This window comes from Cryptomeria japonica, chromosome 5 (assembly GCF_030272615.1).
Source record: "Cryptomeria japonica chromosome 5, Sugi_1.0, whole genome shotgun sequence".
Classification (NCBI taxonomy): Eukaryota; Viridiplantae; Streptophyta; class Pinopsida; order Cupressales; family Cupressaceae; genus Cryptomeria; species Cryptomeria japonica.
In genome coordinates, this window is record NC_081409.1 from 65,540,246 (window position 1) to 65,684,424 (window position 144,179).

At 36.7% G+C, this 144,179-nt stretch overlaps 1 protein-coding gene and 1 non-coding gene across 3 annotated transcripts; both read right to left on the bottom strand.

The window, feature by feature from the left end:
* Positions 1-9,582: 9,582 nt before the first annotated feature.
* Positions 9,583-9,654, bottom strand: TRNAV-AAC (transfer RNA valine (anticodon AAC)). The gene has a single exon. It is a non-coding gene; the product is annotated as a tRNA-Val (tRNA).
* Positions 9,655-12,832: 3,178 nt separating this feature from the next.
* LOC131032721 (MICOS complex subunit MIC60, mitochondrial) lies at positions 12,833-118,846 on the bottom strand. Of its 2 annotated transcripts, XM_057963753.2 has the most exons (11): positions 118,610-118,843; positions 85,906-86,808; positions 79,983-80,120; positions 79,216-79,356; positions 78,961-79,038; positions 49,767-49,859; positions 49,520-49,639; positions 49,216-49,293; positions 48,767-48,946; positions 13,471-13,572; positions 12,833-13,379 (listed from the first exon to the last, which is right to left on the bottom strand). In XM_057963753.2, the coding sequence occupies exons 1-11, from the start codon at positions 118,682-118,684 to the stop codon at positions 13,140-13,142; spliced, it is 2,148 nt and encodes a 715-aa protein (XP_057819736.2). In that variant the 5' UTR covers positions 118,685-118,843; the 3' UTR covers positions 12,833-13,139. The 2 variants fall into 2 exon arrangements, with proteins under 2 accessions (XP_057819736.2, XP_057819737.2); XM_057963754.2 differs by lacking the exons at positions 78,961-79,038; positions 79,216-79,356 and having other exon boundaries at positions 118,610-118,846.
* Between the last annotated feature and the right edge of the window lie 25,333 nt (positions 118,847-144,179).

Sequence of the window (144,179 nt, forward strand, 5' to 3'; positions counted from 1 at the left end):
CAAGAATCCCTTTCACCTAGTAATAGGGGGAAGGTATGCATTCTTATTCTACTTCCCTTCTTTTGGAAGAAGAAGTTATGTTTGTTCAAGAAACTCCTCTTGGAGGTAGATGTCTTTTGAGAAAAGATCTCTTCTCCTCCAAGGATCCTATTTACACTTGTTGCAAGATATCTCTTTTACAACTATCTTATCCTTGCTTATAAGAGTATTCCCTCTTTAGCTTGTATTTATGTCATTGCTGCCTAAATGATATCTCCTTGGTGTTTAAGGCGGGTATCCTTGTTCTTAGCTTCCTTATGACATCAACATAGGGATATGTTGACATCTTAAGGGGGGGAGCACCCATATTTCCATCTTTGTACCATATTTTTGCATAGCATTTTTTGCATGTTTTAAACAAGGTGTTCAAACTCGAAAACAAAGAAAATAAACTCTTATACGAGATGCTTCATTCTCGAAACCAAACGCAACATTTGATATATGCCTTAGACGGGGTATACATCACCGAAACTAGATAAAACAATTTCTTACATAAGATGTCCTCAAAACCAAGCATGTATATGTCTTGTATAGGGTTACACATTCTCGAAACCAAAGAAAACAAACTCTTAAATGAGATGTTCCCAGAATTAGACCTGCCCCTTGGCATTTGCATTTGCATTATATGTCTTAAACAAGTTGATTCACGCCCGAAACCAAAGGAACCAAACTCTTATACAGGGTGCTATATACTTGAAACCAGACATCACTTGTAGACACGCACAAGGATGATTGGAACTAGCAAAACATAGCTAGACTATTCCTACTCTCCTCCCCAACATGGATCCACCTAGAAAAACACATCTAGAGTGTGTATCCATGTCCTTTCTCATCATTCTTCTCATGGTTCACATAGAACAACACATTTAGCGTGTATCCATGCTCTGTCTTTCCTTCTTCTCATGAACTCATAGCTTTGCTATTGGTGGTTCATGGATGATGCGTGTTTTTCTCTTTTATGTGATCTCGTGTTCTTGAGATGACATTTTTCAAAAATGATATTAGTTGTTGAGGCATTTTGAGATCAAGGTATCTTTGGCTAGTTGACTTGAGGTCTTGGTTTTTTATTTTTCGCTTTTGCGTTGTGTGTCTTTTTTGCCTTTGTCTTTGTTTGCCTTTTGTTTGTCTTTTTGCATTTTTGCCTTGTTATGTGTGCCCTTGCATGCATTTGAGTGAGTTAAGATCCTAAGATTGGGGGCTTGGTTCCTCAAGATTAGTGATGTCTTATACTCCTTGTGATTGTGCTCCTTTTCTCATCTCTTTCATCTACTTTACCACAAGTATTTGCATATGCTCATACTCCCGTTAAAGTGGGAGCTAAATGTAGCAGCGTAAATTGTCACCGGGCCAATTTACACCTTATGTTTGTGCCCCTACTTTAGTGTGTCTCCCCCTTATCTCTTATTTGGGTTCATTTGGTGCCTTAACTCCAGCTTTTATGCCTCATACACCTACCAAATGATCCCTTGGGGTTATGTCCTCCTCCCTGGACCTTGATTTTGGTCCCTAGTAGAGGAGGACTAGGGCACTAGCACCCTAGTCCCCCTCAATGGGGCCCATTTTTCAATGGAGAGGTGTGCCCTATCTCTTCGACAGGAAATGAATTTTGTGGCTCTATATGACCATTGTAGGTCGGCCTAATTGGTAAATTGACCTAGATCATCATATATAAAGACATTACTCAATTCATTTCAATCCAAAGACTCCAAGCATTTGACTTAAAGCATTCAAGCATTGAAGTGTTCATCATCAACCATTTCCAGAGATCTTCAAGGCTGCACTTCCTTCATTCAACCATTGTGGAGCAAATACAACATTCATATGCAATCATGTGTGTGTGATTAGGTTTTTGACATGTTCATGCCATTTTATACAACATATGTGATTACATTTAAGAACCAAGGCATCATTATCAGTCATTGCAGATCTAAAGTATATCCTTCCATTATTTATTTTAATATTTAAAATATTTCATTCAAGGTTAATTCCTAAACTGGGGTTGGACTTAAGCAAACCCTTGTTTCCAACCTATTTCCCCTTCTTTTTTTTGTGTAGGAAGCAGGTACGGAGTTGTGATCTTCGGGATAAGCTTTATTAACAATGATGAATCAATCCCCCATTGGAGTGTGAAAAGTGTGGAGGACTAGAGTGACCATCACACCAATCCCAACAAATCAAGAGCTCCTTCTGGGAACATATTTGAATCCTCTTACAATTCTCAAATCTAGTTTTGTGCCTCAATCCAACGAGTGTAGCTCACTGTTCACGTATGATTACATCAATTTCAGCTCGTTTACCCTAATTTTGGCATCTTCAACAAATCAATTCAACTCAAGGGAAAGAAGAGGCTCATCCAAGATCCCTTGGATTTAGATTAGAATCTAGATTGATTAGGTTTAGATCTATCTAATTCCTATCTTTCCCTTATGTAATGGTCTCCAAGTCATAAATTATTTGTTTCTTCCTTCTATGGTGAAAACCTTAAGTTTTCACCATTACATCTCTAGGGTTGACTAAGTCATGTTACTTGTCATGTCATCTCATGTCATAGCATTTTGAGTCATGAAAGTCTTATGTATTCACATTGATTGATATAACCGTAAAATTGGTTAAGAGATATATGTACTATCATGGTGCATTTATTCAAGGTGATGGAAGTGTTTTGGAAATCTGTTCCAGAAATTTGGTTACTATTACCCAGTCAGTACACTTTTTATGGTAACTTGTAGAGGATTTCATTTGATAATTCTTAAGAGTTATGACTTGTAGTTTGTATGGAGAGTACGCCTACACCTGTTCTATCAATATCTTGTGTTTTTGGAATTCTGGTCTGGCAAAACATAGTGATTGTTTTGCCAATCTGTTACTATGTTCCTAACAAACCTATTTTTTATACAAAGTGGTGTGGGAGTTGTTTTATGTGTGCACTGTCAAAAATTAAGAGTGGTCCCTAGGAGTAGATTGATCCTCAGTAAAATATGCCTAACATATTTTCTTGTGTGGAACTATTTATGAGCTTCCTAAGACAAACCTATTGCACGTTTGATGTGGGCGACTTGCAGATGAAGTGAAGCATGTGTGGTTGTTGGAGATTACATGTGGACAACCTTTAGGACCTTCTTATGATATCTTATGAAGTGTGTGTCATGTTCCCCTATATTGAATTATATATGGGCTAATTTAGACCTGGCCTATTCCATTTTTGGTGAAGAAAAGATGAGTGGAAGACTTGTAGATGGTCAATTATGTTTTAAGCCGACCTGTAATTATAATTATAATTATGACACACATCTTTATAAGTGTCCTAGATTCATTTTTAGAGAGTGTTATTTGTGTGTGCTCTTAATGATGTACTTTTGAGGATACAAGTTCATATCTTGCAAGATAAAGAATGAGACATAGTGTGTCTTCCTAATTCATGTGCATCATCATTAGAATATCATCATTGCAAAGGATAGTGTGTAGAAGTTGATTTAATCAGAGGCAAGGTGCTTGTTTAATTTTGTGTCTTTCATATTGTTGAGATATAGGTCCTAGTTCCTGAGTTGGTGCGCATACCTAGGCATATGAGATTGGTGTCTCTATTAGGTTGGTGCTCATAGTACATCAAGCGGGTTGGTGTCTCTAGTAGGTCAGTGCCTACTAAATCTATGTAAGTGATACATTATTTTGTGAGGCTAGATTTTGATAGTAGATTCAAGCAGCTATTTTCACTATGGTTTTTCACATCCTAGGTTTCCACGTTTATTTGGTGTTCTTTGTGTGAATGTGTGTTGAATTACATGTTTTAGTTGCTACATAATTAGATATCTAAGTGAATCTGATTTGGTGAATGTTTTGATAAGTTATTTGTCATAATTAATGTTTTAACATTAAGTGAAAATTGGACTCTACCTATCAAGTCGATTGTATCAGGTATCAAGACAAGGCACATGATCGATATATCGAAGACTATTAAAGAATATGATAGGTAGAGTACATTATGTTGATTTAGCAAGCAAGAATTTGATTAAGAAAAAGATAAACATGACACTTGAGAGAGACATTATGCATAACATAAGGCAAGAACTGTTTGACCTAATGGCCCAAGGAATCATTATATCGAGGAATACATGCAAAATTACATGTACTAATCAAAAAAATGAATGGTTTGATAGATATCTTTAAGAAAAGAGGTTTGATATGCCCAACATAGATTTGTTGGAAAGGCTACACATACATTCATGTCAATGAGATTGGTAGTGACAACCTTAATCTTGAGCCATAAGGGGGCTTTTAGATCAGAAAAATAGACATAATATCACAACTTGAGAAAAGAAACATTCTCACTAACAATTTTAGAGATTCCACCATAAAAACTAATAGTTTTATAATAACATCAATAAAGAGCATGATATCTATCATACCTGGAAACATCTAGTGATCCATTCATTTTCTACACAAATATTTTTGTTTATATAAATTTGGTTTCTCTCCCAGCAATACCATGCCTTATTGGATTGAATCAACACAAAAAAATAGAGCCTCTATTCTCTCTTAGAATATTGTGTCCTTCATGGTAAAGAATTTTTTTAAAAATTTACAATCAAAGCCTTGAGGTCCTTTTCCTAATCTCCTCTCCAAACTCGATGCCATGATTATTGCATGACTATGTGTAACATTCCTTACTCATATGCACGTGCACTCCCCTCCATCAACTCAGTCCTATTGTACCTTATCCAAGGAAGACTTCTAAGAATGATGACAAAGAAGGATTGAAAACACGGAGTGCAAGAGACATGTCTCTTTGTCTCCTATTGATTTGCATGTGTTCACTCTTTTTTTGTGCAATTACAATTGGACATTTTAAAATTGTTGTCTTAATAAGAGACTAAGAATTAGATATACGCTCTAACAATGTTCGTGCATGTGATATGCTTGAGGGAGATAGATGTTAGGTTTTCCTATCATGGTGGTCTTTATATTGTTCCTCATGTATTCATTGTGTTTGACCTTATGGTTTATTGTAAGGAAATATGTTTCCTTATGTTTAACCTTGTTGGCTTCTCTTATCTAACTTTATGTCGAATGTAATTAGATGTCTCAAATCTTGTTATTTAAATGAGCGGAAACAAATTATGCTTGACTATGTGTATTTTGTGAATTATGTTAATTTGATATTATCATGGACCTTACAAAAGGATCTTACTCAGATATATCTTAGATTTTTGCACAGTTGTAGCATGAAATCATATTTTCATAATAACATGAAATTGGTTTAATTTGACTTTCCCTTGAGTTAATTGCACGTTTATTATGTGTAATTACACACACACATATCCTTATATATATAGGGATATGTGTATTTATATGAGATATTTGTGTGCATCATTCTCTATGGAATTGATATTTATGTATCATTGAGCTGCAATAACATAATAAAAATAGTTAGAAAAACATAAACTCAGATTGCATATGCATTTACATTGAATATTGCATGAAATATCATGTAGTTTTATTTTCCTACATGAAAAGTATTAGATATCTACATTGAATCTTGCATGAATTCATAGTAAGAAGGAAATGCATTAAGAATCTTGATGTTTATCATTTTTGCATGAAAAGTATTATGCATTTGCATTAAATATTGCATGAAATCATTAATTGCATGGCATGAAATCAAAGTAGAAACTAAAATGTACATCATATAGGCATTCTTTGTTTTTTTTGTGAAAATAATAAAAGTTAATTGTACATTTGGCTTATGCATGCTATGCTTGAATTGACTTGTTCATGAGGAAATTTACTTTTCTATGTTTTAAGTGCTTTGACCAAAGACTGTTGTTTTCATTAAAATGGATGAATGTTTGCCTAGTATATTATATATCCTGTATCATATCCTAATAGTAAGAAATTGCATGTTCATGTTAAAAAACCATGTAAATATATCAAGTTGCACCAATTTCATCCTATCGTATGTTTCCTGATTGCTAGGTGTTTCATGTAGAGTTGGGTGTTCTTTTGTTTCCCAATTGCTAGGCATTTTGTGCAAAGTCGAGTGTTCTTTGTATCAGAAAGAAATTTGTGGAAGCTTAAATTTTGTGGTTGTGTAGAAAAGCACCTAAATCACATTCTCATATCTTAGATTTAGGTTAGTAGCGGTCAAAGACTTCATTGATTATGTTTATTTATCATTACTTGTATTTGTGCATCATTATTTGTATGGTGGTCACTACATGGGCATGTAAACCTAAGTTGTATTCCTAAATATCACATTTCATATACTTATATCCTAGATTTGGACACTTACATGTGAGATATAATATGTCAATTGAATTTATTGAAAATGATTCATTTATTTCCATATTTATGTGAAATTGAGTTTATTTAATTTCGATAGAATTTTTTGGTAGTGTCCTTTACACTTTTATATAAATAGTACCACTTTATTGCATCATATGCAATTATTTTTGCCAAGAAACATGTTTTGCATCAAAGAACAAGACACATTAAAGTTCATGTGTACTTCATAAAGGTTCTCAACAAAAACAATACGCTATAATTTTGTTAGAGTGATTATCAAGTACTAGCTATATTTACAAAATACGTAGTGTAACATAAATTTAGCACAATGTTGGGCCTCGAGAAATTGTCATTAAAGGTGGGTGTACAAGACAATTACACCTCTTATTCACATGCATATAAGTTATATACATACAAGGAAGGCTTTTGTAATTCCTCAAAAACATCAAACTTAAACCAATGGGTTGGCCACTTGTTAGACCTAAACCAAATGGACTAGGTGATTGCAAGACTTGTGTTATGTACTATTGTTTATTTGTATTCATCTTCAATGAAACTTGGTTTTCCACTTATCCTTGTACTTTTCTTAAACCAATGTATTGGAAATTTTCTTATTGTTGCCATCATTTTATTCTTACTTCCACCTTTATATTAATTAGATAAACTCAAGAAAGGGCCTAGACCCATTACCATAAAAACAACCAAAGAGGCAAAAGGGACTAGTCTCGCCAACAAAGGGACTTGAAAAACAAGCAAAAACTAAAGATGTTTTTTTATTGGAGCAAGGATTTGAAAGAAACAAGGGTCATGACCCTATGCAATAGAAACCTCTTTCACAACATGGGTGTGGAAAGAGGGAGAAGGATCTTTCCTCCTACAAACTATAGTTCAAGTGATACTATCATCGAAGATCCTACTTCAAGGGAAAACCAGAGGGACCCCCCAACTGAAGTACCAACATCACATGAAAGGGAAACAATAGGATAAAAAGGAAAAAGGTTGTCATCAACCACCTAAAAATTTTGAAGCCAAGTACAAATCAACAAAACAAGAAGAGAGCATGTAGTAGGAGGAGCCCTAGCATGAACATCGAGATACGAAAGATGATCATTGGAATCCTCTGACGAAATAAGATCTTTGAATCAAGTGATAGTCGTTAGCATTCTTCCACCAAGTAGCAGGGCCTTTCCAACGCGATAAAGAGCAATCTAAAGCCAAGTGACCAATAGTGAAGCAACAACGACATCTAAAGGGGAAGCCCTCATAATCAAGAGGTTGCATCCGAGGCATATCCCCAACCATTAGAACCACATACTCGTGAAGATGCATGGAGATGTCAATATCCACGAAAGTATGAGTGAATGTAGAGTACCCCATGAAGGAAGTGGAATCAACCTTGTAACAAAGTTGTCAATGGCCTTGTAACAAGAATCCTCCCAAATTTCAATGGGAAGATTTGGAAGTCTAAAGCACACTAGACACACATTGAGTGGTTTAGTGAGGGGGTTAAAGGAAGGTGACCAAGGTTTGATCGAGAGCAAGTACTCTTCCCATGCCAAAAGTCAACACAACACCAAGATTCTATTCTTTGTGAAGGAAAAATAAGCAACGAAAAACCCTTAGCACAAAGGAAGAACTTAATCTTACCAACCATGAGGGGCTTCTAAGAATCCAAGAATTAGCTATTCAAGTCGGGGAGAGAAGGCTACAGGTTGGATAAAAAACACACCAAACATCGAACATGAGCCAACTTATCCAACGGTCGAAATAAAACATGCTTGCAATCTACCTTGATTAGATGAGTTCAGCAAAAAAGGGTGGGCCCCATCCATCTATAAAAGATATGGTTGGTTCGTCAGTTCTAGAATCAATCCATATTCATTTTTCGAACTACAATCAAGGAGAACCTAACCCCTACAGGACAATAACCCCTTAGAATAGTAGGGGCCTCCCACCAACTATATTCAACACCTACTGTTCTATGGGCTATTGTTTCCCACCCTGCATCCCTAAAAAATCATAGTGTTCTCGAGCAGGGCCCACCCACCACAATTATTCCCTATGCACCATCTGAGGGCCAATCTATATCTGGAACTATAATTCCCACCTTGCAAATGAACCCTACTATTTGCCACACCATACCTCTACACATAGAAATCTTCATTTTTAGACACATTAGTGTCATAAACCACCACTAGAGAAGGTGGTTCACTCACTAAGGATGAAAAGGAACAATTCTAGCCACCTAAGAAAAGATACAAGCCCCCATAGCAATATCAAACACCAACAAAGGTCTAGAGCTAGCTAAAAGGCCAACATCAACAACATTAGAAACCCTAGAGGCGCAACAATGCCCAATAGGGAGCCAACGGTCTCACAGACAAGAGACAAGCAAATAGAAGGGCAAACCCCACAATGCACAAAGACCCTAAACGAGACCAACAAACATCTAACAACAAATGGCAATGGCAAAGAGGACTGAAGCAACGACATAAGAAAGGAAGGCTTTACTCCAATAGGGAAGATCAAGGAAGGCAATGTACCAAACAACAGCACATAAGTGAGCAATCTAGATCCCACACTCACAAATGAATAGGCCAGATATGAGGGGGAATAAGAGGGTGTGGGAGCCATTGGAAATTCACTATTGTTGTCCTTTACTTCCACCTTGTTATTGTTCCTTGTCTTATTTATTTCTTAGAAGAGGAGCATTTCTTCTTGTCTAAATCAATATAATACATTTGGGAATACATTTTAGTTTTACCATTAAAACAAGTATGTTAGGTTGTCCAAACAAACACCCTGTGCATTTTATCATGACCACCTTGTTTGTGACATCCTTCCCCAATCACATTTTATCTCTCAGAAATCAATAGTGTACTCCTCAACACTCAATAATTGCCCATTGTGAAAGTATGTCATTCCATGACCTCTCTTTCTCACGACATTCAATAAAATAAAAAATCAACCCTTGAAAGTCTTTATATTTAGAATCAAAAGAACTTTTGGCAAAATTTCAAGGTAAGGTCTAACCCATATACCAAGTTAATATTGTTGAGACATGGACCAGCTAGGACTCGAACCTAGGACCTTCCATATGCTGCTGGAGTGCTCTACGACTGAGCTACTGGCCCCTCTTGGACCAATCCATCGTTGGTCCGGGTGTGGCTTATTTCCAACACCAACACCCCCCCTTAAGCCACACCTCTCGTGTGCTTGGGGCTCCTAGCCTGAACCTGGCTCCGATACCATGTTGAGACATGGACCAGCTAGGACTCGAACCTAGGACATTCCATATGTTGCTGGAGTGCTCTACCACTGAGCTACTGGCCCCTCTTGGACCAGTCCATCGTTGGTCCAGGTGTGGCTTATTTCCAACACCAACAAATATAAGGCCTAACAACTTAAGCCTTGCAAAAGAATTTTTTAATTAGTTTGTGAAGACTAAAGTAGACCTCCATTTGAGAAATCTACTGATCAAATTCCATCCTATGGTTGTATGTATATCTTAGCTTCAATTTTGAAGAAGCCTTCACAAGATGCTTCTCCTTATGCCATCTCTAGCCTTCTTTAATTCTTACACTTCTTCATGAAACATTGTCATTCTTGGCTTCTCAATTAAGGCCATGATGAACCTCTAAATTCTACTAATATTTTCAATGAAGCTTAATATTCTTGCATCATCCTCAAGTTTCTTAAAACACGTTTTCCCATCTTATTCCTCTCTTGTCGTTGACCTAGCTGCATTTAACCAATGTACTGCCAATTTTAGGTTTGTTAAGAATTAAATTCATTTTTTGGCTTAACCTTATGAATGGAATAACCTATTTACAACTATTTAGTGATAACAATTAATTCAAACTACTTGTAAACACTCAAGAGATAGTCTCCTTGAGCTAACTAGAAATTGATGTCACCGTGTCAACTCAATAAGCACCCTTCAAAACACTCTTTCAACACATCCTAGAGATACAAACGTATATGATCTGCATTATGCAATATACAAGAAACATGAAAATGGACAATAAACCTTCAAGGAAACTCAATATTGAACATAAAAATTGCCATGGAGAAACCTTGTAGGGTAAAAATTCCAACAATATTGAGCATCATGCCTCCTAATCCAACTATCTCATTCAAAACATAGTTTGTTGCATCAACATTATGGTTAACTTGTGGCAAACAACACATGGAATACTCTTTCACAACTACTGATAGGCCCTACAACTCAAAAACCATGTCTCACTTCACATAAAGCATGTCTTGCTTCACATGCAATCTCCATGACTCACTTAACATGTAATCTCACATAAAAAGATTATTGTATGAGCCAACACTTCAAACTTCATGTTTACATGGTATGTCTATCCCCCATAGTGCCCAAAGGGAAGGAGAAATATTAAGTGCCAAAACCATTTGCATTGCATTCCCCTCTTTACATGCACAATAAGTTCATTGGTGCAAACAAACCAATGATCATGCATACATTGCAATAGTTGTGCATTTGCATTTGCTGCAATATTTTGTGCAATGGCTTTGTTGTGGTCTTTTGTACATCCATTGTGATATTTGAGCATTAACCAATCATCTATGAGACTTTCATTGTTTGTACAAAGAGAAATTTGCCATTCTTGATTTTCTACTTAAAAGTTCCAAGTTTGATACTAGCTATGAGAATTCCTAATATGCTATGAATGTTCTTTAATACCCCTTACCTTAGCTTTTTTGCATCGTCTCCAAGTTGAGCGAAACCCACTTGTCTAGCTTCTTTTGACCCATTTTTTAATCACCAAAGAGGGCAGTTTGCTAACTACAATCATGCCTTTGCATCTCCCATTGTTCAATTGTTCACTTACTAAATTAAGCTAAAATAAATGGATAAATGATAACTTTTAAATTATTTGAAATGTACATAATCAAAATGTTAAAGTAAACAAATTCAGTTTTGAGGCACCAAGCGGTTACTACATATAACAGCACACACAGCTATTACCATATAACTTCTGCAAACGCCAAAATCCTCATACAGAGATTTATACGAGTTGAATTGTTTTCTTACAGCTTGCTACCATACTAGTAATGTCTACGCTAAGCGCGTAGAATGGCCCTACTATATACATAACAAGAATAGTTAAGTTCTTGGAAAAGTAATGTCTAAGCCAAGTGCGGAGAATGGCCCTACTATCAAGCATCTGACATTCTAGTAAAGGACTAATTGTAGTTTCAACTATAGCTGTCATAAAAGAATAGTTGGATATTGATAATGACGGTGGTTCTTATAAGCACGACAAGAGTTGAGGTGTAAAATAAACATGATGTTTATATAAATCTTCCAGGAACACAAATACGTAGTAATCTCAAAATTGTAATATTCGTTAGAAGAGAGTAACTAATCAAATATGCAGTTAAAAGCCACAAACTTGTGCATTAACAATAACATAGTTAAGATTCCCATTTGGCATTAGCAAGCAAAGTTGCAAATTTTTTTTACAATATACTACTGAAATTGCTTATCCATGGAGTTTGGCTGTGATAATATACACACATACTAAGATAATGTAAACTATTTGATCTCACACAACACAAGACATTCGTAGGCCTACCATCCAATATATGCAAAAATAGAATAAACCCTTGAAGTACGATATCATTGCACAGTACTCCTTATTGAAGATGCCACTCCACACTATATCCCCTCAAGATCCCAAGCCTAATATCATTCTCATCACATATCCTTAAAATGATATTCACAACCTTTATGTGGACTTCCTTCTATAACATAATATTACAAGGTAAATCACTGAACCCAAATAGGCCTCCGCATTACCTAATATAATAAATTACTTAATATAACTAACCTAGGAGATGTGTATCACATGTCAACATCTCTACTCATTTAAATGTGTTAATATCATTTCCCTAGGGTGTACATAAATGTCAATCATTTAAGACTCAAGTAGACTAATGATTTACTCAACAAGTCACGACATTAAATACATCCTTGCAGGGTAAGTTGTGAGGATGATCATGTTAAGTTCTAAAATCAAAAACGACTGTCCTTTTGTTTGATTACAAAGATAGTAGTTTCTGTTCCCAAATAATTTACTCCATGGTTTGAAATAATCTTATAATTGCGCCCTTAAAATATTAATAAGCGTACTAATCAGAAGATCAAATGATTTAGATCATGATATGCAATAGTTATTTCACTATTTTTTGTTATCATATTGTATTTCAGACAGTAAATTCAAGTTTGAAGTTAAGCATCGTTCGTTAACTCTCCAAGTAATTTATATTGTATTTCAAAGAGGAAGTTGTAAAATGCATTTTGTTACGGAAAGAAAGAGACTCAAGTGAGCCTTCAAATAACAAGACCGTATAGAGGCAAATTCCTGAGCAACAAATTGTTCTTTGGTGTACTTAATTCTGAACAAATCAGAAGGCCGCCTTACTGCAAAATAAAATGTTATTGGATAGTTGCTGCTTTCAGAGGCCACTGGTATAAAGAGAATAAAACAGCAAAAATTTGGGGTTCAAATTCCAAAACTAGCGTATAATGAATCTGGGAGCCTAAAAATTAGGATTGAAAGTAGACTCCTCAATCAAATTCAATAAATTGAAGATAATGTCACATTTTGATCAATCATTCAGCAATAAATTGCTAGAAAAAGTAAACTAGAGCTAGCAAGACTGCTCTGTGAGAAGATTTAAAATAATAAAGAAAAGACACTGGTGTCAAATACCAGTGCATAGAGATGTCTTGTTTCTGCAAGAAGAGAGCAAATCAAAACTTCAAAATATGACCTTAACCTTAAAATTCAGGCAAGACTTGATGCAACTGTGGTGGCATACGCCTGTAATAGAGACATCGTTTGTTCAGTCACGACCCTGTTACGAACCTGTCTTGCCCATTCTGCAGCAAGACTTTCTGCTTTGCTTCCCTGTGTACCCTTCTCTAAAGCATTGGCTGCTTCAATAAGCCTTCCTTCTACCAGGCAACGCTCAACATGAGAAATTAAAGATTCAATGCCTTCGGAATGGAATCCATCTTCTTTAACCTGCTTAAAAGTGGAAATTATATATATCCAGTCAATCCAGTACTAAATAGAAGTGTTACATAGCTGTTCTTAAAATACCTAAAGTGCTCACCTTGACAGCAGAGGCAAACCGAGCTAGGGCATAAGTCAATATACCACCTCCACTGGATGGAATAAGTGCAAGTTCCCGCAATGCACCTTTCAGGGAATCCAACTGCATAGATTGCTAATTATCACTGACAACGAAGGAATACTCAAAAAATACCTATATTATTTTGATAATTAAATTAATGCTCTCGTTTACTAAAAAATAGAAAATAATAAAATTGCACAAGTAAAAGACTCAAAAACCTTAAGAAATATTCTGCATAGATTTTCAAACTAATAAAATTACAATGATGTGCTTCCTTGGATACATAAACAATGAATTGTAATCAATTTTGTTAATTCAAAGAATGTCTCACCGACATATATGACATTTTCTAACATATTCTTCAATGCTCTATATTACACAGTTAAAAACAACAATCTAAGGATGCAAATTAAGTTGCTACAGCTCTATGACTGTCATCTACATCATATATACAATAACCTATGTTACCGGGTTCTTCAAACACTGGTCCCGTGCCTGCTCTGAAATACTCCGCGAGCGGGAGTGGCAATGGGAGTACAGTAGGAGCACCTTGGGAGCGTCCCAGCCACTTTGGGTTCTCTACATGTATACAGTACAAGAACCTAGGGTGGCTAAGATGCTCCCAAAAGATCCCAAGTGCTCACTTGATCCTATTTATTGGTATTTTGAGCAAGGACTGTTGCTTGACAAAAAAATATGCTTTGTTGACAATATTCGTGACTGCAATCTTGTGTTGACTGGAATTCCTGCTGACTTGACTTGCCAGTGCTGTTTTCAACAGAAGTTTAAGGTAAGTTGACTAATTTGACTTGCCATTAGCCATCGCATTTGTCCTTTGATATTCTTTAACAATCCAAAGTAACAAATGAGACACATATAACTGGGTTTCAATAGGAAATGTCTCTGAAACAGAGCTTGTGGATGGGAAATGCCCCTCAATTGCCCCAAGAACAGCTAGACAACCCCCTTATTTGCTTTTAAAAAAGAAACAAAAAAAAAGAGACAAAAAACAGAAAAAATAAATCCTGTTTGAACTTTGGACAGATTGGATAATATTACAAGGGAAAGCTACAATCCATGAACAATCATTTTAGTTATGATCATGTAAAATGATCTCACAATGAAATGGACTTATATTGCTTGGACATCTAAGACATTATTTAGGACATAGTTCACAGACTCGGACTCGGAGAGTACTTAGCAAGCCCAAAATTTTCAACTCGGCAAATACTCAACAAAAGCTTGGCAACTTTGAAAGTACTGAAGTCTAAAAATTAAAATCTCTTAAAGAAACATACTTTTTTTGGTAAAATTCAATTACAAAATCTATTCAATTAAAAATTGACATCTCAAAAGAGAAAATGCATGGTTTTATAGAAAAAACGTGTGAAAAATGTGTGTTTTACCTGCATCGACATTTTTACCCATATTTATTTGCGTACTCACCCAACAAAATAAAAATAGAGTGCTCAGCAACTCAGAGAGTACTCACAGAGTTTGCAAACTATGATTTAGAAAACCATCCAGTCTTAGGTCCTTGTCAACTTGCACTGAGAAAAGAGGTATCTCTGTTTTGGCTTGTGTGATGGGATTAGGAAAACCCAATTCTATATTATTTGATAATTCGAAGAGCTCATAGAGAAGCTAATTCCTTTATCTAGATATATCAAAAAGCAATTTTGTTGGATTAGTATTGTTTTGATAGATGTTTCAATATGTAGGATTGAAGTGGCCTCTATCATAAATCCCCTCCCTCCCTCTAGTATAACGTTATGGTTTGTTTTAAAAGTTATAACAATTTCTTATATAATGATTTTTTCTATTTCCCTACTTATATATTGAATGCTCACAATTGCATAGAATGATCACAAGCTTTATCCAGAATCTTATATGAATCCTATTTGTATGGGCCCAATCATAGGATCACCATGGTTCAAGTACACAATTGCAACAAATCTATTGTATACACACACTGTACCCAAGAGAAAAAAAAATATCTGTACCAGCATACCAGAATTGGCAACTTAAACAATAACCATTATGCTATCGTATATGGTCACATACATGGCAATGATGCTCATATATCAGATTCCACGATCCTATTCTAGCTTGGTATATAAATATTTCTGGATTTGACTCTCTAGATTTTTTATCATCAATGCTTTGGATCATACTCCATAATCCATCATGTGATTCTTCTATATTCCACAAGATCAATAGTGAAAAAAATGAGTATGCTGATTCTTTAACTCGTGAGATTGAATTCAACTTCATTTTGCTATTATCAATAAGCACTATGCTTTTAAAAAGACAAATATATCAATTAAATGCATTCATAAGTGATTGAGTTAGTGGTAGTTGCGTGGAATGAAAATATGTGAGCAAATGACTCAAAAGGCAAATAAAAGAGAGAGATGGACACAAGAATTTTCCCTGGAGAAACCCGATGTGGGAAAACACTACAAAATATGTGGACCTATACTTCCTCTGCTCCACTAGCATCTCACAAGATTTTTACACACCAATAACTTAACTTGAACCTTCAAGTGCTTTGTAGCCTTTGCTACCACCTCTGTAATGCTCTGCCCTAGCATGCTTTGCTACGGACAACTTGCTTATTGAACATGCTTGATGCTGCTCTCTGATTTTACTTCAAGAACTCCCTTTGATTGATTCCTAGAAATGCTTGAATATCTTTATTTGACTCCTAGAGGGGTAAGCATATGCTTAGGGATGGGCAAAAGGATTTGAAAAAAAACTCTAGGATTCTAGATGACTCCCACATGAAGAAACAGATTAGTAGATTCCCTTTGGATGCTGAGCTCTGCTATTTTATCTTCTATGGTACGGTTATGTATCAAGTCAAACATGTATTACTGGTGCATGATCAGGACTCCAATTCAGTAACTCAGGGCATGTATCTGGCCTATGCATTCGGCCAAGTGCCTCTCAGGTATACCCAGGGCAAATGCTCAAGCCCAAATACAAACCCAAGACAAATCAAAGCACCATTTCTCTAAAATTACACATTTTTAATATTTAAATCTAAAAAGAGAAAAGACACATTAACCTAGCTAAACCTAAAAAGTGACTCTTATGTCCCTAACAAAATACAAAACACAAACATAATAAATGTTCCTACCTCTCATTCTGAAAAATTAATTGGATAATTTTATTCAACCAGAGAACCGTATAAATAGGCGATTACAAACGGTGATTTTTTTTAAAAAGAAACCACCACTTGAAAAAATAGAAGCCAAAAATAGAAAACTAAATAAAACAAAAATTACAATAATGACCATTAAAATAATAATTAAATATTCTAATACCCTCCCTTAATGGTCATTCTATCAACTACACCTAGTTGTTCCCTAAATTTGACAAACTTTTCGAAACTGAGAGACTTGGTGAGAATATCTGTAGTTTGGTCCTCTGTTGCAATGTACTGCAAGATCATTGATCCATCTTCGACATGCTTGCGGATGAAATGACAGTGAAGCTCCACATGCTTGGTACACTCATGGAAGACTAGATTTTTGGCTAATTTCAAAACCCCTTGATTATCACAAAACAAGGGAGTAGGTTCTGCTTGAGACAATTGCATGTCAACAAGCATCCTTTGAAGCCAAACTGTCTCACAAGCTGCCTTAACAGTTCCCTGATACTCTTCTTTGATTGAGGAAAGAGCTGCTGCTTGCTGCCTCTTGCTTGTCCATGTGACTACACCTGTGCCCAAACTGAAAACATACCCAAAAGTAGACTTTATGTCATCAACACAACCTGCCCAATCTGAGTCTGTAAAACCAACAAGCCTAGGATCTTTGCAACTGTTGTACAGAATGCCAAAGTCAAGAGTGCTCTTCACATATCTCAGCACACGCTTCACTGCAACCCAATGTTCACTTTTGGGGCTGACATGAAGCGAGAAATGTAGCTCACAGCATAACCGATGTCAAGTCTAGTGGCGGATAGATAGATGAGACTGCCCACTAGTTGCTTGAATGAAGTTTCATCAACCATAGGTGAATCCGATTTTGCTATTAGTTTCAGCCCTTTCTCCATAGGTGTAGATGCAAGTTTGCAATTGTGCATCAGAAATTTACCCCGCAGACTCTTTGCATACTTTGACTAAGAAATGAATATGTGCCTATCTATTTGCCAAACCTCTACATCGAGACAATAAAGTCCTAAATCTGTCATATCAAAAGTCTGACACAAATTCTATTTGACCTAGTCGGTCAAATGAGTTGCACTACCAGTAATGATTAGATCATCAACATGGATGATAAGAAGAAGAATATCACCACCAATATGCTTGACATAAAAATTGGGATCGAAAGGACTCCTCTGAAAGCCTTGATTAATCAAGTACTTATCAATTTTTATGTACCATGCACAAGGAGACTGTTTGAGGCCATAGAGTGCTTTCACCAATCTACATACCTGGTGTTCCTTACCAACAACCTTGAAACCTAGAGGTTGTCATATAGACTTCTTCCTGCAAATCACCATTGAGGAATGCACTCTTAACATCATGAACTCTCCATCCAAATTAGGCTGAAATCACGAGGACAAGCCGAATAGTGCTCATCTTGGCTATAGGAGCAAATGTCTCCTAATAGTCAATGCCCTCCTTCTGTGAAAACCCTTTTGCTACTAACCAAACCTTGTACTTATCAAGGGTTCCATCAGCGTGTTGTGACCATTTCACACATCGCCCCATTGCAAATGGGGACCCCTGCTTTTTGCTTTCTAGGGTTTGTTTTCTAGGTCTTTTAGGGTTTTGTCTGTTAGCCTCTAACTTTCGAGTGCCGCCAAGGGGATCACCTGGATAGTAGGTTTTGCTTGAGTTAGGTCAAGTTGGTGAGTGATGAAGTCTGGAATGTCCTGATCCTGAAATTTGGCTAAGTCTAGAATGCCCTGATCCTGAAATTTGACTAAGTTTGGAAAACTGAAGAATCCTCCAAAAACTAGATTTTGCAATATAACTCCTAGAGGTCTGAAACCACTCTCAAACATCCTGAAAGTATATATGGAATATAACTTAAAGTATAAGAAAGGAAATGTTTCTTATACTTAAATGTTATATTCCATAAAATGATCTTGACGGAGAGTTCAAAAAGTCAAATTTCGCTCCTAACCCTTCCAGAGGGTCCAAAGCGAATTTCGCTCCTGACCCTTCCAGAGGGTCCAAAGCGAAAATCAACCTAGGACTCATTTCTTGCCTTATTTGACCAAATTTTGATTTGCAAGGCATTTTGAAGGGAAAATTGGAAATGATTGAAAACCTTGAAGAAAATGATGGATTCTAGCTTGGAAGAGGAATTTCGCTCCTGACCCTTCCAAAGGGTCCAAAGCAAAATTCATCATAAACTTCATTTGCCACCTTGTTTGAGCTTGCAATCCGGTTCCTGGCCTTGAAAATGATCTAACCTTGTCTTGTGGAATGGTTTGAAACTTAAAGACTGAGCAATTTGGCTAAGAATGAAGATTTCGCTCCTGACCCTTCCAGAGGGTCCAGAGCAAAAATCTTATTTGATGCTCATTTTTCACTAATTTTGGCTAAATTGTGATATGCAGGGTCTCTTGGAGTGAAGATTGGACATCATTTAAAGATTTGGAAGCATGCAAAATGATGAATTTTGGACAAGGAAGGCAATTTCGCTCCTGACCCTTCCAGAGGGTCCAGAGCGAAATTCCTCATAACCACATTTTTGGCCTTCCTTGGACATGAGACTCTATTCCTAGCATGATGAAAGATGAAAACCTACCTTGCAAAGAAGTTTCAAGTTGGAAAAATGATGATTTTTGGTCAAGAATGAAAATTTCGCTCCTGACCCTTCCAAAGGGTCCAGAGCGAATTTTCTCAAAATCACTCTTTGCTATCAAGTTTTGCTAAGGCAAGTATGGGACAAGGTGAAAATAGAAGGAATTGAGCCCAAATGAGAAAATTTGCTCCTGACCCTTCCAGAGGGTCCAGGGCGAAAATTCTTCAAACACCTATTTTCCCTGGCGAAATCAAGAGAAACTTGGGTTGAACATGCAAGGAGAAGTGTTTTTTTAGCCTTGAAGGTGAAATGAAGTTGGAAGGATAGAGGAACATGCTCAAAACTTGAAAATCGCTCCTGACCCTTCCGGAGGGTCCAGGGCGAAAATCCTAAAACCTATCTTTTCCTCCAAAGTTTGAGCAAGGCCAAGCTTAGACATGGGTGTAAAATGACATTTGAATTGCCTTGAAGTTGGTTGGATTGCTAAAGATGCAAATTTTGATGCCCAAAGGGAAATTCGCTCCTGACCCTTCCAAAGGGTCCAGGGCGAAATTTCCAAATCCTCCTATTTTCCTTGCATTTCAAGATGAGATTTTAGTTTTTATGACTTGAAGGGGAGTAAGGCAAGATGTTTTATGCCATGGAGGTGATTTGAAGATAAAAGGATTGGAAAATAGGCCTAAAACCTAAAAATCGCTCTTGACCCTTCCAAAGGGTCTAGGGCGAAAATCTCAAAATCCCCTATTTTGCCTTGCAGGAACAAACCAAGCTTGGATGGAGTGAAAGAGGAAGACCTTTGCCTAGCCTTGAGGGGTGGATTCAAGAAAAGTTGATGAAGGAGTAAGCCCAACCAAGGAAAATCACTCCTGACCCTTCCAAAGGGTCCACGACGAAAAATCCTAAATCCACCTTTTTTCTCAAAGTTTTGAATGAGACTAAGCCTGGACTACAGTGAAAATGCTATTTGGAATGCCTTGAAGGGGTTGTGAACTTTAGAAAATGAAAATTTTGAGCCCAATTATGAATTTCGCTCCTAACCCTTCCAGAGGGTCGAGAGTGAAATCCCCCTAAAAGCACTATTTCCTTCAAAATTTTGATGAGCCAGCTCAGTAATGGAGGTAAATGAACCCTAGACATCACCTTGAAGGAGTTCAATGATCAAACTAAGGTGAAATTTTGGCATAAAAATGAAAAATCACTCCTAACCCTTCCAGAGGGTCCAAGGCGAAATCTTGAAGAAGCTTCACTAAGCCTCAGTCAAACCTTGATATTCCCAAATTTCGCCAAATTTGTCAAATTTAAAACATTTGGAAAGACTGAATTAAATGCGCATTAATTAAGGCATTTTTTATTTAATAAATTAATTTTTTCGGCCTTGAAATAAATGAAAAATCCACCTTTGGGCCTTGTAATTAATTTTGAAATTTAAAAAAATAAAAGGTGAGCACTCGAGCATTTATTTGCTTTTACAAGCAAGTCGGCCTCCTTTTAGGTGGGATTTTATCATATTTTATTATTTAAAAAACTAGGTCGGCCTCATGGTTGAGTAGGGTGAGCGCTCTATATAATGGGGGAGTATTGCTTCAAGTTTCAAATCATTCGTTCATCCTTCTAAGTGTGAAATTGAGGAGCAATTTGAGGAGCGAAATCCAGCAGAGTGGAGGCAAAATTTTGCTAAGTGTTGGAGGCGAAATTTTGCTAAGTGTTGGAGGCTAAAGAAGGAGAAGCTCTTTTGGAGGCTAATGGAGGCATAATTCATCCAAAGGAAGACCACAATTCAACCCTTGTCCAGCAAAATCCAGTCTTCTTTCATCATTTTCCAAGGTTGTATAGTTAGGCTTTCAAAGGAGAAGGTATGAAGAATTTTTTGAAATTCTTATTCAAGACTTATTGTGATTTCATATCAATTTTGTAAAGTCTAAGTGTTGAAAATCCAATTTCATTCATAATTAATCTGAAAATGTATAATTCTTGATTTATCATGTCTTTTTCAAATATCTATCTTAAGTTATACCCTTGAAAGGTCTTAAATTTCGTGCTTTAAGGTTTGATGCTCAAAGACTAACTTTAATCTTTTTGTGTAGGCATCGAATGGCAACCCCGGAGTCGGAAGATCAACTAGTTGGCGGACCCTCATCAAAGAAGATCAAGTCAGGACAAGGACGACCTCCTCCAATCCAGTTTCATGAAGGACGACCTTCTCCATCTATCTTCCAATCCAACATTTGAAGGAAAGCATCACCAAATTGAGAATCAACCAAATGTTAGACAAGGTGGCATCCTAGTCATCACTCCTCCAGTCGAGTTGGTCCACCTCAGCATGTCCAGATTCAATGTACCTGACTCATTAAAGGTGGCACAAACTTCGATGTACCTACCTGTTGTGACCATTTCACACATCGCCCCATTGAAAATGGGGACCCCCTCTTTTTTTGCTTGTTTTTCGTTCGTTTTTCGCCTTCGTTTTTAGGATTTTGTTAGTCAGTTAGTTGTCTGGATTTAGGGTCAACCCCTAGGGTTTTTATTTTTGTCTTTTCAGGCCAAAATCCAGTCGTTTTTGAGAGCTTTCGAGCTTCCTTTTCTAGGATGCTAATTTTGAATGCAATAAATTCGCCAGAATGGTCTAATTTTCAATTGGAATGTTGATGCAAAGCTTAAATTTGTTTAAGTGTTGGAGATGAAATGTGAATTTTTGTCCGATTGAATATTTTTGACTAAATTTTGACTTTTTTGATTCTTGATCCTAGGCAATTGAAATGATTTGTTTTCGCCTTGTGAAGTGTTTAAATGTGAAAAATCATGTTATTTTGGCCTGTAGGAGCAAATTCGCTCTTGTCCCTCAGTGAAGGACGGGAGCTCGTTTTCAAATATCTCACTATTCCTGCAGAGTTCAGATGAATTACGAATTGTAAGTGATGGAGAAAGGCGAGATCTTTCCATTGAATATAAATTGAAGATTTTCATGAACACAGAAATGCCTCCAGGAGGAAAATCGCTCCTGTCCCTCAGTGAAGGACCGGAGCTACAAATCAAATTTTGCCTTGTCCTTGCGGGATTTCGACGACTTGACGATTTGAAGAGGTCCAAAGGGAGATGCTTTACCAGATGAATATAATTTGAGATGCAAACACGAAGGAGAATGGTCCAGAATGCAAAGTTCGCTCCTGTCCCTCTCCAAGGGACCAGAGCGAAGTACCTTATAGCTCCCGTCCCTCTCCCTGGGACCAGAGCGATATTCTTCATTGGGCAAAATCCAGGCCAAGATCAAGTCAAGTTCATGTTTGGTGGCAAGGAAGACGGTGAAATGAACCCAGTGAATATAAATTGAATATTTTAAAATATCAACAAGGGTCCCAAAATGCCTAGTTCGCTCCTGTCCCTCAGGAAGGGACCAGAGCGATTTTTGTTATAAATGATTTTCTTGCTAAGTTTCAATCGATCCCAAGGCATGAATGAATGAAAGGACGCGTTACGAACCCGTTGAATATAAATTTGGAAGCTAGCAAAGTGAAATGAAGACCACAAGAGCAAGTTCGCTCCTGTCCCTCTCCAAGGGACCAGGGCGATACAGTGAGTATGTTGCCTTTCCCTCAAGTTTAAGACCGATCCAAGACAAGGAGCAAGGTGGCAGGAACGTCTTAAGACATTTTTAATCAAAACACAAGCATCAAGGTCGTCACGTTGGAAGGATTTGCGCTCTAAGACCCCAGATCGCTCCTATCCCATGGGAAGGGACCAGAGCGATATTTCCATTAAGGCATAGATTTCAAGAGATAAGCGAATATCAAGCTACCCCAAGGATCGAAAGGACGTCATTACACACGTTGAAGATGATTGCAAGTTGGTAAAAACAAGAACAAGCACATAATGATGAACTTCGCTCCTGTCCCTCAGGAAGGGACCAGAGCGTATTGGATATATTGGCCACTTCATGCAAGATTTACGTAAGGTCAAAGTTTTGCGAGATTGTAGAAGGTCCATGGCATGATTAGAGGGTGATACAAAAGGATTTTGAACGTAAAATGATCATCAAATAAAACATAGAGACCATATCGCTCCTGTCCCTCTCCAAGGGACCAGGGCGATTTGCCTTGGACTCTTCGTTTTGTTTCGAGTTCATGCCAAGTCAAATACTCCACAAGATCATACAAGGTTCGAGACATCGTTTGAAGATCACATGCAAGAGTCTTGAACGTCCAAACATCGTCAAACATGCTAAAAAGCTCACATCGCTCCTGTCCTTTGGACAAGGACCAGGGCGATCCCATCAAAAGCACTCATAATCCTTCACAGTCAAGGCAAGGCGAGGATGAACAAGGTAAAGGACGGCGTTTGGAAGACATCACAACAAAGATTGAAGTTTAAAGTTGCTAAGATTATGGAGAAAGACATGGATCGCTCCTGTCCCTCTCCAAGGGACAAGGGCGATGATCCCTCTAAATGTCCAAACACCACATGCAAACAAATGGAACGAGCATAGAAGGAACGAACAAAGATGTTATTCGCTCTATAATGAAAGTTCGAGGATCAAAGATGCATATTGAACGTGAAAACATGGAGATCGCTCCTGTCCTTTGGACAAGGACCAGGGCGATGAACATCCAAAGGCACTTAAGCACACATGCAAGACGATCTAACTCAAAGGACCCATCAAAATGATCGATATTGAACATGGAAAGGAAGGAGATGAACGCTGAAGTTGCAAGAATCAAGACAAAAATCATGAATCGCTCCTGTCCCTCTCCAAGGGACCAGGGCGATGAGGTACGTCCCTTTCGTTTTCATAATTTTGGCGCCAAATAAACATTTCAAATTTTCCTTAAATGCTTCGATAAAATTGAAAATCCTATTTAAATTAGCATTTAATATGGCGTTGATCATTTATTAATTATTTTGCCTTTATTAAAAAATCGAAATTTATAAATTAAAAACGAAAGGCATTTAATTAATTATTAATTAATCTATAAAAAATCGAATTGGAGCGCTTTGGCATGTAGGTCGGCCTTGTTATTTAATTAAAAATCATTTAAAAATCATTTTAAAAAATTGTTTTATCTCCAAGTCGGCCTTAATAAATGGAGAGGTGCAAGCGCTTATATATGGAGGGTGAAAACTATTGTTTTCACATCATTATTTTTATCCCTCTACATGCGAATTAAGGAGAAGGAAGGAAGTGCGAAGTGTGGGGTGCGAATTCCATTCAAATCCAAGGTGGCGCTATTACATCAAAGGTGGTGCGATACTTCATTTGAGCGAATTTGAAGACCACACCAGAGGCGATATTTGAAGATCACGTTCAATCCAAAGGTGGCGAAGTTGATCTTTTGAGGAGATAACTTTGAAGATCATTTATACATCAATTTTGCCTAGGCGATCTTTTGTCTTTTTGCATTCTAGAGCTAGCTCTCTATTGAGGTATGGCGATTTGATTTTATTGCTTTATTTGTTGATCGTCATATTTTAAATTTTGAAGTTTTGAATTTTGAATCTCTTAGCTCAATCATCGTCGTTTTTTTAGGAAATGATAACTCTAGAGACTTATCATGACGTTTCCTAAAAAATTCTCTCTCTAATCAACGTTATTCATTGCAAAATATAGTTCTCATAATGAAATGTTGTGTAAGTATGGCGACCCCGAAGGCGGGAGCATCCACCAGCCGCTCAGCTCTCATGAAAGAAGATCAGAAGACCGAAGAAGTGGAGACCAAGATCGTGTCGAAGTGGAGCAACATTGGAGATACAAACTTGGGGAACTTTAGCACGAAGAAGTTTCGAGAGGTCCCCTACATTGGCAAGCCATCACCTGTCGCCCGGAGAATAATAGAGAGTGGCATCATTAAGGCGGCCGGTTTTCCTCCAGCTATTCAGTGCCACGAGTTGATGATCGAATGTGCCCGACACTATAATCCACAGTCCAGGACGATCGTGTCCAATGAGGGAAACACTTTGGCGTACCTTTCAGAGGAAGCTATAAGTGAAGCTTTCCATCTTCCAGAGCACAGGGACATGATATATAAGAGCATAGAAGGAGCCAGATCAATGTACGATGATGATCCAGATGCTTGCCTAAGCATAATTAACAAGAACTGGCTACTCAAGAGTCGTCCCCGTCTATGGAGCCAGTGTGAGTGAAGGCAATCCTAATCCTAGGAATTCAGGTGAAGGTAACCTTCGATGTGTCAGTGAGGGCAATCTCCATCCAAGAGGTTCGAAGAGAAAAGAAAGGTCAGAAAAGAAAGAGTCTTCCAAGAGAAAGCAAGGGGCCAACAAAGATCAAGCACCAGGTACTTCTTCTAGATCAGAGAATAGAACAACTCAAGTGGAAGAATCCATGGAGTCTATAGTACAGAATGACAGGCAGGAGGAAGGATAGGCACAACATGTTTCGTCAGATGGATCTCTCCAAGACTATGAGTTAGAAGAAGATAATGAAATGACATCTCCTCCCAGACAAGAAGAAATGGTGCATAAAGAGATTCAAGTTCAAGAGACAAGATCGAATATCCCAGATTGGTTGAAGGAAAGATTGACTAAGGTGATCGTAGTAGAGGACGAGGATAATGCAATCGATTTAGAGAGCCTTGTTGGACGTTCACATGAAGTAACAGAGAAGAGGAAGGCTACCAAGATGTCCAAGATGATTCGAGATGAGACTGGATCCAGAAAACTGCAGATAGCTACACCGGCAGCAGACAAATATGAGGGTGAGATCCTAGCAGAGGATTATGATATACAGACTATTGAGTTAGGACCATCCACAGCAGAGCAGACAATGGATGATGCTACCGACACATTTGAGGCATTGAAGGACAAGCTTAGAGAAGAAGTGGAAAAGAATAGGAAGCTTGAGAGAGAGGTCGGTGCATGGAGGACATATTTCAGTCACATCAATGAACCTTTGGGACGTCAGGATCCAGTTAGATCACCAGTGCAGGCATTGCCACTTCAATCAATCAATGAGGCAGAAAGATTCAGGAACCTGGTTCAACGTACATGTAGTTGGATGGATAGATCTAATACAGTGGCCATAGAGTTTGTTACAAGGATGATGAAGATCATTCATCAGGCTATCCAAGTTCTTGAGATGATCCACAAATTGATGACAACAGTAGCTGCATTTGCCCATACCAAGGACGTTGTCATTCCTGTCTTGAGAGTTATAAGACACACATCAAGAAGAATTTTAGCGCAGGAAAGGATCTTGGAGGGTGATTCTCACAGTTTGTTCCAGTGGTCAACCTTACTCCATATGAAGAATGTTTTCTTCGAAGACATCAGTGTTAGATGTGGCCAACTTGAGGAAGTGATCAATCCGATCCAGGACAGAGTATTTGAGGTACTTCGTACCATTCTTGGCAGAGGGATCGAGGTCGAGACAGATGTGGATATGCAAGAATTTGAGGATAGAATCAAGATCATCTTTCGCAAGGACGCAGATGTTACAAATGAGCAGTATGATCAGAGGTTTGCCACCATGCTCCTGATTGAGAGGACGAAGGAACTTGAATCTACTTGGGAAGCAGCTCTTCTAGATGCATTCGATCAGGTCATCCACTTAGAGGAGAGTATGAAGAATCTTCCCGAGATTCCAATCACAGAAATCGAAGGAATCGTGACAAAATTCATTGCATATGCTAAGAAAGAGAATTGGAAAGGGAATAAGATTCTAGATGAAAGGTTGTTACAGATGACATGACATCTTATTTCTCATTGGTTGATACCTCCTAGGTTTTTGTGCCAAATTTAATATTTGGCTATGTATTTAATATTGTTCAGTAAAAAGGAGGTCATTTGTAACAAACCCTAATTAGGGTTTAGGTGTCATGATCTTGTCCGTTGATTTACTTTCAATCTGGACCTTTCATTGTAACTGGGGATGCTATTTATACCCCCATTTTTCATTTCATTGAGTAATAGTTAATAGTGTAATAGAGGAATAGAGTAATAGTCAATAGTTGATGTAAGAGAGATTAGAGTTAGAAGCAATTTTATTTTGTAGCAAGATTGAGTTTTGAAGAGAGAAATTCAAGCAATTGTTGTACATGATGACTTGGAAATCAATAAAATATTGAAGTTATGGTGTTTTGTTGCAAATTTCTTGAGTTATCTTCATGGTTGTTTGATCTACTTGAATCGTGCTCAATCAAAGTAGTTTGTTAAAATTGAAGGACAAAGTGTGAGATTTGATATTTGGTAGGATTCGTAATCCAAACCACTAGCTTCTTGCTGATTGTAGGAACGCCTTGCGTGGTCGACTGGAGAATACTTTGAGTCCCTTAATCTTCAATCATTATTGTATCTTGGATATGTACCTTCGTAGTAGTGTCCTTGATCTTTGATGTATTGAGTATCATTTTATTACCTTAGAAGATCGCACTAACTTCAATTGAGTTGTTATCTTATGGCAAAATTGAAGTTGGTTGAGTCTTGCCAAATCTCGTCCATACTAAGTCATTCATAGGGTTAGGCTAGATTAGACCTCTTTAAACCCTATCTTTTTGCTATTTTTTAAAGTTCCTTTTAGTTTAGTAAAATCTTCGAGCTTTAGAATGCGTAAGACCCCTTGGAGGAAACAGCAAATCACATCATACCACTAAAAAAGCTTGTCCACACGTAGAGACCCTACTAAAAGAACCTTGGAGTCTACCTAACTGATCCTTTACGCGAATCTTCAGCAGTTAGACTATTTTCTCAAGAGAGGATAAGATGCCTATTGGTATTTTATTCTGTGTATGATGGTGTATAAAATACACGTCAACACTACCCCAGCTATCCATTGGTCGAATATTCCAGAGAAGACATGTGTCCAATTAATACAATTATTTCATTGGTCAGAATTGAGTTTGTTGTAACAAACCCTAATTAGGGTTTTCATTGTATAATCTTGGCCATTGATCTCAAATTGATCTTAGCCATTGAATTGTATTAAGGGCACTATATAAGCCCCAGCTCTTCATTTTGTAAAGGCTAATAGAAAGTAGTTAGTGAATAGTGGGAAAATAGTGGGTAAATAGTTAGTGAATAGTCAGTTAATAGTATAGCAATTAGAGTAGAGTAGAGAGAGAAGGCAAAGATTGTTGCCAAGATGTTGTAAAAGACTTGTAAAACTTCATTGAAGAAATGGTGAAATCTATGGGTCGATTCAACAATTTGCATGATCTCTATACTTCTCAGTTTTGATTTCATGTTATTAGATGAGTGGAAGAAATGTGTTTGATTGATGGTGAAATTCGTATATCCATACTACTAGCAGTTTGTTGATTGCAGACTTGCCTTGTGTAGTCAACTGGAATCATTCAGCTTAAGCTTAACTTCAATTGTCACTTCTTCATTGATATGCATCAGCCTAATGGTGTCTATGCCTGTAGTGATGATCTGAACATCATAAAGCTTTCCTCCGAAGATCGCACTAACCTTGTGGAGATGGTCCTGGGATGTCAAAACAAGACTTAGTTAGAATTTCATCAAAGATCATTCATTGCTCCTACATTCTTAGTGTCAGAATTAGATCCTTTCCTCGACCTCATCCTTTTTCCTTTTTTTCAAATCTAGGCCAGTAAAATCTTGTGATTCCTGCAAATCAGACGTTTAGGTCATCAAGTGTAAGTCCCCTTGTGATTCCAGCAAAAATCACATCATACCACAGAGAGCTTATCCACACGTAGAGATCCTACATACAAAGAACCTTGAAGTCATCCCGATTGATCCTTTTCGCGACATCTTCAATATTCGGAGACTTTATTCAAGAGAGGATAAGGTACCTTTAGGTATTTTATTCTGTGTTCGCATGTGCATAAAAAACACATCAACACAGCCTTATACTTGACTTTATACACCCATTTGCAGCCAATGGGCTGCTTCCTTGGTGGAAGATCATCACCACCAATATGCTTGACATAAAAATTGGGATCAAAAGGACTCCTCTGAAAGCCTTGATTAATCAAGTACTTATCAATTTTTATGTACCATGCACAAGGAGCATGTTTGAGGCCATAGAGTGTTTTCACCAATCTGCATACCTGGTGTTCCTGACCAACAACCTTGAAACCTGGAGATTGTGTCATATAGACTTCTTCCTACAAATCACCATTGAGGAATGCACTCTTGACATCATGAACTCTCCATCCAAATTAGGCTGAAATCACGAGGACAAGTCGAATGGTGCTCATCTTGGCTATAGAAGCAAATGTCTCCTCATAGTCAATGCCCTCCTTCTGTGAAAACCTTTTTGCTACTAACCAAACCTTGTACTTATCAAGGGTTCCATCAGCCTTATACTTGACTTTATACACCCATTTGCAGCCAATGGGCTGCTTCCTTGGTGGAAGATCAGACAAGACCCAAGTGTTGTTCTTCAGAAGACTATTATATTCAACTGCCATAGCTTGTTCCCACTCAGGGACACCTTTAGCCTCTAAATATGTCTGAGTCTCATAAATACAATGAATGTTGGCCATAAGAGCAAAATTAACTGTGTTCTACTTGCTCTTGTCTCTAACTGATCTACCCTCAATCAATTCATCATCATGAAGATCTCCAACGGTCTTGGCCTACCACTTAGGCCAGAGAGTAGAAGTACTAACATTAGCTGCAGGAGGAAGAACATCATCTGGGCTATCTAGAGCAAACTCATCTGGATGCGGATCTTGATTCTCCTGAGGAAAGTCGAGTGGTGCAATGTAATGTCTAGGAGATCCCACAACCACAAAGTCATTTGAATCCCTCCCATCAGGTGGAGCAAATGGAAGACGAACACCCATATCTATAGCATTATAAGGCTGATCCTCAAGGTTCAAAACAAGAGAAGGTTGAAAAGGCTCTCGTTCTTCATCAAATAACACATCTCAACTGAATATGAGACGATCAGTGTCAACATCAATCAGTCAATAAGCCTTATGTTTATCACTATAGCCTGTGAACATCAAATTCTGACTCTTGGAATTCAATTTGGTGCACTTAGCATCAAGTCCCCAAACATAAGCAATAGAGCCAAAAACCTTCAGATGACTAATTTTGGGCTTTCTTCCAGACCAAACTTCCTCTAGGGTCATCTTCTTAATGGCCTATGTGTGAGACCAATTCAAAAGATAAACTACAATGTAGACTGCTTCAGCCCAAAATTTCTTTGGAACATTTTTATGCTGCAACATAGATTGGGCCATCTCAGTGACTATATGTTTGTTGTACTCAACAACATCGTCCTGCTAAGGAGTGTAAGGTGTGGTAAGTTGATGCTTAATGCCATGTGATGCACAAAACTTGGAGAAATTAGTAGAACAAAATTCATCGCCTTTGTTGAACCAAAGAGTGACTATTTGACAACCTGACTCATTTTCCACTAAGGCCTTAAACTTCTAAAACATGTTGAACACCTATGATTTGTGCTTAAGAAAATACACCCACATTTTTTTTGCTGAAATCATCAACAAACAGCAGAAAATACCTGAATCCAGTGACTAATGGAGTGTTCATCGAGCCACATATATCTACATGAACCAACTACAAGACCTTGGATGCTCTCAGGGCGTCCCCATCTGAAAACGGAGTCCAATGCTACTTTCCAGCTTGAGAAGCTCCACAAACTCCATGATTTTGAGTCTGAATCTCAAATAACCCAACAACTATACCCTCCCAAACTAACTGAGAGAGATAGTGAATATTCAGGTGCCCATACCACTAATGCCAGAGATTGCTTATGGAAGTACTCTTGGCTGCCATGGCATGCTCTTGAGAATCACCAGAATCAACAAGTCTATAACGACCATGATCCTCAAGGCCAATAGCAACTAAAGTGTGAGTCTCTCTATCAACAATTTTGCACTTGTGCGAACTAAAGATGACATCCAATTGTGGAGAATGATGCATAATCTGACTGACTAACAACAGATTGAGCTCCATACTTGGGACAAAGTATAAATTGAGAAATATCAAATCTCTCCCTCAAGATGAAATCTGAACGTTGCCCTTGCCGAAAACAGTATACTCTTCATCTCCTGCAAAGACCACTAAATCTTTGAAAGGCATGAATTCTATGAGCCAATCTCGGTGATGTATTAAATGCCAAGAGGCGCCAACATCAATGTACCAAGCAAATGATTTCTCTTGATTAGATGGGTGTGTGGCCAAGAACGCATAGAAGGCAGACTCCTCTTGATCAAAATGCATTGCAACTTGGGCCTTTTGTTGAGACCCTCCTTGTCAAGATTGCTAGGACGCCAACCGTTTCTTGCAATCTTTCTTCATGTGGCCAAACATGTGACAGTAGTTGCACTAGACACTTTTCTTCTTGGAAGACCCCTGATTACCTTGTGGTTTCTGCTAGGACTGGGGTTTACTTTTACTTTTATATGAGGCTTTGGCCGCGAAGGCTTGTTCAGTAGAGGACGAACTAGCACCACATCCAAACTATATCTTCCATCTATCTTGTTTTAGAATATTGTTGCAGAGATTAGGAAACTTTAGATCAACACTAGTAGAAGTGATATTGAGTGTCTCAATGAAGTGATAGTGGTAGAATAGTACCCTGCCACAGAATTCAAGGCATGGATCCGATTTGCTGAAAACCTAGAAATTTTTCTGCAAACCCTAGGTTACAAGAAAATTATCATGGGTGTAAACACAGTACCCACAGCCACAAAAAAAACTCGCAAACCCTAGCTGCTGCTAAACAAGCCCCCGATTTTTTTAAGAAATCATTGAAAAATAACTGCCAAAAAAATCGTGAAAAAATCCATAGTTAATCTGCACATGCGGAACTCAGATTAGCAAGGAAAAATACGCATGAAAAACGCAAAAGAACCCTCGAATCACAAGGAAAAACAAACCGCGTGGAAGAAAACAGGCATGATAGGCAGAGAGATGCAGACAAAATCCGCTCAACAACAGGAAAAAAACACGGCCAAAAAACCTACATGATAAAAAACAAGCGGCTTAGAAGAAACAACCCAGAAGAAATCGTGATTCCTGTAGAAAACGTTAGGAAAAAATAGTCGCACTGCCGGAGTTGAAGAAAACACAACCAGCAGCAGTTCGCGTAGCTTGTAGGAGCCACGCCACAACAATGACGCCTAAAGACCCTTGACCAAAAAAATTCGACCTCAAAAAAACTGCTCTGATATCATGAAAAATTAATTCGATAACTTTATTCAACCAAATATCTGTAAATAGGCGATTACAAAGGGTGATGTTTCTAAAAAAGAAATAACCACTTCTAAAAATAGAAAACTAAATAAAGCAAAAAATTACAATAATGTCCATTAAAATAATAATTAAATATTTTAATACATTCTCATTTTTCCCTTTGCTTAAGGTTGCTATTTTTTCTTGTGTTCAAGAATTGCAAAGATGTTCTTCCTATGCCTCAAAGAGTGTTAGTTGCTACAGAGATCTCGATGCTATATTAAGGAGAATCATCATTCAAGGTTTAAAAAAAAAATTGTTAGCTTTTTTTAAATTTATTTCTGAGATCTCTTTAATTTAAAAAATTTCTTATCATTATTCATTTTTTTTAATAGTCTAGGGTTACATTATTGTTTTTTCAAACTTATTTTGTAAATTTTACAAATAATAACCTACTTGCATTATTGTATTATTGGTTTTTTTGGATTTTCCTCATATTTGTTTTATATTTAAACATGTAGGTACAAGTATAGTTTATAATGGTTGATGGCTCTAGCTCAATGGGCAAAGGGTCAGCTAGGCTTTTAAATTTGACCCACTATCACCTCTTTGGTTACATGTCGCAATGATTGAAAAACTCAGCATAGGTGTGAGTTATCTTTTGGTGTTCTAACAAGTGCCAAAATGAGTATGGGAGCTTGTATGGTCAAGTGAAGCTCACTTGTTGGCAAATTCATGTTTATGCCAAGGAGCAATAGGAAGCATATAGTGCTGCCACGAGGAAAAGATCAAAATCTCATCATTTGGCCAAGAAATGATCCTACAAGCCACCCCTAGGAACCTATCAAGGGAAAAAACCTAGCAACTTAACCTTCTTCAAACAATTACAATACAATATTAGAGTTTTAGTGTTTCTATAGAGATCAACACTCTAAATCCTCAAGTAATTCAATCAACATACCCTACATAAAACTGACCATCCCATCTAGGCCAAGCAAGCACAAAAAACTAACAATGGATTTCAACCTTAGTCCAACTAGTCCAAGTTGGACGCATGTATCCTTCCCCAAGAGTAACTCCTTCCAACTTAGAATGTAACTTCTGATTTGATTGCTTAACCCTTATGAACAAGAGGGCCAAGTGTAACCAAGTACTCATTGTGGGTGTCATTATTCCTTTTACCTCTTTAAAAAAAATAGCTAAAAATGGTCGATCAAACATGCTCATCATAGTCCAACTGTTAGTTTTACTTTCAGATTAACAGTAAACTCAGAAAATAGATCTGGTAACTAGAATTAGATTATTTTCTGTTAGAGTTTTCAACTTAGTGAATGACAGAAAGCAAACAAAAATAAGACAAGACAGCATTACCCTGGGAAAACCTCCTAGGAGGAAAAACCCAGCAAGAAGAGATCCTCAGATCTGATTATGAATTATACACAATATTCTGATTACAACACTTATCTCTTTAGGAGGTCTGATATGACCACACTTAGGGCTGATGTAGAAGGCTAATCAGTATGAGGTCTGCACCTCAGATCTGCACTTTTGTCTTCATCAACCAGCAACCTAGTCTGCACTTTTGACACCTTATTCTTGACAGCAGTTCGCCCCTTTCAATGGAGATATCCACACCTAATGTTTACACCTTGGCAGCAGATGTAGTTCGCATTCATGCACAGCAGATAACTGACTAAATTCGCTTCAACTTTAGAGCTAATTCACATTTGTGAGGGAAGATTTGATGTGATTAATGAGGTCAAGTTGTTCTTCATTTATATGTGGCAAGGGACCTATTTGAGGTCGGCTTGGCGCCAATTCTTTTATTTATTTTATCCCTTTTTTGTGCGATATGTCTTTTGGGTTATAGGGTCGGCCCTATTAGAGGGAACACGTTTCCCTTAGAGTGGCGTGTGAGAGGGGAGAGAAGGGCCCAGCCCTTGGCAGATTCCAATATTGCCTTAAGGCAATTGGAATCCACATCCTACCTAGTTACAATCAACACTCCCTCTTAACTAGGGAGGGAATAATTACATAATCAGAATATCATAATCTTCCATCTTGCACACAAGCAAAGAATGGATTACATAATCAGAATGTTGTAGTCTTCCATCTTCCACACAAGCATAGATTGGAATTACATAACATAATCTTCAATCTTGCACACAAGCATAGAATGGATCCACCTTACATTGCCCGTAGAGGGTGGAGAGGATCTTTTCTACCATCTTACATTACTTGCAGAGGATGGTCACATTTGCTCTTCTTCCTAAGAAGAATACCACCTTGCATTGCCCGTAGAGGGTGGTTGATACAACACAATGTATCACTGAGGTTGAGACTCCTTCTCAACCAATGTTTCATTTTCCACAACACCAAGTCTGTCTCTGAAGTACACAAACTTCACTCTCGAGAAGGGCTTGGTAAGAATATCTGCAATCTGATCATCAGTACTAACATACTTCAAATGAATGGCGCCTTTTTGCACCATATCTCGAATGAAGTGAAAATGAGTCTCCAAATGTTTTGACCTGTCATGAAACACCAGATTGACAGACATCTTTATACAACTCTGATTATCACAATGAATAACTGTAGATTCTCAAGGTTGTCCAAGCAACCCAACAAGGAGCTTACGAAGCCACACCGCTTCTCTAAAAGCAACACTTGCTGCAATGTACTCAGCTTCAGTTGTACTTAGTGCTACTGAGGACTGTTTTCTGCAAGCCCAAGAGATCACTGCGGATCCTAAGCTGAAACAAATGCCATAAGTGTTTTTCCTGTCTGTTGTGACCATTTCACACATCGCCCCATTAGAATGGGGACCCCCTCTTTTTTGCTTTTGTTTTGCTTGTTTTTCTCTCTGCTTTTAGGGTTTTGAGTGAGTGAGTGGTCTGTTTGGGCTAGGGCTAAACCTTAGGGGTTTCTTTTGATGTTATTCAAGTTGAGTCCAGTCAAATTTTGAGAATTGTTAAGTATCCTCCCGAAGAGTTGAGATGATTGAAATAAAGTAAGCCTTTCAGGGAAGTCAAATAGGTCTTAGGTTAGGTCTAATCAGGGTTTTTAGGGTGAAATCCAATTTTGACTAAGTGTTAGCATTTTGAAGGAGAAATTGTGTGTTCTTGCCTGGGTAAGTTTTGATCAATTTTTTGAAGCAAGATGATGCCTGAAACAGACAAATCGCTCTTGACCCTCAGAGAGGGCCCAGGGCAAATTTTGCCCTAAGTGCAATTTCTTGTTTTTTGATGGACCTGCTAACTGGTTCCTGACCTTGAAAATGACCTGACTTTGCCTTGTGAAGCAGTTTGAGACTTAAATTTGAAGCAGTTTGGCCAAAACGGGTAAAATCGCTCCTGACCCTCAGTGAAGGCCCAAGACGAAAATGTTGTTTAAGTCATATTTGTCACTGACTTTTCTAAATTGCTTTGTGCAGGGTCTCCTAGAAGGATGAATGGACGTGACTTGATGCTTTGGATGGTTTGGAGACATGAAAGATGGTGAATTTTGGAAACTAAGAGAAAAATCGCTCCTGACCCTCAGAGAGGGCCCACAGTGAGAAATCTTATAAGGGTCATTGCTAGCCTTATTTGGTCGACTTAAGATGTCAAAGGCATGGGGATGGATGAAATGAGCATAATGAAGTATCCAGACTTGATCAAAGATGATAAATTGAAGGAGTTTTGCCCAGGAAAGGTAAAATCGCTCCTGACCCTCAGAGAGGGCCCACAGCGATTTTCTTCATGTGCACATTTTTGGACCTTTCTTGGACATGAATTTTTATTCATAGCAAAGAACAAGATGATATCTTCCGTGGCAAAGTGATTTCGAGACGAAAAGTGAAGCATTTTGGTCCAGGTAGCAAAAATCGCTCCTGACCCTCAGAGAGGGTCCATGGCGAGATTTTCAAAAATGCACTGTTCTTACAAGATCAAAGTATGTTTCATGATTGGAAGGGATGAAGGAAGGCATGTTCTATCCATTGAATATAATTTGGAGGATCAACACAAGATGAAATCAACCCAAAATCAAAAAATCGCTCCTGACCCTCAGAGAGGGCCCACAACAAGAAACTTCAAAATCACACCTTTTCTCCAAAATTGGATTGAGCTAAGTTTGCAATTCAGTGAAAGGACCTAGTTGAAATGTCTTGAAGAAATTTTGGAGGTGGAAAAGTGCTAAATTTGAGCAAAAAATGAAAAATCGCTCTTGACCCTCACTGAAGGTCCAGGGCGAAATTGACAATTCCACCTATTTTCCTCATGAAAAATGTCAAATTTGAAGTGCAACGCATCAACTGGATATCGATTTACCCTCCAGGAGATTTTCACGTCAAAATGTGAAATATTCAAGGCTAAAATTCAAAAATCGCTCCTGACCCTCAGAGAGGGTCCAGGGCGAAATCCTCAGGAAGTTTCATTAAGCCTTGTTTTAAAAATTAATATTCTCCAAATTGCATTTGATCGCCAGAATTGCTAATTTTGAGGCATTTGAAAAAATTAAAATTAAATTAGCATTAAATTTAAAACATTTTGACATTTAATAAATTGATTTTAGGCCTTAGAAAATTGAGCTTTTAATTTTGGGAGGCATTTAAAATTAATTTTTATTAAATTAAAATTAAATATAAAGCGCACAAGGCCTTATTTTGATTTATTTTGCCAAGTCGGCCCCTTTTGTAGAATTTTATTTATTTATTTCTTTAACCTCTTTTTGCCAAGTCGGCCTAGAGGGAGCAAAGGGGTGAGCGCTCTATATATTGGAGGTGTTTTTTTTCACAATTCAAATCATTCAATTATTGCTTCAAGTGCGAATTTGGAAAGCTAATTGAAGGTGCGAAATCTGGTTTGCTTGGAGCGATTTTCTTTCAAGTGTTGGAGGCTAGAAGGAAGTGGAGTTGATTCTTTTGAAGGCTAAAGCAGGCGCATTTTATCCAAGGGAGAACTTTGATCTACATTTTGCCTAGCAAAATTCATCTATTTTTGAATCATTTCTTAGAGTTTAATACTAAAGAGGAGGTATGGCGAAATCATCTTGACACCCTTGTTGAAGATTTGATTTTCGAACATTTGTTTTGGAAAGATCTAAGTATCGCATGGTTAATTAGGAAATGATAACTCAAGATTTATCATGAAGTTTCCTAATTAAAATCTTAAATCTTCCTTTTTACTCTATATTTCTACGCTTCAAGATATATTACTAATTGTGAAATGTTGTGTAGGTGTCAAGATGGCGACTCCAAAGGCTAGAGCATCCACTAGTCGTCCAGCTCTCATGAAGGAAGATCAAAGGAACGACGAATTGGAGACCAGGATTGTGTCCAAATGGAGTAATATCGGAGATACCAACTTGGGAAACTTCAGTGTGAAGAAGTTTTGAGAAGTCCCCTACATTGGCAAGCCATCACCTATTGCAAAGAGGATTATTGAAAGTGGCATCATCAAGGCGGTAGGTTTCCCTCCAGCAGTCCAGTGTCATGAGCTGATGATCGAGTGTGCCCGCCATTATGACTCACAATCAAGATCGATCGTATCCAAGGAAGGAAACACTTTAGCTTACCTTTCAGAGGAGGCTATAAGCGAAGCTCTTCATCTTCCAGAGCATAAAGATATGATTTACAAAAGCCTAGAAGGAGCCAGGTTAATGTATGAAGATGATCCCGACAGTTGCCTGAATCTCATCAACAAGAATTAGTTGCTCAAAAGTCGTCCTCACCTGAACAAGATTCCCAATACACCGCATAGGATTGATTTCCAGGAGGAGTACAGAGATTTGATAACTTTGCTCAATCGAGTTACGGGGGCTCCTCAAGCCTTCTACTTCGAGAAATGGATGTTCTACTTCATTCAAGTGATTGTCCAAGGGAAAGGAACGATTCATTGGGCCAGAATTATTAGCAATAGCCTGGATGTGTAGTTGAGAAGACTAAGGCCTACCAAGTCGTTCCACATGAGCTCATATGTCATATATGCCTTGATCAGGAGTTTCGAGTATGCAGGGCTACCTCACAGAGGAGTGATCGGAAGAGGACTCGGAGAAGTGAGAGTTTGTGACTCTTATGTTCATTTGCATCATCCACCTGGAAGTGACTACAAGTTAGTCAATGATACCTTCACGATGAACATCACTAGGATATTGCAAGGCGGGATTCACAATCGACTATCTCTGGATGCACAAGAGCTTGTGAAGAAGTATGGCGCATGGTTCACCCAGTTTCCAAAGTTTACATATATCAGAGTTCAAGGGTGTCCTTCACCTCCCTACATGTTGCCGAGATATCTGACAGACAGGATAGTGCTACTTGAGGTAACCAGGCAGTTGGTAGCTTGTGCAAAGGTATCCAGACACAAGCATGGAAATGGAATTCCCGTACCTATCATATTGGGGAATTCAATTGAGGTATGTCCTAATACTCAGGCTTCGGAGGATGCAAAGAAGGAATTAGCCTTGTATTCATTCACCTTTTTTGCCCCAAGGGAGAATTTTGATCCTTATGGTTATATGGAGGAAACAGTTGCTAGGAAGTACGGACATGAGTTTCAGGTAGAAGACTTTTGGATGAATCTCTCAACTGATTTAGAAGTTAAAAGAAAGATGCATTCCAGATTGCCTTTAGATTTCATCAGGAAATGCAAAGTTTACAGAGTAGCCGATCAAGCTCAGGACAATGGCGGACATCTCCAGTCATCCTACGACAAAGAAGACAAAGCAATGAAGATAGATTGGAATGAACCTGAGGTTTCCGACCTGAGAGCTTTGATGGCTCCTATTCTATCATGTACTCGCAGATGGGTGGACGTACAGCATCAGAAGTTGAGAGAACAGAATGTGTCAATGACTTTCACTTTGGAGGCTAGACCAGATGAAGGAGAAGCTAGCGTGAGTGAGAACACATCTCATCCTAGAGGTGCAAAGAGGAAAGAAAGACCTGAAAAAAGGGAATCTTCCAAGAAGAAGCAAGAGGCCAATCGAGATCGCCCATCAAGCACATCTTCTCGACATGAAAAGAGGGCAAGTCAAGCTGAAGGTCAAGAGAAGATAGTACCTGATGTTGATGAATCTATGGAATCCATGGTGCAAAATGATAGGCCAGAGAGAGGACAGATACCTCCGCATTCATCTAGTCAGTCTCCCCAAATTGATGAGCTACAGGAAGATCAGAGAAATGATGATGAAGCGACATCTCCTCTCCGAGAAGATGAACCACTGCCTCAGAAAATACAAGTGAGAGAGACAAGATCTGCCATTCCAGATTGGTTAAAGGAGAGACTGACAAGGGTGATTGTGATTGAAGAAGAAGATGATGTAATCGACTTAGAGAGCCTTATAGGAAATTCTCAAGAAATAACGGAGAAGAAGAAGGCCACAAAGATGTCCAAGGTGATAAGAGATGAGACAGGATCCAGGAAATTGCAGATAGCTACACCAGTAGTGGACAAGTATGAAGGTGAAATTCTTGCAGATGAGTATGATGTAGAAACATTTGAGCTTGGTCCACTCACTACTGAACAGGCAATGGATGAAGCAACCGATTCATTTGAAGCACTTAAGGGCAAACTTAAGGAGGAAATGGAAAAGAATAGGAAGCTTGAGAGAGAGAGAGGTGCTTGGAGAGGCTACTTTAGCCATCTCAATCAGCCCTTGAGACGTCAGGATCCAGCAATATCTCCTGTGCAAGCACTCCCCCTCGAATCGATTGGCGAAGCAAAAAGAGTCAACAGCTTGGTTCAGCTTATGAGCTCTTGGATTGACAAATCCCACACTGTAGCTGTTGAATTTACAACAAGAATGATGAAGACAATCCATCGAGCTATCCAGGTCCTTGAGATTGTCCACAATCTAATGATAACTATAGCCGCTTTCGCTCACACTAGAGATGTTATCATTCCTGTCCTGCAAGTAATCAGGCAAACACCAAGGAAGATCCTAGCACAAGAAAAGATAATGGATGGAGGAGCTCATAACCTACTTCAGTGGTCAACTCTACTCCAGATGAAAGAAGTTCTTTTCGAAGACATCAACACCAAATGCAATCAAGTTGAAGGCGTCATCCATCCAATTCAGGATAAGGTGTTTGAAGTGTTATGTACCATTCTTGGCAGGCGGATCGAAGTTGAGACGGATGTGGACCTCCAAGAGTTGGAAGAGAGAGTCAAGGTCATCTTTTGCAAAGATGAGAATGTCATCATAGATGAGCAACGGGATCTAATGTTCACTACTATGCTCCTGATTGAGAAGATCAAAGAACTCGAACCTGGATGGGAAGCGGCTTTTCTCACTACCTTTGACCAGGTCATTCACTTGGAATGAACGAATGAAGAACCTTCCTGAGATTCCTATTGCTGAGATTGAAGGAATTGTGTCCAGATTCGTTGCATATGCTAAGAAAGAGCATTGGAAAGGGAACAAGGTTCTAGAAGAGAGGTTTTTATAGGATGATGTGGCATCTTAATTATCATTGGTCTATGTTTCCTCGACTTTTGTGCCAATTAAATATTTGGCTATGCATTTAATAATGTTCATCTAAAAAGGGAACTTTTTGTAACAAACCCTAATTAAGGTTTAGGTGTCAGAAACTCAGCTGTTGATCTTCTTTTGATCTGGGCCATTCATTGTAATTGAGGATGCTATATATACCCTCACTCATTTTCATTTTGTAAATTAGAAATTAGATTAGAAATGAGATTAGTGATTAGAGATTAGAAGAGCTTTGGAGAGAAGAAAGTTATTTTGTAGCAAGATTGAGTAGTGAAGAAAGAATTTTGAACAATTGTTGTCTATTTTGGCTTTGAGATCAATAAAATATTGAAGTTATGGTGTTTTATTGCAATTCTTGTGGCTATCTTCATGGTTGTTTACTTTCTTGAATCATTCTCAGTCGAAGTAATATTTAAGTTTGAAGGACTAAGTGTTGTGCTTGATCTTTCGTGAGATTCACGTTCCAAACCACTAGCTTCTTACTTACTGTAAGGACGCCTTGTGTGGTCAACTGGAGATATTGAGATTGCTTGAACCTTCAATCGTTATTGAAATATTGATATGTATCTTTATAGTAGTATCTATAATTCTTGATGATTGGAAAACCATTAATCACCTTAGAAGATCGCATCAATTCCAGTAGAGTTGTAATCCCTTGGCAATACTGAAATTGGTAGAATCTTACCAAGTCTAACTTACATTGAGTCATTCTTAGGATTAGATTAGAATTCATCTCTTGAAAACCCTTATCTTTTGCTATTTTTTTGAAAACCTGTTAGCTTTAGGAAAATCCTGTTCCTACAGATCGAGAATACGTAAGGCCCCTTGAAGAAACAGCATTCACAACGACCACTGGTGCTTATCCACACATAGAGATCCTACAACGAAGAACCTTGAAGTCACCCTGATTGATCCTTTTCGCGATATCTTCAGCATTCAGAGACTTTACTCAAGAGAGGATAAGGTACCATTTGGGTATTTTATTCTGTGTTTGGTTGTGTACAAAATACAAGTCAACACTGTCCTTGACGCTTCCTGCCCAATCTACATCTGAGTAACCTTCCAAAGTTATTGGAGTGTTACGAGGATACTTCAACCCATAACCAACTGTGCCTTGCAAGTATCTTAGGATGTGCTTGGCTGCAACAAGATGAACATGTTTAGGCATGCTCATGAACTGGCTCAGAGCATTCACTGCATAGCATATATATGGTCTAGTGTTGACTAGATACATCAGGGATCCAATCAATTGTCTATACTCGGATGGATCTGCAAAATCGGAGTTAGCTGCAGAAACACTCAACTTCTTTAAGTTAGATTTCATAGGAGTAAACATGGGTTTACAATCCATCATTCAAAATCTTTTCAAAATATCAATAGAATACTTTCCTTGACTTAAGAAAATTTCGTTAGCTCTTTGCCATACTTCTAGTCCTAGAAAATAATGCATTAGAACTAAATCTTTCATTTCAAATTCTGAAGCTAATTCTTTACCAGTAAGAAATAAATCATCCACATATAAAACCAGAATTAGCATTTCATCATTGGATATTTTGAAGTAAATGTTAAAATCACCATCATTCTTACAAAATCATAATATTAATATTAACAAGTATTTATCAATTCTTTCATACCAAGCACGAGGGGCCTGTTTGAGGCCATATAGAGCTTTCTTCAACCTGCACACATGAGTATCTCTTTCATGAATCTCATAACCCTCAGGTTGTTCACTACAGACTTCTTCCTCAATGACACCATTAAGGAGGGCAGTCTTAACATCCATTTGATGTAGCTTCCAACCTCTAGCTGCAACAATAGCTATTATAGTTCTAATAGAGGTATATCTAGCAACAGGAGTAAATGTTTCTTCATAATCTATGCCTTCCTTTTGAGAAAAACCACGAGCTACAGATCTAGCTTTATATTTTTCAATACTACCATCAGCATTATGTTTAATTTTAAATAACCATTTAGAGGAAACAACAGATTTACCTTTGGGTCTAGGCATTATGTCCCAAACATCATTCTTGATGATTGACTGATATTCTTCATCCATAGCTAGCTTCTAGGCATGATGGTTCAAGGCTTCTTCAACATTGCATGGCTCAGACTCGATGAGATTGCTCATCAATGCAACATAGTTGGAAAATACTTGAGGTCTCTTGCTTTCTCTGAAGGTGCCACTAGGAACTGCAAATCTTTCAGCGTCTTGAATGGTTTTTCTCACCCAAAGTGGCCTCTTTTTGCTAACAACAATGTCACTAGGTATATCAGTGGGATTCATGGGCTCAGGTGAATAATTATGCTCTTCTTGAGGTGGAGGCTCAACAGACTCCCTCTGAATCTCAAGGTTAGTATCAATATTCATATCTTGATTATTATTAACCTCATCAACAACAACTGAACCTTTTGATTTCTTAAAGGCAATATCTTCTTCAAACATAACATCCCTACTTACCTCAACATACCTTTGACCTGGAATGTAAATCCTGAAGGCTTTGGAGGATTTACTGTATCCAACTAGCATCCCCTTCTTTCCAGAAGGCTCCAACTTAGTTTGCTTTTCTTTAGGCACATGAACATATACAGGACTTCCAAAAATTCTCAAGTGGCTGATGTCAGGTTTGGATCCTGTGAAGGCTTCTTCAGGAGTCATATTCTTTAAAACACGGTGGGGACATCTATTATGAATATATACTGTTGTTCTAGAAGCCTCACCCCAAAGAAAAGTCTGCAAGTCTTGATCATGGATCATAGCCTTTGCAGCCTCAACAATAATCCTATTCTTTCTTTCACCAACTCCATTTTGCTGAGGATTGTAGGGAACACAGAACTCCCTCTTGATACTTGACTCAACACAGAAGTCATAAAAACTGCGAGAGGTATACTCACCTCCATTGTCAGACCTTAAACATTTAATCCTTTTACCAGAAATGTTTTCAGCCAATGCCTTAAATTCTTTAAATCTACTTAAGACTTCATCAGATTCTTTAGTCTTTAAGAAATAAATCCGAGTTTTCCTAGAGAAATCATCTATATGAAAATTACCTAGTAGAGACTGTTAAGGATATAGCTTCATTCGGATTGAAGCAAGTAATATATAACGACATTGAATGAAGGGTCATGCCCCTACGTGGACATGACTCTTCATCCTTTTATTTATAGGCATCGACACTTGTTGTGAACCGAAACCAATAAGTGTGGCAGTTTCACGAACCAGCAAGCTGTCGATATTATCATAGAAGATTAATAGTTAGAGTTATATATATATATACACACACACACACACACATCGGAGGTAAAACATATTCATTGCAGTGATCTTATTAAAGTCTATCCTCACTACATATTACCAGACTATTGTATTCTCTATCTCTGATCTAAATTCCTTAACATGGTATCAGAGCCACGTTGGTAGAGAAATAATAAAATAGTGACACCTCTTTTCTAAAAAAAATTCAGACTTGCACTCAGAATCAAAGGAAAATCAATCATGGTGAACAGTGTTAGAGTGGAGGATAGACTCGAAAGTGCATCCAACTTCGTCTCATGGAGAATTCGAATAACAGCAATTCTTCAAGAACTAGAACTAGATGCATACATAGAAGAAGATACTAAGATGCCCAAAGACGAGCCAAAGAAAACAACCTGGAAAAGACACAACAACAAGGCCAAGAAAATCATAATTGATGATGTTAAAGATCACATTCTCCCAACCATCTCAAAACTAACTACAGCTTATGATATGTTCAATACCATTCAAAACTCATATGAAATAAATAATACAAGCAAATTGCTCACTTTAAAACAGCACTTAATGCATATCTACATGAACAAAGGAGAAACAACCACATCCTATTTCATGAGGATTTCATAATTAAAAGACCAATTGTCAACTATTGGGAATAATATAGATAATATAGAGCTATCTCTAATAGCACTTAAGGGATTACCATCCAGTTGGGAATCCTTTATTCAAGGCATTAGTGCTCATCCGACACTACCAAAATTCGATCAATTCAAGAATGATTGTACTCAAGAAGAATCTCGACTAATCACAAGAGGATTGGGTCCAAACAAAGGGGGATAAATTCAAGCACTACATGCTAACACAAACAACAAAGGGAAGAAAAGGAAGTTCAAACGGAAGAGAGGAAATAATCACAAAAGCAAAGGCTTCTCCAAAATTCAATGCTACAAGTGTGATAAATTTGGACACACTCACAGGTTTTGCCCAGAAAGAAAGAAAGCTCAAGCAACCATAGTTGAAGTCAAGGAAGTAGAGAATCCTCTATTTTTCTTAGCCTTATCAAGCAAACTAAGCTCAAACAAACATATGTGGATAATTGATTGTGGAGCATCTCGACACATACCCAGTTTTAGAGATCAATTTGAAACCTTTGAAGGCCACTCAATTGAAGAAGTTACAATAGGAGACAATTCTACCTATCCAGTGAAAGGAATTGGGACCTGCTCAATTCAATTATGAATAGGAGTTACATTACAATTGAAAGATGTTCTCTTTGTACTAGGTATCAAAAGGAATTTGGTCTCTATTTCAGGACTAGCTGATCAAGGATATCGTGTCACCTTCCATGAAGATAAAGTTCTACTCTGGCCTAAAAACTCTAACATAAAGAATGCTATTCCTATAGGATCTAGAGATGGTAGTTTATACAAATTATGTAATACTCAAAAACAAACACTAAATCATGAAGTATCAAACTCTAATGAAATTTGGCATAGAAGATTAGGACATCTTCGATTTAGTGCCCTACCTTCCATAGGAAAAATTACCACAGGATTACCCAATCTAAAATCTGATCATGTTGGAACTTGTAAAGGATGTGCTCTAGGGAAGAACTCAAAAGGGTCATTTCCCTCAAGTGAACACAAATCAAAAGTTGTATTAGAACTTGTCCACACTGATTTGTGTGGTCCAATGTCATTACCATCACTAGGGGGATTCTTGTATTACATGACATTTGTTGATGATTACTCTAGGAAAACTTGGATCTATTTCATAAAACTCAAATAATCAAATGAAGTGTTATTGAAATTTAAAGAATTTAAGGCCCTAGTGGAAAATCAAACTGGGAAGAATATAAAGACTCTAAGATCAGATAATGGGGGTGAATATATCTCTGAAAATTTTAAAGAATTTTGCATTTCTGTTGGGATTAAGAGGGAGTGTATTGTACCTTATAATCCTCAACAAAATGGAGTTGCAGAAAGAAAAAACAGAGCCATCATCGAAGCTGCGAAAGCCATGATGCATGATCAAAATCTACATATCTCATTTTGGGCTGAAGCCTCAAATACAACTGTGTACATTCAAAACAGATGCCCTCATTCAATCCTAGAGAATATAACACCTGAAGAAGCCTTTACAGGAAATAAACCAGATTTAAGCCATCTAAGAATCTTTGGTTGCCACGTGTATATTCACGTTCCTAAAGAAAAGAGAACCAAACTAGAACCCTCCAGGAAGAAAGGCATATTTGTTGGCTACAGTGAAACCACTAAAGGATACAGAGTCTATATTCTAGGACGAAGATCCATTCAAATCAGTAGAGATGTCAAATTTGAAGAAGATGTTGCTTATAAACTATTTCTAAGTGCAGAAGATGATCTAACCGCAGAATGAAAATCCTACAATTGAAAATCAGAGGGAGAATAGCATAGAAAATCATGAACTTCAATCACCTAATTTCGAGAATGCTGAAAATCCTAACAAGAAGAAAAGACCACTATGGGCAAGAAAGATGATTGAAGAAAATAATGTGGAACCCGATGAAATCTTCAAAGAGAATAAGAAAACAAGAAGTCAATCATGCTATGTTGCCCTCATGACCGAACTTACAAAATCTGAACCATCAAATGTTGAAGAGGCTTTAACATGTCAAGCTTGGAAAGATGCAATGATTGAGGAATACCAATCTATCTTAAAAAATGATGTCTGGGACATTGTACCTAGACCAAAAGACAAATCAGTTGTCTCATCAAAGTGGTTAAAATCAAATATGCACCAAATGGTAGTATTGAAAAACACAAAGCCAGATTCGTTGCCAGGGGGTTCTCTCAAAAGGCTGGAATTGATTACGAAGAGACATTTGCTCCAGTTGCCCGATATACTTCTGTAAGAACCATCATTGCCATTGCAGCTTCCAAAGGGTGGAAGATACACCAAATGGACGTGAAGACCGCATTTTTGAATGGTGTTATTGAGGAAGAAGTATATATAGAACAACCTGAAGGCTTTGCTAAACATGATAGAAATCTCTATATGTGTAGACTTAAAAAAGCTCTCTATGGCCTTAAGCAAGCTCCCAGGGCATGGTACAAAAGGATAGATGGTTATCTCTCCAAACTAGGATATTCCAAAAATGAAGCACACTCTAACATATACTTCAAAATATCGGATGGTGACATGTTAATACTTGTTCTCTATGTTGATGACTTGTTGATAACAGGAGAAGATCACCTCATTGCAAAATGCAAACAAGATCTTGTGGCTGAATTCGATATGAAGGATCTAGGTCTACTCCACTATTTTCTGATCCTAGAAGTATGGCAAAAAGAAAATTATATTTTCCTAAATCAAGGAAAATACACCACTGATATTCTGACCAGATTTGGTATGATAGATTGTAAGCCTCTATCCATTCCAATACACCACTGATATTTTGATATTTGTTTGGAACTTTTGATGCCATTAATTTCATATTCCATGAGTTTTGTAGACATTTGACACTATTTATATATCTAATGTGTTATTTCTTTGAGCTAAAATTTGTGTTTATACTTATGTGATCAATGTATACTTTTGTGCATTCAAAGTAGCTTGTATTTAACATTTCTAAGTATAGAGCTCTTTCTCTGAGAACTGTAAGTAAGCTAAGGGTTTCTGATTTGATCTTTCTTTGAGATCTCTTGAATCAGCTTCTTCTTTTTTATCATTTTTTGTATTTTGGTATTTCCCCACACCCCTTACCCTATATTTTTAAAATACAATACCAGTTACTATCCTTGTCACCATCTTCTATAGCCGCCACAATTACTATTTTTGGGATACCTGTGTTTTCGTGTATATATATTTGGTTCTTACTAGCTGATTCTTAAGTTCCTTGTGTTGAAAAGTTCCAACTAAATGTAATTACTAATAGTAAGCAGAAAAGTTGTAACATAGGTGATATCAAAAAACTCAAAATGTATAATCACTTCAAGAGCCAACCTTAAGATTTAATCAATCTGGACAACGGTTTCGGGAGTGATACACAACCAGACCCCACAATTCCAAGCTTTTGAGATATCTATCCGTCCAAAATAAAACCACCACACATCCAAGGTTGCACTCTACATTTCAATTATGCATTTTTCAATCAACAAAAAATATGCAGTCCACAATGATATCAATAATTTGATTGTATTTTAGGCAGTGTAACAGTATCTGATTGAAAATGGGCAAGGAAGGGTAAGTCGACAACTGGCAGCAACGATTTGTTTCACTACGCCTGAATCAACTGCACAGATTTGTCACTAGAAAAATCTCTTTTAATGAATGTTTCTTTCACCAGACCTTTACTAAGTCTCTTGCATAAATTTCCTATAATTAACATTCATCAAGCATAAATGAAAAATTTGCTGAAATGATGTTGCATATACATTCTTCACTAAAGTTTTCAAAACAAGTCATCGCACTTGCTAGCCCCTTCTAAGTCTGTGCATTGTTCTAAGTCAATGATTGAAGTTTCCATGTATAAATATGAAACTGCAACAGCGACTTCACAGCCTAATTCCACAATGACACTTCAAAGAAATTAAGCCTGTAATGGCAATCAAGCCATACTTTTGTGTGCTCTTTAAAGAACAATAAAACCAAAAAATGCATGAGTGGAAAAACTGAAACATACCTTTTGGTGCAACTGTGCCTGTGTTTTTGTTCCTTCTGTTAAAGTTTCTGGGGGTAGTGACGACAATGCAACATCTAATAGAGTGTCTTTGTCAATACCTTCCACAGATGCACGAAGCACAGATACTTCCTTATGGAGAGGTGCACCCTTCATCAATGCATTTTCTAAAGCAAATGTTCCCTGTTCAATATAATAGCTCAGAAAAGTTGAAAGAAATGCTTCAATATGTATATAACGTGCATGACACATTAATGATTGATAGCGGCATAAATGGGTGTCATATGTCTAACTGAATAAAGATCATAGAGATTATAATGGAAAACAAAACAACAATAGATCACATAATGTCAAAGAGCCAACAAATAGGAGGAATGTCAAACTCCGCCCTGATATCATGAAACAGCCTCTAATACAAAATTCAAATTGCATAATTAGATATCAAATACTACCAGTGCAAGTTTGTGCACAGAGTGACTTTGTCGGGCCTCCTCTGAACGAGCATAGAATGCTGTACGCAAGGCATCTATCTGCAGAAGAAATAAAAAGCAAACAATTAGAATAAGACTATCTAGCCACTAACCCACAAACGAACATAAAGCCCAATCCATTCACAATTTTGAAACACATACAGAAAAATTAGAAGAGAAACATGAATATCACAAAATTTCAAAATGTTTGCATCCCAGATAAATGATTAATTGAAACTTAGAAATGCATATAAATTCATGATTAGCTAATAAACAAAGAAAATACTTGAATGTTGGCATCAGCCATCCCATTCAAATGTGATGACATCTCAAGAGCAAATGCAGCAGTTGTTTCTGCTTTTGCAAGCAGTTGTTCTTTCTTCAGCTTCATGTCTGCCTCTTCCTCCTAATCATGACAGCAAACTAAAATAAAAATAGCTTCTCAAGAAAGCAAATTTCATTTACAAATAGAATTGCAAGAAGCTATCTAGAAAATGTTCAAATGAGCTGGCCTTACACCAAAAACACAGTACCTTACGCCTAAGCTCAGACTTTAGTCGTTCTTCTGCTTTCTCATGAAATGACCTTAAAGCAGCAGCTGCTTTTTCTTTTTCCTTATTCAATTCCTGGATGCATAACAACAGTAAAAATAAAGTAAACAACTTAACACTTCATCTAATTGAACAGTAAAGAATATGTGCAATTAATAAACACATCGAACAAGGATAATAATGATGTGTTACATTTTTTTCTGCTAACCACATAATTTAACCTTGAAAGAGAAAATTCAATCCTTGATATAGAAAGGTCTTTTCTAAATAATGACTTGTCAATTATTGAATACAATTGTGTGTAAGGAAAATACTTCATCTTAGTTTGTGCTTCACATTCACATAATAATGTATTAACTGTGGAAGCATTTAGACTCACTCGCTTATCTAGCCATAGAACTACAATCCATTTTCACTAAATGAATCTAATGGAGGTTTGAATTATTAATCTATTACTCTGACACAAACACGAGCACTCATCTTACTAGACATATTTCAAAGGTACAGCCATTAACCTATAAAGTCACATGTCATCTCTTAAGAGCAAGGAGTATCTCATTAATTCTCCACTTCTACTATTAACAAACTAATCGCAGATTAGTTTTGGAAGTGAAAACTTCAAACAAACTAAATGTTTGTGCAATGCCAAGTGCTTGATAAATTTCTTCAACGGAGCTTTTGTAATAATTGATCCAAATGAATCTTACACTTTGATCAAATTAGGATCCAATGGTTTTACTCTAAGTTGCTGATTCAGGTACAGGTACATGTCCAGGTATAGAGGTACAGATACGGATACAAGTTCACGAGTACAACCAAAAAAGAGTCCTTGGGTACAGGTATGGATATGTTCGTACACACACACACACACACACACATGTTCAAACATCAAATTTATACGAAGAAGAGTGATACGCATAAATCCATAATTGCCAATAAATATACATGATTTGCAAAAATGATAATATTCAACTGTCGAGTCTTGAAATGTCATGACACAATGAAAATTCAAATTACAAGCCATGGCCCATAGGTAATCTTCGTATTCATCTTCATCAAAAGCATCAACTTCAAGGTCATCATTTGGTTCAACATCACTTGAACCACAATACATTGGATTGCCACTCCCACAAGCTACCTCTGTGTCAAGTTCAAGAGCCGCTTCATTTATAGAGACTTGGGCAAGTTGCAACTGTAGCATCTAAATCAGCGCACTCAGGGGCTAGATCCCAATTCCTTGTCACACCCTCATTGTATTCAGGTTTCTGATGTGACGATATATGAAGGTTGAAGTGTGTAGACCAAATCCTCTACATTGTTTGCACCCAAACAACTGCGCTTGACCAAGTGGATGAAGTATGTACTCCAATTCCACTCAGCTGAAGAAGAACTAGCAACCCGTTGAGTTTGCATACAACATTTAGTTAGAAACTTAAAACATAATTTATAAAATAAAAATATTTTAATATAATAGCATTGAATGGAAAACGATTAAAAAAAAAGATACATACTTGGGAGAGAATTTTAATTGCAATTGGCTACAAGAAAATGGAGCCTTGACCGTGTACATGCCACCACTCGTCAACATCCAACCTATATTTGGCATGAAGAGCGGTAGTATCATGATACTTCGAAGATATGAATTGGCCAAACTCGCTCAAGACAATATTTCGACTTTCATCATCAAAATTTATCTTTCTAAATGCAACCCTATAGCCAATAGCAAACTTTGCATCTCTATATAGCGGTACCCTCCTTGGCAATGCAAGTATCTTTGTGCTATAAAACATTGGCGTCAGAGCAAATGCTAACAGATTTAAGGGGGTGGTCATCTTGTTCCAATTGTCAACAATAATTTGTTGCACAATTTTGAAAAATGCTTGTGTTGGGTCATATTCCTTGGCCTCTATTATTGCTCTTATTTTCTCCACCATGGAGTCCATGCCATCATAAATTTCGCCCAAACATGGGCGATCGGTATCAGCATACCTAATCATGCTCATGATGAGCTCGGTCAAACTCAAAACATATTCCACACGATTTCACCAATCATCATCAAGGATCAATGCTCTTACTTTTTGGGCTCTATATGTGTTTGATTGCTTCCATACACTCCACAAGGTGTTGATGTCCATAGAACTCAAGGCCATAGAAGAAAACATCTGGGAAAAATCGTGATTATACCCGATTAATTGTTAGTCGGGGATTTTGCTGATTTTTTCCCCCAAAAAATCGGAATTAATCGGTCAACCTTGGTCAACAATTTTTCTGAAAAAATCATCAAAACAATGCGAAAAAGACGTGATTTAAACACGGAAAAAAAACACAACCTAAACAGCACAGAAAAAAAAGGGAAATTACCGGCTGCATTTTCTTTAAAGGCAGCGCTTGTTTTTTGTTTAGCAGAAGTGAGGGCGGGCAGAAATTTCTCACTCCAAGTCAAGGGCAGACGCTGCGATTCATGAATTTCCCGAGCAGGCCCGCATTTTCCTGGAGCCAAGACAGGTATTTGCCGGGTTACCCTTTGCAGCATTTTATACGAAGTGTATTTCACGATATTACCTGTATTATCTTACTGTATTATGTCAGTAATAGATAGGCTGTATTAGTCTATAATTTACTGTATTTCACGATATTACCTGTATTAGTCTATAATTTCCTGTATTCACGATATTACCTGTATTATAAGAAGTGTATTTCACAATATTACCTGTATTATCTTACTGTATTATGATAGTAATAGATAGACTGTATTAGTCTATAATTTACTGTAATAGATAGACTGTATTATCTTACTGTAAGAATAATTATGACTGTATTGTCAATCTAAATTACTGTAACAGACAATAAAGACATATATTACTGCCATAATTAAGATAGACTAAATTACCTCATATATTACAGTCATATATTACTGTATTTTATTTAGATAGTCATCTATTACAGTAATACAGTAATATATGGCTGTAATAGATAGATATCTTATCTTATTTAGATAGTCATCTATTAATAGATGACTGTAAATAAAATACAGTAATATAGATAGAGAATACAATCATATGACATATTACAGTATCTAAAATAATACTGTATTATCTAAAAAATGTATACAGTCATATGATATATTACAGTATCAAACTTCTGTATTATGCCGTAAATAAAATAAAGTAATATATGATAGACTGTATACAATCTTAGATATCTAAGTTTTAACTGTTGTATACTATACACTTCTTATAATCGAATTGTTCTAAAAATTGGTACTAAATGTTTGATACAGAAGTGTATAAGAAGTGTTATCAAATTTGATCATAAGAAGTGTTATCGCTGAAATTATTGGGTAGTGATAGATGGTTGTCAATTCAGGTTGTTCTTAAAGGTCATTTCATTTAACACTCAAAATTCATTTTTTATTATATAAAAATAAAATATATACTTATTGTTTAGTTTAGGTAAAGTATAATATTGTTATTGATTATTTGATCATTGAATTAGATGATATTTGAATAGAGCAAACAATCTGTCAATTTTAAGTTTTTCAAGTTCATGTGTTTATCTTTGCTTACATTACTTAGGAAGATTATCCATTTCAAATGTTTGAGACATTCACCAACATCCTTCCACAGCTCTTTTAAGTGATGTTTGTCAAATTGCTCTTCATAAAATTTGAAAGCCTGGAAAATTTTCAATGACAAATCTTAATGACGAATTTATCTACACAGTTTCAAACTAGCACATCTGGACTAGCCCTCTTGATGTTTCACTAATTCATTGATTTAATTAGGTTTTCTAAACATAATTATCTTTAGTCCATCTAAAGAAGCTACCAAATCTATATTCCTCAAGCACATCTATTGAAATGGTTAGCATCCCTTATGAAGATACAACTGTAACATTAAAATGCTGAAAGACTGAACTGAAATGTTTTTGCAGAACTGATTCTTGATCACAATGCCACGTCAAAAAGACTTTGCGTGGACACATTGCACACCAACTGCCACTAGCACAAAGGTCAAGTGCAATCGGTGTCTAGAAGATATCAGTGGTGGAATTTATCATTTTAAATGGCATTTGTCAAAAGAACGAGGAAATAACACCGAGATATGCAAAAGATGCCCTGCAGATGTCTCATATCAGGCAAAGCAATCTCTTTAAGGGATTGTTGAAAATATGGCCAAAAAGGCAAGAATTGGGGTTGAACTAGGTTCTAGTTTTGCAGATGCCATGAGAAACCGTTTGAGTGAAGAGGATGGTGAAGATGGGGATTTCAGGGATTTTGGGTCAGCACCATCTTCTACAACACGTGGACCAACATGGATGGAGGAAACATTAATACTTTCTTCCAACCTCATACTACACCAGAATCACAATCCGCTTTGGAGAGCACAGGATGGAAGAAAACCGTCACTGAACAAGCCAAGAAAGCAATTGGTAATTTTTGGTACTCCTCTAGCTTGGCATTCCATGCTTCCAGAAATCCATCTTGGCAACCTATGGTAGATGCCATTGCAGCTGTAGGTCCTAGGTTTCAAGCCCCATCTTATGAGTCATTGAGGGTTGGTATGCTCAAAGATGCAGTACATGATGTTGAAGATGTTGTAAAAGAGCATCAGTTACAGTGGGCTAAAACTGGTTGCAGCACTATGTCAGATGGCTGGACAGATAGAAGGAACCAAACTCTCATTAACTTCCTTGTCTCTTGTGAGATTGGCACTATTTTTTTTGGAATTTGTGGATGCATCTAATATAATGAAATCCACAGCTACATTGTTTCAGATGTATGACATGGTAGTTGTGAATGTAGGACCACAAAATGTGGTTCAATTTATCACAGACAACGTTGTTGCTTGTGTTGTTGTTGGGACTTCTGATAGATAAATACCCCTCTAAGTTGGGAGACTTCTGACAGATAAATACCCCTCTAAGTTGGGAGACTTCTGACAGATAAATACCACTCTATGTTTTTTACACCATGTGCAGCACATTGCCTTGATATAACCCTAGAAGACATTAGAAAAATTGAATGGGTTAAGGAGGTATTGCAGAAGGTTCACAAGGTTACCAAATTTATTTATAATCACAGGAGGATTTTGGCTATAATGCGCTCTTTCACAGGAGGCAAGGAGCTAGTTCAACCAGGGGTGACAAGATTTGCAATACACTTCCTTTCATTTCGGAAACTATGTGAGCAAAAATCTGATTTGAGGCGAATGTTTGTTTCAGCTGAGTGGATGGAGTCTGGCTTCACAAATCAAGCAAATGGCATAGCAGTGGCAAAGTACATGTATTCTACCGGCTTTTGGGAATCTATTGAACAAATTATAGAATTTTCAGAGCCTCTACTAAAAGTCTTGAGACTAGTGGATGGAGAAAAAACCCCCATGGGATATGTGTATGAGGCCATGGATAGGGCCAAGGAGGTGATAAGGAGTAAGTTGGGAAATAACAGGGAGAGGTACATGTCGTTGTGGGACATAATTGAAAGGAGATGGGATGGACAGATGCACACTCCTCTCCATGTTGCGGGATACTTGTTCAATCCTTTGTTATTCTACAAGACTTCATACATGGATATTGATGTCGAGATCAAACAAGGCTTCTACAAGTGCATGGACAAAATGTTTCCAGACATGGAAAAATTTGATGCAGCTATATTAGAGTTGGAAGTGTACAAGCAAGCTAAGGTTTTTCTCTCTTCTATGGTTGTCTTGCAAGGCAGAAAGACCATCCAAACAGGTAGACCATAAACTTTTGACGATCTCTTTATTTTGCCAGCATGCTCCTTAAGTATATTAATATTTTAAGATATTTTGAGTCTTACAAGATCATCTCAATATAATGCGTTTTTCAGCTCAATGGTGAGCTTCTTTTGGAGACGAATTATCAAATATAAGGTGGATGGCGATGCGCATTTTGAGCCAACCATGCAGGTCATTAGCTTGTGAGCATAATTGGAATGTTTTTGAACACATACATTCCAAGAAACGCAACCGCCTAAGACAAAAACGGATGAATGACTTGTTATTTGTTCACCACAACCTCTACTTGAAGATAAAGAAAGCTCAAGGTAAGAATATCAATATATAGTTGCAGTAATTTCAAATTGTATTCACTATTCATTGTGTTTCTCACTTGTAAGGCAAAGACTAATTTCTACATGGGCAAAATCAAGAACTATGAAGGAAGACAAACCAATTGACCTCGATGAGATAGATCCAGAGTCTGAGTTGATTGTTGCTGATGATGATGATACTTCGATTGAGCCTGAAGATTTTGATCTCATGATGGAAGCCAACTTGTACTGTGAACGAGTTGAACGAGCTAGAAGAGGCTCTCACCTAGGAGCTTCATTATCAAGGCCTCCTACACTCTAGCATGCCATTGCCTACAATTGATTTTTTGGAATTTTGTACTCAGTTTACAAGTTGACTTTGTACAAAGTCACAAACTATATTGTAATCAACATTTTCACATCTATTACCATCTAGATATTATTTATGTTGTGGTATGTTTTGTGCAATGCAATCAGTGATATGAATATAAACAACGAAAATCTATTTTCGACAATTCATGTGTTTAAGTGTATTTTATTTGCCTACAATATCTCTATGCTATGGAAATGCCCTTAAATATAAAAAAAGTAGTTTTTGATTGTTTTTCTACAATTTTTTAAGTTTTTTTGTAAATCTGACTTTTTCCAAATACTTTTGTTTTGCCAATTAATTCCCCAAACGATTAAATACTTCTTTGCTCAAGGCCTCTCGCACCTTGACAAATTGTCTTAAGATGAGCGTGTAAGAAACCAAAATATTCAAATCATATATCAACTATAAAAAAATTAAAAACCAAAATATTCATAAATGAAATTTAAATTACCTTCAACAACTCCACCTTGAAGAAGGTCCTGAATATAGCTTGTGATATGTGATGCTTAGTCAAAAACATTTGAATCCCCTCTACCTCTGTGTTAACTTGTTTGACCCAATCAATTTGAGTGCCAATCTTTTGCATGATTAAAGTGAGCAAGTGGACTACACAAGGTGTCCAGCTGCCCTACAACTTTTAGCATTGTCTGTTATGACTTGGACAACATTTTAAGGCCCCACCATGTCAATGGATTCTATGAGGATATTGGCAATGAAACTTGTATCTTTTACCTACCCCTCACAATCCACTACCTCCAAAAACATCGCCACTTTAGGGGATACAGCTATAACATTGATCAATGGCCTATTTTTGCAATCTTTCCATCCATCAGAAATGGACACACCTATTTCCGGTCATGTATCTTTGATCGCTCTCGATTGCATCACTACAAAAGCTTTCTCCTTCGTCAATAAGGTGGTTGGCATTTTTTCATACCCAAGACTAACATGATCTAGAGGTGCATTGCAAAGGTGTATTGATGTCATTGTGAGTTGTGGATGGTGTCGAAGTGAGCGTGTTGATATTTTTGTGTGGTTTGATGATGATGTTGAGGTGTTTTTGGAAGACTAGTGTAGTGGAAGTTCAATATGCAGGAAACAGTATTTATATGCAGGAAAGAGTTTTTGAAGAATGCTTTGTATTCCTCCAGTTTGTGAAGATTATGACTTGTGGTTCTAAATATAATGTTTATGATCTGTGTATATTGCACTATCAAGCTACGTAACCCAAGGACGCGTCCACAAGCTGAAATCCCTTGTCCCCATACTGGGGACATTTCGACAACTTGGGATGGCCAGGAGATGTCCCCCCACCAACCCCAAAATTGCAAAATCTGTGGAAAAGGTCCCGAAACTTGGGGACAACAATGATTCTAAAAGGGGACGTCCACCCGTCTCTTGGACGATTGGGGATGCCTGTGATGTCCCCTAACTGTCTTGGGGATGACCAACCGTCCCCCTTTTCCCAACACATTTAAAAATTAAAAAAGACTCAAACGCTTCAAAAAAAAAAAATTATTTTTGTGGTCCCCACACCTCAGCAACAATACATTTCCGGGATGGGGGATTTTAATGTATTTTGATAGTGAAATACTGGTGGTTGCCATTTTTGTTCAATTTGTTTCAGTAAATAAGTTATTACATATTCCAATCTATTGGTTGCCCACATTTTGGAAGGCATGTTGCATTATATTTATAGATCAGACATTTAATAAATTTTGGGGAGGTAATTTTGATCGGGTCATTTTGCTATATTGCTTATTCAGCAATAAATATTGTTGATACAGGAAATGCTTACAATCAAAGGTGTTTATTCAGATTTAAAGTTGAAGTACTACAACCTATAATCTATGCTAATACTAATATTCTGTACTCCTTTGCAACCCTTACATCCTAAATGTCAAAGTGGAAACTTTGCAAAATCTTATGTTTATACTTGGTTTTTTTCATATTTTGAAAATGAAACTATATGGCAGCAGTGTAGCCTTTGGGCATTTTGTATGTTAGTTTTTTTAATATCACAAGCATATTGACAATGAATTCCAATTTCTGAATAACGAATGCATATTGTATTATTGAGTATTGACAATGAATTTTGAACACAAATGTTGTATGTAACTTAAGGTTCTATAATGTTTTCATATGCATACTATATGTTGGCATTTTTGTCATTGATGTCAAGGCCAATTTTTCTGTTTATTTTGAGCTGCCTGCCTTCATGTGTGGTTGAGCTTCTTACCTGTTTGGTTGCTTGAGCAGCTTGAGCTGCTTGTATGCTTGCCTCAGCTTCTGTCAGCTGCTTATCTGTCTTCCAAGTAATGACACATCAGTTTCTTTGCCAAGTCATGATGAATATTTTGTGGGGCCCAATTTTTATTGACCTTTATGAAGTTTTGAGAGGGTGTCGATTTGTTCCTAACGACAGAAGTAATTTTTTTTGTTAGAGCGCAGAAATAAGGTGGGAATTTTTTGTTTACTTTTTCGAGCTGAGTGGGCAATAAAGTGTTCCTTGTTTTCAGCTCAACGTAGTGCTAACAGATTCCAGATATGTTGTGCCAGCTGTGTAAGTTTTTTTTGGTGCTCTTTTTAAAATATGAGTCATGGCTAATTTATTTTGTAACGGCTGTGCATGGTTCACTAAATCGTTTGAATTTGGGGAGTGCCGATATGTTTTGCTGATATATATTTATGGCCAGAAAAAGGTAGTAAAAAAAGGAGAAGACCCCTTTGCCTTTGTGTCTTGTATATCCCTTCAACTTTAGAGAGGTGCGGCGTTGAATTGTTTCTTTTTAAGTGTGGACGTTTTTGTTTTTTTTTTTTAAAACATACTTTCTAGTTTGCAGTCGATTCTTGGACATTTCCTTGGCAACGGATGTTTCTTTTGACTCTCTTCGTCAGGTTTCATTTTTGGTAGTGGTGCATTGAAGTCAGTGTGTTGTGTGCCTTAATGGTATGCATGCTTCAGAATTTTGCCTACCATCATGGGAGTGTAGAAGTAAAAAATTCAATGCTGAAGGTTAACACAGTATTCATAAAGGTAAGTGGCCTTCACTTTTTTTTAAAAAGACTTGCCTCTAATGAATGATTCGAATGATTGTGGGCTGCAGGTGCTTTTAAAACATTCTAGAACAGTACATATGGTGGTTGAAGTTTAAATTCATCTGAGTAATGCTTCTTGTGTGGTTTTTAAGTCAATTAATATGATAAGATTTTTTGGGAGGGAGTGTACTTGAAAAGGAGCAGGTCGAACTAAAGAGTTTTTTTTTGGTGTGAAGAAAATTCGGCTGTGGTTGATATTATACAGCAGTGAATTACTTGGGTATTCTGAAATCTTAGATAGGTTCATGAGATGGTGCTCATCTGTCTGAGTGCTGATTGAGATCTTGACAGTGGATATAATCCTTAGTGTGTGAAAGTTGGTTGGAGTATTGTCAATTCAAAGTTGATGATCTTACAAAGGTTGGAGCCTCTACTGTGTAAAGCTGACTGTATTGAGATTGGTGTCTCATTTTTAGTGAGTTGGTGCTCACCTATGTAAACTGGGTTGGTGCCCATTTAGTTTTGAAGGATTCAGTTAAACCATGGTTTTTTACCACCGAGGGTTTTCCACGTGATAAATCTTTGTGTCTTAGTCTTCATGCATTCTTTTCATCTATCTTTCTGTTTTAAGAATCAAATGTATTGAAATGCTCAAACACTGATTCACTATTGTGGTTTGAATTTTAAGCGATAAGAAGAAAAGTATTTTGAGGTTTGGACTTACTCACCCCCCCTCTCAGTCCTGTGGTGTGTTCAATAAAGGAGTCCTCTACAAAATTTCACCTCTTTTTCCAAAAAGGTTGTTTGCATCTTATCAAAACTCGAAACCTTGTACCCTTTTGGAGCCTCATTGATTGCTTTCACCATTTGTTGCCAATATGGTGAATGAACAACATTGAATACCAAGCCATTCAAATAGATGCATCTCACTATGTGTTTACAAAAATCTCTCAAGATTCATTATGAAATGCCATTTTCAATGCTCCCTTTGATCTCTTATGTGCGATCTCTTATGTCTAGACACCACAGATTGTTCTTCAGGTGTGGACAAAAATGAATGGGTCTCTATAGGTTGAAAATGAGAAGGTGGTGGAGATGGTTTCATCCCTCAAGATCCTTTCTTTAACAAAGGATGATTTGATTTACAACATACTACTTGATCTACTTTTTCTTGCTACTAACCATATGCCAAGCCTTGTGCTTCTAGAATGCCATTACCATCTTGACCTAGACAAAACTTCATGCCTTGTGTAGGGCTCTTGCAAAATGGCCTTTCACTAAACTGTATGAGCTCAAATATCTAATTTTACATTCACCACAAATCCAAACATAGCCCCCACCACTTGGAAGCTACTATACTATTTCAACATATTTCCAAAGAGGAGAATTTGGGGTTTGTATTAAAGTAGAGTCCGCTCACAAAGCTAGAGGCGGTTGTCACTGTAATTCCTAGGGCAACTTCAATAAACAACACATTTGAAGACTTGAAACAGATAAAAACAAAAATATATAAATACAACTTAATAGTTAATTCAACTTAAGAAATTGAGCATATGTTATAGATACCTAGAAGAATGAAAACAAACCAAAAACTTCAAAACAATAATAAGAGAGTTCATTTGTAAAAAAAAATGTAGGAAAAAAAATCAAAAACTTAAAAAAGCCTACCTCTTTTGAAGAAATCTTCCTCTACGATCTCCCTGACAACAAATTAACTCTTGCAAATGCCTAGGAGAAGCACAACAACTAGCTTGGAATGTTCAACGATCAATCTTCAACTCTATTTGTGCAATGGCAAGCATGAAAATTGTGCAATGGCAAACATGAAAATAAGTTGTGCAATGGAGGATGATATTTTTGTTTTTCAATGAAAAATGTGTTTGCTTTTAGGAGGTTTTATACACCATATTTTAGGATTTTTGAGGCGAATTGCACTTTCAAGGGAAAATAAAGTTAAAAAAAGGCCAACAAATGAAGTAGAATTGACACATAGAATTCACCATTCCTTCAATGAAGTTTACATGTCTTTTGCAACAATCTCTTGGCAACAATCTTTGCCTTCTCTTTCTACTCTACTCTAAAATGCTACTAATTATTGACTATTCTCTCTAACTATTTCCTATTCTCTGACTATTAACTATTAACTATTAACTATTAACTATTCACCTTTACAAATGAGAAGCCCGGGCTTTATATAGAGAACCCTTTACAAACTGACGGCTCTGATTGTATTAGAATCAATGGCTAGGATTACAAGATAGAAACCCTAATTAGGGTATGTTACAACAAACTTCTTCTAGCCAATGAGAAAATTACATTCCAAGAGTGAGGACCAATAGGAAGCATGGGTAGGTACACCGAAGTTTGTGCAGCCTCCGATAGAATAGATACATTGAATCTGGTCCTGCTGAGGTGGACCAATCCGACCGGAGGAATGATGATTGGGATGCCACCTTGCCTAATGCTTGTGACTTGGTTGATCCTAAACTGTCATTGATATGATGAATGATGTACTTCCTTTGCTTGACCAGGCTTCCTTATTGTCAAGTCTTCCTCCTCCAGTAGCATATCTCACCCTGAAGTGCTGGCAAAGCCTTTCTTTGTCATCTTGTGGTAGAATGAGGTCTTGAGGCTAACTTGAACTCCTTGAACACCCCTAGTCTTCCAACGCTTCAAAGCACCTTGAGTCCTCCCTTTTTGCATGTGGAACATCCTTGATGATGATGGACTGGAAGAGGTTGTCCTTGCCCTGGCCTGGTCTTCTTCCATCTGCAAAACCAACCAAAAGATGATTAAGGACACATAATGAATTCATTCTAACATAGCATTTCCTACCTTAAATCATCAACAAGAAGACATTAAAATGAAGTTTGCTCAAGATTCTCCCCAAGGACAGGCCCTATAAGAATTTCGCTCTGGACCCTTTGGAAGGGTCAGGAGCGAAATTTGCATTCCTGGCCTAAATTCTTCTCACTTTGTGACCATGCTTGCTTAGATGCATGCCTAAGGATCCCTTTAATCTCAACCAATACCAAGTTTGAGGTAAAATTGGAGCAAGATGGAGTCTTTAAGGATTTCGCTCTGGACCCTCTGGAAGGGTCAGGAGCGAAATTCTTGTTTAGGCTCAAGTTCTATCACTTCTGCGCTCCAAAATGTCTTCCAAGGCAAGCATACACTAGTCTTCTCTCCACCAAGGCCTGGGAATCCATCTCTTGACCTTTATCATGAGCAAATTAGGTGAAATTGAGAATTTCGCTCTGGCCCCTTTGGAAGGGTCAGGAGCGAAATCCTTGACTTGCTTGTTTTCCTTCACCTAAGTCTACTCTTTTCATTTTTCATACCAGGACTTCCATTTTTGAATCCCTCTCTCAACATGACAAAACTTGCTTGACCCTCAAAATGGCTAGAAAGGAGAATTTCGCTAAGAATCATGGCCAGGGACAGGACCTATTTAGGATTTCGCTCTGGACCCTTCAGAAGGGTCAGGAGCGAAATCCTTGTCCTAGCTCAAAATCTTTGTTTTTGGTGGCCAAAATCCATCCAAGGGCAATCCTAGGGGCATCTCCCAACTTCACTCACCTTGGTTTAGGCTTGGATTGGCACAAATTTTGGAAGATAGAATAGGTTTTAGGATTTTCGATCTGGACCCTTTGGAAGGGCCAGGAGCGAAATCCTTGCTCTTGAGCTCATTCCTTCATTCTTCCACTTCAATTCACCTCAAAGGTCAAGGAAACGTTACTCCATTCCTCTCTAGGCCATAAAAACCAAAAGTTTGACTTGTTTTGAAGGGGAAATAGGTGATCTTAGGAATTTCGCTTGGACCCTTTGGAAGGGTCAGGATGGAAATCCTAGTTTTTGCTTAATTCCTTCACGTTTGGTGATCATAAGAAACTCAAAACCATGCCTAAGGACCTCTTCAATCTTGATCCACACTTGGCTAGACACAAAACTGAGAGGAAAAGATAGATTTTAGGAATTTCGCTCTGGACCCTTTGGAAGGGTCAGGAGCGAAATTTCTATTTTAGGCTAAAATCCTTCACTCCTTCACTTTTAGTCACTCCTTAAGGCAAAAACATGTCAATCCACTTTCCAACATGCCTTAGAAACTAAGAACTTGGTCTAAACAAGGAAGAAAATGAGGTCTATGGAGATTTTCGCTTTGGACCCTTTGGAAGGGTCACGAGCGAAATCCATGTTCTTGGTTGGCTTCACACTTCCTTCATCCAATCCTCCTTCAAACTTGATCAAATTCAAGCTCCTTTCACCACATTCAAGTGAATTTGCCATCTACTTAGCTCAAAACAAGGTCCTCCTAGTGCTTAAGGCAAAAAGGAAGGTCAAATTGAGGATTTCGCTCTGGACCCTTTAGAAGGGTCAGGAGCAAAATTTTCCTTCTAGGTTGATTTCCACCACTTCATCACCTCAAACCTCCTCTCAAAGACATATGCATCAAAGTCTTCCCATCAAGCCTTGGAAGTCAACAAACTTGGTCATATCAAAGAGCAAAGTGGAGGAAAAGTGGATTTCGCTCTGGACCCTTTGGAAGGGTCAAGAGCGAAATTGAAATTCGCTTTGGACCCTTTGGAAGGGTCAGGAGCGAAATTTGACATTTTGGTCTCTTCGTCAGGATTCACATATGGAATATAACATTTAAGTAAAAGTGACATTTCCTTATATCTTTCTTCTTTCTTATACTTTAAGTTATATTCCATATATACTGTCAGGATATTTGAGAGTGGTTTCGGACCTCCAGAAGTTATAATGCAAAATCTAGTTTTTGGAGTATTCTTCAATTTTCCAGACAATCAAATTACAAGATCAGGATGACATTCCAGACTTAGCCAAATTTCAGGACATTTGAAGATCAAGATGACATTCCAAACTTCATCACTCACCAATTTGACTTAACTCAAACCTTCAAAGATGATATTCACTCACCAAGCTTCATTGACCTCCTCAAACTCAAACAAGACACAATTAGCAACAAGAGCAAAACTTTGTCCTAAGGAAGACTTTCAAAGATGACCCTAACTCGAAGCATCCAGTGACTCACCTTTAGCTAACACAAAGCATGCTATCTTAGTGATCCCTCTAGCAACACTCAGCATACAAAGGCTAATAGACAAAACCCTAAAAGACCTAGAAAGACAAACCCCATAAAGCAAAAAGTAGGGGTCCCCATTTACAATGGGGCGATGTGTGAATACATGACAACATGGGTATGGCTAGGTTGCTTGCATGTACAAGTCAAGTGCATGCACTTCCCTACACTCCCAGACTGACATACAGGGATCATGATCACTCTTGTAACCATTTTTTCTATATAAAGGTTGTTAAGCCTCATTATAAAGGGTTCTCTCCCTGCTAGCTTGAGCTATTCCATGCTCTCCCACTTCTCTTGTATTTATCTTGCATTTGTGCAGCTGTATGTTTGGCCATTGGTCTTATAATTAATTGAAATCACCATTCTTGCCTACTTTCAACTTATGTATTTTGTGTATGTTTCCTTACCTTCATCATAGGTGTATGTTTTGTGGTTCTTCTCTCATATATGTTATGTTAAATTTATTTCTGAGTGTGACTTGTGGGAAACTTCTCCCCTCTTAGCATTCAGTGAATTCTAACCTTCATACATGGGGTCACTCATACAACTGAAGTTTGTGCATCTCCTGGGTGTTTCAGATGATTTTTTTTGTCATTTCGGGTAGGGAGAGGAACAATCTCTTCTTGGTGCATCACCTCCTTTTATTTCAAGCATTTCTCTCTTCCCTTTACCTCTGCAATTTGTTAGGATAGGCCTAGGAGTTAGTTTTGAAGTGTTGAGTTGGTTCAACACCTGCACCTAGATTGAGAAGGAAGTCGGCCTTCTCCGGAGATTCAACCCCCTTGTGCAAGGTTCCACACTTCGGGGTTGTTTCCATGTTTCACAAGGTTGTTGAGTTAATAGCTCAGCAATGGTGCAAGCTTTTGTGATAACAATACCCACCAAACTTGCCCCTCGTGCAAGACAAACCCACAAAGAATTGACGAGACTGAAATGTCCCCTTTTGGGATGTTCCTAATTCTTGCCTCAAACAAATACTACTTCCTCAAATATGATAATAGTTTTATCAAAGATTAAGAATTTATGATAATATTCAAATCAATAAATCATAGTACACTATCAAAATTAATCAAATCATGAATTCTCAGAAAATACATACAAATCTATTGAATTAGAGGTTTTTGTCCTTAGCTTGCCAAAGAGCATAAAAGGGTTTTTGTCCTTCCAACTCTAAGCCCACCTCAAAGGGTTTTTGTCCTCCTTGACCAAAATTTGGATTTTCATCCAAACTTGGTAAGAGCATGAAAGGGTTTTCATCCTTCCAATTCTCATTGACTTGCTAGGGATTTTGTCCTTCCTATCTGCGAGACACTTACTTGAATTCAAAACTAATAACTTGATATATTTGCTAGACTATTGCCGATTTGATGCTTTAAATGAATTGTCATTTAAGAGCATTTCTGGTTTTATTTATTGCTGAATGAATTTCTCACTTGATACTTGATAAAAAAATGAACTTCTAAGTTGATTTGATTTCATGCTCTTGTTGGAGTGGGTAATCCCTAGATTCTGCAACTCCATTGGTATTGTGGTGGCAACATCTGTATCATTGGAAGAAGTTGATTCACATCCCACAAATACCCATCTGTAAGTATGCTATCCTTGCCTTAAATCAATTATATGAATTATATACATCGTATATATGCTCAACATGGTATATGCATAGTTTTCATTTGTATTTGAGTTTTAGGTCATGTCTGTTTTATCAAACTCAATTTCTTCTTAAATGTGCTACACACGTGAACATACACACATACCTAAATACATACATACATACATAGATCTTCCTTGTACAAGAGTCACACCCTTTCTCACACCATCAATACTCTTGAAAAGATAATTTCATTTACTTGCAAATTCACACAACATTTTATTCCTAATTGATTGATTCAGTGCTTGTTTCCTTTATGAATTGATAATTTATTCAATGATTCTCTCAATGCAAGGATTTGCCCTTTATATCCATTTCTCGAAGAAGTCACAACCACCCTTCACAAGAAATAAGTCGCCACCCTTCACAAGAATTGAATTGCCACCCCTCATTGATGCCATTGAGAATAATAATTTATTTCCAAATTGATTCCTTCATTCCCAATTGATGATTTATGGATTGCTTTATTCCTTCATTGTTTCCTTCCTTCCCCATTGATGATTGATGGATTGATTCATTCCTTTTATACCTTTAGTCCTTCAATAGTCATAACTCTTTATTTGATGCCCTTTGACCATTCATTAAACTTATTAAATTTTAATTTTATATTTTATAATTATACTATATTTTATTTTATTTTATTTTAATTTATTATTATTTGTTATTAAATCCTATTTCAAAAAAGGTCATTACAAAGACCCTGCTTGAACCCACAACAAAACTAATCTAGACCCCAAACCTGGGTCGGGCCAATCTGAGACCCAAGATCCGCAAGGTTCAAACCTGTAAAGAGTTTTTCTTCAAAATCACATTCTAGTAATACTATTATTAGGGTGTTTGGCAACTAAAGGTGGAAGTCCATTGCAATGTTTCTTGAGATTGTATGATTCTATTTAGCCATTGGAGTTCAAAAAAGGTGATACAAGTGTGAGTGTACTAGAGTTTTAATCCTTCATAGCTTCCTTCCTTTCCTTCTGCATTCCTTCACAATTGATGATTGATGGATTGATTCATTCCTTTTATACCTTTAATCCTTCAATAGTCATAACTATTTATTTGATGGCCTTTGACCATTCATTAAACTTAATAAATTTTAATTTTATATTTTATAATTATATTATATTTTATTATTATTATTTATATTTTAATTTATTATTATTTATTATTAAATACTATTTCAAAAAAGGGTGTTACAAAGACCCTGAACCCACAGCAAAACCAATCTAGACCACAAACATGGGTCATGCCAAACCAAGACCCAAGCTCCACAAGGGTCGGACCGATAAAGAGCTTTTCTTCAAAATCACATTCTAGTAATACTTTTCTTAGGGTGTTTGGCAACTAAAGGTGGAAGTCCATTGCAATGTTTCTTGAGATTATATGATTGTATTTAGCCATTAGAGTTCAAAAATGACTGGTACAAGTGTGAGTGTGCTAGAGTTTTTCCCCAAATTGGATCACTCCAATATAAATTTCTTGAGTTACCTTTTGCTTGTGCTGTATTTTCTCATTTACTTGTTTCATGATATATTCTTGCAAGTTGTTAACAACTAATACAAGTGGAGATGGATAGTCCAAATGTTTTATTTCCTTATTTAATGAACATATGATATTTCTGAACCAAAGCCTTCCATGTTGTCTAATTCAAGCATAGAACTTGTGAGCAACAAACTAATGAAAGGCAAATTCAGTTAGTGAATTGTGCAATGGAATATCCATGCTATTTACAAATCAAATATGGCTATTATTTGGTAGAGAGAAAAGTACAGCAACTAGACATCTTGTGGCATATACCAACCTCTCAAATTTTGTGAAGGAATGTGATGCAGAACAAACTCCTGAGTATTGCCAGACCGACGAAATATGCAGTTAATAACTCAAAACTCCAACTCCATTACAAGTCACACAAGTCACTAAGAATAGAAATCGATTACAACCCACTTTGTAAACAAACTTGATTTAGAACATTTAATACTATCAAAATTACTGAGTTTGCCAAGAAACAATACATTCAACACTATCTGCAATATATCAGTTCAATTCTTTGCACATTCCATTATTTATATATTCATTTGCTTACAACACACCTCTTCACCACAAAGTTTCCTCTGTTTATTCGTTGCTTGATCTGACGTTGAATTACTGCAACTTCTACTATCCTTGCCACACCCTTCTCCCTGTCTTTCTTCCTGCACAGCAGCTATTCCTCTTTTGGCACCTATTCTTTCCCTTATCTTTGTGCCCAATTCATACAATAGTATATCAACACCCCTGCAATGCACAGTTTTAATTCTGCAATGAAAACTATTTAGGTATTGTGCAGGTTCCTCTTCTTCTTCCTACACCTTTCACACTTCCTCTTCCTCTGACTTCTCTGTTCAGCGATCACTCTTTGCTATCCTCCTTACTCTCACCTTGGGCTGTCCATTCTTTCCATCCTACATGTGGCTCTTCATTATTTTGAAAGCCCCCCTCGTACTTTCTTACGCAGTCACTTTCTTTTAAAATCTACAAATTGAATTCCCCTCTTTCTGTGTGACTCTTCTATTTGTATTCCAATACATACCTCTTCATCTCCACACCCCTTCCCTTGCTTTCTCAATGCTGGCTTTTGTCTTTTCCCTCCCCAATCTAGCACAAATCTCTCTTTTAAATTCTGCTCTATTTTTGCACCCATACCTTCAATCTCCGACTCATATTATGCTTACTTTTTTGTCTTCAATTTCCAGCAAAGACTAATAAGATGCCTAACACTAAAGTGATGCAAGATCATTTTGTTGCCCCCCGCTCTCTTTTTGCCTTGGCCTACACAAGGGGGCTCTTCAAACACATCAAATTGGAAACTTTGAAGCTCAGGTATATTGTCAAGTTGAGCAACCAAAATACAGGCGCCATGACCAACATGTTGTCGCTCAACGTCATCAAACTTAGTATGTTGGTCCCAAGTGAAACACTCAATCTCAGGCACATCATCCCTAATGCCAAAAGAAACATCTTCACCTTGAATGAAGACTTCATATTCAACATCACCACTTTCAGGGAAAGGGGAGAACCAGCATACATCATAATCACATGTGCTGATATCCAACTTATCAGCACAAATCTCAGGTTTATGAGACACCTCACAAGAAGACCTAAAATCTTCAAATTGTCTCTTTGTTTTTGTTTCTTCCTCCTGGCAACATAAAGCAACAACCTCAGGTTCATGGCATGACGATCCATCCGCCATGCAATCTACAGCAAAAACATTACCCCCTGTGTGCTCCTCAAAATTAGCTTGTAGCTCCAGAGCTACCACCGGGGGAGGTGTAGACATATCCTGCTCCTCATGATCAATAAAGAAAGGAAGATTGTTAAATGCGAGGACAGTGTCCTCCACTTTACCTTCACACTCCTCTTGTTCAATGACCTGCTGCTACAACTGATTATTCTCAATATCCTCCTGCAGCATCGCCGATTCTTCCTCCTTTAGAGCATATGAAGACTCACCAATGGCTGATTGAACCCCTTCGTCAAGATGAGGATGGGAACCATCCGTCCTCCATACGACAGGTCTGCCCTTAAAAAGCGAGAGAGAATCAAGAAAGGGCCTACGATATCTTCTTGAGTGTTGCCTATCTGTAAATTTGGTTGTACTACTTGATTCAATCCTTCATGTGGCAACACCATCGTGATTCATGATTATGCTTGGAATGTATTCTTCCCCAAAATTTTCGGACTTCGGAAACTAGGGCCCTCCTTCTAGCGCCAATTTTGTTGACGTGTATTTTGTACACAATCATACACAGAATAAAATACCCAAAGGCATCTTATCCTCTCTTGAATAAAGTCGCTAACTGCTGAAGATTTCGCAAGAAGGATCAGTTAGGATGACTCCAATGTTCTTTTTAGTAGGGTCTCTATGTGTGGATAAGCACCAGTGGTCGTTGTGATTGCTGTGTCATCAAGGGGCCTTACGTTGCCGAAGATTTTGCTAAACTAAACAAGCTTTTCAAAAATATCAAAAGGATAGGGTTTGCAAGAGGTCTAATCTAGTCTAACCCTAAGAATGACTCAATGTGGACAAGACTTGGTGAGATTCTACCAATTTCAATATTGCCATAAATTAACAACTCAATTGAAATTGATGCGATCTTCTAAGGTAACAAATGATTTTTCAATACATCAAAGACCAAGGACACTACCACGAAGGTACATATCCAAGATACAACAATGATTGAAGGTTTAAACGATTCAAATATCTCCAGTCGACCACGCAAGGCGTTCCTACAATCAGCAAGAAGCTAGTGGTTTGGAAAACGAATCCTACCAAAGATCAAGTCCAACACTTTGTCCTTCGAATTAACACACTACTTCGATTGAGAATGATTCAAGGAAAAATGAACAACCATGAAGATAACCAAGAGAATTGCAACAAAACACCATAACTTCAATATTTCATTGATCTCAAAGCCATCATATACAACAATTGTTTGAATTCTTTCTTCAAAACTCAATCTTGCTACAAAAGTAAATTGCTTCTAAACTCTAATCTCTCAATAATTTCTAACTTCTCTATAACTTCTAGTTTTTTTTTTCTTTTCTAATGACAAAATGAAATGAAATGAGGGTATAAATAGCATCCTCAATTACAATGAACGGTCCAGATCAAAAAGCAGATCAATGGCCAAGATTATGACACCTAAACCCTAATTAGGGTTTTATTACAAAAGTTCCCCTTTTATTGCACAACATTAAATGCATAGCCAATTATTAAATTTGGCACGAAAATCTAGGAGACATAAACCAATGACAACTAAGGTGCCATGTCATCTATAATAACCTCTCATCTAGAATCTTATTCCCTTTCCAATGCTCCTTTTTAGCATATGCAATGAATCTAGACACGATTCCTTCGATTTCAGCAATTGGAATCTCGGGAAGATTCTTCATTCTTTCTTCCAAGTGGATGACCTGATCAAATGCCTCGAGAAGAGTAGCGTCCCATTCAGGTTCAAGTTCCTTAGTTTTCTCAATCAGGAGCATGGTAGCAAACATCTGGTCATGTTGCTCATCTATGATATTAGCGTCCTTGCAAAAGATAACCTTGATTCTATCCTCCAATTCCTGCAAATCCACATCTGTCTCAACTTCAATCCTCCTGCCAAGAATAGTACGTAGTACCTCAAATATTCTGTCCTGGATCGGGTTGATAACCTCCTCAACATGGCTACATCTAGTACTGATGTCCTCGAAGAGAACTCCCTTCATCTGGAGTAAGGTTGACCACTGAAGTAAACTGTGAGGTCCTCCATCCATGATCTTTTCCTGTGCTAAGACCTTCCTCGATGTTTGTCTGATTACTCGCAAGACAGGAATGATAACCTCTTTGGTATGAGCAAAAGCAGCTACTGTTATCATCAAGTTGTGGATAATCTCAAGAACCTGGATAGCCCTATGAATAGTCTTCATCATCCTTGTTGTAAATTCTACGGCAACTGTATGAGATTTGTCCATCCAAGTACTCATACGCTGGACCATACTCCTGAATCTCTCTGCCTCACCAATTGATTGAAGGGGAAGTGCCTATATGGGTGATCTTGCTGGATCCTGATGTCCTAAAGGTTGATTGATATGACTGAAATATGTTCTCCATGCACCAACCTCTCTCTCAAGCTTCCTATTCTTCTCCATTTCTTCCCTAAGCTTGTCTTTCAAGGCCTCAAATGAATCGGTGGCATCATCAAGTGTCTGCTCGGCTGTGGATGGACCTAGCTCAAATGTCTCTATATCATATTCCTCTGCTAAGATCTCACCTTCATATTTGTCCACTGCCGGCGTAGCTATCTGCAACTTTCTGGATCCAGTCTCATCTCTAATCATCTTGGACATCTTGGTAGCCTTCCTCTTTTCTGTCACTTCCTGGGAATGTCCGACAAGGCTCTCCAAATCAATTACATTGTCTTCGTCCTCAATCACGATCACCCTAGTTAATCTTTCCTTCAACCAATCTGGGATGGCAGATCTTGTCTCTTTAACCTGTATTTCCTTGAGCAATTCTTCTTCTCTGGGAGGAGATGTTACTTCATTATCTTCCCCATCTTCATGCAACTCATTGTCTTGAAGAGATCCACCTGGTGCCTATCCTTCTTTATCATTCTGTACCATTGACTCCATAGAATCTTCCACTTCAAGTGTCCTCTTCTCTTGTCGAGAAGATGTGCCGGATGAACGATCTCGGTTGGCCCCTTGCTTCTTCTTGGAAGATTCTTTCTTCTCAGGTCTCTCTTTTCTCTTCGAGCCTCTTGGATGGAGATCGCCTTCACTTGCACTTCGAAGGTTGCCTTCACTTGCATTTCTGGGATTAGGATTACCTTCGCTTACACTAGCTCCACCTTCGGCTGGTTTCTCTTCCAAAGTGAAAGTCATAGCTATGCCTTGCTCTCTCAACTTCTGATGCTGCACATCAACCCATCTGCGAGTGCAAGACAAGACTGGAGCCATCAAAGCATCTAGATCCACGACCTCGGGCTCATTCCAGTCTAACCTTACTGATTTGCTTTCTCGGTCATAGGATGACTGGAGATGTCTGCCACTGTCCTGAGCTTGGTCGGCCACTCTGTAAATTTTGCATTTCCTGATGAGATCCAAAGGCAATCTAGAATGCATCTTTCTTGTCACTTCAAGATCGTCTAGGAGATTCATCATAAAATCTTCTATCTGAAATTCATGCTTAAACTTCCTACCGACTGTCTCCTCTATATATCCATGTGGATCAAAGCTTTCTCTCAAAGCAAAGAATGAAAAAGAATACAAAGCTAACTCCTTCTCTGCGTCATCCATGGCTAAAGCATTAGGACATACCTCAACTGAATTGCCTAAGATGATAGGTAAAGGAACTCCATTTCCATGTCTGTGTTTGAATGCCTTCGCATAAGCTGCCAACTGTCTCGTTACCTCAAGTAACACTACTCTGTCTGTTGGATATCTCGGCAACATGTGTGGAGGTGAAGGACATCCATGAACTTTGATATAAGTAAACTTCGGAAATTGGATAAACCAAGCACCGTACCTCTTTACTAGTTCCTGTGCATCCTGAGATAATCTGTTGTGAATCCCGCCTTGCAACGTCCTCATGATGTTCATTGTGAAGGTATCATTAACTAACTTGTAGTTACTTCCTGGCGGATGATGCAAGTGGACATAGGAATCACAAACCCTGACCTCGCCGGGTCCTCTTCCAATCACTCCTCTGTGAGGTAGTCCTGCGTACTCAAAGCTCCTGATTAAGGCATATATGACGTATGAACTCATGTGGAAGGACTTGGTAGCCTTGAGTCTCCTTAACTGTACGTCCAAGCAATGGCTAATCATTCTAGCCCAATGAATTGTTCCTTTTCCCTGAACTATCACCTGGATAAAGTAGAACATCCACCTCTCAAAGTAGAAGGCTTGAGGAGCTCCCGTGACTCGGTTGAGCATTGTAATCAAATCTCTGTACTCCTCCTGGAAATCGATCCTATGTGGTGTGTTCGGGATCTTGCTCAGGCGAGGACGACTCTTGAGTAACCAGTTCTTGTTGATGATGCTTAAGCAAGCATCTGGATCATCTTCGTACATGGACCTGGCTCCTTCTATGCTCTTGTAGACCATATCTCTGTGCTCTGGAAGATGGAAAGCCTCACTTATAGCTTCCTCTGAAAGATACGCCAAAGTGTTTCCTTCCTTGGACACGATCGTTCTGGACTGAGGATCATAATGACGAGCACACTCGATCATCAACTCATGGCACTGTACTGCTGGAGGGAAGCCGGCCGCCTTAATGATGCCACTTTCAATTATCCTCCTGGCGACAGGTGATGGCTTGCCAATGTAAGGGACCTCTCGAAACTTCTTCGTACTGAAGTTACCCAAGTTGGTATCTCCAATGTTGCTCCACTTAGACACGATCTTGGTCTCCACTTCTTCGGTCTTTTGATCTTCCTTCATGAGAGCTGGACGACTGGTGGATGCTCCCGCCTTCGGGGTCGCCATACCTACACAACATTTCATAATAAGAAACTAGATTTTGCAATGTATAACATAGATTAGATTAATTTTAGGAAACTTCATGATAAGTCCTTGAGTTATCATTTCCCAAAAAACGATTGAGCTATTGAAATTCAAATTTTCAAAATTCAAAACTTAAGGCTATGACGATCAAAATTCAAAACAAGAGAGAAAGGAAGATTTCGCCATACCTTGCTTGAGAGTTTAACTCTAAAAAGCAAAATGAAGAAAATTGCCTAGGCAAAAATTAATTTGAAGCTTTCCCACGTGATCTCTCTTCAAATGAACGTCCTCTTTAGTAATTCGCCACCTTTGGAAGGGGTCTTCAATGTCTTGATGATAGCAAATTCGCCTCACCTCCAATCCAAGTTCGTATTCCTCTTTGATGATATTCGCACCACTTTGAATAGAAACTCGCACTTCTCCTTTATGAAATTCGCTCCACTTTGAACACAATTCGCACCTCTCCAAATCGCATGTGAAGGATATTTGAATAATGATTTGAAAATGAAATAAACTCCCCCCCTTTATAGGCGCTTACCTCATGCATTACCTTAGGCCGACTTGGTAATTAAAAGATAATTAAAAGCAATTTTAATAAAAAAACCAATGGCCGACTTTGTAAATAATTGAGAGTTAAAACACAAGCGCCCCAATTTGATTTTTATTTAAATTAATAATTAATTAATTAATGCCTTTGCAATTAATTTTTCGATTTTTAAAGGCAAGAAATAATTAATTAAATGCTCACGCGCAAATTTTAAATGCTAACTTTTAATTGAATTTATCGATTTTTAGCATTTAATAAAATTCAAAAAAATGTTTTAGCGCCAAAATTTGGAGAGGTGGAAAGATACAAACCATATCGCTCTGGTCCCTGGGAGAGGGACAGGAGTGAATTACCATCTTAGCCTTGATTCCTTTACCTTTTACGTTCAAAATCTTCATCTTTACGTTGAAACTGGCATTTCTGAAAAGAACCTTGTGCTTGATTGATTTGATTTCGTAGACGAATGCCCTTTGTGACCATTATCGCCCTGGTCCCTTGGTGAGGGACAGGAGCGAACCTTGTGTTTTCTCCTTGATCCCAACTTCTTCGATTACCAATCTTCATCATATGGCAAGCAATGACGTTATCCCTTGGGTTCACGCTTACTTTATTCGTCCTTAACAAGGCATTTTGATGTTTGAATGGTTTTCGCCCTGGTCCCTTGGTGAGGGACAGGAGCGAACTTTATGCTCTAGCCAAAATTCATCATCTTTTAATCTTTGCTTCTTGTTCATTGCCTTCCAAATGATATCTTCGACCCAATATAATCTTGCTTTGACATGATCTTCGAAGGAAAATGAGTGTTTTAATGAAAATCGCCCTGGTCCTTGCCTGAAGGACAGGAGCGATTTAGTATTCTGGGGTCATCTTTGTTTCCATCGACTTGCAATCACCTTCACAACGTAGAATGAGGTCCTTTGATCTTTATTGAGCACTCGAAACGTGATCAACATCCAAAACTTAAGCCTCCATAGAAATTTCGCTCTGGTCCTTGACTGAGGGACAGGAGCCAACTAGGGCATTTAGTGCAAAATCTTCATCATATTGACTTGCAATTATCTTCAAGGCGCAAAATGATGTTCCTTACTTCCTTTCAAACACTTGAAATGTGAATGGCAACCCAAATTTGGCCTCATTTGAACATTTTCGCTCTGGTCCCTTGGAGAGGGATAGGAGCGAATTTGGGTATTTGAGTGTAAATCCTTCATCCTTGGTGGTCCTTGCAACTTCATTCTTCGTTGAGACATCTCAAAACGTCCTTGCCACCCTGTATCCTGACTTGGAGTGATTTAAACTTGAGTGGAAGGCAAGATAACTAACATTTCGCCCTGGTCCCTGGCTGAGGGACAGGAGCGAATTTTCACTTGTAGGCTCCATCACACTTCGCTAACTTCCAAAATTATCTTCAATGGTCTTGTAGTACCCCCTTTCATTCATCTTTGCCTTGGAGTTTGTTCAAACTTGGCGAGAAATTGACCTAAGGCAAAAATCGCTCTGGTCCCTGACTGAGGGACAGGAGCGCCTAGGCCAATTTGAGTCTCCTATTGATGTCTTGTAATCTTCAATTTATCTTCAACGGGTTCATTTCATCCTCCTTTCTTGCTTCAAAATTAATGTTCACTTGATCTTTGCTCAAATTTTGCCTTATGAGGAATTTCGCTCTGGTCCCTGGGAGAGGGACGGGAGCTACCACTGATTTTCGCCCTGGTCCCTGGCTGAGGGACAGGAGCGATTTAGCTTCAAAGTCATGTTTTCCTCATGTTTGCGCTTTCAACTTATATTCAACTGATGAAACATATCTCCTTGGTTCTCCTCAAATCGCCAAATTGTTTAAATCCTGCAAGGACAAGGCAATGTTTGATTTTGAGCTCCGGTCCTTCACTGAGGGACAATAGCGATTTTTACTCCTGGCACATTTTTGTCTTTGCGAAATTCTTCAAATTATATTCAATGGAAAGATCATGCCTCCCTTTACCACTTCTACTCTGAAATTCGTTTGGATCCTGCAAGGACAGTAAGATTTTGAGAAACGAGCTCCGGTCCTTCACTGAGGGACAGGAGCGATTTTGCTCCTACAGGCCAAAATATCAAGATTTTGGGAGTTTAATCACTTCACAAGGCAAAAACAAGTCATTTCTAATGCCCGGGATCAATTATCAAAATTTTCAAAATTTGGTCAAAACTACTCAATCGGACGAAAATCAAACACTCATCATCAACACTTAGACAAATTTTCAGAGTGGCACTCAAAATCCCAATTGAAACTAGACCAACTTACTTAGCAACTGGCGAATTCACTTTATTTCCAAAATTGCATCCCTCGGGAGGAAGCTCTCAAATTCAAAATTGGACTGGACTCTGGCTTGAAAACACAGTAACAGAAACCCTAAGGCTTGACCCTGGTCCAGACAACTAACAAACTAAACCAAAACCCTAAAAAGCAAAGCGAAAGGCGAGCAAAAACAAGCAAAAAAAAGAGGGGGTCCCCATTTAAATGGGGCGATGTGTGAAATGGTCACAACAGGTTCCGAGGTTGAGGAAGAGAAGACTTGGAAACTTGGGAACCTGGGGGTTCTGGAGTTTCGGGAAAGAGGACTTAAGAACTTGGGAACCTGGGGGTTCTGGAGTTCCGAGGTTGAGGACTTAGGAACTTGGGAACCTGGGGTTTCGGAGTTGAGGAAGAGAAGACTTAGGAACTTGGGAACCTGGGGGTTCCGGAGTTCCGAGGTTGAGGAAGAGAAGACTTAGGAACTTGGGAACCTGGGGGTTCTGGAGTTCCGAGGTTGAGGACTTAGGAACTTGGGAACCTAGGGGTTCCGAAGTTTAAGGGTTGAGGAGTTGGGAACTTGGGAACTTGGGAGTTCCAGGGTTCTGAGGTTGAGGACTTAGCAACTTGGGAACCTGGGAGTTCCGGAGTTCCGGGGTTGAGGAAGAGAAGACTTAGGAACTTGGGAACTTGGGAGTTCCGGAGTTCCGACAAGACAACACTTCATACTTCATGATTCTATTGTTTCCTCTTTGATCAACTGGGGCAGCGCTGGTCCATGGAACATATCTCTGATCGGTTCTCATTGATGGACCAAGGGTGTCATAAAATGACAACAATAACCTAAAGACTTGATAACCCATGCTCATTCGACCATAAGTAACCCAAGAGTGTGTCGAAGCATGCATGGATGACTTGACCTTCTATCAAGTTATTAATGTGAACCACTTGTGCATAATGGTGTCAAATGAAGACACACGTCAACACATAAAAAATTGCTCCTATACCAAGAAAAATTGTTATAAACGAAGGTATACAATGATCTTACTACATGCATAGTCATTAAAAACCAAAATGAAGTATACAACTGTTGAGATGAACATGAGATGTTGAAGAAACATGCCACAATGACAAATCCTCAATGGATAATTTGAGAAGCCTCCAAGTACCATGCTTGAAAAACTCAAAATCTTGATGTTTCTCCAAGTACCATGCTTAAAGAACTTGAAATCTAAATTATAATATTTCCCCCTATAAGATGGGAGTGGAGAGCTACTTTAAAAGTCAATTAGTGTATTTTGTAAATAGAAAATTGCAAGTTAACTAGTGGACTTTTCTAGTTCCTTTAGTTGTTGTTAGAACATATTAGAACTTTAGGAAAACTTGGTATAGATTATCTAAAATATATGTGAAGCCTCAATAGGACGTTTCCCAATTTTAAGGATTAATTCTATGGGACATACAGAGACACAAAGAAACTTCACCTTAAGTCTTCCTAATATTTGGAGGCATCCCCATATGGATCTCCAAGAATGGGGATCTCCAAGACAAGGACACATTTTTAACACACGAAATGACTACCAAGTAACTATTATTTGTGTATAGGATAACCAAATACAAAAATCAAGTAGAACATTTCATAGAAAATTTGGCCTCCAAATATTCGTATCTAAGAATCTTAAACATTTGGTAAAAAAATGGGCCAATACCATACAGGATTTTGGGGTTTAATTTATGAAGCCATGGACCACAATCAAACAGTCCTAAAAAAGTATGCATACCATCTTTTGGGGAAAAGATTGAAAGCAAGAAGTTCAAACAAAAAAAGTGTAAACTATCAGAGATGAAGAAATGGATAAATAAAAAAGGTGGATTTTCTAATATAGATTGTTCATTGTGAAAGCACAGAAACTAGAGGGACATGAATGTGCAACATTTTAAATCATATGATATGAATAAGCAAAAAAATTAGAAAGAAAATTTGAAATAATTGGGAATTATGATAGTTTTATTATGAAATGATTAATAACCAGACTGAACAGAAAGTAATCACATCACATCACAAAAATAACAAAAGAGAATCAACAAATCTAAACCAGATAAGATTGTTAACCTTTTCTAGACTATCTGCCTCCTCTGCATACATAAGTTCCCTTGCCCTAGCATCCTTCAGCTCCTTTTCATATTTTTCCTGAGACAATTTATGGATGCCATTTATAATCAACAACATAAAATAGATTCAGTATAAGAGATACCTTCAAAATGCAAGCCACATTGGTAAATCAAAAAATACAAGGAGAGCATAAGTTGTGTTAAATCCCAAAGAACAAATAGCAATAAAATTTCAACCACATATTTGTTATCAAACCTTCAGTGTTCGTTTGTACTCCTCATAGATGTGAGCGTCTGATTCAGCTTGTCTCTGTTCAGCTGCATGAATTGCTTCAAGAAAATTGAGAACCAACACACCATCTAACAACTTGTTATCAACGGTCTTTTCCTTTGCATCCTTTAAGTTTAAAAACAAATCACATTACTAGATGAGATACAAAAATTAAATTTGTATCAAGAAATGGAATAATGGAATAAGTATGGTACAAAAATATGCTAAAAACAGCAATCATAATGCACTAAACAAATCACATTACTATAACATATAATAGAATTTAATTTGCATCAAGAAATGGAAAAGGCAAAGTAGAAGAAATGTTAGAAACAAGCAATGGTAAATAACAAATTTGAAAATTCACGTCTGCCTAGGCAAATACAAAGATTTGAGTCAAGCAAGTCAAGCAACAAATTAGTTGAAAGACATTGGCATAGTGCATGGGTAGAGGGTTAGCACTAATGCAGCCACCACCTGGGTTCAAATCCCCACTTGGGCAGGTTCACTCACAGGCTTCATGCCACTGCTGGGCCCACTATTTGCAGGTTTTGCTTGGGGATTAGACCCCCTTGTGTGGTCCCCACCAACTGGTCTAGTATATGCCCAGACTTACCAATAAATAAAATTTAAAGGATACAGATTCCAAATTTTATTTATTGGGGAAAACATTCAGTAAAGCTCACCCACTCATGATCATCAACAAACAATACATTTAAAAGCAGGGTTAAAGGTTCTTGCCATGAGATGACCTCTTTTTGCTCGAAGACAGAATTTGAATCACGATCTTCCTCATTCAACAAACTCTGAGAAGTATGTTCATTTTCCTTCTGCAGAAGATAAGTATCGGACAAGGTGTTCTCTAGTTTTTCATCTTGGGACTCTTCAGCCTGCAATACCAAGAGATCATTAATAACTGAAATGTTTACCCAAAATATTTAAAAATTCCCACTAGGGCTAAGTAATAAAGAAAATGTTTGAATACTAGGCCTCTTTACATTAGCCGTGCAGTATCATTAACTATAAGAACATCCAATATATAATTGACAGATTAATTGAAATATAATACGGCTTCAATAATATTAGCAAAGGAACTTGTGTAGGTATACTTCCAAAAAAAAAAAGAAAATCATATGCATCTTCCAGCTTCTTACTCCAAATCAAAAAATGATCAAGTCAAATTTGACATTGAAGCAGTTGAACATCAAAATTGGCCTTTTTCAGAAATACCGTAAATTCTTTGTTCATAATAAATTCTTACCAAAGAATAGGTGAGTTCAATTTTAGATTACCTCTAGTAAATAAGTTTCCAGCAAATACCAATAAATGCAGCCAAATTGTTCATATTATCAAATCAAATTTCAAATTCTTAACTACCATTTTAAGTTATAGTTGTATTGTTAAATCACTGGCATTGCCACTGGCCCACTACCATTGCTATTATCGTTGTACTATGATTAGGAGCACAATTAGTACTATTTATATATTGCTATTATTGTTATCATTACCACCATGGAACAACATTTCAGAAAAAATCTGCTCCCTGTTTGGTAGAAACAATACATATTCAAAAACTATTTACTAACACTAATTCCATTAATTCCTTATGAAACATTAGTTGATTGTTGTTTGTATGACTTCTTCATGATTTGCATTTAAAATTGTTAATTTGTGCTTGAAAATTAGTTCTTATATGTGCTGTAAATGAAAGAAATTACTGTAAGCATAAATTGTAACAAGCATAAAAGGAAAGGCACCACTAGAATTGAGCATAAAACAAGAGGGTTTTTACTCTACAACTTGTAGCAATTCTTTTGCCACCATCTTGTAGCAATTCTACAAGAGGGTTTTTACTCTACAACTTGCTGCAAATACACACTCAACTGCACACAACTCCTTAGATTACACCTGACCAAAAGCCTTTCAATCTATGTCTGAGAATGAGACAGAGAGAAAGGAATTCATGGATTGTATTAGAATGCCCTCTTAATGGAGTACCATACAATTTTAGATGAGAAGAGGACAGAACAGGAAAACAAAAGATTCAGATGTGTGATAGATATCATTCTCATCTGTTCCCTTCTCCTTTGTCCTATGCAGGAAAAAATGCCCCATATGTCAGTGTAAAATATCCAAATGCACAGCAAAACCATGTGTCACTTTCCAGAGCACCACAAAACTTTAAAAACCATCATAGCACTTTCACAACCACCATGAAACTTCAAAAACAGCCATGACACTTACAAAACTTCCACCCTGTTTGTATGCAGTATTCAATTTTATCTTCTGTTTCAAAAATTCCTTGTTTGATTGTGATGACTCACCTTCCACAATCTTTTTGTGGACCCCACACAACCTTAATTGAGAAGCATGGAAATGTGTCTTGGATAATACTTTCACAACCGCCACAAAACTTTAAAACCCACCATGACACTTCCACAACTGCCAAACACCGAAAGGTAACCATGTTTGCATTCTCTTGTATTCATCTCTTGCTGCCTTTATGCACCATTCAAAGAGCATTTTTGCTCTGCAAATTACTGCAAATACACATTCAACTCCACACAACAGCTTAGAACACACTCAACCAAAAAGAGATCATTCTATGCATAAGAATGAGACAGAGGGAGAGGAATTCATGGATTGTATTAAAATGCCCTCATAATGGAGAAGTATGCAATTTTAGATGAGAAGAGGCCAGAACAAGAAGTCAAAAAGATTCAGATGTGTGAGAGACATCAATCTCAACTGTTCCCCTTATCCTTTGTCCAATGCAAGAATATGTACGCCATACAGCAACGTAAAACTTCCAAATGCACAGCAAAACCATGTCACTTTCAAGACACGACAAAACTTCAAAAAATATCGTAACACTTTCACAAACACCATGATACTTCAAGATCAACCATGACTTTCCAAACTGCCACCGTGTTTGAATGTAGCACTCAATTTTATCTTCTGTTTGAAAAAAAAACCTAGTTTGATTGTGATGACTCGTAAGGTGTCTGGATCACCTAAGAACCTTCCACGACATTTTGTTGACCCGCACACAACCTTATATTGAGAAACATGGATTAAGTGTGTGCTATGAATAACACTTTCACAACTGCCACAGAACATTAAAAACCAACCATGACACTCTCACAACTTCCATGAGAGTACAAAAACAATCATGACACTTTCAAAAAAGTCATAAATCTTCAAAAACATTGACAACCATCAACAAAATCAAAACTGCCACCCTATTTGTTGGTAATGCTCTATTTTTCTATGTTACCCCGAGTTTCCAAGATGGGGATGATAGGGGACGGCGGGACACATTTCCGGGACGGCAATTTTTTTTGCCAAATTTGGGGACAGTGGGGGACGGCAAAGGGGACGGCTATATAAAATATAGGGAAAATTTAAAATATATAGGAAAATTCTAAATGTTCATATGAAAACATGTATAACGCATGCATATATATATTATATTCATATGAAAACATGGATATAGCATGTGTATGATACTATGAAAACATTTTAGAATGTAAATTTTGAACATACAGCATTGTCAATACTCGACATGCAATTATGCATTCATAATTCAGAATTTCAATTCATTCACATTGTCAATATGCATATCATTATAGATATTAAAGAAATAACATACAAAATGTCAAATGCCCAAAGGCTACACTGCTGCCATATAGTTTCATTGTCAATTACGATATGAAAATCAAAATTGTTGCAGCTAGAAATCCAGCACCCGAGGCAAACTAACCCAGCGCATAGCAGAGGTCTGTGGCCAGGTAAGTGCAAAAATAGTTATTGACCCAAGTTGATGTGAGGGAAAATGGTTCTCCCAAGAGAAGGTGTTGCCCCCATAGTTCAGCTTGAACCAGAATTGCTTGAAGACCCATAAGAGGATATTCTTTCTAGATTGACAACTCTGGCTTGGAAATGTAAGAACTTTGCAGAATACATGAGAGTTATTTTAGTGTTAGAGGAAGAAGAAAAAAAGGCCGAAATGCACGATGCCCAACTCCAACTAGCAATCGCAGCGGTAAGAAACCCTGTTCCTCCTGTTAATTAATAGTGCTGCCCTCCAGACCTATGGCTAGTTTAGGTGATATAGAGTCAGGCTCTCTTAACCAGTTTTGTTTTATTTTGAGTAACTGTTTGGTTCTTTTCTTGGAACAGTCCCCTTCAAAGACCCACCAAAGAACATTATTTTAAAAAGACGGTTATCAATTGTTGTCTATTTATGTCAGATAGGACACTGAAGGACGATATAGATATAGTTTTTCTTTTGCTATTTTCGGAACTTTTCAACTTTCTTTTTAATGGACATTCATGGAAGAAATCTGAATGCAACTTCATGAATTATAAACTGAGTTACGGTTGGTGAATTGTGTTATTCTTCTTATGTTGAATACCCCTGCAATTTGGATTACCTTTTCTTGTTATCTTTTGAATAAATTCTGAAATTTACATACCTACATTACTGTGAATATTTAGCTTTGAATGAATGAAGCAATAATGTCTTGGTTCTATAAATATCAACATTTTAGGGTAGAATCTTTGCATTCTATTCAATTATAATTCTGTAAAAATCCCTTTTATCCTTAGAATTTTCGGGTTAAAAGTTTCACCTTTCTTGCTTTTTGGTCAAAAGCATACCCCAAAAGGAACCAAATTACATCATAAGAGGGAGCTATACCTCTAAAATTCAAAGGAAAATTGCTAATTTGATAGCGATTTCTCCAACTGTTAGTTTCTAATCTGTCTCTCATCTTGGGCATTGATGAGTCAGTTTTGAGTTATTTTAGAGACAAATCCATTAACTAACACTCTCCAAAAGTGAATATTTGGTAGAGGAAACTTTGGTAGGAAATGAATCTTATGTTTTATCTCCCTTTTTGACAGCAAATATTTAACCCACTGTTAACACAATCAGCCTAAGAAACTTCTAGCGTATCCTCTTATTTATCTTTTGAAACAAGTAATCAAAATTTCTCATTTGCTTTGAATGAGTCTCTCTCTTTGTTTGGCACTTGCCACGAGACAAGTTTGCACTTGCTTTGACATGCCTTGATGATATAGTTTATGAAACTTTTCTTTTTGAGGGTGGGCATGTCACCAAGAAACAGGATTAAAATGTTGAGAGATCAGCCATCAACAACACAGAATTTTTTTGCAAAGAAACACTCATTGATCATGTGAAGGAACTGTATGAGATATTTAAAAACAAGAATTAGCTATTAAATAAAAAAGAGTAGATGATGAATTTATAAGTATCCTGCTCAGAAATGTGAAGTTGCAATGCTTCAGAAAAAAGAACCAGAGAATGAAATGAGGTGAAAAGCACTTCAACAGATAGATATTTAGTTCAGATATATGCGACATGTAAGAAGAGGGATTTGTGCTCAGCTTAAGGTAACCGTTGAATGAGTCCTAGATAATGTTGAACAATCAAGAATGGAAAAAGACACACCATTAGAAGATAGTGAAACAACATATCAAATATTTAAAAAAGAATTAGCTATTGGATAAGAAAGTTTAGATGATGAATTTGTAAGTATCCTACTCAGAAATGTGAAGCAAGGATGCTTCAGAAAAAAGAAACAGAGAATGAATTGAGATGATAATCACTCCAACAGATAGATATTTAGTTCACATATATCAGACGTGTCCGAAGAGGGATTTGGCTCAGTTTAAAATTTTAAAATTAAGCTCTGAATAAGTCCTAGATAATTATATGTCTCCTGATATGGTTATCTGTCTTTTGATACAGCTCAACTACAGTCAAAGGGACACAACAAAAGAAAAAAGAAAACATTGAACAATCATGGAAAAAGATACACCATCAGACGATTGGAAAACTGTTAGGAATATGGGTTAGAATAATAATGTGTGTTAAGTTAGAGTGAATAAGGTGAAGTGAGTTGTAGTAACAACTCACATAGCTTTTCTAGGCGTAACAAGATTTGGTTGAGATTGTATTTGAGTTGTTTGAAAAACTCTTATAAATAGGGAGTTGTTACTAATATACTATAATGTCGGAGATTAAACTCCTATATAAGTGTGTTATGTGTTATGAATGAGATAGAGATAAAATACAGAAGCAAATTTATTTCATGTGCAAAATTTTCTATTTCATTGACTCATATTTGATATTTCTGATACAAACCACAAGTCTGATCACCCATACACTCATTTTTTGCTCATAATTGAACATTTTTTACCAAATACTTAGATTTCTTCTCTTCTATGTTATATTCTTTTTAGAAATATTAAAAAGACATATATGCCATATTCCATACTTATCATGTCCTAAGCTTCCTATAAACTTGACGACTCCCTATTGTATCCATATCCATGCAACTTGAAAAAATATTCATCATTTATTTTATTTCTCTATCCAATTCTTATGATCAATTATTTACTTAACTAACAAAAAAATCACATTCATAAACTTTTGCATTAATAAATATTAACTCATAACAGACCCCTGAATTCTTAGTGATTCATTAAGATTTTAGCTGACTCATTTCCTGACTCTACATGAGAACAAAGATAAAATTTAGTGCATGCCTTTTCCAATACCTTAGAATTCATTAAGATTTTAGCTGACTCATTTCCTGACTCTACATGAGAACAAAGATAAAATTTAGTGCATGCCTTTTCCAATACCTTAGATGCAGCAATATGATCATGGGGTTCTGCTAAGGTGTCACTATCCTTGCTAGTGTTCAAAGTGTGGCCAGCTACAACTTCCTGCTTTCCATCTTTACTTTCAGCCACCTTGGTCATGTGAGCATTTTCCAAATGCTTCATCTGAAACACATCTTCTGGGGAAGATTTGTACTGGGGCATTGCATCATCTGAAGCTGTATCATCTTTAGTGGTATTCGATGAGTCAATGGTTTTGACTTCTTGCATGTCATCATTCAAGAAAGGCAACACATTTTCAATGTTGCCATTAACTTCATTATCTTTGTGAAATCCAGAATCTTGAGTTGTTCTTTCCTGTTGCATATCCTCTGATTCATCTTGTATTGAATGTACTTCTGGAGATATGTCATTTTGTTTTATTTCCTCTTTGATAACCTGCTCATTTTCCTGGCTAGTGTAATTGGTAGGGACTTCATCAGATTCGTCACTTCTTTTCATTTCCTTCTCTGCAACCTGCTCTTTTTCCTGACTGAAACTGGAACTAGTAAGGTCTTCCTTGCTATGAGTGGAATCCTCAACATTTTGGTGGTCATTATAATCAACATCCGAAGTTTTCACATCACTCTGCTTAATTTCATTATTAAGTAAATCTGTATGTTCTCTTTTGCTTTCATCAGTAAAAATACTTCCCGGCAATCCTACATAAAAAGCTGTAGTAATGGCAGCAACAACAGCTGCACTTCCAAAGAGTAGCTTTAGAGTTTGACTTCTAGAACCTGGGGGAGTACCAGATGGAGCAGAGCCCTGAGACCCAACTGATTGAACAGAACTTGGAGAGTTCTTTCCTGATCCAGAGAGTGGATGTTTTGAACTTTTAGAAGCAGTTGACAAAGCCTCCCTCCAAGAAAAGGCATATGGGTACTGCAAATAATCAATACAAAGGCCATAGTCAGCAGAATCTACATGGTTGAGGAAAAAAAACTTAGAAAATATCAACAATTACTAGTAGAAAAATTCTCTTCATCATGCAGTTTTAACACACTTTATGCAAAAAAATATTTTTTGTTTCAACTTAATACTTCACAAAGCTGTGTTTATATATATATAGCAGGTGAGGATCTTACTGACCTCGGTTAAAACTTTAAATTAAAAACAATTGTCAACAACCAAGTTACATGCCAATAACATTGATACTGCTGGAAAACTACTGAGAGTGATCAAAAATTCACACAATTTTGAGCTTTTCTTTGAGCATCCTCATACCCAACTATAATGAAATGAGTGAGACATATCACAGAAAATTTTAAATCATTGATCATGACCATATATCACTTGCGGAGACTTGCGGAGCAATGATCATACATGCTAAATTCAAAAATTCAAAAAACTGGCTGCTTAGCGAGTATCCAAAGCTCTTCTACAAATCATAAAAGCATATCCCTTGTGGAGCAATTATCGTACATACTAAGTTATAAACTTGGCTGCTTAGCAAGCATTCAAAGCTCCTCTAGATAGTGGAAATCAAAGGTGAGAGTAATAGATCAATAGATGCCACAGGGAACTATTCGTCTTATATTTCAAGTATGGGAAAGACACAAATACACTATATCTAGAACAAGATACTTCTAGGAGTTGGAACTAACCAAACAAATCTGACATCCAAGACGGACAGGGAATTATTACTCTTAAATTTCAGGCATAGAAAAGAAACAAAGTAACACATACAATACTTGCCTAGAGCTAGTATAGATATCTTAAATACATCTATCTAAAAACTCCAAGAATATCAGTTTTGGTTTTATTTTATTAAAAGTTATTTTGTTTACTTAGAATTATTTTATTTTACTTAAGAACAAATAAAAAAAATATTTGCATTGTATTTGAAGAGCTATTTTCATCTATTTAATTACTTTATATTTATTTTTTCCTCAAGAGTGTTTTATTTTATTTACATTGTTTACATTTTTTTATTTAAAGAGTAGAAATTATTTTATTAAGAAAAGTCATTTTATTATATTTAATCAAAAGTTAATTTATACTTGAGAGTTACTTCATAATTTTAGTTTTTCAAATATATGTTGGCTGTATTTTAGTTTTTATGTATACAATAACAACATGAGACTCCTTGATGCCACTGTAGAATGCCTGTTGATCTTAACTAGTTAACTCTAGGAATCGAACCTAACCACACAAATCTAATGTCCACATTTGAAGCATACTTATCTACAATATGAGACTTGAACTTTGACATAAACAAATAAGTTCTCTCATAGGAAATCAGATTATAATGAGCTCCAACAAAACAAAAAATTCATTAAGATCTGTATTTTCAATTTTGCATGCAACAGTGACTGCAATAATTAAATGGTGTAAAATGAGAAACTTGCTATACTGAATAAGCAAAATAAAATAAAAAACAAAATCATTCATCCTAATCTATATTTTGAAGAGGGGAATAGATTCATTCAAATTATGGAACATTCAATTCCACTTGACTAATATGAGACAAGAATTGCATCCCTGATGGGATGGCTTCCTATATAGCTATGTTATTGGTTCTTGGCATAGAACCTCTGGATCTAGGTACAATCCACCTCATGTTGGAGTCTGGTGCGGTGTCATGCCCAGCCAGAACTCTGCCCTTGCAAGACAATCCACAGCATGAAATAAAAGGGAAGGGCAGCACAATGAAGAGCAGCGCCTAAAAGGAAAGGGCAGTGATTGCATACAATGCGTCTTTCCAAAACTAATGGACATGACCTTTTTTCCATATAAGATATATAATGGAGCAAATCTCATTGAGAAGAGGCATCAAGGAATGGAGCAGGAAAAGAAAATTTAAAAAAAAGTATTTGATCTGATATAAGCAATAAAGAAAAGAAATTCCAATTTATTATCATCGGCCAAGCTAGTAAGTTATATGTGGAATTATGACACAAGTATATGAATGCATTATTTATAATTGCTGAAACATATATAGGATCCCTACAAGAGCAGATCAAGAAATGAAGGATATTGATCAGAATCAAAAATCATTACATATAATTTGCACTCATCAAGAAATTCAGATCAGATCAGTGAAGAGCACACGGTTATACTGAGAGGGGGGGTGAATCAGTATAACAACTAATTTTACCAATTTGAACTTTTTCAACTTCATTCACAAGTATATAAGTTATCTCATAAACATATTCATTGCACACCAATATTCATATGTGATCTAAATAATATGAACATAAGTAGAACACAAGATATATGCGTGGAAACCTTTACGGGAGAAAACCACGGTAAATCAATGCTTATATATATATATTTCTTCTTTTACAATATTTCGTAGGCACCAACCTACTAGAGGCACCAACCCCTAACACTGTTTGTGAGCACCAACCCACAGGAAGCACCAACTCCCAAATCTGATTTGTGAGCACCTACCCATTGGAAGCACCAACTCCCACTTCTGAATTCGTGAGCACCAACCCACTTCACATAAATCTGAAATTCCACCTTCAAAATGTTGCTATAATAACGGATGATGGACAATTTGATCTTCTCAAATATGCTGTGATGAATATTACTAATCAGTCACATAAATCTGATCATAATCTCCTCATAACTCTCTCGTAAATATGTTCTCAAACTGCACATATAAATCTGCTCATAAGTCTTCTTTATCTCTGCAGGAAATGCTGCATAATCCTCCCACTATATCTGCATACACTTCTCTTCTATCATCATCAATATGTCTTCTGTCTTAATATGCAAATCTGTATGTCTGATTGATATTTCAAACATTTATAATCCTCTTCTAAAACTGGTACATCTTCATTTACAACCTTCCCATAATCGGGTACACAAAAATGATTATCTTCTTTTATTTTTCACACACTCACAGCTTCAACATAATTCACACAGCACACCCTTGTGTCTGATTATATTTCCAGAATTACACACTCTATTCTGTCAGCAACTTATTATATTTCCAGCATCATACACCTTGCCAACGCTACGACACACACCTCATCGTATTACACATTAGTGTGGATGTTATATATTTTCACTCACTTTTTCAGCACAATATACAGACACATACAACTTCACTACCCCTCGATCCATCTCATATGTATATCTTTTATTTTAATAGTCACAACTCTTTACAATGAATAGACATGTCCATCTTGATTTTTATCACAGCTTTTCATATCAACCATTTATTATCAATCGCACCCTCTAATCAGATTCATTAATAATCAAACTCTGTATATTACGTATCCCTTCAAATAATCAAACCATGATATTAGTTTGTTGTCTAAAGTATCTTGATCGCTATCGTTGCTTTGTCTTAATCGCTGCCACCTTCTGTTTGATTCATACCTTTTCATGAATACTTCTTCGACTTTGACTGTTTCCTCGAGAATTTAGTATACTATTAATCGGTCTCAATAAAGTCATACCGCATTCGTATGCTTATTAATATACTTTATTCATCGGCTGGTGATTATTTTAATATAATTGTTGTCGTTAATTTCCAGCGCTGTCTCAAGAACTTCTTCAAACGTATTGGGATCTGCTGTAATATTTCTTCTTAAATATATCATCTTTGTCGCTGCCCTTTTTTTTTTGGTCTTTATTATCTTTCCATTAATCTAGTTCATACGCCTTTCAATATCTTTCCATTAATCTGGTTCGAACATCTTTGACTTCACCCACGAATAGCAATAAAGGATTCCACGAATTATGGAGTATAGGCAAATCAAGATATCCACATCCAAACATGATAAGTTGAGATAAATATGAAGTCTGTTGTGGTATACATGAGTCGGCCCAGCATGTTCATATACTGCTGCATATTAACTGATTCCACTTTTGATGAATCACTGAAGCTAAATCGATGTTCTTCATCCTCTAGTTGCCATAGCTGTTGTCTTCATTATATAATCGCTGCTCATATTCTTTCAACATCTTCCTTAATAGACTCTTTCAAAGAGTGCTGGCTACATGAAAGTCGACCATGATGTTGTGTATTCTGTATCGCTTCTCTAACAATTACAACTGAAGATCATGTCTCGAACCATTACCAAATCAGCTATCTTTTTGTTTTAATCGCATCACTTGCATACAAGTACAAAGTCACTGAAAACAATGATCAACCCGTTCCATTAATTTGTATGAAGTATTACTTATCTTCACCACAGCTATGAAGTCGTATTTTAACAATTATCGCTGCCTTGGTTAATTAATTAACTGCTATCTTCTATTCACCATTGCTGTAAAGAATCAGATATAATTGCTTTATATAATTCACTTGACTTTCTTTTTGATCGCTGTCATTAAATATTTCCTTAGGATAAATTGGTCAGCACTCATAATGGTCTCTGCCTGGACTCTGTGTACAGATCACTGTAATGCAGATCACTGCCATATTCTGAGTATTATGTCGTTGGTCACTGATTATTATAAACTGGTTCCTCGAGTTTGACATGAATCGCTTGTGCTTGAATTTTGCCTTCAAAATAAGATTGATTTTGACCTTAGAAATCTGCTCATATACTTGTCTGATTTGTCTCCATAAGTCTTCTAAGAATTGCTCACTTAAGACACGTATTATCTTTATCAACAGTAACATGTAGACTCACACATTATTCGATACTATGGTTAGCTTCCATAGATGCTGACACCTCAACTTGCATATTAAAGAGATGCCACCTTTGCATATTAGTGTGGAATCGGTCTCGGTTCATTAATAATGTTGTCTTTAAATCACTTCCTTATTATCCCTTTACGTAGGATTATTATGTCTTTAGTGGGGCTCTAACATTAAGAGGTGGGCCCCATAAATATTATCTTTTAGTGGGCTGCTAGCATGAGGAGATGGGCCCCATAAATAATTTATTTGTAAAACTTAACGTAACATGTAATTGTTTCATAGAGATCTGCACACATAAATTAAGTTAATCTCTATATTTCTTCTATGGTCTGGTTGCTGTAGTCATGTCTTGTTGTGTATGTACAGTATGTACAGTATTAGATATCAGAATATACAGTATATATTCTCAGTCAATGTGCTCTGTAGCCATTTACTGAGACAATATATATATATCAGTTTGTTATTTAGTGGTTCATTGTCTTTGTAAACAGATTGCTGCATTGATCACTGTATACCCACATCTTGTATATGGAATTCATCTTCAAAACCGATCACTAATCTGATTACAGAGATGTCTTCATATAAATCACAGTTATCCAATTCCTTAACCATCACCTTTGACATTGATGATAGTCTTCTTGCATCTTTGACATCAATGACAATATTTCCATCAATCAGATCATCTCTCATATAAGTAACCTGCATTTTCATACAGCAATCTGATGATATAGCAAATATTGTGGTATGCAATATGACGGCATATTTAACACATAGTTTCTCATATTTGGTTCATCGAATCTGGACATGTTGATGCGGAGCCTTCTGATTGGAGGAATAGTGACTGGGATGCCACCTTGTCTTGCGTTTGCTTGGTCAATGAACGTTGAGCAATATTTCATGATACTCAATGTGATGATGATGAGAAGCTAACTTTGATTAACTCTTCTGAAACTATCTACTTCTTCAACGCACCCTTGCACTGACTTTGGTTGATCCTCTTTCGTCCTTGATGTACTTGATGGATGATGCACCTCTCCTTGACTCTCTTGTGTATGATGAGGCCTCTTCATGGTCAAGTCACTCCTCCTTTGGTAGCTCATATCGCCTTGAAGTGCTTGCAAGATCCTTCTTCTTGATATCCTGTGATCTCCTTGAGGATAGTTCTAACACTTGAGGTCTTTTGATTTTAGCAACACCTTGGGTACCTTCTCATGCATCTAAGGCGTCCTTAATGTGGATGAAGCCTGAAGAAGTCCTTCTTGTCCTGGCCTAATCTCCCTCTAACTGGATCTTGTTGACCTGCAAAACAAAAGATGGTGTCAAGCACATATGATATATTCATCCTAACATGGCCTTACCTTAAATCATCAATAAGAAGATATTTGAATCAATTTCCCTTGAAGCTAGGAGGAAAAGACACTTTTAGAAGAAATTCGCTCATGTACCTTAGGAAGGGTCAGGAGCGAAATTAGCATTTTGCTCAATTTTCCCTCATAGAAATTCATCTCTCATCCTTTTCTCATCAAAAACAAGTCATTGCCTTCAAAAATGCTTAAAAAAGGTTTCGCTCAAGGGCCTAGGCAAAGCACAAAACCCCCCTAGGAATTTCGCTCTGGACCCTTTGGAAGGGTCAGGAGCAAAATTGGTAGATGCTCAAAAACCCTCACATTTCTCATCATTTTTCTTTACTTCAATTGTTTCCAAGGCATGATAATGTCCTAGTTGAGGTTCCAAGGCATAAAATTAGTCCATTTTTGAAGCAAAAGGGAGGGTCAGGAGCGAAATTTGTCATTTAGCCTCAAATTCATCATTTCCTATGCTTCAATTCACTTCTCAAGGCAAGTATACATCAATCCTCTTTCAACCACGCCATAGAAACAAAGATTTTTGACCTAAACAAGGAGCACATAGGTGCTTAGGAAAATTTGCTCTAGACCCTTTGGAAGGGTCAGGAGCGAAACTCTTCCTTTGATGCCATTCATCTTATAATCATCATTACGTTGCCTTGAACTCAACTTTTCAAACCTCCTTCTATCACCATCAAGTCAATTCGCCCTCAATTTAGCTTAAAACAAGATCTTTTTGGTGCATTAGCTGAAATAGGGAGTCCTTCTAAGGATTTCGCTCTGGACCCTTTGGAAGGGTCGAGAGCTTAGGTGAAATTCGCTCTGGACCCTTTGGAAGGGTCAGGAGCGAATTTTGCATTTTTAGGCTCAATTCACACCCCTTTTCACTTGGCTTTATCTTAGACTTGACTTTTCAATCCTTTTCTTGCCATGCATGATCACCATTCAATGTCTCTAGTGAGGAATTAGGTCCTTTGGAGGATTTCCCTTTGGACCCTTTGAAAGGGTCGCGAGCTTAGATGAAATTTGCTCTGGACCCTTTGGAAGGGTCAGGAGCGAAACTTGAGGAATTAGTCTTAGATATCATTCAAACATTCAAACTTCACCCTCATTCACATTGTTCTCACCTTAGGACATGCTAACAAATCACCTTAAGGAGGCACCTAGTTCAAAATGTTGGATCAAAAGTACATCTTAACAATTTCGCTTAGGTACCTTCGGAAGGTACATGACCTCGAGAGGAATTTCGCTATGGACCCTTTGAAAGGGTCAGGAGCGAATTTTGCTTTTTAGCTGAAATTTCTCTCATTTTGGTCTTCAAGCTTGCTTCAATTCATTTATAAGGCATGGATAGATCCTTCTCTCCTCAAAATGACTAGAAAGCAAGGTTTGTGGTCTAAACTTAGGGATAAAAGAGGATTTTAAGGAATTTGCTTATGTACCTCTGGAAGGGTCAGGAGCGAATTTCGCTTTAGGGCTCAAATTCTTGACCTTTTCTCCAAATTTCCAAGTCTAAGTTTGTCAAAGGCATCTCCAGGGGTGAATTCAAGCTTATTTCCTCCCAACAAGACATGTCTAGGTTCAATGAATGGAAGAAAAATAGAAACAAATCTAGTTCGATTTGGGAAGGATGAGTCGTGTTTCTAAATGCAGAAATTGAACTCTTTGTGAGTTTGTACTTATAATGAATTGTTCATTCATTGCATTCATTTCAAAGGTTCAAACTTAGAGAACAAAATACTTTTGGATTTCAAGAGTTTTCAAAAGATTTCAGGAGACTTCAAGAACTATTCAAAAAATTATCAAGAAGCTGAGGCATGATTGTGGGGTTTTTAATACACTTTTCAAGAATTTTGGGGGAGATTTTCGGGAAATTTTGGTCTGATTTTCACATATTTTCCAGAATTTGAATCTGATTTCAACTTTAATTCACAGATTTTGGGGACTAAGTTTTTCATTTTCAGGTTTCTTGAGGACCAATTTCAATTCCAAATTCTCAAATCAGATCAAGTTCTTTGAGTATTTCCAAATTTCTAAGTGCTTACAACCTGTCAAAAACTTTAAGTTCTGAGGAATTCAAAAATCAGAGCACACTCTGCCATCAAACCATCAAAATTTACACTCAAAGTTAGAATCTTAAATTAATTTTTTTTTGGTTTTGCAGATCATGGATGATAGCTGAGGCAGGATCATCATAGAAAACACAAATGGAGTTTCAAGCCAAATTCAGAATTGAAGACAAGTCCACAAGCAAGGTTCGTCCGAGCACAGAGATGGCCAAAATTTGGCTAAGTACTTCACAAAAAAAAATCCAATTTCCTCCATTGTGGCAAAAGCACAAAGGAATTCTTCTCCAAATTCGAGGCACTTGAAAGAATCTCAAGACATCAAGAAAGAAAAGTCCTCAGACTTGATGAAAAGAATTTCAGATTTCTTGGCGAATTTCATCCACAATCATAGACCTATTGAAGCAATCAGTTTAACTTCTTGAAGGATTTCATCTCCTGAAGAATTAAAGACAAGCTCCCAATCAAAATCAGATGGTGACAAGAAGAATCAAATTTCCATACTTAGACAATTTCTTCACACAAATTGGAGAATTCAAGGAAGACATCCAACACGCTGAGGTGGCGCCTCATCATCTTCCAACCAATCAGATTGTTCCAAGTCAACATGTCCAAGTTCAAAGAACCTGACTTATCCACAGAAGCTTCTAGAGGGCACACTTCACAATGCAACAACCTTCTATTTTTATTGTTGGTTCATATTTAGCAAGAAGGACAAGTGTACCCAAATGTAATTTTATCATTGATCAAGGGGTAGTTAGTTGTGCCAAACCCTAATTAGGGTTTCGATCTTTCAAATGGGCCCTTGATCATTGTTTGATCTCGGTCATTCAAAACTTTTGTGTGCCTATATAAGGTTTCTTCCTCTCATTTGGAGGGTGTGAGGTTTTTGAAATATTGTTGCGAGAGGTCATCTTTGGATAATACATTGCTTGTGTGCTTCTAGGCCTTGTAATCTCTTTTGTCATGAATGATTAGCAAGGTTTTCAATTTCCTCAACACAATAGTTTAGATTTTATTTCATGTATGTTAGACGAATGCAAGATTTGATAAGTATTGATTTGTGGTGAATCTCCGCTCATACTTTTGATGAACAGATGATTTTTGTTCATTGTGTAAAGTTAGTCTAAGCTTTCCTTTGTGTATGTTTAACTTCCGATCATAAGCACATCCCTTGAAGATTGCATTCACTTTGTGTAGTTGTTGTAAAAGAGGTAAAGCAAAGTGTGGTTATTGAGTTCACCTAGTCAATACCGTCTCTTGAATTCCTAGGAATAGATTAGAACTGTTGATTATAATTAGGGATGGCGGATTCCAATTGCCATGGGCAACATTGGAATCCGACCAAGGGGGCCAGCCCCTTCCCCAACGTGTAGGGCTGGGCCCTATACCTCACGGTATCAAATGAAGATCCCACGCTACACTCAAGCCAACACGCCACCATGTATTGGGCCAACCCTATCCTAATGATTTCGGTTAAATAAATAAATTAAAGTCATTAAATCATAATGCAAGCCAACATGATTAAGATTATTATTCCCCATATAAATAAACTCCAACTTCACTCTATCATTCACTCATTCAGTTTTTCCATCCATGCGAAATATATGTGCCTACCAATGCGAATTCAAGAGGAAGACTACATCTGCAATTGAAGGGATTTATCCCTGTCATATCAGCGAACTACACATGCCAGTTGTGGTGCGAAATTCATTAATGAAGAGAGCGAACTAAGGGATAAGGTTGCTGTCCATCAAAGAGCAGACTTCATACATTACCAACCTAGGGTTTGGACCTGATTGCTGATTGATTGTTTAGATGTGACTACTTGATGCTTGTGAAGTGCAGTTTTGTGGAAGACATTATCAGTCCTAAGTACACACACCTTCAAGTACTTGAGATAAATGTTGTAACCCTCATATGAACATAATTCATAATCAGATCTGAGGATCTTTTCTGGCTGGGTTTTTCCTCCTAGGAGGTTTTCCCGGGGTAACCGTGTCTTGTTCTTATTTTGTTCATTTCTTTGTTATGCCTAAATCTGGAAAACTATAAATCTTTCATCTAATCAATTTAGTTAGAAACTAAATTCTGGTTTTCTGAGTTTATATTAATCTAAAAGTGTTAAAACTAACAAGAACTTCTAAACCCTTGTCTCCTTTTCAGTTTTTCCATGATCTAGGTCCCAAATGATAGAGTTTCATTGTCTAAACCTTCATTGTGAATTGAACAATCCAAGCATAAGTCCCTTTGTATATTACCAGCATATCACAACGCCCATTGAGCTTATCCACATGTCAAGACCTGACAAAAGAAACCTTGGAATCGCCATATGATCTTCTCGCAATCTTAGCATAAGCAGTGATTTTTCAAAAGAGGATAGAGTGTCTTTGGACATTTTATTCTGAGTTTGGTGAATGATAAAACAAACACCAACACTACGTTACTGTGTAAAGCTTCTGAAACCAAAACTATTTTACTGTGTAAAGTTTCTGAAACCAACACATGAACCCCCACTCTATCCAGACCAGCAGATATGATACAGAAAACAACTAATTAAAAAGCAGGACAAAAATAAAAAATGTGGACACCTGATACCTATACCCATTTCACTATTGAGTGAACTCATTTCACCATTTCATTTTGTGAAATTCATCTAAATGCCTAACACCTTCTAGAGGGTTTGGATCCAATCTTGATTGGCACATTGAAGTCAAGAACAAGACCCTAGAATGGCAGCTAGAAATCAATTCAGAAATCAAACATACAGTGTTCCATTTGCATTTATAATGTTATGGTAAAGATACACTTTTCTAAAAATGCAGCATATGTCCAGGAAAAGCTCCTCACAAAATAAAGTACCAATTTCACTCGAAAAACATTGTAGAACATTAAGGCTAAACATATAAAAATATCAACAAACAAGTAAAGCATACAAGATCAAATAGTCAAGCCCCACTACTTTCACGTAATACTACCATCATGGAATCTTGAAAGCCCACTCATTCCATATAAGAACAATTCAAGGATGCATGCTAATGTGATGAAATCATCAAAGTAAAATACAACATATGACATGTCAAACAAAATGAAGAGCACTTGTTGTCACATGAAATTGCACCAGGCTGGACCAGGTCCAACATTCCAATGACACAATGGAAACAGCCTCAAGGTGTGGGCCTTTTGCAAATGAGGTTGAGTCTCCGATGAAGACCGGCTTCCTTTCTTAACTAGATGCGAAGCATTCAACCCAACACTTAGAAATCCTAATCTAATATTATTCTACCAGGTTACAAAAGGAAAGGGTGAGAGAGAAATGCATGAAATGAAACAGGTGGTGATGCACCTAGATTAAAGCTGTTTCTTCCTGCCCACTACAACACAAGGAATCAATAAAGATGGCAGAAGAACTCACACTGATCTCTGTCTCACAATTTTAGGAGATATATGGAAGTGAGAAAATTAACAAGCGCTAAGAGGGAAGAAGGCATCCTCAGATAGTTCTTGCAACAGATATTACACAGCATATGCAGATGAAAAGCATAAAACATTCCTATGACCATAAACAAAAGAAACATGCACAATATGATAGAAGGGAGAAGAGGTGAAAATGTCAACTTTATTCACTCATAGGCATGGAGCAAGTTACAATGACAGAGGTGCCAAAATGCAAAAAGCTCTGTAAATTCCTACGGGAAGAAACCAAGAGGAACCCTTACAAAATATTACAAAGTTGCCCTTATAGTTCAGGCATAACTAAGGTAAAAAATTACACATCAGGGTATGACCCTAACCCTACTAGGGTTAGCAGAAAAGAAGAAATCAAAGCTACAAATAAAATAATGATCTATGATGTGTGCAGATCATTTCCTCCTGGCACAAAATGATAGATTGCCATTAAATTTGATCACTGGAATGGACAATCACTAACAAGTCAGCTTTTCAGATCTTATGAGACATACTGTCAGGCAAAAGGACTCCTACAAATCATAAATGAGCATGTTGGTGTGCAAAATATTCACTGCAAGGCATGGCGGCAAATTAATGGCGCCAACCTGTAGCCTCAGGCCCAAGAAAAGATCGTTGGGGGCACTGAGAGCATTAAATTTTGTCTTCCTATCAAGCTCTACTGCAGACAAGTTGTACCGCCATAGTCCTTGGCAATGTTTAAATATTGATTATCAATTAGATCTATTGACGATCTATCGAACGACATAGTGAGCTCCATATCAGGTTTAACACAAGGTCATCAATCAAATAGATTGACGGCCATCATTCTGCTTTGATGTCCCACTTGAAAAGTTAAGGCCACGAGTTGAAACAATGAGGGGCTGCCACATGGAACGCACATCTTTCATCCTTCAGGCCCCTTTCCTCCTTTGGCGAGATCACGCAGAATGAACAAAGGTTCTTGAAACCTTGTCAGCCCACGAAAAGGTTGCAAGAACCTCGTCGAGGCCCGACAAAGGTTTTGAAACCAAGACAACTTACTGAAACACAAGAAACTTGCTGACTTCAAAAAAGTGGTTGAGAACTTCCCTTTCAATGAGGTTGTGAGTTTGTTGTTGACCTACGATAAAGTTGTGAGAACCTCGTCGACTTCCAAAAAGGTTGCAAGAACCTCGATAAAAAAACAGCATAACTGAAGAATGCTTAACCTTTTCACAAAATAAGAACTTCATCGGGACCTCAAAGAGTTGTGAGAACCTCATCCTCACCTGAGATGGTTTAGGAAACCTCATCGGAGTCTGAGACAAGTTTTTAAACGAAAACAAAAGACCAATGCAAAATTTAAAATTTTCAAGGGAAGGAAAAAACCACTATGTTGTCAAGAGCTGAGAGAGATTTCAAAACCTTGTTGGGACCCAACAACGGTTTCGAAACCGTTTGAATTTGCTGACAAGACTAAGGACTTGGAAAAAAAATGGAAGCCAAATAAAACATAAAGCAAATGAACCAAGGCAACCACCAAAATCTATCAGGACTTGACGAGGTTTCGGAAACTATAACCAAGGCAACCACCAATCTAACAGGACTTGACGAGGTTTCGGAAACTATGTTGGGGCCCGACAAAGGTTTTGAAACCATGAGTTTTTAACAACAAACTAAAAACTTAGGCATATTTTGGATTTATTCAAGTGGGTTTTTTAATGAAGCCTAAGGGAAGACCAATAAGGATTTTTCAGATCCATTATAATTGATGGGCAATGAAGGTGGGCAATGAAATGTCAACAACACTCCTATCTCTAAATATGAAGACGCAAGGAGAAAACATCATAAATTTTATTTTTCCACCTCAAGAACAAAATCAAAGAGTTCGGGTTGTAGTCAATCCCAACTTTTTGTCATTTGTCCTATTTTTTAGTCATTTATCATGATTTTCATCCTTTTTTTATTTATTTCAATTAGTTACACACTTCTATTCATAAATTGCAATTTTGTTATTTGTGATTATAAGTTGTATGTTTTATATTGGCTCTCCTAGTCATTTATTGCAAGATAATTGAAATTTGTTGTTAAAAATGGTCCAAAATACACAAGTCTTAGACCTAGGAAAATTTCAAAGACATCTCCATAAATGGCATTCAATGCAAAAAGATAAGTAAAACTTGCATGTACAATTTTAGATTAAATTGCTTTTAAGTGCTTCTTGGTTGGGAAATTTATGTGCTTAATTACTAAGTAATGTAGTTATATTACATGAGACTTGCTGCAATATTAGTACTTGTTCATTTTTGGGTAATACAATATTTACTTTATTTATAAAGAAATGTTTACACAAATAGAGAAAGAGAGGGGGAGAGTTAATGTGGAATTCAATTTGATGATGAGAATATGCACTTATACATTTATCTTATAAATTAGCATACATTACAAAGAAAAAATTGAAAATTCTATCTTTAGGTTTTGCTGAAAATAATGTGGACAGGTGCTCATCCTACCCAAAGATAAAATAAAATTGTAATAAAACTATAAGTCAAAGTCTACATAAAGAAGTAAAGAATTGAAACAAATGTGCATGCTTTAAGTCCTATGAAGGAAAAAAGACTTCTGAAAAGTCTATAGTTAGTGAATAATGCCTATTATTATGTTTCGGTAATATGGTTTATGTGACTATGTATTAATTGTTTGTCAGCTTTAGGTGGTTATAAGAGTCGGCTAGTTGACAATTGTGTTCATCTTGGCAACTATCAAGTCCTTTTAAATTTATTTTGTATCATCAAGAAAAGCAAAATGATCTAGTTGGATCAAATCTGATACTTGGGTGACCATCTTTAGTCTACTCCTGTAATAACTTTATGCACAAATTAAGAAATACTATTACTCCTCTATTTGGTGTGCATTATTAATTTCGTTCACTATTTCAAGTATTCATTTTATCATGAAGGAGAGTAAAAATAGCATCATTGCCTTAAAAATAATCAGGTCAGATTGAGAGCTTCATGCTCTCTGACCCCAATAAAGGCATGAAGAGACCATAAGGTGGTCAATACCAAGATATCAGGCGATCTTTAAGGCTAGTAGAGGAAGAGAATGAAGAAGACTACAAGAAATAGTCAAAGAAACCCCAGCAATACGAGTTAAAAGTCAAACCCATCCCAAGAAAGAAGTTGAAGTCAAAGCTGTAGTTGAAGAAACAAAAACATTTCCTCTACAAGACAATGTATGATGGGAGAGTGGGAGGAGCTAGCCAAGCACTTACCACTACGCAACCAAGTGTGGATCAATCTGTCAAAGTGGGAAAATCAAGTCAACCTTCTCTAGACAAGGTAAGTTGGGAAGCAACTCAAATTCCTTCACATAACATCAAAAAGTTGCTAATTGAAGAACAAGCAACTAAGCCAAGGCTATACAAAAGAAAATTTGAAGCAAAACAAGTGTGCAAAACACTGAAGCTAAGGGAAGAGTAGAAGATTCCTACGTGGTTAAGAGTGTGAAAGAAGCACTAGAACCTCCAAATCAAAACTTCCTAGCAAGAAGTTCCAAGCACTAGGTTTGTATCAAAACAAAACCATGGTAAGCCCTAGCGTAGAAATGCAAAAGATGCCCAAGTTTACAAGCAATGGATCAAAGGATCCTATAACGCACTATAAGACGTGATACAGTTGAGACATGAAATGGGCAAGATTATCAAACTATTTGACTACGGTATTTTACAACCACCTTGCGAGGTGTAGCAATTGATTGGTATACATAAATTGACCAAGTCTCTCAAAACACATGGGAGAGATTAAAGAAGGCCTTCAAAGAAGAGTGTAAGTTGCTTTGTGATGATAACGCAATAGTACCAAAAATTAACAATACAAAACAAGGTAAGCACAAAAAGGTATGAGCTCATCGACTTCAAGAAATGCTTGTATAGTTAGAAAAAGAACCAATTGACGACCTCAGGGAAAGATGGATCAGCAAAGGTCTACGTCCATCATTAAGAAAAAAGATGAAGGTAGTACCACCCTCTTCCTATGAAAATGATGCTTTAAATAATGAAAGAATTGAAGGAAAAGAAAGAAACCAACAAAGAAACTAATGAACTATCGCCTACTAAAAAAAGGTGAAGGTCACAGCAAAGGTAACTATCCTAGGAAATTGTTTTGCAAGATTTGCCAAGTTATGGAATTTAATTAAAGAGTACCCAAATAATTTGAAGACCAAGAGTACACAAGTACTCTTTCCATAGGCACTCCACCAAAGCCACTGAACGCATCTTTGAGCAATTATCAAAATCAAAGAGGTTGAAATCAAATACAATGTGACCCCAAAAGACGTTCAATCATACAATGTTGATATTGTAATGAATGGAGGGCATTTTGTGAGAGAATGCCAACACAAGCAAGGCAAATTGCAACTATTGTGCAAATGGTGTGGAACTAGAGATCATGAAGACATCGGATGTTGAAAGCAAAAGGCCAGTGTCAACATGATTGATGTAAGGAAAAATGAAATAGTGACCATTACTTGCGCCAAGTCAAAAAATGTTGTGTACCCAAACCCATGTACAAGAAAAGAAAGACTTCATGAAGCAAGGGTCGAAGTGGAAAATGCTATGGCTAACAAACTACACCACTCAAATGCAAAAGCAAGTACAATAACAAACAAATTGCAATTCAATACAAATATTACAAGGCAAGCAATTCAAACTACCATATAAATTTAAGTAGTGCATTTATTACAAAGATGCTCTAACTTCAGAAGGCTATTGTATCGAGAAACAATGAGACAATGAATGCTACAACCTGTTGTTACATCTTCACACATCACCCCATTGCAAATGGGGACCCCCACATTTTCACTTCTTAGTTTAGCAGTTTTGCTTTCTTTAGTTAGCTTGGCAGTAATTTTGAAGTTTCTTGCCTTAGAGTGACAGGGTTTCGTCTTGATATGACTAGGAGTGAGTCCAAAGATTAAGTGGTAAAATCAAGTCTTGTGTAGAGGTGAAAATTCAAAATTGCTTGCAATCTTGCAAGCATCATGTCAAACTTCGCTTTAAATTGCATTTCTAGCAAAAATTGCTTTCAAATGTTGTTGTCAAAATGCAAAAAGATGTAAAAGTTATCAAGGGCTATAATAGAATTGTCAAGATGTAAGAAAAGTTGCAAAATGTTGATTGAAAGTGAAATTATGAGGCTAAGGATTGAAATTCGATTAAAAATACATGCATGATGTGAATCTCCACTTTGCAATAAAAGAGAGAAGTGAATTTCCTCTTCACATTACATGACTAAGTCAAACCTCCGCTTACCATTGCATAAACAAGTCAGATTTCTGACTTACATTGGGTGATTTATGCATGCATCATGTGAGTTTTCGCCTTTCATAGACCTTGTTATGCATGACACTTACTAGTCTTCGCCCATCAATACATGTGCATTGAAAATCCACGCTTTGAGCCTTTATACATACACTAGGTGAAAACACGCCTCGCATTGGATAATTTGTGCATGAGCTATGAGAAAATTCGCCTTGAATCAGCTATTATATGCATGCATAAGGTGAATTTCCGCTTTGAACTCTTGTTTTATGCATGCACAATGTGTATTCCCACAATGTATAAGCCTAGCATTGCATGACTATCTCTAAATTCTACCTTGCACCATGCAAACCTAGGTCAAAATCCCACTCAACAATCTTTGTAAAGGGCAGAAAATTTGCGAGTCTAGAGCAGAGCAGAGCTAATATTATATTGCAAGTCGAATTTACTTGATGAAAGGAAAGAATTCACTCTCTATATATATCCCTTGTCAAATGCAAAATGTGGAAGGATAAGGAGGCCATCCAATGACCTGAAAATAAAAGTTTCACTCCCAAATAAAATAAGTGCAAGGTAAACAAGGGCCGACCTAAGGAGACCTAAAGTGAAACATGGACGATGATGTAATACAGTCAAAACATGAAATCTCCTATAAGTAAAAGGTGCAAGCCACCACTCTCTCATTCAACTCAAATGCAATATAATCAATTTAAAAAAAAAGCAGAGCAGATCTACAGCAGTGAGGAAGAACGATTTCAGGCAACATTCAAAGCAATTCAAGGCAGAATCAAGGGGGCGAATGCATGAACAAGACAGCCTAAATCTCGAAATAATTACATAATGCCCTAAGACTTCCAAAAATCATTACATGAACTGCTTAAATCCCCAAAAACCTTATGCATAACCTGATGCAAATCCTGAAAGTGCATACACGGGCACTAGGAAGTTCTGATTTTCCATACAAGGGGGCTTGAGATTTCCGAAATCTAATACATGGCATGATGAAATTTCCAAAAGAGAATACATGGTAAGGGAAAAATTCCGCAAGTGTATGCATGACAGAGTGAAAAAAACGAAATGCATACATCAGATGGTCAAAAACCTAATTTTTAATGCACTTTGTTTCAAATTGCAAAATACTCAAGGGAGATGATAGGCCAACTCAATAAGGTTACAAGGGTTTTGGAATGCTTAAAGACTTCAAGAATTAAGGAAATAGTAATCAAGGTTAAAGGCTGGAAGGAGGAGTTATGAAGCAAGGGCAAGTTATTCATAATCAAAATTGATGTTCATACAAGATATTTAGACTTCTTCAAAGTGAACAAATGACGCAAGGGTTTAAAACTGTCAGTTTTATTGTCACAAACTTCTTGCATTTCATTGACTTGAGGTGGAGTAATTAGCGCACTGCAGTGTTAAGACTATCATGCAAGGTCAAACCCCCAGAGGTGCAAGGCGGGATGGATCAAGAAAGGAGAATGTCGCACGTGATGGAGGAGACAGCTAGCATGGCAGAAGGTGTGGATGTGGTGATGGACTTGACATTGACCGAGACAACGATAGTAGCAGTAAAAACGGATTTTGCTTCGTAGACAAAGGTGGAGGTGACTATCCAGTGGTTGAGTGCTAGGCGACAAACAACAGTGGGTGGTAGGAGGTGGTGATAATAAGAAGGTGGAGGAAGGAGATTGGTGGTGCAAAAGGACGTAGGAGATAGTGGGAAGGAGGAAGAGGAGATGTGGAGAAAAGGATGGAGAGTAAGGACAATTGTCGATTGGAGAGATGTTAATGCCTCAGACTGATAATGGGGATGAGGTCCCTCATTGTGACCCCACTGGTTCATATCTCCAATCAAAAGCATTCACGGATCAAAAAAATATATAAAATTTAAAATGATTTTTTGTTTTTCATGCATTTAAGTGTCGCAAACACACCAAATTAAATGTTTCTGGTTTTTATTGACGAACGTTTTTACATCCATATGTGAGTGTGTAAGCCTTCAGCATAACAAGAAGTCCTTTTACATGGACTGCCTAATCGACCACCAAGACTAGATTCATCCAAAAGGATAAAAAGGACCTTTAGACATGGACAAGTGGAATGGGTCGCTTAATGCATGATTATTGACAAGTCTTCCCCTAAGGCAAAGCCATACACATTGACATCCAACCCATCCTAAAGAAACACAAAAAGGTATTTGGTAACATCCCACCGCAACTTCCTCCCAAAAGAGGTTTTGAACATACCATAGAACTTGAAGAAGGAGCTAAACCTATAACCACTACACCCTATAGGCACCCCAAAAAAATTAAAGAAGAAATAGAAGGAGCCATTAATGAGCTTCTCGAAATGGGCCACATTCAACCTAGTTCTAGTCATCTTGCCTCCTTTAGTTATAAAGAAGGATGGTATTATGAGGATGTGCATAGACTATCAAACCTTGAACAAAAAGACTATAAAAAAATGCTATCCTATTCCTAGAGTTGATGAACTGATTGACAAATTTCATGGAGCAAAATACTTTTCTAAGTTTGACTTACAATCCAGTTACCAACAAATTAGAATGAGGAATGAAAATATCCCCAAGACTGCCTTTAGATGTCACTATGGACACTTTCAATTCTTAGTCAAAACCAACACCCCTGCAACATTCCAATCATGCATGAACACTTATTTAGGAAACAACTAAGGAGGATCCCACTGGTGTTCTTTGATGATATTTCGATTTACAATAAAACATCAGAAGAGCACCTTAAGCATATTGATAAAGTCCTAGAAATTCTTGAACAAGAATCGCTATGTGTCAAACTTTCCAAATGTGAATTTGGGTTAGAAGATATCCTATATCTAGGGCATAAAATTAATGCACAAGGGGTAAGTGTGGATGAAGAAAAGATAAAAGCTATAAGGGAATGGCCAAAACCACGAACCCTAACCCATCTAAGGTGATTTTTGGTTTTATGCAACTACTACCGACGGTTTGTCAAAGGGTTTTCTAAAATTTCTGCTCCATTCACTAACTTAACTAAAATGAGAGCCTTTGCATGAAACAAAATAGTTCAATAAGCTTTTGAAAGACTTAAAGAGATAATGATATCTTGTCCTGTTCTAGTCATTCCCGACTTTACATACCCTTTGAGAAAGAATGTGATAATTCCAAAGAAGGCATTGGAGAAGTAATCATGCAAAACAAATACCCAATTGCATTTGAAAGTCGCAAACTCATAGAAGCTGAAAAACATTACTCCATTTATAATAGAGAAATGTTACCCATTATGCATGCGCTGGCCAAATTTAGACAATATTTGCTTTGTGGAATGTCATGTCCCCTCCTTGATCGTTATATATATATATATAATAATTATTATTAATTAATATAATAATTACCAACAAATTATTTATTATTTATTAATTTATTATTTACTATTATTTATTACTTATATAAAACATAATTTATTAATAATCTTAAATTAATATAATATTATTATACATTAATAATATTATTTATTAACAATCAGCCTACAGTATATTATAGACTCGAATATTTCTGAGTATAGAATAAATACACATCTTGATGAAAATATATTCTACAGCTTAAGTAGTTATTAAGAATCAAAGTGTATGAGGGAAAATCACGAAGGTCTTAAATAAAAAAAAGATGATTTCCCTAGTTGTCATTAAGAGATATTATCAGATTAAGGAAGTATGCCAAAGAGATTAATTTTAAAGAACTGCGATGATATTGTAAAGCCTATGCATTACTAAAAGCGATGACTTGATTACAAGTAACGTAACTACCATTAACGTATAGTGATTGCATCAGTATAACATACAACATTGAGTATATTGGAGAATGACAAGACAACAATGGTATACCGTAATTAATATTCTAAGCAATTGATTAAGATAGCAACCTCATACGATGTTTCTGTTGGTAAAAAGATATGATCAGATTACAGATTGAAAGATCAAGCAATCTAAAGGTGCCTTGGCTTGGATGATTAAGTCATTAATAAGAACGATTTAGTTAGATTCTAAAGAATGATTCATTAGGGGATAGTGCGAGTAAGTGACACAAGCACCAAACAGTGATTCATTAAAAGATGGCAACGATTCATTATTTTCAATGCCACGATTCATTAAGCAAAACAATAATACAACAGCAATTATAGAAAGGCACAAACATTAACAAAATAGCGATTCATTCGTGAAGAGCTGTGATCTGATTAGAAGTTAAAGAGTATGATTAGTTCTAAAAGACAATAATAAATATTATTTGCAAACTGCAATCAAGACAAGGATGTGTCCATTCTCAAGGAAGGGTTGCATCCATTCAATCCCACAAGATATTTAATGAGGAACGAACTCATTCCAAGGAATCATCGAATGGGAGTTTTTCTTTGTTTATTTGTATCCTATTTGATCTGCTCTCTTGAGAATTATTGCCATCGGCATAACAGGTTGCATACTTTAAAGTTTATATCAGAAATAGCACCAATCAGAACAGATCAGAACTGTATAAAGCTACAGGTGGTAGCATCCTTGACCTTGATGGTATGCATGAGAATGTATTGTACTATATGAAGTATGATAATAATTCTATGCAGAATTTAATATTAATAGAAATATTAACATAGAGTGCAATATGTATTTAATAAGGATACCAAGTATCATGACAGTGGCAGACCAGATCTGACATGCATCAGATCTGTCTGCCATTACCAGCCAGTAAACATATTACTACTAGGATTGTTTTAAGTTGGTAGTAGTATTAGTAAATTATATAGAAGGATATCAGCTAATACATAAACAATTGGTAATATTACTTTATTTATTTATGTATATATTCAAATCAGAGTAAGGAATAATATAAGGATTGTAAATATAGATATTGATAATAATAGATATTAATATAATAATTATAATTAATATAATACCTTTAGAAATTAGTAATAATTCATATAATTAGTAATTAATAAATACGTAAAGGATTTATAATTGGATCAAAATAAGATTAATTATTTAGTATGGTAAGATAAAGTATTTGATAGACTAAAGAAAGTATAGAACATCCCACATTTGATTCATGTTAAGATAGTCTTGACTCTTAATCAAGTTAGTTTAAGTCATAAGTACTTTGAAAATAGATTAATTATGGTTAAAATTGACCAATCCCTAGTAGGGAACATTACATGGAAAGTTCACTGTAAAGACCGACCGCAACAGCCTAAGGTTTTTTTATTTTCTAAATCAAAAGGATTTAAACGACTGTCAACAAAAATGGGTCAAGTTACAAGCTTATAATTTTTACATAGAATACATAAAAGAGAAGAACAACATTGCAGCTGATACACTATCTCGCAAACCCTACTTATGTTCCATAATAAGCATTTCCACAGATTGGAAGAACTCGATTATTACTAAATACACCAAAGATCCACAAGCAAATGACATCCTAGAAGGAAATATACAAAAGGAAGAATATAAATTGGTGGAAGAACGCATGCTATACAAAGATGGGATATATCTTGTACCAAACTCATAGATAAAGGAGAAAATCATAAGAGAACACCATGACAACCCCTTAGCAGGACACAAGGGTATTATAAAACCTATAACCAAGTAAGAGAGAAATATTCTTGTAAAGGACTCAAGAAAGACATCCTAAAACATGTTCAAGAATGCATGACGTGCCAAAGGAACAAGGCAGTACAAACCCATCTAGTAGGGCCTCCTCCAACCCCTACCCATACCTAATCAAAAATGGGAAAGTATTTCTATGGATGTCATAATAGGACTTTCCAAAGTACAAGGCAAAGATTGTATATGCATCCAAGTATACACATTTCATTGCAATATCCACATACCATAGAGCTCCTCAAGTAGTCGATGTTTTACATGGCCTAACAAGAAACATCATCAGCAACAGAGACAATTGATTCCTTAACTTGTTTTGGCAAGAACATTTCCAACTACCAGGAACAAAACTCACGCCAAGTACAAGTTACCATCCCCAAACTAATGGGTAGATGGAGATTGTCAACAAATGGTTCGAAGGATACATAAGAAACTATGTTATGAGATAGCAAAATGCATGGATCAAGTGGTTACACCTCAGGGAATATTGTTATAGCACCACCCATCATATTTCAATAGGGATGAGTCCCTTCAAGGCCTTGTATGAATATGAGACAACCTCATTTGGAAATTTAATCCTCCAAGGAAGCCGAATACCAAGGGCCAAAGACTTTGTGCAACAAAATATGGACATTATGAATCCACTTACAGATAATCTACACCAAGCACAAAACCAACAAAAGATATATGTTGATCGAAGGACTAAAAGGACATTTCAAGTTGGGGACTTGGTTTTTCTAGGGTTACAAGCCAATAAGCAATCGTCGATCAAAGTAAGTGGAGTCGAGAAGCTCAAAACAAGATTCTAAGGGCCATACAAGAACTTAAGGAGGATAGGTGAAGTTGCTTACAAATTGGAACTATTGGCAAATGGTAGAATCCATAATATCTTCCATGTTTCTTGCCTAAAGAAACAACCGGGACAAAATATTACTCAATGCTTTGAATTACCCCCAATCAATGATTTAACAAAGTTGATTCTAGAACATTAAGCCATCCTTGATATGCAAGAAAAGAAGTTAAGGAATAAAACCATTCCTGAGTATCTAGTTAAATGGAAGGGGCCACACCTATGGAAGACACCACTTAGGAAGGATCTGAAATCTTGATCATCCAAATTTAAAAATTGCTTGAGGACAAGCAATCTCGGGGATGGGCAGACTATCACGCCCCAACCCTAAGGAGGAAAAGACAGTATAGAACGAATAAGACAAAATATTAAATAAAATATAAACACCCCCAATCTGAATATTACAACAAGAATCAGCCAGGTCAAAGCGGCGATTTGTGTAACAAAAAGAATAACATCTGAACCAAATCGTTCTTAAACAGCTGCGATTAAGAGAAGAGACAATCGTTAATTATGAAAGGATTCCTCTTTATGAAGAGACTCTTGGTAAGAGTTGTACCTCTACGTACCTCTTTTAGGCTATATAACGACAGCCTCCTCCTTGAGGAAAGGCATGGAAGAAATAAGAATAAGTATTCAATCTGATATAAACAATAAAGAACAGAAATTATGATTTATTATCATCAACCAAAGCTACTAAGTTATATGTAGAATTATGACATAAGTATATGAATGCATTATTTATATTTGCTGAAATATATATAGGGAATAGGGATAATTGATGTAATTGCATTTAAGTATTGTTTTCCAATCTATTTAGATTCTTATATTAGAAAATTAATCTATTTATTTCCCTACAAGAATTCATATATGGATTAGTAAGGAAACATGTTAGGGAGAGGCAGTAGACCAATTCCAACAATGTAAGTAGGCCACCCCATGTTGAATAGATGGAAGTACCTACCACTTGTGGTCCAGGGGGTGGAATCGTCTTGGTTGGATGTACCATGCCCTTCGGCTTAGTTTTGGCGAACAATTTTGTCATGCCCCTGCCCTGATACCTCCTAAAATCTGATATACATCGCTGATAAAAAAATTGTCTTATTTATAAGACATCACAATTTTGTGATAACCAGCCAACTCCCTTATGTAAGTTCTTGAGTTTGATTAAAATAAGTAAAATACTGCCAAGCTTCCGTATTTTGGAACCCTTCTTTATAATATAGAAAACACATTTCTGACCGACCATATAATGAAAAACAAGTTATGTTTAGTAAATGGCCTACTCACTTATAAATATTAATCAAACAGAGGCCAACTTACTTCTCAATGAGCAAGTCAAATGTTTTGGCTGACTCCCCTATTCATCACCGAAGTTAAGGTAACTGGTGCATATATTAAAAGGGAGCAATTCAGTTCTTAATACAAGGTTATTATAAACGAAAGGCAGATGGATATAAGATATTATAAAATAAGCAGAAATTAATAGAAGCAAATAATATATTGGTGTCACAACTCCACCCTGAATAAGAAGACATGCACTCGGAAAATTGTCTTAACCTCAGACTTCACGATTTTCCCATAAACAATGATGCAAGCCAGCTATATACATCCGCATTGAGGCAGTGATTCCAACCAGTAATCAAGTGGATTGAAAAACAATTAAGATCGGGTGAAGATTAGTTAAGATGGGTTAATCTCCAAGAGGTGCAATCAACTTAAGATTAGTTGAGAGCCAAGTGACACGAAGACAAGAGACACCCAATTTGCAAACAGATATCCATGGGAAGAGACATGCCTCTTCACCCAATAAGAAGGTACAAATATCAATATCAACGTCCAAGTGAAGGAAGGGAGAAGATCGAAGCATCTGTAGCAATAAGTAAAAAGGAACACATATACAGATCAGGGAAAGACCATTATTGAGCAGCAAGAGCAAATTGGGATCAGGCCTACAATAGGTCAAATCCAAATTCATTATATCAAACAGATAATAGCATTAATAATCATCTTTGCGGTATGCCTAAGCTGTATAACCTATGCACTATAAAATAGCATTTATAAGATCACTATCTAAGTAGGCCACCCATGATGGATGTCCATGTGAGTCTGCCAATTGGGGCCAAGAGGGTGAATGTCTACTATTGGGCTAAGATAGGTCAATTATGGGACCCCCTATTGCAATCTCCTCTCCCATCTCTACAATGATTGTCTATTGTCTTAAAGGGATGAGGCATCAATAGTGAAAGCAGGTACAAGCACCCCACTAGGTAGACCATCCCAAAGTGAATGTCAAATGTGCTTGCTACTTGGGGCCAAGAGGGTGAGTGTCTGCATTTGAGCTTAGTGCAGGGATGGCTTTGGGCGGACCTATCATGCCTCCTCCTCCAACTCCTTTGGTAATTGAATCATAGATAGTAAATACATTTATGGCCTAACTTATTGAGAAAATTATATGTTCGCATTTTATGATTACTAACCCTAATAATTGAAGATTGCATATATGTGTGTGTGTAATGTCCCCAATTTGTAAGGTAATAGTTAATTAAATTGAAAATTGTCAAAAATAAATAAAATATTCAATGATGACTTAATATTAACTAATTTAATAAATTAAACAGTAAAATAATATTATTATAAATTATAATGTCACTTTATTAAATATATTTTTCCAACAAGTCGGCCTTTCTTCTAGATACTTCCTAGAGATCTTTATAAGGGGGTTCCTCGAGATGCATTGGGTAAGCTTTTGAATTTGATAAACATCTTGTGATTTCGGGGGACGAAAACCTTCGAGGATGAAAGCCAAGCTCTTCCTAAGGGGGTGGATTCATGATAGAGTCTACACTAGGCAAATTTGTGAAGTCTCCACTAGAGACAAATTTGTAAGGATTGTTTCAAAATATAAAGATTTTGCCAAACCAAGGCATTTGATGTTTATATTTTATTTAAGTAAAAGATTAATTATTCCCTAATTATTGTATTTGCCATGAACTAAGAGCAGATGTTTAATATCAATATTCTCTAAGTGACAACTTTGGTCTTAGTTAATATTTTATAAGCTAGCCGATTCATCTAGTTTGAGCGTAAGAAACAATAATATTTGGAACTACTTTAATAAAAAGTTTTTGATATTAGGTCAGCTCTATATAACCTCACTAAGAATTAGCGCTTATATTAAGCCCAAACCATTTACAAATAAGGGGAGTAAAGGATTTATTATTGATATAGAGAAATCTCAAATTCATTGAATTTGGCGGCTTGATACTTCAACAAAGGGCAATTATAAGTTACAATGATAAATTTAAAAAGATTAAGATGGGGTTATATTTGTCATAGTTGAAAGACTCACGTTTGCCGCCTAAAGGCAGCTTCAATAATACAAGGAACTGAATAGTATATAAAGTGTGATAATAATTAATCACTACTCTTCTCATCATCGTGCAACCCTAGTAATGTTGGGGCTGAAGATAATTGCAAGAGAAAGACTTGGAATGGCTTGACCATCATTTGGGATGCTCAAGTTGTCCTGATCATTCATACTGACCAAAAAGGAAACATTGTAGCCAAGTGAGGGCTTACAGATTAACTGTTACTCGTGTGTGGGCCTCCTTCCTTCATGTTGGATAGTTTGTAGAAACAAGTTGTTGAAGAATATCTATGTGAGCAAAGTGGATGTAAAGATTTGATTGGACGAAGTGTGTTTGTTGTTGCTTAGATTCTAAGGCTTCATGTGTATGATTCATTGCAAAGCGATATATATAAAGGCATTCGATAATGTTACAAGAAGACAATGGAGGTATTACAAATTGGATATATCACTTGCAGCAGGTGGAGATTCAAGGAATATTACAGCTAAGTATAACTAGTTTCTAAAGCTTGTTATGGTCAGCTTGGCGACTTTCAACGCGAAGAACATATCATTGTAAGTTGTAAATCGTCAACAATGAATGAATGTAATCCAACTTCTAGTAACATTTGTACAAGGTCAAAGATTATTGCTATTTTGTTCTAGTTTAATTTTCAATCTGAATGATTCTCGAAAAAGTCCTTATATTCATGTCAGTCATGTATTAAACATTAGACTAAGAACCAAAAACCATATTTATTTAGTGATTAGTGTTTTCTTAAGGGGAAAAGTGGTAATTTTCAGTCTAGAGGATATTTTTGTGTGTGTGTCCTTGGTTGTGGTTGCAAGATCTAAATCAAGGTTTATCTTGTTTAAAAGGACATTTTACTTGGTAAAGATATATCTCTAACCATATCTCATCTCTTGCCTTTATTGTATTTGTGATTCTAGGGCAAATTCTAGGGTAAATCCAAAAGGGGCCATTACAAATTTCTGGGCACCCTATCACACTTTCCCCTCCAACCCCTACTATGGTTGGTTGTTGGGGATAAAACTATAAAATAAATTCAAATAGATGATGTTAATTGTTCATTTATTTTAATATGTTAAATTGCTATTAGATGATTTAGTTATAGAATATAAATTATATTGTTGAGATTGTTCCTTTTGGGCAAAAATAATGTATATCCCAATAGGGGACATTACAAATAATAAGAAAAGTTTAAGTGAAAAAAGACCAAGGAAAAGGAAAAGGCAAAACAAATTAAACATTATTATTTCTCCTTGACAGTATAGCCACATTATTACAAGGCCAGAAGTTTTAAATCTAAAAGTACAATCAACTATAAATCATATATATTAACATACAGCTTCTTCAAAAAGTCCATTGTTTTTTATTTTCTATAGCCATATGACAATTTACAAGTTGTACAACCATCCTTTGCTCACTCCTATAGTACAATTTTCATTTACTACTAGACAACCTTATCTCATTTTTGTTTTCATTGTACACTTGCAACTTCATTGACTTCATTGGCTGCCATGCAACTTCTACAATGTAACGCTATCATATAATTTGTATACGTTGCAACCACCATACAACCTCCTAATTGCACTACCAACATACATTTCATTATTCTACGACTACCAATCATTAGGGCTACATCAAAATATTTCATTGTATTATATGATCCAACTCTCTCTACAATACAATTCAATCCTACTACAATTGTTGTAAGGCTATTTTATTTGCAGCCTAAAGCCTTAACTCCTACCATATGAGCAATTATTGATGCCACCATAGGGACTACATCAACATTCTTCAATGTACAACCTAAAGTAGTTGTCCCCACCAAATGTTTTGTACCTCCATCATCCGTCGTACAACCTATTGGAGCATGGCTTTGCCTCAAAACAAAATTGGGGTTTTGGTTTTTCACCTATGACTTTGGCAGCTACTAAGAATTTGTCTAAGAATTTGTCATACAAATTTGTGACCTAGATGAAAGTCCATTCCTAGAATACAAGAATACTAAACACTATTTTCATGGTCAAAATACTTCTAAATTGCTTAATACTTCTAGGCTCAGTGATCAATTGGTTGCAACATTCTCAACTTTCAATGTGCAATCAAATGGGATCCCTTGGTTAATTGGTCATAAGCATTATTCACATGGTGCATGCATTTATTAAACACTCCAAAAACTATGCGATTTGGCTTTATAAGCATTTTTATTGTCTTTAAAAAAATCATGAAAATTCTTGAGGGGCGCTGCCCCCAAACCTCCACCAAACTCATTTGAATAACCAAGTACTCTCTAAGTTTAAGTTTGCAAACTATGCTTCCAAGCTTGCCTAAAAGTCTCTCTAAAATGTTTTCATCAGTTTGGAAAGTCTTCCCTAACGTTGCTTGATGCTTACTTGTTTTCTTGTCGATGACTTTTTCTTTTGAGGACAATGATGTAGTTAGTGCACAATGCCTATTATTGTGTTTTGAAAATACAGTTTATCCAAACCAATGGTTGTATGCGTCGATTCGTTGACAATTGTGTTCCTCTTATAGCAATTGCGAGTCCTTTACATAGATTATGAATCATCAAGGAAAGTAATCGAATCAAGTTTGATCCTTGGCTGACCAACTTTGGTCTATAATAACTTCATGTGCAAATAAAGACATACTTTTACTCCTCTCTTTGTTGTGCACTGTTAATTTTGTTCACTATTTCAATTATTCATTTTATCAAATAGTAGTAAACAAAGTCAATTGAGCAACAAGGAGATGTGACAAAGGGAAAGGGTAAAAAGTCGAAAATACATTGCAGGTAATTGATTTTAAGATTGTAAGAAGGTTTGGACAAAAGACCACATTTTAGCATGTTATCCTTCCTTTATTTTGAGCCTCTAGTTTGTTATTGGCTTTAACTTTCTTCCTAATCTCAAACCTCCAAAAAGGATTGAAGTATCATCTTTGTACAATGTTTGATTGATCAATTATAATGCAAAAATATCAGCTTCTCTCTTTTCAATATTACACAACTAGCATCAACGATTTAGACATTAATTGGGCATTGAAGTACACACTCAATTTTGGCTTCCAAATAGTGTCCTATCGAAAACTAGTGATGTTAAAAGATTTCCATACCAATACAACATAATTTGAAGTTTTTTATCACTATAGCCAACAAAAGACACCATTAGCTTTCATACAATTCCATGAATCAAAATTTTGTAGTTTGCCTAGTACTTTCAATTCATCCAATCTCCAAATCCCAAAGTAAACATTGAGGATTTAAACAAAGCTAGACTTAGATAAAATGTGTCCAATGCCAATCCCTCAATTCTAACAATTGAGATCACTGCCCTTGTTTGTGAATATTCATGTCATATATACTACATATAACATGGGCACCATAATACATACAAACCCTTTGCTTCATCAACCACACAAGTTATTATTTATTTATTATGGGCCAAAAGAATAGGCAAAGAAGAGACAATTCCTTCAATGGCATTGGTAGGTGAAGAGTGGTATTTTATACGATACGATGCTTGAAAAATCTACTGTAAAAAGAAACTTCTACTGTTCATATTCCCATTTTTTTGCAATTAGAAAACTATAAATATTAAAAAACAAAGAGTAGATAAATTAAGCACAAGCAAGCTGAACTTAGTAGCACATTAAATAAATATTAAAAGAGAGCTCATAGAGAACATGAAGGTAGGTTGCATAGTTACACAATACACTCAACTTCCTATATCCAGGTGCCATATGGCAACACATAGGGGTAGATTAAGACCAATGTACTGCCATGAATTCAACCCCTATCTCCAAATATCCCTATGCCCACTATATGACGCATAAGAAACCCTTGGAATAAAACCTAGGCTTATAGTATATAACTGATCCTTTCACACCTGTTGCCCCACATTTTTTGGGCCCTAAGATCACTTCATTGGAAGTTCCTAAGTTATTATCACATATACCCAAGCACCTATGATTAATTACTTTGTTACTTGTCCTCTTAGAATGGGTATTTCATTACTTTACCATTTGGACTAGCATCAAGATTTATGATAAAATTTGAGAGTTTTTTTGAAAAATGATGATTGTAAAAGATAAAGTGATCTTAGTCTTGTGGTAAGTAATACCAATTTCTGTGATGCTAACCCAGGTACAGGCCCTGTCAATAAAGTGGGTCTTCTGCACAAGGCCAATTGCAAATATAAGGTGAGCTTTGACGTAAGAGAAATCCCTCGACATGGTATCCAAGCTAACAGATGCTCTAGGTGTAATGTTAAACTAACATATTTATGCGATGCCCAAGGAGTATTAAAATTTATATCTTAAAAAGAAGAGGCTCTCCACCAGGTCCAAAGTCCCTTGTGATTAGGGCGCTATCAATCATTAGCATTTTGCTACATGCCGAGTGTAACCATTTACCTATTCATAGAAAGATTCTTCCCGCTGTCCAAAGTCCAAGGCGAATATATTAAGCTTAGCGCTTTACCAATCATTAGAATTTAGGGAGAAAATAAAAATTCAAGACTCTTTTAAGGGTTTTAAGTATGCAAGTGATTTGATCCCGAGTTAATTAATTTACAAACCAAATTAAATTTATACACAATTTGATCCCCAAGCTGTGTTTTGGGAATTAAGGCTAATCAGTGCCAGGCTCAATGCACTCCGAGCGCGAGCCCCTTATTTGAATTTACAAGTTTGGCCCGAAGAGATTACCGAAAAGTGGATACTGTGTCTCGGAAGCATTTAAATTTAAGAGTATTTGCCTAATATCAACAAAAAAAGGAAAGCAGAAAACCCCACAAAGAGAAGGTGGTCAAATTACGTCATAATAAAGCTATTAAAACCCTATCAGATGCCAGAGGATTTATCCAACCATATAAGACGACAAGGGTTTCGTAAAACCCCATCGGAGGACAAGGGATTGTACAGTAGGACAATGTGAATCTTTTTGGCATTCGTGGAATCCTATCGAAAGCTTGTATTTGTGTTTCAGATTAATTTTATTCGGGTTTCAAATAAAACGTTAAAATGAACAGAAAATGAAAAGTAGCCAACTAACCTGGCGCACAATTTCTAAAGGATGTTTGGCATTTCTAACTCCATTGTTTCTGAGGTGCAGCAGAAGCAACCGCATTTTTTCTACTGACTCTGCTCTTGTTTCTACAGACTCTGCTCTTGGTCGATGCAATTGAACGAAAAGCACATTAGAAACACAAGCTTCACTGTTATATATAAATAGGCGGCAAGGAACCCTCTTTACGTGATTTCACTGCACTGTTGTTGTAAGAACTTTTGTCCCTTCAACCCTACACGCTAAATTGATGGTTTACATTTGAGAAAATAATAACTTTTATGGACTTTGATACAAAGTTTACAACTATCAATTTTTTTTACACCTTACGAGATGGATCATCCTAGGAAATTTTTTACGGTAATTTTAAGCTTTTTAATATTTTTAATTATTTGTCTAATATAATAGTTAATAGCGTATCAATGTATAGAAATTTATATTTATAGCTATTTGAAAGTAATTTTAGTTTAGGATACCTCCATATTTATATTCATTGAATTTTATTTTTTCTTTAATTTAACCAATCATTGCATAGAATTAAAATTTATGGAAAAAAAAAAATTAAAAATTTAAAAATACATATTTATAATTATTTAATTTATTGAATGGAATGCCAACAATATTAAATTCTTGACTAACATAACCATTGTTTAATATGTTCTATTGTTGGATTTTACATTGCATACATTTGGCATGCATACGTTTGTCATTCACTCGCCAAACATTGTTGAGTTGTATAGAACCCTATTCCATCACGGAGTCTCTGATTATTTTGACATCTCTTTGATGCCAAATTTATCGTAGAAAAGAAAATCCAACCATCTCATCCTAAGATATCCAAAAATTGTGTTAATAAGGAAATCATTCCCTCTCAATATATGTATTTAGAAGAATATATATGTGTGGCTTTTGTTTTTCCCCCTTTTTAATGAAGTACATTTATGCATTATTTTGTTAAGATTGATATAAGCATAAAGTTGAGTTAGATTAAGAATTATGAGGTGTGAGTGTGGATGATTTGTCAATTATTTTTTAAATAAAAATATCTTTAGTTTTATATCATTAATATTTGTTATAATAATATAAATATCTAATATATTGATATATAATGTAAATTCAATAATGAATTAAGGAACAAATAAATAAATATAAATTACGAACAAAATATTTGCTTAACTTAAATATTCTATATCATATGTGTGTAATATTTAATGTTAAAGATGCAGAATTATCAAATGTGTGTGTGTGTGTGCGTGTGTGTGTGCATGTGTGTGTGTGTGTCGTTCTTTTTCTCTCTATATTGCCCTCTATTTATATATTTCCCTCTTCCTCTTTGTTTCCATATATTGAGTTCTCCCCCCTCTTTTCTCTCTCCCTCTCTACCTATCTCTCTCCTCTCCCCCTCTTTTCTCTCTCCACTTGTCCCTCTCACTCTACCTCTCCCCCTCTCTCTATCTCCTTATATCTTTATCTCTCTATCACTCTATCATAGTGCCACATATATCTCTATTTTTTCCTCTCCCTCTCCCTCTCCCTCTATCTATCTCTCTCTCTCTCTCTCCCTATATACTCGTCTATATATTTCTCTTTGTCTCTCTATGTCTTTATCTCTCCCTCTACCTTCTTCCTCTCTATCTATCTATCTATCTCTTTATCTCTATCCCTCCATTTCCACCTCTCCCTCTACCTCTCTCTATATCTCTATATATTTCTCTCCCTCTTCCTCTACCCCTCTATCTTCATCTCTACTTTCATCTACTCCAAACTAACCACACTATTGGCAGGAACTTGATGCATTACGTCTCTTGTTAGATGATGTTGCTAATTTTTAAGAATTTTTCAATTATAAAGATATTTCAATTTATTATTTTTTATCTTAATTACATAAAAAATAATTTGAAGGTATTTTAATTTATTGATATTGAAGATGACTAATTCATTATTTCTTTTTCTAATACCATAATAGTTTTTAATGACATTATTCTTAAAAAATATAAGAAATTATAGACATCTAATACTTGTGTCATACACATTGTTAGATGTATTGAATCGTTTGTTGAATTCGTTTAGATATATTAGTTACTTATTATTATAATCTATTTACATTAAGAGACATTCTACAACAACAAAGCACATTGTGTCATGTCGTGACCATGTGTACTAAATACAGTAGACATTTTTTTTAAATTAAAACACAATTAAATAAGTCTTAACTATTTTTTTTAAATAATTTGAGTAAATAAAAATAAAATATTTATTGGGGATCGCCTTGTGGTGTAGTGGCCTAGTGGTAGCATTGTTAATGGTGCAACCAAGGTTCAAATCCCCACTTGACCCAAATGGTGTTAATGTTGGTTTGAGCCCACCTTGTTGAATGTGCAGGAGGTTGGTGGATGTGCAAAGATTGGAGGACGTGTTGGTGGTTGTGTGAGGAGATGTTGAGGAGGAAGTTCTCATGAGGAGCTTAAGGACTAATTTTGCCAAACCCTTGCCAGGTCGGTGTTCTCGCTAACCTTGTGCTAGACCCACATTAGGCATGTGTTGCTCACGGATCCAGATCCTCATTGGTGTTTGTTGCTCTCTGACTTTGTGTCAAACCCACGTGGGTCTTTCACTCCTACAAGCTCAAGGTCCTTGTTGGGATTCCATGCTTGCAGGTATGGATTGTTGGATTCGGGGATGAGGTCCCCCGACTTGTGGCCTCACCTGGAAATTGGACTAGGCTAAAAATCCATGTAAGCAACAAAAAAAAAATCTTAAATAGGTCATCTATGTGAGGCTTTGGTAGCATAGGCCTTTTTAAGATTTGTTCAAGTGTCCCTTCTTCAAAAAATAAATGCACTATTTGGGACACATCATAATTGTAGAAGGGATTGCAATGTATCTAAATAAGGTTAGGGCAATAATAAATTGGTTGACTTTTAGGAATGTACATCAAAGATGAGAAGTATCTTGGGGTTAGCAAGCAACTATAGAAGATTTGTGGAAATGTTTTGTTGAGTAAATCATATTACTTTCTTGCATAAAGGAAGAATAAAAAAAATTGTATAGATTTAATGATGCAATCAAGACAGTCAAGTCTTAAAATAAAATTTAATAATCAGTCTAAGTTTAGGGTTTAGGGTCTAAGGTTGTAAAACCTAATTTCCATTTACAAAATTGTAGATGCATCTACAAAGGGTCTAGGAGGGGTTATAATGAAAGATGAGAGTGTGGTAGCATACGAATCTAAGAATTTGAAGACTCGTGAAGTGAACTATGTCCCTCTTGATATTGCCCTAACAATAGTAGTTCATGTTTTACATAAGTGGGGACAATTTCTCTTGATTGAGCCTCGAATTGCAAATTGACCATCAAGGGTTGAAATGTGTCTTCATCAACCACATTTGAATATATTCCAACTAAGATGGTTGGATTTCCTAAGTGAATATGACTTGAAAATGGAGTATATTAAGGGTAGAAATAATTGTTAGAAATATTGTCATCGATGTCAAAGGATAGATTATATTAAGGGAAGTGGGAATAGATGGGCATAGAAGAATAACCGACAATGATAAATATGAGTAAAAAGAAACAATATCTATAGTTGAGATGTACAGTGAGATAGAAGAGATTGTATTCAATAAGAAGCTTAGTGTTCAAGGAATTAAAATAACAAAAAGTGATAATAGTATGGTAGAGAAAAAGAGAATATATGGTTGAAAAGAAGAATCAAACAAATCATGTTAAAATGGTTTATGTTGTCACAAAATTTTGCCCGCATGATGAACAACCTTGATCATCAATATTGCGACGCATTGAAATAGCCTCCAAGTGTGGGACCTTGCATAATTGAGGCTGAGTCTCCGGAGAAGGTCGGCTTCCTTATCAATCTGATGCAGGTGTTGGTCTAACCCAACACATATAAATCCTAATCTATTGATTTGAGGGGGAAAAGGAGAAGAAGGAATGCTTAAAAGGGAAAAGGTTTGCACCTGGATTGAATATGTGATCTTCCCTGCCTATAACTACACAAAACACAAATAGGACTACCCAAAGCATGCACAAGATCCTATCCTAATTAGCTCCCTGAGTGAAGAGTGAAGGTTGGAATTCAAAAAAAATGGCAAGAGGAACTAAAATAGTTCACAAGTGACATCCAAAGAGAGATTAACACAATAACAAACAACTCGGGAAAACAAATAAGAATACATTAAAACAATAAGGTAAAAGCATTACACAAATTGTAAGAACTGAATGAAAGCAAAATAAGTAAATTCTATTAATGCAAAGGCTAAGAAATTTTACAATTACAGATAAAACATGTATTTTGTAAAAGAAAAGAAGAGAGGATCCTTGTAAATAGGTTACAAAATTGCCTTTATAGTTCAGGCACGACTGAGATGAATTACACTTAAGAAACCCTAACCCTACCTAGGGTTAGGTTACAAAATATCAGAAAGAGATCATATCAATAAATCAATCTGATTGCGTGAGTTACAGTCTAAAAATATCCTCCACATCTGGGGAGAAATAAAATATCCATGTAGATGAATGCATCTAAAATCAACTTGCAGGGCAAAAGTCTTCAAAATGCATTGAAGAGTCACTGGTGGTGTCCAAAATCGAGTTGTAGAGTCTTGTATGAAGTAATGGCGAAGATTCTCGGCAATTGGACTAAAATTGATTGGATTTGGGGCCTGGACTAGGCCAAAAAAAATGATTTCAAACACCCAGTCGACAACCAACCTACACAGGGAATTAAATTCTCACATGCCTATGAGATTTGAATTTTGACCCTCGATCTCCCTTATTGTGCGCACATGGATGCTCTGGATCTTGCTACGGAGCTCAAAATGAAACCCAACAAGGGTTTAAAACAACACCATTCGATTATTTTTATGAAAATGTGACGGTCGCTGACGTGCGTAAACGGGGGAAACCAGCCCAAAGATGTTTAAAGACCCTTAAGCCAAAGGAATGTTAAGTGATTTGACCGGTTGACCCGATCAACTAAAAAAAATAAAAATTTAGAGCCCGGAAAGGGATAAAAGGTATATGAAAAGTAGGGTCCAAGGCTCATTTAAGAGGTTTTAGCAGGTTTTTTCAGTATTTTCTTAGCCAATTGGTTTTTCTCAAATCTATAATATTCAGGGGTAAGGTTGACATGAATTTAGTCAATGGTTTAATAAAATGCTTCAACTATTTATAAGACATGGTAGCACTTAAAATTTCTTATATAATCATATGATGGACGAATTTACTCTTATGTGATCATTCCTTGTCTACGTAGACTGACATTCTTGATAATATGTCTAGAATAACCATTAATTTCATTTCAATTTGGTCAACTCCCTTCAACCTTGGCTAGCTCCTTTTAAATTAGAAAAGAAGTTTAGATTAAAATATTATTAAAATTTTGGTTGACCTCATTCAAGTTATGGCAACACTCAACATCTCTCTTAATGTTGGTTGACCCTCTACTTTGGTGCCCCATTGGAAAAATGCAAAATAAATTTAAATTTAAATAATGGATTGACCCCATTATGGTGCCCATAAATAAAAATCTATAGATTTTCCTCTTTTGATGAAAAGACATAAAGAGGTATAAATAGATGCTAAAGTGGGAGGTTAGGGAGTGTGAAATAGAAATGAATATCATTCAGATTTAGAGAAAAGCAATAGAGAAAACTTCTTGGTGACAATTTTTTAAGAAGAAAATACTTGTGAAGGAGATGTGAAAGGTAAGAAATCAATGAAATATCCCTCCACGTGTAGCGAGTTGATAGCAGTAGATGTATGAAAAATCTTCAAGAATATTTATAATCATATTTATGGAAGAGTTTGAGAGTAGACATGAAATATTTATGAGCATACTTTGAAGGACTTACGAGCAGGTTCATGAAGAAGTTATGAGCAAATTATGTGTATCAAATTTGTGAGAGAGGTTATGTATAATAATATTATTTTATCCATCAAAGAAGACATGGTTTAAGAAGGATAATACTTATTCATTTGGAAATTGATGCTTCCCAAAAAAGGCCAGTGCCTCGTATTGGAGAGGTTGTTATCTCATACCGAAGAGATTGTTGTCTCTTACTGAGTTGGTGCTTAGTTGTGGGGATTGGTGTCTCCAATAGGTTGGTGCTTACAAATTGTGGGGATTGGTGTATGAAATAGGTTGGTGACTAAGAAGTTTGTAAAAAAAAATTATATGAGCAATATTTTGACATGTTTTTCTCCCATAAGGGTTTTCATGTAAATCGTGTTTTCTTATGTTGCATAATTGTTAGATATTATGTGAATAATATTGTGCAATTAATATTATTATAGTTGTTAGTTTGAAAAGTGAAGCATTGTATTATATTGATTCACCCCTACACACTTAGTATAATTGTGTGTTAATCAATGGTAGAGTGGAAAATGGTTTAAGTGGAGGCATATTGGAAATAATAACATCCAAAACTACATTTAGGCCCAACATATATTAGTAGAGTAAAAGAATGACTCTTGGATTGACCAAGTGATTTCAACATTGGAGGTACAACTCATATATCCCAAATATTATTGGTATTAATTCGATAGGGATGGTTTATTAAGATAACAAATCAGGATTTGTATGCATGATATTATAGAGCTTATGACCATTATGTTAATAGAAGCTCATAATGCTCCACATCCCATGCACATTAGAGTAAAAAATATGTATCGATATATTAAGAAGCTATATTTTTGGTCGGGACTAAAAATGATATAATAGGTTTTTGTGGATAACTATCTAGATGCCAAAATGTTAAGGCATAACAAGTATACCTTGTAGGATGTTTGTATCCTCTTGATGTACCACATCAGAAATGGTGGGTTATTAGTATGGATTCTGTGTAAGGATTACCAATGTGATCACAAGCATAAAGTAATATTACTGGTGATATTCAAACTTATTAAGGTGACCCATTTCACTCTAAGCAATCTAATAAGTGATGCTCCAACTCTTATTAAAAGATTTGTTAGCGAAGAATCAAAATTGCATGGGATTTTCAAAAACATCATATTAGATAGGGATGAAAAGCTCACTTTGAAGTCTTAGGCTACTTTACATTCAACTTCGGGAATGCAACCAAACTTTAATATGAGCTCCCATCCTAAAATGGGTGAGTAGAGAAAGAGATTAAAAAAAACAACGTTTGCCACTTGTGGAGTCCTCTTATAATAACTTATCAATCTATTTTGGGAACGACACATTTTGAAGCATTTTATGGAAGGAGATTTTGGACTCCTTTAAGTTGGGGTAATCTAAGAGCATGTGGTTGTAATTGGTCTTAATATGTTGAAGGAACCTAGTAAGAAAGAAACTTAAGTTGGGGTAATCTAAGAGCTACTAGCCAAAGATTGAAAGAAACTTTTCATGTGCAAAATAGCTATGCAAATAAAAACAAGACACTTTTATGCTTATTTATGGCAAAAAAAAATTCATGAGAATAAGACCTCATAAGAGCTGGTAACTTTTGAAAATGGAATGAAGCATGCACAACATCTTGTAAGACCCTTCATGGTCTCAAAGAAAATCAAGTTAGTGACTTACCGATTGTCCAACCCTCTAAATTTGAGAAAAAAATATGATGTTTTCCATTTGTTATTACTCAAGAGGTATGCTCCTAGATAATATTAAGAACATTATTAATTTGCATGTCTTATAGGCAAAATACTTAGGGATAATTATTATAGACCCATACAAACATTCTTAGAAAAGCATTGATACTAATTACACAATAGACTATTGAACTAGTCTAAGATCTAGTGGGACCAATACGTGAAGCATGGATCTACTATGAAAGATTCGACTAAAATATGGAAACTATATCTCCATTTTCTTTTATTCTAATCGTTTCATTGTTATATAATACTTAATTTACTTTTCATTATTTTCATTAGTTTGAAGTATTTGTGTACTTAACATCATACATTGTGATGATTTAGAGACTTCAGAGGGAAGGATGTCTTAATCCTCTATTTTGAGGAAAATTTTTATTAGATTGGAGTAAAAATAAGAGTTCCACAAGCAGTTGATAAAAAATATAGACAAATATTACATCAACTAAAATAAACAGTCAAAACGATCACTAGGTAATGCATCCATAATAAAGCTAATAAATTATACAAAGACAACCAAGATAAAATATGGTTGCATAAACATAAGGATAATATAAGAATTTGTTTAGAATAAAAAGACACAAAAGACTAGTACCAAAAGATTAAACATCATTATCACCACCATCTTTATCTAAATTATTGAGAAATGACTTAACACCCATCTTTAAAGACTTGGCACAGTAATCAACATAATCTTGCAACTAAGATTAAAGTCAAATCTTCATAAAAATTATACACAAGGGAGATTTCTCTATATCTATACCATTGTAAAAAAGAGAGATTAGAACAACATACCACCCATGAATATCAACAACCCCATCCTTTTTTTTTTTTTAAATATCATGAGAAAAAAGAAAGAAAGAGAGGTGGTCTTCACTGCGAAGTTGAACAACAATATCATGAAAAGTAGATCATCAATAGGTTTCTCAATAGTTACAAAGTCACAATACACAAGAATAAAATTTACGCACTAGAAGCATTAGTTAGAATGTGAGAAATGTCAACAACATTAGCAACAAAGGTATTAATTAAAGAATAAACACTAGTTCTAATAGAAACAACCCTTGGGACTATTTTGAATGGCAATGGTAGTGTGCCTACGTGGCTATGTAGGCTAGAGAAAACCCTAGCCATGTTTTTCTCTTTTTTTTTTGCTATGTGGATCGATTAGGGGGTGATTTGGAGAGGCATAGGCCTGGGTTGGAGGTGGCAATTCTTGGTGTTGTATGGTGATTTTGTGTGGTATTTTTGGCAAGGTTTATTTGGGTTTTGTCTTCCCATCTTAGTTGTGCGGTGGGTGTTCTTTGATCTCTCCTTCTACAATGCGCGGAGCTCTATTTTCCTTTGATTTGTGTGGTTTTTGTACATCGGGGTTTGGTGGTGTTGGAGTTTTCAGTTTCAGTTTTGGGTCTTTTAGACTTTTGTTTTGATGGATAAGCGAGGTATATCCCCAAGTTTGGTGATTTATAGAGCCATGGGTATGGAAAATCCTTCCTCATATTTACATGCAAAGGCCTTGGAGAATATGAATAATATTTCAACTAGTGAGGGTTCTTCGTCTTTGAAGGGTTTACCTAGAATCAAGAAATTGAAAATTTGTTTGGAGAGAAGCCAAGATCATTCGGTCTTGGTGATTCAATCGAAGTCTATGTCAAAGGACGTTACTGGCTTGAGAAACCATGCTATAAATCACAAATTCATGGGGCTTTAAATTTCTTCATCGATCTTGGAACCATGGGCTCAACAAGTTCAAAAACCCAAAGGTGATATGGAGATAATGATGATTTCCAAAAATTACTTTTTGGCTGTATTTTTGTACACGGTGGATAGAAATAAAGTTTTTGAGGGTGGACCTTATTTTACACCTAGGTCGATCTCTTCATCAAACCTTGGCATGTGGGTTTCGATTTTGTTGAGAAGATCCTTTCGAGGGTCTTTGTTTGGGTTCATCTTTGATTACTTCCATTGGAATTTTGGAGAAGTGACATTTTGCATATAAATGCTCTTTTGCTTGGCAAGTTGGTTGGTTTGGATTATCAAACTTTGGATAGGAAGGTAATCTCATATACCCATTTATCTGTGTTAAAAAAAAATTGAATAACTTTTTACCAGACTCTATGGAACTTTCCCTTGGATCCTCTTCTTGGATTAACAACTTTACTATGAAACTCTTCCATTTAGGTGTCGAATATGTCACGAGTGTGGACATCTCCAAATAAAATATCTTTGATTCAATCAAACAACTATTGCAACTAATGCTCCCTCTAACTCCATCCTTAAGATTGAAAAAGGCAAGGCCCCCATGTCTAAAGGGGCTATTAATGAGGAGGGTTTTATTCTTGTTAAGCCTCACAATAAGGGGAGAGGTCAGAAGAGAACCCTCAAGGACAAGCAAAATAATGTGATCCTTAGTTGGTTTGATGCTTTGAAGGATGTGGTCCAAGAAGAGGAGATTCTGGTTGAGTTACTCTTTGGTGATGGGTCCTTGGGAGTGGCCTTGTAAAATGACAGAGAGAATGATAATTAGAACTTGTCTTTGTTTGATTTGCATGATGTTCACCCCCCAAATACCTAATCCATCGGAACCAAGTGGAACTTTAGTTTTGAAGGATGTTGGAGCCTTAGTTCATTTGGTTCCTCCTCAAATGAAGGAGGCTTTGAATTTTGGAAAAAGTAGTTGGGTTTTGCATGCCTTCAGCTTGCACTAAAAGCCCCTAAAAAGGGGACCTCCAAAGGAATCTTTTAAGGCTGGACATAAAAAGAACCAAGAAAAGGTGAAATTAATTAGTGAGGTGTTGGTGGAATTCAGGTTAGTGAAAATCATTGATTCCCATTTCTCCTAATCTCACAAATGAATGTTATCTCATATAATGTGGGGAATATGAATAGCATCCCTAGACAAAAGGCTATTTGTGAGGTGATTGCTACTTGCAGACACCTAAAAATGACCTTAATTAAATAAATATTTATTATTTATTTAATTATTTTACTATTATTCATCTATCAATTAATTAAATATTTTATAATTCATTAGCCTTTTCTACTATTTTTTTTAATTAAAAGTTCAAAGGCCTGAAATATCATTTAAATATTATGATAAAAAACAAAGTGGTTACATTATATTTATATAGAAAAAGGAAGGCATGCCATCAAATCTCAAAGTATTTTCCAAGCAAAACCTCAACCATATAGACAACATTTGAAAGCGGTACTAAAAAAATGATCATAAACATCAAAAAATGCATAGTCTAGATCGAATAACAAGGATTACCAAAACAAGACACCAAAATCAAACACAAAGAGTAACTCAAGAGCTCGTATTAACAATAAGAAGAGAGATCCCAAAAGAGCAAAAAAATGGACCCAACAAGATGAGAAGCTCTATGTCACGGGTTTGAAGATGACTCCTCCAAGCTAGCCACTGGAGCAGGACTATTGAAGGAAGAAGGGTATCCATGAGGGTCCACCCCATCATGCATGAAGAGTTCATGAATGGCATCAAAATGAGAATGGCTGAAGAGAAGAGGGGTTCATCAATGATCCATCTATGAGAGTGCATCCATTGGTGAACAACCTTGGGAGCATCACTAACCAACCCATTAACCATGGAGATCAAGATAAACTTTTTAATGGAGTCCTCAAGAAGCTCTTATCTACATAAGAAGCCACCAACCATTGGAGAGCCCTAAAAAATGTTATACTTCTCCAACTTAGAGAAAATCTCAGGCCAAGTAAAAAAGAGTCAGGTGCACATATTTCTCACCAATAACTTGGTCATGTCCATATACAAATAGAGATCCATGACTATAAAAGCAAATAAAGACACAACAACTAATGAGAGGGTTGAAGGGTTACTTATGAACTAATTTGTACCTAAAAGAGCAAGTAGTGCATCTTCAATAGGTTGACACGAGATGGTGAAGGCATTCTTGAGTCTGAAACATAGAGCTCTCTCAATACCTTGCACCTCAAAGAATTTACTAGAGAGCATAATTTTGAATCGCATGTTGAAAATGATAACCAAACACGATGCCCACGATGCCAAATATAGTCGAGAGGACTAAGATTTGAAATTAATAGCCATCCCATCCACACAAAAGAAGTCTAGAGAAACAATCTCCTAACACAAATGGAAGAGATGTGAAAATATGGTTGTGTGCAGAGAGCAATTTGATTTGTGCAAACTCTTGCTAGAACAACTGATGGAGAATTTGGAGAAAATAAGAAAAAGTAAGTACTTGTTCAAATTTTGTTCCCTGCTCATTTGTCTTGCATTCATGTACTTAAATGAGCTTCTCGGAAGGGATAACTATGTTTGGGAAAAATCTACACCTATCAGAGCACATATAGGGTTATACGTTAAAGGTTTTGATTCACAACACTGTGGCACATTTCAGGCCAACTTATCAACAAAAGTGAATTTAAGTTTTTTTAACTAAAAATTAATTTTAGTCAAACATATGGTCTATATAGATTCATTATAGATGAGCTTTATATGGACCACAACTTTTCCAATTGGAAGTGTCTACTAAATGTATGTTTTATATCACTTTGGGTCTAAATACCAAAAAAAAAAATCAATGTTTCAACAACTCCTACTCTTATAAAAATTACAAACATAAAATACACAAAAGAATATACATTTTATTAGTTTACATCATTTCAAAATTCAAAACATATATTTCACTTTCTATCGATTCAATTTAAAATTTTGAATCAACATTGGTCGTTTCCTTTATAAAATTGTGACACAACTTTGTACTTTTACCCATGATCAATCTTTTAGAAGGACATTTGGTGCATGGTTTGTGGAATTTAAAGCTAAGAGGTGTTACGCCCTGCAAGAAAATATGGGTCCTCTTTTTTGGGGGGGGGGCTTTCTGCCTTTTTTGTTTCCTTTCCCTTAGTTTTTTATGCTTTTGCTTTGGTCACTTGGGAACTCAGGTTCCTGAGTTATGGATGGCCTGTCAAGTTGGAGGAAGTGTTTGACTTCGGAAACCCAGGTTCCCTAGTTCTCGAGGTCGCATTAATTGCAGTTTAGGGGGGCGGGGGGTATATATAGTGGTTGTTGGCCCTTTTGGGTTCATTTGTGCACCCAGGAGATAGGATTCTGAGCTTTGACCCCGTGATTTGACTTTCTCGCGCTTCCGGCTTCCCGATTTTGCATGTTCATTTTGCCAGGTTGGTAGAATTTCTCTGTCCTCGTCTTTTGTTTTTAGTGTTTTAGTTTGTATTTTAGTTTTCTTAGCTTAGATTTCCTAGTTTTTCACAGATTAGGGCTTTTTAGTTTGTTTCTTGTTTCGTGCCCTAATTCAAAAACTCGAGTTCCCGAGTTTCCGAGTTAGAGCCCTGCTTTGCTTGCCTCGTTACTTCAGAAACTCGATTTCTCGAGTTCCCAAAGTAATGTTCCTTTTTATTTATTTTGGAGTTCCTTTGTTTTTCGTGGTTTTTCCTTTAATTTGAAAACTCAGGTTCCCAAGTTCCCTAGGTGAAGGTTTTTTGTGTGTTTGGCCAATCTGGAAACTTGGGTTTCCAAGTTCTCAGATTGCCCTTTTTGAGGTTTGCTTGTTTCGCCTCGTAAACTCGGGTTCCCGAGTTCCTGAGGTTCCCTTTTTCTTGGTTTTGTTGGTTTTGGGTCTTTGTTTGAACCAATTCAGAAACCCGGGTTCCCGAGTTCTCGAATTGGTTTCTCTTTTGTTTGTTTGTTCGATTCGGAACCTCGTAGTTCTGGGGTCCCGAACCTTCTTTTCTTCTTCATCTTTGTAGTTTATCGGGACTTCGGTTCTCCGAGGTTTTGTGTCAGAGTCCAACCTCGAAACTTTGGGACCCCAAAGTCTCGGGTTTGTTTTCCTAGTCGGTAGTTTGACCACTTCGAAAACCCGGGTTCCCAAGTTCCCGAAGTGGTTCCCTTTTGTGTTTTTGGTAAGTTCGGTATCTCGGGTTCCTGGGGTTCCAAATTTGCTAGTCCTCTTGGTTGTTTAACCACTTTGGAAACCCGGGTTCCTGAGTTCCCAAAGTGGTTCCCTTGTGTTTTGTTTTTCTTCCCTTGTCGATTTTTGTAGGTTTTGTAGTTTTTGCTTTTAATTTAGTTTTCAAGTTCGAGAACCCAGGTTCCCAAGTTTCCGAAGTTGCTTTCTGTCTTTCCTTTGTTGAGCTAGGCAACTCGGGTTCCCAAGTTCCCAAACTCGACTGTCGTAGCTTAGTGAGTTCTACCTTGGGACTTCAGGTTTCTGGGTTCCCGAGGTGAGTTTTGCAGTGTTAAATTTCTATGAAGTATGTGGTCTAATCCAACTCGTTTTCCCTTGCAGGTTTAGTTGTGTTAATGGAATCTTCCCGCAAAGCAAAAGATCTTGAGAAGTTGTTGGTCACCATGAAATATCAATACCAAGGGCGAACATACGCCTCCAAGCTGGAGGATGCCATCCAATGGGTTACAGATACTGAGATCGGGCACATAGAGCTCGAAGACATAGATTTTTTTTTGGAGAAACCAGGGTTGAGTGCAGAGTATAGAAAGATTAAAAGATCCAACTTGGTAGAGGCAACCATCTTCCCATAGTTGGTGCAAGCACCTGAATTTATCATGCAAGTGGCACACTTCTACAACCCCGACACTAGGCAATGTGTCGATGCAGATGGAAAAGTGGTGATTGACTTGTCCCATGACATGTTGGCCCTAGTTTTCTAGATTCCTACCAGAAAGGAGGTATTAGTAGAGGGAGAAGAAGATGGGGAAAGGGAATGGAACCAAAACACGAGCCAATGTAAAAAGAGAATGAATGAAGAATGACTCAAAGAAGAAAGGAAAACAAGTTTAAAGGCGAATGAGATTTTGAGGCAAGATTTCAAAGAACCATAAAGAGACCTAATAATAATGCTTAGCAAGGCCTTCAACAAACTTGTCGATATTTCTAACCATGGATGTTTTCATTCATGCTAACAATTTTGGACGGGCGACAATACTATGACTGGGCCCAAATTTTGTCAGATAACACAAGGGACCAGTTGAAGGAGGTACACAATACAAGGAAATTTTTCTTCACATCTTATGTCATTTGGGTGGCAGCCAGATCCAACCAATTTTTAGGGCTACAGACTGAAAGCACATTAGGAGAATAAGAAGGACAAAATGTAGTATAGGAATATTACACCTAGTTACCACTAAAAGAGTCTCGACTGCACTATAAAAGAATGAATGATGCATTTTTGTTTCCTATTATTATAAGACTAACAGGTGATATCGAATTCATGCTAAGCAAGGAAGCTATGGAATTAGTAAAGAAGTGGGGGTGTTGGTTCATACAAAACTCATGGTCTACCTATCTAAGGGTGAATGGGTTCACTAGAGAACCATTTTTGTTGCCCAGGTACTATACAGATAGGATAATTTTGTTGGAATACACAAGACAAATGATACATTTGCAAAACTTGTTGTCCTCAAGGCATAAGATGAGGGTTACAGGTGAAGATTTCCCTTTAAATTTATAATTATTTTCATGTCCAAAGATTCATATGGCCAAGGCTGTTGAGCAAGAATTACAAGAATTACAAGAATTACAGTTGAAGCCTTTCAATTATGATAGGAATTTTTTTGATCCATACAATAAATTAAAATGATTGATGCCTAAAGTGTATGAAGGACATCAGCCTGCCCTGGAGAATTTTTGGGCCAACCTCTAGGATAGCTTTGAGGCAAGGCAGAAATACTATCATCGCTTCATTGTTCCTCAAATAAGGGATTTTGGTATTGAGACCAACCTGCCCAAACAATTACATGATGATGGCATTTTGTTGGATCCTATGTACAAAGAAACAAGAATAGATAAAAGGTCACTCCCCCAAATCAGATGGTCGCAACAAGAAGTTGTAGATATTGATACCATCTCTCGGTAGGTAATAGATAGAACTAAGAAATGGTAAAGTCTCAGAATAAAACCCACTGCCTCCAAAGGGAAACAAAAGAATATCCTGATTGGCAATCTCCAATCGAGGATACACAAAGAATATACAAGGAGGACATGGTCGGAGTGGAGGAAGAATACATCCACAGACCCGAAGGAAGAAGCTAAGACTCCTTTAACCATAGAAGAACTGAAGCAGAAGTTGAATGAGAAAATGAAAGAAGCCGATTACTTGGCAAAACAGGTAAGTTTGAGAAAATGAAAGAAGCCGATTACTTGGCAAAACAGGTAAGTTTGGGGATTATTGTTGGCCTAGGGGTCACACCACAAGTAGAAATTCATCCTATCAGGCCCACTATTGAAGGTGTTGTAGCTACGCCAAAGCACCCTGCTCCAGAGGCTCAACCTTCCAATGCCACCACCACCACTACTACCACGACTACCACCACTCCTACTGCCACTGCCACTACTTATACAACAACAACTCCCACCACCACATCAACTGCATTTGTTGCACCGACTGTGACAACAACGCCTCCACCTTTGGTCACAACAATGGTCACCCCACCTTCTGTTGTTTCACAAATGCCTGCGCCTGCAAGGACTCCCACAACTAAGACAATAATTATTCATAATGTGGAGTCGGACTCAGACCAAGAGGAAGTTGAGCCAATACTAAAGAAGGTAGAGCCTAATAAGAGGAAAAGAATGACTCCTTCTAGTGCAGAGAAATGAAGGGGGCCCATCGTACAAAAGGTTTCAAAACTTACGCAGGTAACCCCCATGGACACGGATGATCAGGGTCTATAGGAGCAACAACAAGGTGAAGAGGGGGAAATGGGACAAGCATGAGATGAAGAGAATGATGAAAGACTTGTTCTCACTCCAGGAGATATGGAAAATGTGTTGAAAGACATCACAGGTGGAGAAACAAAGCAACAAGGTCAAGAGTCGACCAAAGATTTTAACGAGCAAGTGAGCGGGAGATTGGAAGAATACCAATGACAACTTGATGTTGATAACTCTCTACAGGCAAACTTGGCTCAAGAAATACCTTCACAACAACAACTTGCCATCCCAATGCCTCCTACCCAAGAAAAGACCCAAACTCCTCTCAATACATAGGATGCAGAACAAGAGCATCAACAAGAGGAGGAACTGTCACAAGAAGCTGGTTGGGTGACGAAGCAAATAACCACCCAAGGAGGAGATACAGATGAAGGAACACCACAATGGTTAACCTTCACTTTTAATAAGAAACAAAAGGTGGTGTTGCCCTAACTCTCACTGCAACAAGCTATTACGGAGGAGCTAAAGAAAACAAAGAAGGCTAAAACAATTCATCATTTATCTAGAACTGCCTCCGATGAAGTAATCGTTGATATCGCATCTCCTATAGAGGCTAAAGGGGAAGGTTCTTCTACATACCAAGTGTCACAAGTTAGGCTTGGGAAGTAGACAAAGTGGGGAGAACTTGACACTTTAGAGTTTGCTACTAGTATAGTAAGGAACAAAATGCAGAAGGAGCATAACTCCCAACAACAGGTGAAGGTGCAGTTAGAGCAATATAAGCAGTTGCTCGTGGAAATGGCAAAGCCTTTGGATTCAAGGGCCGATGACACACTTCCATCCACATCATCACTCCCAGAAGGTGATGTAAGAGCTTTAATTGAAATAAGAAAAGTAGCAACCACTACAAAATCATGGGCAAAAGATAATATCTCAAAGGTAAAACTGTTTCTACAATATACAACCGAAATTTATGAAAGAGTCCTCGAAATAGAGAAAGCAATAAGAGAATCCTTAGCAAATTGGGAAGTAAGAATTAGAGACTTCACCAAGCAGTGTAAAAACTTGAATAAAATATTGGCCTTGGGTGAAGAAGTGTGTAAAAATGAAGATTTGTTGGGAGGAGATGATTTTGATAGTTTGCAGTCTTATATTTTTGTAATAGAATTTAAGATGGAAGTGCTTGAGCAGTGTAGGTCAAAGGTTTTGGAGGCACGCGCTCTCCTTTTGAAGTCAATAGGTAAATATGAGAATTTTGTAAAGAAGTTGCTAGGGGCATATGGTCATGAGATTTTGAGGGATGGTAGCTAGAAGGAAGGTGTAGTGTTAGACCAATGGGACCAGTATGGGGCTCATCACTTTGCACCTATAGCCGAGTTTAATACAGGGTTAATGGATAAATACTCATTTTTGACTTCCCAGTGTATACATGCAGAGGGGGTGATTGATATGTCGATCGACAAGTGGGAACAGGCAAAACAAATTTTGAAGAAGTCTAAGTTCCGAATTTTGTATGTTGTTGATCCTCCTGAAGACACAATTGCATGTTACATTAGTAAGTATAAGAGCTATAAAAGGAGTAGAGGATGAACATATAGTTGTTGCACATGCAATTTTGACTGCTTTTTGAAGATATTTTTTATTAGCACAAAAGCTGAGAGTTCAACTATTGCACCACACCGACTTCAGTTTTTAGGCAAAATTATGCATGGTTGTAATGGCCAATTTTGGGAACGCATGTTTCGTAGTAATAGTTAATTGGTAGTTTCACTGGAGTTTAAGGTAGAGACTTGCATGTCAACTGCAGCTCCTTGTTTTTGTAGCTCTTAGTTCAGATTGCTTTTAATTCCTAGAATTTAGGACTTGAAACTCTATAAATTAGAGCTTTTGATTCATTGTAATGGTCAGCGAATTGATGATTTGAGGTGCAATTTAGAGATTCTTTTAGAGATTTTGATGCATATTTTTATTAGTTTAGAATATTTTGTGATACTCTTTGAATTTTAATACAAAAATCAGCGTGTGGATTGCCTGATCTACTTGTATTTTATATATGGTTATGTTCTTCATTATCTGATAACTTCTATTATTTGGATCAACGACTAGTTCTTTTGGATACTTTATTATTTTAGGAATCATGTTGCGCATGTAAATGGTATATGAGGATTAAATTGATAGGGCGATTATTGGTTTGATGATATTCATTTCCGCTAGTATGTGAAGTTGTCTGACTTTACTAGGTTGTAAAATTCTAACTGTGTGGATCCTTAAGTTGTTTTTGTGTTGATTTCATTGTTATTTCCTTGTTCCCCTGATCCATCTTTTGTTGTTTATTTTTTTTAGAGAATTCAAATCAGAAAATACAAAAAAAAGGTAATTTGAAATTGTTTCAACTAGCAGGCCCTTTGATAGGTACAATCACATCAATCATTGAGCTTCCCATCATTGTCGAGACCCGACTATAGAGACCTTGGAGCAGTTAGTTTCCCAAAACTCACTGCTTTTCAGGAGAGGTGGTGAGTGTTCACAGAAACTACCTGACTGTTGGTGAGTGTGTCAAAACACTCGTCAACAAAATGAAAGAAAGGTACAGGTTTACTCTAAATTTTGTTCTGAAATATAAAGAGACGTTTACCTTCTTAGTTAGCAAAGACAACTGTTATATCTTGGCTGTTAAAACAAGAGTTGTCTGGATTTTGGAGTTACCTTATGAAGTTTCTGAAGAGTTGGCAAAGTTTAAGAATTATAAGATTATAAGTTTGGATAAGGATCCCAATGAACCTCATTTTAGGACTATGGAAGAGATAAAAGCAAGGGTGAGAGAGGAAGGGTCCAAAAAGAAGCTTGATGAGAGAATGAAGAAAGTATTCAATGACATAGGGTTGCCTAGAGTTGCAGATATCTATGCATAGTGATTGAATAGATTAGCATCTACATCACCACAGGTGATATTGAGTTCATCTATAACTCCTGTTCTATCTGCATCCAATGAGAAGAAGACATCGAGGAAGAAAGAAAAATCTTAGAGAAAACTCAACGTTCAAGAAGTTGAGGAGATTGGCAGTAGCAACAATGAAGAAGAAGAGAAAGAGAAATTTGTCATTAGTTCAAGGACTAAAAGGACTACGATGGAGGATATTGAAGAAAAAGATGTTGCTCCTCTTGCCAAGAAGACTATAGGTCAGTCCACTGTTGAACAAAAGAAGAGTACTAAAAAAAAGTCAAATCAAACGAAAGGTGGAAAGTAGAAGGAGCAAAAGGTAGAACTGTATTTTAATATGGATAGTCTTGTTAATTCAATGGATGAATACAAATCCATAAAAATATACTATTGACATCTATGATGTGGCTCAACAAGTTGATAAAGAAGTGATTGAGAATGTTGTGGTAAGATATTTGATCTGTAATCAAAATTTATGTGATATTCAAGTTTTTGTCCCTAATAGTTTGTATGCAGTACTGACAAAGAAGAGAAGCAAGGTTGTGTAGAAAGAAAATGATATTCAAATTTCCACTATTGACAAAGTTTGAAGTCCATTGTCTGAGGATGCTGGAAGAAAAATTCATTTGGCTCTTAATGCAATATTTTGTATAAAGGAGAGTAAATATAATAATGGGTGGCGACCCAAATGATATTAAAAGAGTTACTGGACAAGCTGATGATATTGTAGCTGAAGTTACTTTGGAGGTTGTGAAGTCCTTATCGGCTCCTCTGGAGAATGAAAGCAAAAATTTGTGTATCAGTGAATCTAGTGGAGATAGTTGTAGAAAGAAGGAGAAAAATAGAACATTGTTAAAGGTCAAGCGAAAGCATTTCTAGATAACAAAGTTCATTTTGAACAAGTTTTTACTATAGCTGAAGATCTGATGATTGACATAGAACAACAAAATGTTAGTGCTAGTACTCTACAAAATGCTCCTGATGATCCATGTGATCAAGCTATAAATGAAGTATTGGAAACACTATTGGATACATATAAGCATGTAAATATGGAAGAGGATGCTGAAATAGGCATGATGCAGAATGAGCCTGATAAGTCTATTAGAGATGAAGAAAAGAGAAAGGATGAGAAAGGTCTAAAAGATGTTTAGATTTGTAGACACCCAAAATTGTCATGTCTAATTAAATAAATATTTTATTTATTTAATTATTTAAGCCTAATTCTTCTATTAATTAAATAAATCTTTATTTATTTAATTAATTCATTTATCCTCTTCTAGCCTTATTTCTCATTTAAATAAATACATTTATTTATTTAAATTATCCCTTTCCTAAATTAAATAAATATTTTATTTATTTAATTGTCCTACTTCTTATATTAATTAAATAAATCTTTATTTATTTAATTAATTCATTAACCTTTTCTACACATGACACATGTCATTTATCTCTTATTTCCTACACTACCTACCTCTTTCATTATTTTGGTATTTCTTATACCTACCCTCTAATCCTAGCCGACCTCTCTTTTTACACCTCTCAATCTTAACCCTCCATCTTCTATTGTGTCTTCTATTTAAGGAGATGCTTTCTTCATTATCAAACCCTAACTACTTGATCAATTGACTACACTTCAATTCTACTTGCAACCACATTCCGTTCTTTATTGAGCTCTTGTGCACATAAAAATCTGAGAGCAAGCATATCAAACAAGATCAATGGAGATAGGAAGAATGGAGATCAAAACCCTAGTGGACATGTGATGGTATAATCTTTGTGATTTTTGAGTTATTTTGCATTGTCTTAGGTTATCTTCATATGTTATGGTGGATCTTTGTTCATTGTTAGGCTAGGGTTTGGTGGTTGAATCCATTTTAGTCTTTCAATATTGTTGTTTATTGCTATCCATTTTCACCATACACATTTTGGCACGCCCGGTGGGACTCTTGTCCCTTTGCATTTAACATTTTTGTTGCAGATTTTGCATTTTGAAGTTGCAGATCGGACGATTTCGATGACATTTTTAGGTTTTTTCCGCGTCTGCAAGTGTTCGGATCGCGTTTTTGTATTTCAGAGGCGTCTATGATATCTTGGATCGCGTCTGTGTTTCTGTCATTTTTATTTTTGCAGGTTTCCGAAAGTCGCGTCTGTGATCCCGAATCGCGTCTGTGAACCATCTGATCGCGTCTGCAGAATATAGAGGCGTCTGTGTTCTAAAATCACGTCTGCGAATCACAGAACCACGTCTGTGTAGGACAGACGCGTCTGTGTCTGGTATAACAGCGTCTGTGCATTCTGTTTTGCAAATTTTTTTTAAGTTTTTCGATTCGGCTTTTCGGATTTTGTACTTAGGGTTTCAGATCTGGTTTATTTTTGGCTAACCTTTGCAGATCTAGCTAACCTGGTTTGTGCAGCTTGCTTTGGAGGCAAATACGTTTTGTTGAAGGCCCCTTTTCACAAAGTCTTTTTGGGTTTTCTTAAAATTTACCTAACTTGTGTGCTTGCAGGAAGGGGTTATCACTTGAAACAACCCAAACTACTAACAATTTTGTTGCAGGGCCTTAGCTAGGGTTTTGTAATTTTATTTGTGTGCCTTGTCTTCATAGCTTAGCAAACACTTCAATTGGTGCACTAAAATTGAACCATTGTCTTTTGTGTTTTGAGCAATAGGCTCTTTTTGTTTACTCTTTAGAGGGCCTGTCTTCCCGTGTGGTCATTAGGACTACTAGTGAGAAGAGAACGACCCAAGTGGTAGCAAAAGAAAAGCCATCTTCTTCCAAGCCACTATAATCAAATGTATTCATGGTGAAAACTATGAATAACGTGTGCTGATTAGTTCATACCGACACTATGTCTCCCCATAAACCCGTTTGATCAAATTTATTTGATCATTTGTAGGGCGTAACCCCTACCGGCTGGGAGCCTTCTGTATTTACAGAGCTGAAAGTGCCGCATGTATGGCCACACGAGCGGATGCCCTTACTAGCACCTCATTGTTTTAGATGCCCAAATCCTTCTAGTTGTTGAGGTAGGAGGTCGGACCTCTGGTAGCGGCCCACACACATACGGTTCTTAGTAGAGATACAAAGTTCGCCATGGGGAGTTTTCATGGGGACTGATGCTTGGCTGACCCGAGAAGTGAGTGCCGAGGGTGGAGCCAGTGAGGTCAAGCATCTAAGTATCCGCTCTGAATAGCATAGCCTCGGGGGTAAAACCCCATGTGGGATCAACAATTATTGTCCTGGCCAGCCATAAGAATTGTGCTTGACTTACGATAAACATTCAAACAATCAAGACAAAACAGCAAAACATTGTGTCTTTTGTGTCTTCAAGTGTATGCAAAAACTTTTTACATCAAACAACACACTTTTTGGAGTCTAAACAGTCTGCAAACATTGGGTCATCAACACTGTGTCCTCTTGTCACGAAAAACAGTCGAAAAATCAGATTTGGTCACAGCAAAACAAATTCACAGATAGGAAAGATTGCACTAAGGTTACAGAAACGCGTCTGTGTCTGTTAAAACCGCGTCTGTGTCCGATAAACGCGTCTGTGAAGTACATAATAGCGTCTGTGTCGAACAGAGACACGTCTGTGTCTGGAAATCACGTCTGTGAAGTATACAGGCGCGTCTGTGTCCACAATTGCAAAAACTGTTACAGTCTTAGCAAACATCAACAGGAAATCTCAGAATCACGTTTGTGTCAAACAGAATAGCGTCTGTGTCTTCAAACCGCGTCTGTGAAGTATACAGAGGCGTCTGTGTCAGGATTTCAAAAAAGTTTTACAGTCAAGCAAACAAAGAAATCAGTTTCGGCACACTTGAGCTTCCTAGGTTATCTCTTCAGGTTTCATCTAGCATTCAGCCTGTTCTAAGGTCTTACACAGTCCATCATTGCTTCATACCTCATTTTACATTCATACTTGTCTAAACTTGAAGTCAAAAGGTCACTTGCTTGTCCTCACTATACTTTGTCAACACTACATATTACTACACTTTGCTAAGTGATCCCTCATCAAGGTTTCTTACCTTTGGGTCTCATTTGGTCTTTCTTAGAGTCAAGGTCAGCTTACCTCATCAAGAGAAACTATCCTCTCTTTGGAAGTCACACCTACTCTACAACATACATACTTGGTCTTACACTTTGGACATTGCAAGTAAACTTCAGATTCATTTACACTCCATACAACTCTTGGTCTTACATACTCTTTTCATTTTTCGTCTAAGCCTCTCACATATTGGTCTAACACCTAGTTCATGGTTGAAACCCGTCTTCAAAAATCTAGGAGAAAAGCTAAAGAAGCTCAAGGGCCCGTAAACATGAGTTCTTATAAGTATGACAATGATGTCTTCTACAATCCTGAGCACACTACATTACCAGACATGAATGTTTATAGACACAATCCAAATATGGAAAGCGCAAACGCTATACACAACGCTACACACAATGACAATGTTGACAATTCTTCAATACTATCAGCAGACATACAAGAATCTATAATGGATCCTCAATTCAATAGATTGGTTGAAGAGATAATGTAATGCCCCGCCAGGAAACCCCTAAGGGTTTAAGTTAAAAACACTCAATTAGAGTGTAAATTTTTTTTTTAAAAAATAATTATTAAGAGCGTTAATGAAAAGTTACATTATTAAGATAGATTGAAGTTATCTCAAAGTTATCTCTAACTAGATAACACAGCGGAAGGCTAAAAGATCCTAAGAGGTTTCCCAACGCGATTACATAACCTTACACCTAACTCAACTTGCGTCATTAGATTCATTAAACTGGATATCTTATTTACGAGATATTGCATAGATCTTGATTATATAAGTGTTCGACAGTCTGACCTCTTATAATTTTTTAGGAAGCATTCATTTACTTTGGTGGTTAGGAGGCCTTTGGTAGATTATTTATTTCAGTGCACTTAAATTCATAATTTTCTTTTAGAGGTCTCCAATTGGTTCCAAGCGTTTAATATAACGAGGTTCTTTCAGTAGGTTTTTTTTAAGATAACCATCCACCCTTGACGTCATCCTTTAATGCTATAAATATTCTTAATGAGATTCATTCGTTTAGGGTTAAACTACGATTAGTAAAACGAGGATTCCATCATTTGATTCTAAAGTATTCACTCACATTTGATATATAGTTTTTTTTAAATATTAAAAGGTATGGTTAATAGGAAGAATTCGTTCCTTAAGGATTATCTACTATTAATAGAGTGAGGTCCCTTTATTTGATTCCATGCGTAGCCAACTAATGAATTGAAGTTCTTTTATGAAAGGTAAAATATGAGTAGCCATGGAAATTCATTTGGAGTTTTAATAGTACTACTAGATGGCTAAAATCATACGTTGAAAATGTTTTAGAGCCACATGAGTTCAACCTTTAACTTTAAGATATAGTTAGCAAGATAATATCTAACATTTCAAGATTAAAGTATAAGTTCCAAGAGATGTTCTTCTATTAGGATTGAATTACAATTATCTTGTTGCAAATCACTTTTTTTTTTATTGTTAAATGAGTATAATGTGAGAGAGATTCTTTTATTAGATTTAATGTATCAACAACTAATTGAATCCCTTCTTTTTCAGTTCATCTTTAACAATCATAAAGAAATTCATTTGTTGGGGTTATAATTATGGTGGACTAGTTGAGTTTCACCAATTATCAAGTTAAATTTCGGTAAGGTTAATTTGTTAAGATTAAACGTAATTGACCAAACAACTATATCCAATATAATGAAACATAATTAACATGACGTTTCCCATTCAAGTTCAATCTTAGCAAGCATGAGGGATTCCTTTTATAAGGATTAAAATATGGATATCTAAATTGAGTTCACCCAATTATCGAATTAATCTGGTGAGGATTAATGTTAAGATTAAAACGTGAAATAACTTAACAAATCATCCAATGCAATGAAGCATAATTAACATGGCGAGAATTCATTCACTAAGGTAAAAGATGGATGTTTATATGATGTTCAACCTTTTAATCTCAATCTGGGAATTGTGACATAAGTTTTCAACTTTGTTTTTCCCTTTTTACATTCAATCCATTAACATACTTATTAACAAATTAATCCGATGAAGTAATTCTATCTAGATTTCTTCCACTATTACAATTTAAATTAACATTACCAATTTACTTTGTCCACACTTTAATTTCAATATTTAAATACCTTGCCATATTCATAATTCACAACGTTATATGAACTTAAATAACTACATTTACCCAGATGTTTAATGTTATGCACTTAAATTTGAATTCATTAAATTTCCACCATACACTTA

Bases quoted from the DNA above. Each gene is read 5' to 3' on its own strand.
- LOC131032721 (XM_057963753.2), bottom strand. From the start codon at position 118,684: ATGCGGTTGCTTCTGCTGCACCTCAGAAACAATGGAGTTAGAAATGCC. The intron at 86,809-118,609 runs GTTAGTTGGCTA...GATTATTTGCAG, and splicing joins CTTTAGAAATTGTGCGCCAG to TACCCATATGCCTTTTCTTG. The intron at 49,294-49,519 runs GTATTTTCTTTG...TTTCTTCTGCAG, and splicing joins TGGCTGATGCCAACATTCAA to ATAGATGCCTTGCGTACAGC.